Source organism: Canis lupus, chromosome 21 (assembly GCF_048164855.1).
Source record: "Canis lupus baileyi chromosome 21, mCanLup2.hap1, whole genome shotgun sequence".
Taxonomy (NCBI): Eukaryota; Metazoa; Chordata; class Mammalia; order Carnivora; family Canidae; genus Canis; species Canis lupus.
The window spans coordinates 23312802-23456980 of record NC_132858.1 but is presented as its reverse complement, the minus strand read 5'-3'; the positions used below and the strand labels follow the sequence as shown (position 1 = coordinate 23456980).

At 38.8% G+C, this 144179-nt stretch overlaps 2 protein-coding genes and 2 long non-coding RNA genes across 13 annotated transcripts in view; 2 read left to right on the top strand and 2 right to left on the bottom strand.

The window, feature by feature from the left end:
* Nucleotides 1-44313, bottom strand: part of LOC140612893 (uncharacterized) — a 44853-nt gene extending 540 nt beyond the window's left edge. Inside the window, exons 1-7 of one of the 5 annotated variants that reach the window (XR_012014003.1) lie at nucleotides 41649-44313; nucleotides 39869-39898; nucleotides 37965-38034; nucleotides 17330-17538; nucleotides 6614-6687; nucleotides 2667-2873; nucleotides 1-125 (exon numbers count right to left, since the gene is read on the bottom strand). The exon at nucleotides 1-125 is cut by the window's left edge and continues 540 nt beyond it. This is a non-coding gene — a long non-coding RNA (uncharacterized lncRNA). The other 4 variants (XR_012014001.1, XR_012014002.1, XR_012014004.1 and 1 more) reach the window with 4 other exon arrangements.
* Nucleotides 44314-47915: 3602 nt separating this feature from the next.
* On the bottom strand, nucleotides 47916-111246 carry PDHX (pyruvate dehydrogenase complex component X). 3 transcript variants are annotated; one of them, XM_072791106.1, is made up of 14 exons: nucleotides 110987-111172; nucleotides 107896-108089; nucleotides 106503-106681; nucleotides 104187-104271; nucleotides 96109-96189; nucleotides 84181-84281; nucleotides 78101-78300; nucleotides 75274-75372; nucleotides 66903-67077; nucleotides 65170-65317; nucleotides 58606-58664; nucleotides 55133-55291; nucleotides 51004-51068; nucleotides 47916-48385 (listed from the first exon to the last, which is right to left on the bottom strand). In XM_072791106.1, exons 3-14 carry the CDS (start codon nucleotides 106542-106544, stop codon nucleotides 48127-48129), a joined length of 1473 nt encoding a protein of 490 aa, XP_072647207.1. In that variant the 5' UTR covers nucleotides 106545-106681; nucleotides 107896-108089; nucleotides 110987-111172; the 3' UTR covers nucleotides 47916-48126. The 3 variants fall into 3 exon arrangements, with proteins under 3 accessions (XP_072647207.1, XP_072647206.1, XP_072647209.1); XM_072791105.1 differs by lacking the exons at nucleotides 104187-104271; nucleotides 106503-106681; nucleotides 107896-108089 and having other exon boundaries at nucleotides 110987-111246; XM_072791108.1 differs by lacking the exons at nucleotides 104187-104271; nucleotides 107896-108089; nucleotides 110987-111172 and having other exon boundaries at nucleotides 106503-106522.
* LOC140612894 (uncharacterized) lies at nucleotides 59600-106669 on the top strand. 4 transcript variants are annotated; one of them, XR_012014007.1, is made up of 4 exons: nucleotides 59600-59680; nucleotides 59774-59836; nucleotides 63398-63548; nucleotides 106525-106669. It is a non-coding gene; the product is annotated as an uncharacterized lncRNA (long non-coding RNA). The 4 variants fall into 4 exon arrangements; XR_012014008.1 differs by lacking the exon at nucleotides 106525-106669 and adding an exon at nucleotides 103857-103926; XR_012014005.1 differs by lacking the exon at nucleotides 106525-106669 and adding an exon at nucleotides 80001-80375.
* Nucleotides 111247-111384: 138 nt separating the features above from the next.
* On the top strand, nucleotides 111385-133119 carry APIP (APAF1 interacting protein). The gene is made up of 7 exons (XM_072791110.1): nucleotides 111385-111568; nucleotides 121310-121410; nucleotides 125948-125996; nucleotides 127177-127294; nucleotides 129271-129406; nucleotides 132038-132205; nucleotides 132802-133119. Exons 1-7 carry the CDS (start codon nucleotides 111512-111514, stop codon nucleotides 132899-132901), a joined length of 729 nt encoding a protein of 242 aa, XP_072647211.1. The 5' UTR covers nucleotides 111385-111511; the 3' UTR covers nucleotides 132902-133119.
* Nucleotides 133120-144179: the final 11060 nt, after the last annotated feature.

Here is a 144179-nt window from a genome sequence, read left to right as displayed (position 1 = left end):
GTGCCATCGACCCCAAGCTCTTCCTCCTGTAATAGCCAGGAGTGGAGACACACCGAAATATGAAAGGTGCACATCGTTGCAGACTTTTCTGTTTTGTTCTTCTGCTTTTTGCAAGTGTTCTCACACTTTAAAAAAAAAAAACAAAAAACACTTTTGGTCTCTTAACATTTCCCTGGAAACATCTAAAAGGCAGCTGCTGTGGTCTCCCATCATCCCCCTTTCCCCCGCCCCCAGACCCCCACAAATGTGTAAATAAAGCACAATCTTTATGGCTTTAATTTATAACAGGCTAAACTTTCCCCCGTAAGTTGAAACTCTGACCAGAAGTTTGTGGGTGGGTCGGGTGTTGTGGGTTTTTGTCTTTTTTTTTTTTTTTTTTTCTGTCGTAGTCTCTTTTGGCTGATAAACTAGCACTTAAGTGTTTCCCTTTTCCAAACCTCCAAATGACAAGTGTCTTTGTGGGGAGGTGGCAGGCCAACCGTCGTTGCCAACACAACGGTCCTGGGGACACTTATTTTTAGTTCGCTGTTTAAACAACGGTTAGGCTGGGCAACCAGGGGCCTCGAGGCCCAAGCTTCTAGGATCCAGAGCGAGGGGCTCTTAGGGAGAGCGCCCGGCAAGGTGGGCAGCACTCTGCGGGAAGGCCCAAGCACCTGCTCCCTAGCTGGGCCAGACGCAAGGCAGGTCTCTTGTCTTGGGTGAGAAGATTGAGACCCACTTTTGACACTGGCGAATGGGATCAAGGATGCTCTGAAACAGAAACATGTGGCCTCCAGTTGGACGAACGCAAATCCAGGCAGCCTCAGGGAACTAATTATAGCGCCGAGGCTGATGATGAAACGCAGAGACCGTCGCAGACATCTGTTCTACGGCGTGCTCAGCATTCTGTTCATCCTCCCAACAAAGCCTGAGGCAAGGTGTCTCACCTCCTGCTGGTCAAGTGGTTGGCATGTCACCAAGTGAGGCCAATGAACTCTCCCCAGGGAAGAGAGATCCTGGGTGAAGTGACCTAAGGGACCTCCAGCCAACGGGGAGTCCATGCATTTCTCTGACCTGCTTCCCAGCTTCCTGGCCTGTACGAAGCCAGACCTTTCAGCTTTTTATTTGACCCTATGAGTTGCTCTGTGGCCTAATATGTGTGTGTGTGTGTGGTATGATAGGTGTGTGTGTGTGTGTGTGTGTGTGTGTGTAACTTTTCATTTGTTTTTTTGATTAAATTAGCCAAAGTAGGTTTTTCTATGCTTGGAATTAAAGAACTCTACCTCAGATGAGAACCTCAAATATTTCAATATGCAAATATGCATATCTCTGTCTGGCTCTGGATGGAAGGTCTACTTCTCTCTCCGCCTCCTCCACGCCAATGTCCCAGCCCAGATACTTTCAACTTAGGGGAAAGTGAGTCCCCCCACCTTTAAACAGGAGCTGTGATATGCTCAGTTTTATGAAAGCATCAGTGATTTTCTCCCCCTTCCTTTTTCTACGAATGCAAGCTTCGTACTATTTCCTAACCACAGGCAGCCAGGTGACTCATCTCGAAAGGACCCTTCAGAGAGGAGAGGGAGTGAGGGTCTGCCCAGGACCCGTTTCTCGTATTGCTGCTGTCGGACCTGACTTTGCTCATCCTATAGTCCTTGAGCTGGAAAGCAGGCTCTGGCATTGAGCTCAGAGATTGACCACCTCTAGCAGAAGTGCCTTGGACACCATGAGAGAGGCGGTGGATGTCAAAAAGCAGTGCTCTCGACAACACCGGGTTCTGTCACAGGTAGTGTAGAAAGAACTAGCCTCACCCATCTCAACAGAATCTGGCTCCTCTGTCACAGTAACTGCAGGGGCAACATCAACATAGGTGGCATGGGATGGGCAATGACCCCCTACCACCACCATGGCCACTGCTGCTGTTCCTTTGCACAGCGTGGACAAGATCTCTCATCTCCATAGCATATATTTAGGTTTCAAAGCATCTCTTACTTCGCTCGATGCACCTCAAAATCCCTTAAGATAGGAAAAGCCAGCAACCGTGGTCTCATTTTATGGATATGGAAACTGAAGTAAGTGCTGGAATGTCACATTCAATCCTATAGGATATTATCACTGATGGTTACAATGGTGGTCATAGGTGTCAACTTATCAGACCTCTCTCCCAGAATCTCTTTACAGCACAACAGAAACAACAGCAGTTCATATGTATGCTCTCTGTGGATTTCAAATTTATTCAAGTAGATGCAATTGTCCTCATTTTCATGGTAAAGGAACTGGGGCTCAGGAAGATTAAGTAGTCTGCCTACAACCACATAATTGGTACGTGGTTGAGTCAGCCTAGGGACTCAAACAGTCTGACTCTGAAGTCACCCTCCAGACTAGAAAGCCACATGTTGGTTGGCCCATTTTTAAAGGAAAAAAAAAAATCCACTACAATCAACTGGCCAGACCCAGAGGCTTTGTTCTGTTCTAATCTGACCCCCATTTGTAACACTCATTAGTCTGAGAGTAAACATCCCATACCCACCACCGGCAGAAGTGGCTCTTCACAATTATTTTCAGCTCAGAGTGAAAAGGTGCAAGAACTCAAAGGAGAAGATGTCCAAGCCCATCCCAGATGGCTTCAAGGACTTGAGTAAACACTCAGCTCAAAAATGCTAACAAAGTCCCCAGCCTTGGCTGCTTACCTCAGCCTGTGGGTGCCAGGCCAACAGAAGGAGTAGCCTGGAAAATGTCAAGGATCTAATCAGTTCATGCTGAAACCAAACTTGACTTCCCTCTGCAGTGTGTATCCCTGCCATGTTGGTCTGCACAGCCCGACAGACATCCAAATGTGGCAGGAAACCCAGTGGCCTCGGCCAGCGACATGTTCTTTTCAAAGCGGTGTCCGGAGGCTACGGAGGGAGTCAGGTCGGACAAGAACTTATGAATAACATATGATCAAAGCTTTGCTAAGACTTAATATCATTCAAATGACACCCACAGACAATGGAAAGGTATTTTGCTCTCACAGGCAACACAGGGCAACCCGGTGAGCGCAAAGACCTTGGTCATTGGCAGCTCTAGCGTCTCTCAGTGCCTGTTCTTCTCTTGGAAAGTCTTCTTCAGACAGTCATCGCCCCCAACTATCCTTCCTCCCCAGAACCAGGGCTTCTCCAGTGTCTTCCACACTGCCTGTCTGTCCTGCCTGGCCCGTCTCTATGCTGTTTTTGATAAGAAGGGATCATAAAGTGTGTTTCCCCTATGGCTGTTCACTCCTGCAAAGTACTAGTGACTAAACCAAAGCTGATAAGCTATTTCACGGTTTATATGCTGCCGGGTGATAGTAACTTAATCAGGTTTCTCAGGTATATTTTGAAATTTACTCTACTAATAACTAGTGGAATTTTCTGGTGTTCTGGGAGGTTGTGTAGCAGGGCTCTTTCATGCTTGCTTTTATGCAGCAATCCTGTCCTTTTAGACAGGGTCATGTGATGACGGCATGTGTGGCACGTATGGACTAAGGCATTTGTTTCTCAGCGAGAGACCTTCCAGCATGTTCTCCCTCTGTTGTGGAAACTGTGAGTCATTTGTTGAAATAGAGGTGTCATAGGACTAAAGGCACCTGGATTCCTGAGGTATCATGTGATGTCCCAGAGAACCATCCAGACCCACAATGGATTTTGGGTGAAAGTAATAAGCTTCATTCATGTTAATCTGCTAACATCTTTGTGTGATTTGTTAGAGCAACACGGTCCATTATATCCTGACTGTTACAGCTGCTAACTCCTGACCACTTTCAAATCATAATCCATACTTTGGTTCCTGTCTACTGTTAAGAGAGATGTGTATTGGGGCACCTGGGGGGCTCAGATGGTTAAGTGGCCGACTCTTGATCTTGGCTCAGCTCATGATCTCAGGGCCCTGGGATGGAACCCCATAGTGGGCTCCATGCTCAGGGGAGAGTCTGCTTCAGGATTTTCTCTCTCCCTCTGCCTTTCCCCTGCTTGCTCACATGTGCTCTCTTTCTCTCTCCCTCTCTCTCTCTCTCAAATAAATAAATAAATCTTAAAGAAAAAAAGAAAGAAAGAAAGATGTGTGTCACTTACCTGCATGACTTTGGACAAGCTACTCTCTTTTCTTTTCTTTTTTTTTTAATTTATTTTTTATTGGTGTACAATTTACTAACATACAGAATAACCCCCAGTGCCCGTCACCCATTCACTCCCACCCCCCGCCCTCCTCCCCTTCTACCACCCCTAGTTCGTTTCCCAGAGTTAGCAGTCTTTACGTTCTGTCTCCCTTTCTGATATTTCCCACACATTTCTTCTCCCTTCCCTTATATTCCCTTTCACTATTATTTATATTCCCCAAATGAATGAGAACATATAATGTTTGGCCTTCTCCGACTGACTTACTTCACTCAGCATAATACCCTCCAGTTCCATCCACGTTGAAGCAAATGGTGGGTATTTGTCATTTCTAATAGCTGAGTAATATTCGGTGTCCAACGAAAGATGAATGGATAAAGAAGATGTGGTTTATGTATACAATGGAATATTACTCAGCTACTCTCTTTTCTTAGCATAAGTCTCCATATTCTGTGTAGGACAGGATGGCTGGTCTTCTGGAGATGTAAGATTTTACCTAAATGGCAATCCAAAGTTGCGTGGTACCTGTTCTCTAAAGATAACTACTGAATGTCAAGGCATGCTGATTTGTCCCAAAACAAACAAAAATGTTTCACCCAAGCCAAATACTTTTTACCTGATTGTTTCTATAAATAAGCTTGAGGGTCAAGATCCTGCGTTGACAGTACATAAGCACATTTTTAGGAGGCTGGAGATTGTACCAAAAGGACACAGTATCCCATTCTCCTTTCAAACTGGCCATTCTAGTACCCTCGGCTAGCACTATTTGTCAAACCAGAGCTGCTTAACTGGAGCAGCAAGCAGATTTTTCTCAAGATTTATTTAGAAGTTAAATGGGAAAGTCCCAGTTAAGAGGGCCACATCATCTTAAACAGTATTTCTCAGCCTTTTAAGCGAGGACTCCTCTGCAGTGCAAAAACTTTCCCTTGATGTGTGTGTGTGTGTGTGTGTGTGTGTAATTTAGTGTCCAGTGATCTAAAAATGCACTATTGTAAAAAGTAAGTTTTAGTGAATTGTTATTCATATATTTCAAAAATAGCACATATATTATTCAAAATATATAAACATATATATTCAGGCCACAGGCACATGTGTATACTTGCAGACCCCTGGCAATAACTCTGAGGTTCCCCCAGGGCCATTCACACCCAGGGGCTGGGAGCTGTAGACTTAAGGAATCTAAGAGAATGCTGCAATCTGTATTTGGTTCTCATTCGCTGCCCTGCCCCCCCCCCCGCCCCCGTCTCTAGTTCTCTGGGAAGAAGATGCTAAGATAGAATTAGGGGGCAAAAGGTTTGGGATGGGGGTGGGGGGAGTAGCACATAGGAAGAAATGTGAGGAAGCAGGAATGGTCATGAGGAAGACACCTTATGGGGATACTGTCTCTGTTGGCCCAAAAGGTTGCTCTAGAGCAAGATCACCAGTTGGATCCAAGTCCTCATCAGGCAGAAATGGCCAAGTCGCTATTCCATGGCCCTGTTCCTTTACTGACTGGGGCCACTCAGAACAGAGTGTGGCTTTGGCTCAAAGGTTGCTCACAGAGGAGACTGTGAGCTAGCTACCGTCCCAGTAGCTGGGCTGTGAGCCCTTCCTTGAAGGGGGATCTGGGTTGTGTATCTGTATCTGCGACACCCCACCTTCCCCCTAATTCTGTGAGGCAGTTTTGCCCCTCACAGTTATGTATAACTCTATAAATGACAGTGTGAACTGCCCTTGGAAAATAGGCCATCTCTAAACCAGCAAAATCAGAAAGGAAATTATAACCGTACGTAAGCATAATTGAATCAGCTAAAAGGTGAGGTGCCCCGAGGATATGGGGCTGCATGTTGTTTAAGCAGAGTCTCCTTATGCCGAGGGAGCTCACTGCAAATGTGAAATAAGACCAGAGAGGTGCTTGCAGCAGCAATCTGCTCATCCTCTGCAACGGACGTGAACACTCGTGAGTCCGCGAGCACTGACTGCTTGGGGGGTGGGGGTGGGGGACGTCCCTGTGCTAAGAAAGCAAAACAGTCATGGGATGGTGGGAAGTGGCCTAGAGAAGGCATTTCAGGAGGGGGTCGAGTCTGTGTGTCAGTGCCTTCGCTGGGCCCCGGCTCTGAGAGGGCGTTGAGCACGTGGCCCGAAGAACAGACGGAGAGGGCTCCAGCTGGGGGGAACCGTCTAACACATCAAACCTGAGAAGTGGGGCATGTTGTGGGGGGCATGTTCTGTTAGTGCAGCTTCAAACATGGAACAGTTAACCCCCAAAGATTCATTTTTCAGGAGCTGCCCTGGTGGTTTCCCGGTTAGAGTTTGTGTAGACCAAGGAGAGCAGAGGGCAGATGGAATAAAAGGAAGGCTAGGCCATCCTTTACCCTTGCCTCCAGCCTCCTTCGGAAGAGTGGCCCCATCTCTATCTGGTGTACATGTTAGGATTTTGTGTAAGGTTACATTTAAGAAAGGTTGCTTGAGGAAAATGAATGAGTCAGATAACTACAGTTTCCACGGCCTCCCCTGAAACTTACTGAAATAGAATCTCCCAGGAATGGATGTGTGCTTCCAAAATGCTGCTCAAGGTTTCTCCGGGGAGGATGGACAGCTGGATGACAGATGACATAGAGAGATGATAGACAGATGATAGATAGATAGATAGATAGATAGATAGATAGATAGATAGATAAATAAATTTACCAATATAATAATGTATAATGCACAGTGTGCGTTGTGTACAGGCACACAAAAGCAGAAAATTTTAAATAAATATAATAGAGACTCTAGTATTTTCTTTTTGCACCCAAGGGATCATTTTCATTTCCCATGATGCACACACACCTTACACTGGAGCATTCTCAGTCTTGTCTATAAGAGCAAGAATGTGTGGGAAATGAGGGATGACCTACCACTGCTTACAGATGTAAATCCACTCCACTATTTTTAATGGCCTCTGAGACACTGAGATACTGAGTGGTACCCTCCATCCTGGCCTACTCCCTCCTCTGTTCCACGGCTAGGGCCTGGAATAGAGTACATAGTGACAGTAGTTGATTACTACACGGTGGGAAAAGGGTACGTGTCTTTTTCCAAACCAGACTGATTCTTCCTCCCTCTTCCCTTTGAGCACAGATGAAATACAATTTAAGTGGATATTTCGAAACTGAGCTCTCTTCAGTTACCCATGTTTAGAACAGCGAATGGAGCTGCTGGAATGCCTCTAGCTCAGCTCTGAAAGTCAATCATAGACATGCAGTCACTGATAACTGGGACAACAACTAGAGAAGGACCAGTGTGAGACGGACCAGGGCAGCATCCCTGGATATCAACGGAGAGGAGATTGCAAGGCCTAAGCAGGCAAGGGCAAAGTTCATCAACACCCCAGGGTCTAAGGAGGCCTGAGACAGGCACCAGATGTGTTTGTGTCACTTCTGGGACTCAGCTTCTATTTTAGCTACCGATAAATAAAGGACAGTTTCCAGGTATGCTATGTTTGGCTAAACCCTAAACTTGGACATTAAGTATAGCCCTAAGGTTCCCAAGACTACATTGCTCTAAACCACAATTATTCCACACATGTTGGATTGAAAAGAAATTAAAATTAGAAGCACAAAGAAAATGAGGTAAGTGCCTGTGGATTTCCCACACAACCTGCAAATCTCCCTTCACTATCAGTACAACGCAACAGTTCTGCTTCTGTTTTGACAGCTCTTTCCACCTTGGGGACCCATTTTCAGTATTATTTCCCCAATGGGTCTCCCCCTCACACACACACGTTTTGTTCATTCACAGTCTCTCCCCACCACCACGCCTTTCCCTCCAAATTCCTGGATGCCAATCTGCTTTTCCAGCCCCACCTCCAGATACGTGTACAGGCTTTGCCCCAAAGCCTCCCCAGTGAGCAATATCACTTTCTGGGGATAGTAAGCACTGACTCATTGCCTCCTTCTTACCACAGTTTCCAAAACACAGTCTTATTTCACCCTTGTCTCTACCCAGATCTCCATGGGTCTGGGCCACCACGTTCATAAACAGACTCCTAATGGGGGATTCCCTGCTCATCTTCCCAACACCCTCTCACTCCCCATCCCTCCTCTGATGACTATCCTCCCAAAAGTTTGAAGAAAGCAGAGCTTAAGGAACTAGGACCCTTCAGAATCTATCCTTCTCTGTATCTCAGACTTTTGGTCCACAGAGGAAAACATGCTTCTGCTGTTAAAATAAGACTCAGAGATCCTTAGAGAATATGGCACTGTGAAGACAGGATGGTACCCCAGTAAGTTCCATCTTAGCGTCCCCACCTGGGCAGGAACAGAGTAACCTAAAGATGAGCCATGATTTTCACTGAAGTGGGTAGCTACATGAATTTTACTCTTGTTCTCTCAGCTCCAGCGAGAAATAGCAAGAGATTTAAATGTGAGTAGTTGAAGATGAAAGTTCTCAATTTTTTATGTGAAATACAAGTATATTTGTCCCTTGATCAGATCCATGCAAGACAACTCCTTTATAAGACACTGATCTGAGGGCTGCGTGTCCGAAAGGAGAATGATGCTATACAGCAAAATCCATCAGATTGCTCTTTTAAATGTTCCCAAGTTGAAGCAGCTTGAACTGGGTGTTCCTACCTCTTTCAATCCTCCCCCCTGCCAGAAAACTGGTCTCCTGGTGACTCAGAATTAGTTAAGGATGCTCCCCCACACCCTTACTGTCAAGATCAAGCCTGTTCCCTACTGATTTCCAACACTGATCCCACAAGCCCTCAGGTTTCACCTCTACCAAGTGTTCAGAGCTTTTTGTTTGGGAAGCAGGGGGCAGCATGTGTAACAAGCAGGCCGTGCCTTTAAAACCCCTCGAAGCTAATGAACAGCTCTGCCCCAGCCTTCCTGGAGGAATTTATTGAAGAATTCTTTAGTCCACCACACCTTCATTTTCCAGAAGAGGAAGTGCCTTCTTGTTCTTTGGAACTCCTGCTTGTCTTGGCTTAGATTTTAGAGAAAAATGTCACCTAGAACACTTAGAAACGCATGCTCATTATCAGATCACTGAAAAAGAACAACACCAAACCAACACACACAAAAAGGAGGGTGTGTAAAATGTCTCCTGTGAATAAAATAGGGTGTTGCCCCTGAAGTGATGCTAGGGGGACTGCCGTTGGGACAGGGTCCCTGCAAGGGGTCTGCTCACCTGGTCACCAGGTCTCAAAGAAGAACTTGCATTTCACAGGGCCTCCAGATGGTGCCCTGCAGATCATCCAGTGTTCCTTCCATGACATGTTCAATCATATTTGGGAATTAGCATCCAACTCAGAGGTTTCCCAGTAACACAGAAGCCTGCTTCAGGGTTGATCCGAAAATATGACATAAGCCCAGTGCTAGGTAGTCACAGTGATTCAAGTAACCAGAGGCAAATCAATCTCTCTTCTGCCTTCATCTACCTCCCAAACAGGGCTCTCAGCCAGGACTCTGTGGCTGCCTCTGTTCCCTTTTCTGATGCCATTCCTCCAGAACATGTGAAGGAAGCAGAGCTCAAGGAGTCAGGACTCCCAGAATCCAGTTCTCTTCTGCATCTCAAGACAGTGACCAAACAGCATTCATGATGTCAAGGAAGACTCGGAGGCTCTTAGGTAAATGGTATCATAAAATTCAGAGTAGTTGGTACAGTCATCTCGAACTCCAGTTCCCCACCTGGGCAGGAATCTCAAAGATGAGCTAAATTGCTCCAAAGAATGATTTCACTCATTCATGCGCTCACTTATTCAATTAACTTTATCTTTGTGGTCATGCAGATCTGAGAATAAACAGCCATTGGTGCCCACAACTCCTCTCATCTCCTTGGAAAACGAAGATTATACAGGCACTTCTCTGGTTTTTGTTGTTTGTTTTTAATTTTTTTCTAAAGCTGGCGACTTACCAGTGCCATTGAGAATTGAGGGTTAATTCGCCCCTCATATGTTGTATGATCCAGAATCCTTGAGCATAAGCAACAGAAATCAATGCTGGATTAGCTGAAGCAGAAAGGACATTCGTTGGAAGGGTTTAGGGACATTCGCAGAATAAACGGGAAGGCGGGAGAGTGAGGCTTGGGGAAATGCAACAACTAGAGCAGCTCTGGGGATAAGGGAACAATAAGCACCATCGAGATCATGTCTTATAAAGAACTCATTCAAGACATGCTCTTGATACTACCCCTGGTGTAGCTATCACCTCCTGTTGTCCCTGTCATTTCTGCTGATAAATGTATTTCTGTGAGTCCCTGCAGCCCATGCCATGACCAAGAAGACTCCATGACCTGTGGAGGAGCATCTGATTGGGTAAGTGGAGGTTACAAGCCCACGCTGCCAGAACTCAGAAGCTTCCTCTTCCAGCTTCTATAGGAGGAGGTAGGGCACTGGGTTCTAACACAAAACACATTGGGGTGGGGGAAATCCCCCCCCAAAAGGGAGTAGGAAGGTGGACAGCCAAAAAAAAAAATTAGTTGGCATATACCACATATTTCAGTCTCCTCTGAAAAAGCCAAATCTATAGTCACTTCTTGTTCAGTTCTCTCTCCAATCAGATCTTTTAAGAACCTGATCTTATACATAAGAAAAACCCTTAGCTTGGGACGCCTGGGTGACTTAGTGGTTGAGCATCTGCCTTTGGCTCAGGTCGTGATCCTGGGGTCCTGGGATCAAGTCCCACATTAGGCTTCCTGTGGGGAGCCTGCTTCTCCCTCTGCCTGTGTCTCTGCCTCTCTCTGTGTCTCTCAGGAATAAATAAATAAGTAAAATCTTTTTAAAAACCCACAAAACTCTTAATTAAAAGGCCCACTTTGGGCCACAGAGTATAGCCCAATTTCTCTCTCACATTATTTGGTCTCTTCTGCCAAATTCTGGTAAATACATTGTTTGTGCTCATATCTATTATACCCTCAGACACTTCCAATAAAAATTTGATGTGGCTCACAAACTTTAATATATTGTAAAACAGGTCAATGAAAAATAAGAACCAGTTGGGATCCTGTGTGGTAGCCACTCCTCTCAGTGTTTCCAGGAAAGAGGGAGGCTAACCAAGAAATATGGAGGCTGTCTGGGCTCTTGCATTCTGTTGATGGGTCGATGGCAGTGCTCTGGGCTGATAGGCAAGGTTTTATGAAAACGGAGATGGGTTGGTTGGGTCCATAGGTATGGAGCATGGCTCTTATGTATTCAGAGCAAGCAAGAAGTAGGCCAGTTAAGGGGCCTAGAGTCATGGCAGGGCTTGACCAGGTGGCTAAAGCAAGACCATGGACAATGGGCTGCAGGAGGAACCCCACAGGCCTACTGGTTGTTAATAAGTTATGGCTGAAGCCAACAGGGTAGGGATGCAAGGGTTGAGTTGAGGTCAGAGGACAAGGCTGGGATTTCACCCAGAGATAGGTCTCTTCTGGCAATGGGCTCTGACAAGTGCTGATCCTTAGAAGGGAAGCAGGAAGTGGTTCTTCCAACGGTTAACCAAACCCACTGCCATCGGAATGGCAGTTCTGAATCTTCATCTACATATTACTCTTTAATCAAACACACACACACACACACACACACACACACACACACACACACAAATGTTATGTTTTGAAATGAAACTTCCGGACAGTTAGATATGGTAGGAGACCTGACTTTTATTTGAATCCAGCTCTTTCACTAACTAGCTGTGTGATGTTAGGTAAGTCAAATTTCTCAGGGTCTCAATTTCCTTCTATTAAATGAAATTGGGCCAAATATTGCCTAAAGATTCTCCTAGCTTTAGATATTGCTAGTCTACTTTCAAGTGCCTGAGTGTACATGTGCGCACACAAACACACACACACACACCCCATGGGTGATGCTCTAAGTGTGCTCCAAGAAGGAAGGCACAAAACACTAACGTTGCCGTGCATCATCTCTACCCTGAAGCTGGCTCTGGAAGAGGCGGACTTCCTCACAAACCACAGCTGTTGAAATGGCTCCAAGGGAGTTGTACTTAATTCCTGTTTCCTAACATCCTGGCTGCAGGGCCCAGCAGGACCGATAATGGGGTACTTCCCCCAAGTTACTAACCACAAACTGAAAGGGAGAAAACCATGCTACTCAAGGACTCAGCCAGTAGTAGGTAACTGGGGCCAGAAATAATAAGGCTGACCTGGACAGACTAGTTCACAGCTCGAGAATGCACCATGGTAGCCCAGCTAGGATTTCCTTTTTTTCCAAGACAAACCATGTCAGCTCTGATTAATCTCTTGGTTGTGGCTAAACACCTCTCCCTCAATCAGTATTCCCAAGATTGCAGTGTGCTCCATCATCAGGGGTTTTTGAGGAAGTCTTTGAAATTATTCAACCATTCTAAGTGACATGCATTTACCAGCCTCTCTGAGTGACTGGTTGTCTTTCTGTGTCAGGCCCAGTATCAAGCATCAGGAATATTACAGTAAATCAAGACTGACATGGCTTGTGCCTTTATGAGACCTGCAGTCTCACAGGGGAGTTGAAAACATACAAATAAATGTAAATCTACAACGAGTGACATAAAATAAGAAGCAGAGTGCTGTGCAGCAGTAGACAATAATGGGGGGGGGGGCAAATGGGAAGATATTTGCATAGAGCAACTAGAGGTCTCTCTGTGAAGGCGGCATTAGAGCAGAGATGTGAAGGATGACAAGGAGGAGCCAATTTTATGAAACACACGATAGAGTAGGAGCAGTGTACAGAAAGTGTGTGGGGGGTGTGTGCTCTGAATGTGTGCATGTGTCTGATGTGTATGTGTGTATGTGGTGTGGATATGTGCATGGAGTATGTGTAGGATGTGTGTGGCATGTGCTCTGTGTGTGTGTGTGCATGTGTGTGACACATCGAGAAGTGAGGAGAACAGCAGCCGACTGGCAGAGGGAAGAGAAGCTGGTAGAAAGCTCCACTGATGGAAAGACTGGAGAGATGTCCAGGAAAGACGTGTGCCTGGCTGGGGCACGGAGAAGATGACACGAGATGAGACGGGTGAATGGGACAGAAGCTCGATCACACAAAGCCTTTCCAACAATCTGATATGTTTTTCTTAAACTTGTTTTTCCAAATTCAATAGGGAGGCAATAAGACATTTTAGACAAGAATAATGATGATCTTGATTCCACTGTGTTTGTTTTATGGGCAACAAAATAAGAATACACATAAAATTTGAAGCAAGAAGTCCAGGTAGGAGATTATTGTAGTTCAGTGAGGAAAGGATGAGAACCTGGATTAAGTGAGTCAATTCAGCCCTCTGGGGGACACTTGGCAGTTGTGTCTGGAGACATTTTTGATGATCATGCCTGGGGGTGGGGGTATGCTGCCCGCATCTAATAGGTAGAGGCCAGGGATACTGCTGAACACCCTAAAAATGCACATGACAGCCCCCAAACAAGCAATTATCTGGGCCCAAATATCAAAAGCACCAATGTAGACAAACCCTAGGTGATGACTAGGAGAAATGAAAAGAAGTCATTGGATTTAAGATGCATTTGTCAGCTGAAACGCCAAAGAATTCCAAAGAGATTAAATGAAGAGCATGAGAGAAAGAAATAATCCAAAAATGGCTTTCAGATTTCTGTCTTGAGCAACATAACATGAAAACATGTTAGATGGCTAGGTATTAAAATTTCTATCTAGTAGATAAAATCAATCGCATAGTTTAAAATTCCAGATTTACCAACTGTGGGTTGCAAAACACACAAGGATTCTGTCACTGTCCTCCTATTGACAAAATGAGGATTACAATGTACCTACTCGAAAGGTATGTGATGAAGGTCAATGATTCCACCATGTAAAGCGTTTCAAACAGGACTGCCATGTGGTCAACAGTCGGGTTTTAGTTGTTGTTACTATTGTTAATAATAATATTATTACAGCCTAGACCCCATGAAAGCTAACCATTCAAGTGGAACATAGGAATTTGGGAGCCATCAGCATAGAGATGGCTCCACCAACATAGACATCCTTTAAAGCCTTGAGGTGAGTTTGTACATAGGAAAGGTCCAGGGCTGACCTTGGATACCTTGTTGTTAGGATATTGGGGGTATGAGCTGAAACCAGCCAAGCAGACTAAGAAGGGTCAGACAGTGGTGAGAGGAAAGTCAAGGAAAGAGAGCATTTCCAGAAGTGGGTGCTCAACCAGGTTAAGAAGAGGATAGAAAAGCATCTCTTGAATTTCAAGGTCATAGGTGACTATGGAGGAAGGTAATTGAGGAGACATGATCACGATTCACCCATGAGCCAGATCCAAGCAATCAGAGGCATCTCACCTCCCTCCCTGTCTGTGGAACATGGAACATGGGTTCCACATGCCTTTCCTGCTCCCAGAGGCTGCTCCAAAGACACAGCTTAAGATTGTGATGTGGTGTCGAGAATGGTCTATGTGTGCGGTATTGAGGAGGTGACTGAACCCAACTAAAGCCTCTTTATAGACTTAGAAGATTTGGCAGCAGGGATCCATTCATCTTGCTGCTGCCCCAGTACGTCCTCTTTGCTTTTTAGAACTGCCAGTTCCCACTCTTTCTTTGATCTCTTCCTGCCCTCTGCATGGGGGGGCTAGCTTCAGATTAAACCCAGGAAGCTGGGGATCCCTGGGTGGCTCAGCAGTTTAGCATCTGCTGTCAGCCCGGGGTTTGATCCTGGAGTCCTAGGATCAAGTCCCATGTCGGACTCCTTGCATGGAGCCTGCTTCTCCCTCTGCCTGTGTCTCTGCCTCTCTCTCTCTGTCTCTCATGAAAAAAAATAATAAAATCTTTTAAAAAGAAATTCGTTTAAAAAAATAAAAAATAAACCAGGGAAATTCCCAGGATGTTACGAACCAACAGTGACGTTGACAAAAATGACTTCAGTTAAGAAGTGGGAATGGAAGCCAGCCTGGACTGAATTGAAGCTTAAGGGGGAGAAGACATGCAATAGAGTATTGGGAACTTTTGGGGAATTTTGGCTAAGAAGAGCAGAACTGGCAGGGGGCCTGATATATATATATATTTTTTAAGATTTTATTTATTCATGAGAGTCACAGAGAGAGAGGCAGAGACACAGGCAGAGGGAGAAGCAGGGTCCCTGGAGGGAGCCCGATGCAGGACTCGATACTGGGACCCCAGGATCACGACCTGAGCCAAAGGCAGATGCTCAACCACTGAACCACCCAGGTGCCCTTATTACATTGTTTTTTAAGATAAACACTATTACATTCTATTTATATACTGATGGGAATAACATGATAGAAGGTGAAACACTGGCAATGCAGGAGGGAAGGCCATAGGTAACGCACCAAAGTCCTTGTGAGGATGAGAGGAGGCAGGAGAGAGTGGTCTTGGGTGAGATGGGAGACAGCAGGTGGACGCCGTGTAGACAGGTTTGTAGGTTTTTTTGTTAGAGGAATGCAGGTAGCCCATGTCTGGCCATTTTAATTTTCTAGTGAAGTAGGGCCAGAAAGGACCCCCAGGGAAAAGTAAAGGAAGAGAGTGTCTTTCGAGTACAAAACGGTCACCTGGGAACTACGAAGGCTAGACTTCTAGAGAAAAGTGGTAGGCTTGCTTTGAGACTTTAGATCATGAATTTTAAGTGACCCCAGTGAACTTTACTCCTTGCTCTTCCCCTGCAGTGTCTGGTTGTTCCGACGGAAGTGCAGAGAAGGCAGGAGGTCGAACGTTGGATCCATTGAGGACTTGGGCTTTTGCCAGATGAAGAAGGCCTGGGGTGGGGTGGGGACATGGGGATTTGCAAGAGCCTGATTGTAATGGTGGCCCCGGAATCCAAGCTGAGATAAGAAGGGATGAGAGAGAGAGGGAGAGAGTTTGGTTAGCGAGAAAGCACACGTCGTAAAGGGCCAGGAAAGAACGAGAGGACATTTCCTCCCCACCTGGACTGAAGTACGTGGGGTGTGAGCGAACAAACAGCCTCTGGTTGACAGACCTGGAAGTGAGTGGTGGACTCGTGAGCTGCCAGGCCTTGGGGCCACCAAGTGGAATTTAGGGAAGAGGTCAAGTCAGCTCCAACCCCTATTTGCTTTGTACACGGCGAAGTCTTACACAACCCGAGGTCCAAGCCTGCTTGGTTAAAGCCTCTTCACTCCCATCCCCCCAACTCCCCACTTCCAGGAAGGGGGAAGATTTTCAAAAGTTTGTTGCTTAAATAACCACAGAGTAAGCTAATTAAGCAGCACCAGTGGTTTAAACAAAAGTCCATACTTAGCACCAATGTGGATTAGGTGGAGGTTGTTTTTATGAAATCCACCTTGTTTTGAGAGCATTCCTGCCCCCCCCACACACAAAGCCTTCAGTTCAAAACATACTTTTAAGTTTTGTTTTAAATACTCTAGATTCAAAATACCTTAAGAAGAAAAAAAAGAGAGAGAAAAGTTGTCCATTAACACCCTGTTTGCTGTGGCCTTTTATTTATTTTTTTATAAATTTTTAAAATTTAAATTCAATTTAACGTACGCTGTATCATTAGTTTCAGAGGTAGAGGTCAGTGATTCATCAGTTGCAGACAACACCCAGTGCTCATCCCATCACGTGCTCTCCTTAATGCCCATCACCCAGTTACTCCATCCCCTTGCCCCCCTCCCCTTCAGCAACACTGTTTGTTTCCTAGAGTTAATTGTCTCAAGGTTTCCTTTCCCTTCTGTTTTCATATTATTATTTTTTTTTTCCTTTTAAATGTGATCTTCGTCCTTACATATGGCAGATCCCCCAACACTATTCATGGTGATAGTTTGAGATCAGGGATAGCATTGCAATTATAGTCAACACTTATTTAGCTCTGACTGCCTTAGGCATTGTTCTAGACCATGTTCCTCCATTATTGCATATGATGTTCACAACATATGCAACATATGCATGGGGTTTTGTCCTATTTTACAAATTAGGAAAATGAGACAACAAAGTGGTAAATGACTTGTCCAAGGTCACCGGTAACGAGGGGGTAATGACGAGGTCTGCAGAGCTTGCACTCTTAACCATTTGGCAATGCTACCATACACTGCAAATACACAGAATTTACTCTTCCTTTGTTGTCCAGAGCAGATGCCACTGGCCTGTCACAGAACCATCCTACCAAACTTGGTCCCTAATCTGTGGCTCTGGAAACTCTAGCTGATGAAGGTTGACACCAGAAAGGGAATCTCTCTGCTCTTCTAGGGTGACACCCTCCTCCCTTGGTTGTTTCTATTCTCTCTCAAACCCTATCTCTGCCCTGCTCTCCAGGTGCCACTTTGGCCCTCTATACTCAGCATATGGTCTTGGACTCTTACAAGTCTGTCTCAGGCTGAGACTTGTTCCCAGGTCCCTCTACCCTTCTTCTGGTTCCTCCTCACTCGCAGCGTGTCCCAGGCTGTCTCAGGGAGTGATTCCGTTGGTGTTGATAAGGCAACTGCAGTGCAGAGGTCAAGTAGTGGCAATAGGTAGGACAGAAAGGGATCCATCCTCCAACTCCTCAGTTCCAATTGTGCTACGAAGATTTCTGTGTGGACAGTAGAGATACAGAGCTTTAGGCATGGTGTCCTGTTCTGAAGCTCCTACAGTTGGAAACATACCACTGAATTATCCTGTCCATATCTTCTTACGTGGCCCAAAAATGCTCCCTCCATTTTAGTCGACTGAATTGTAAACACAAGAAAATCTTTTCATTTTGGAGGAAAAACTTGGGATATTTGTCGAGCATTGAAGATATTAATTGGGTGGGGAGGGGTTGAAAAGTAATGGGTTCTAGCTAGCTGTGAATGTTGGGAAGTTGTTGAGCCTCTCTGAGCTGTGGTTGGTCCATCAAGCAGGACAATTAAGTGGAGGGCCTCTCAGGTCCCTTCCAGTCTCAGCATTCTGTGTCAGTGCAGCCTGAGTTCCAGAGGTCCTTGTGTTCTCCCCAGTTACTCCCAAGGGTCACCAAGAGCTGCTCTACAAATATTGATGGGGCTTTTGTCAGTTTCCATAGGTCAGATGACATCTTATCTCTCCTGTTGTGGCTCTGCCCTTTCTTTTCTTTTTCTTTTTTTTTCTTTTTTAAGATTTTATTTATTTATTCACGAGAGACACACAGAGAGAAGCAGAGACACAGGCAGAGGGAGAAGCAGGCTCCTTGCAGGAGAGCCTGATGAGGGACTCAATCCTGGACCCCGGGATCACGCCCTAAGCCAAAGGCAGCTGCTCAACTACTGAGCCACCCAGGTGCCCCAGGTCTGCCCTTTCTTTCCTCCATGGCTGTTGCCTATGGTGTTCCCCGAATTGCTGGTTCTGTGGGGTTTAAAGTCTCTTTACTTACCACCGTCACGGCCACGGGGTATCCATGTCCTCGTGGTGCCAAAGCTCTTTTAGGACTTCTACACACTAGGGCTGAAACCTAAAGCAGAACTAACAAACTCTACCACTGACATCTGAACCCTGGCCACACCAGCTAAGAGGTATTGTCACGTTATTGTGAACTCTTGAGAGGGACCACTCAAACTCTGGGCTGCATGTCAGTCTCTCCTCTATTTACACAAAGAACAATATGAGTTGGCTGAAGACTCAAGACTCAACAAAATACAGGATTGATCTAATCTGTCCCTGGAAACTATTGAGACAATCCCATTATCTGAGGAGCCAGGACAAGTTATAATTAGAAGCCCAGTGAGTCACGGCTCACGGGAGTTAGCTCAGAGGCTCTCGCTCATAAAATGACAGTTTGACGTCTGTTGGGCTCATCCTGGACATCAGAATTCAGCCTTGTACAAGGACTGCGAGAATTTAATAGAGACGAGTAAGATTCATGGAGCACGAGAATATTCATGCTGGGCCCAGTCTCCCCAGGAAGACAGAGCATCAGACACAGGAAGTACAGACAAAGTGATAAAAAAGTTTTGCTAGAAAAAAATTCCCTTCACCGCACACAAGTTCTCTTTAATTTTTCTTAAGGAGGTACAGTTGCTAATTTAAGCCCTTCACATACTTTCCCAGCAGTGAATTAAATTTATGAGTTTACTGAACATCCTTCCAGGTCCGGTGGATTCAGGAGAATGAATTTTAGAATTCCAGCTTGATTACCCACTTGCTGCCTTTGTGATTGTGAATAAGCCGGTCAGACTTTTTAAACCTTTGTCCCCTTATTTACAAAATGAGGTTTGTATGAACATTAAAAAAATAAATAAAAATAATGCATGTAAAGCATCTGGCTCAGGATCCCACACATGGGTGTTCAGTCAGTGTGAGCTTCCTTTCTAGTGGAAGTCACCAGATGATACCAGCTCCAGGTCTTCTGTCGGACACAGAACACACCCATGCAAAGTGCTAATGCCGGTTCAGCGCAGCAGACACCTTGTCTCAGGAAAGCCATTAGAAACCCCCAAAGTACTATATTTTTCTCCTGGTAAGTAGCTCACTTCCCACAACTTCCCACCACTTTATATTAAGTGAGCCCAACAAATGAGTCACCACTACTTACAGACGCAAATTTGGGAGCCACACCCAAAACAGAGGCATCTTAACTTTTCACAAGAAGCTGTCAGTCCCACCAAAAAGAAGGCTCAGGGAACCCACAGTTAGAAAATCTCAAACTCCCAAGCTATCTCTGAATTCATATGCAAATCCAAAACCTTAGCTCGTTTTTTTTTTTTCTTGCAGTGAGTTTTTATTTATTTTTTTTAAAAGATTTTATTTATTTATTCATGAGAACACAGAGAAAGAGAGTGAGAGAGGCAGAGACACAGGCAGAGGGAGAAGCAGGCTCCATGCAGGAAGCCCGACGTGGTACTCGATCCGGGTCTCTAGGATCAGGCCCTGGGCTGAAGGCGGCGTTAAACCGCTGAGCCACCCAGGCTGCCCCTTGCAGTAAGTTTTAATGACAGGGGAGTCACTGGAGCATTCAAACTTTTGCTAAACTTGCTGTTTGAGGGTAGGTGGTGTGGGTCCAGAGGGGCCCAGGAAGATAGGCCAATCACTTTCCCTCTTAGGTAAACGGGCAATATCAAATTAAATTTAAAATAACACCCTACTTGTTGGATCATTTAGAAGGTGATTATTAACTTTTTGAGAACATCTACCATGCCATAAGTGAGAGTCACTGGAACATTCAAACTTTTGCTGAACTTGCTGTTTGAGGGTAGGTGGTGTGGGTCCAGAGGGGTCCAGGAAGATAGGCCAATCACTTTCCCTCTTAGGTAAACGGACAATATCAAATTAAATTTAAAATAACACCTTACTTGTTGGATCATTTAGAAGGTGATTATTTAGTTTTTGAAAACATCTACCATGGGTTTTAAAGGATGACTGATTTTCATGAAAATTTTCAAGAGTTTATCCATTGTAGAAAAATACAATTATTTGTATAAAAATACAAAAACAGGGGATCCCTTGGTGGCTCAGTGGTTTAGCGTTTGCCTTCGGCCCAGGGTGTTATCCTGGAGTCCCGGGATCGAGTCCCATGTCAGGCTCCCTGAATGGAGCCTGCTTCTCCCTCTGCCTGTGTCTCTGCCTCTGTGTGTGTGTGTGTGTGTGTGTGTGTGTGTGTGTGTGTGTGTCTCATGAATAAATTAAAAAAAAAAAAAACAGATCAAAGAAGTCTGCCATGTGCCAAGGTCATAGCTGAAGAAAAAAAGGTGCACTTGACATATAAACTCTCCCAGCCTATAGAAAACATAGGTATGGTATTTGAATTTATACCTCTTGTGTTATATGAAAATCCTACTCAAGGAATTAGCATAAAACTTGTGTAGAACTAGTGAAAGCCCTAGAAGCACAAACTAAAACAAAACATTTATTTATAGGCTCTTCCAAAATCCAGAGGACATGGGCCTTCTGCTGAAGATAAGCTCACAACACCAAAAGAAGAAAAATGATAAACTATGTGAGTAAATAAATACCACTGGAGAGGGTCATTGGGTTCCATAAAGAAAAGAGTTAGCACTTCAGGTGTTGGACTTGGTAGATCAATCTAGAAGAGACAACAAAATAAGTATGTTTAAAATAACTACAGAGTTTTAAGAATGGAGGAAGGAAGTAATAAGATCCATAGAGAAAGCAGAGAAAAGTACAGCAAAAGAAGACAAATTTGCAAAAGAACCAAAAGAAAATGCAGTCAGTAAAATAAAGAATATACAGAACATTAGAGATGCTGAGAAAATTAGTGATGGAAGACAGACCATAGAGTACATTGATTATATCACAGAGAACAGATGGCAAATACAAATGAACAGATAGGAAATATGACAACTAGATTGAGAAAATCCAGCAGATATAAAATCAGGCTGCCACAATGCACAATTCTAAAGGTCATTCCAATCACCAGGAATCCAATATACATTTTTTTTGACTTTTCAATATATCAGCCTTTATTTAATTAAAGCTCTAAAAGGTGGAAATTGAGAGGAGAGAAAAATGGGGATACACTGATAATTTTTTAAAAAGATAATAGATTTGAAATTTCCAAAATTGAAGAAAGATATAAATATTCAGTTCTCAGAAAATGTATATAAGATTCCTAGCCAGGATAAATAAAAATAAATGCACACCTAAACAATTTGCGAGGAAAATGAAAAACATCAAAAACAAAGAAAAACAACCAGAAATAAAAGAGATTACCTGAAAAGTAATGAGCAATCAGGATTACTGGCTGTATGACTGTGAACAAACCTGCTGAGCTTTCTAAATCTTGGTCCTCCTAATTTATAAAATGGGGTTTGTATAATGCATGAAAAAAAATTAACAATGTTAGGCAAAGCACCTGGCTCAGGATCCCTGATTTTTTTTTTTTTTCAGCAACACCATATGCCAGGAAATAATGACATATCTTTAAAATGCTGAGGTAGCAGTTCTGTCATTTAAAAATTCTAAATCAAGGATGCCTGGGTGGCTCAGTTTGTTAAGCATCCAACTCTTAGTTTCAGGCCATGATCTCAGGGTCATGGGATCAAGCCCCGAATAAGGCTCCTTGCTCAGTGGGGAGTCTGCTTGAGATTCTCTCTCTCCTTCTCCCTCTGCCCCCTCATCCGGCTCTCTCTCTAAAATAAGTAAATAAATTTCTTTAAAAAATTCTAAATCCAGAGACATTTCATTCAATAATAAAGTACAGTTCATTCACACAGCAGAAGCTCACAATAGAGAGAGCATTATAATACATTCTTAAGTAAAAAACAACAATTAAAAAAACCTTTTATGTTAGGGAAGAGGGAAAATGGGTATATCTTTAGTTTATAGTAATAGTATATTAAACACTAGAAGGCTACCCAACAAATGAATATCTTGGTTACCTGTGGAGGGAGGAGCTGAATAGATGAGGATAAGAGTGCAAGCAAAATTTCTCACCAATTATACCATTGATTACCTCTTTAAAATTTTTATTTAATGGACAAATTTCTGAAACACAAAATCTGTTTCTTCTGAATCATGAAGAAACAGAAAATCTGAACAGAAACCATAACTAGAAAGGAGACTGGATTAATAACCAAACACCTTTCAACAAAGAAAAGCATAGGGCCAGATGGCTTCATTGGTTGATTCTACCAAACACTGAAAGAAGCATTAACATTAATCTTCCTCAAGCTTTTCCAAAAAATTGGAAAAAGAGGAAACATTTTCAAATTAATTCTATGAGGCCAGAATTATTCTGATACCAAAAACACAAGAAAAGAACACTACAAACCAATATTGAATATTAATGCAAAAACTTTCAGCAGAATATTAATAAACAGAATCCAACAGCATATTATAGGTTTAGTTTATACTATGACTATATAGGATTTATTTCTGAAGTGTAAGGATGGTTCAATAATATGAAAAGCAATCAGCATACTACATTAACAGAAGGAAGGGGGAAAACCCCACATGATTATCACAGATAATATAGAAAAAGTCTTTGGCAAAATTTAACACCCTTTCATGATAAAGAAAAAGCTCTCAACAAAGTAGGACTAGAGGGAAATGACATCAACATAATAAGGGAGTATATATAAAAATCCCACAGCTAATATCATACTCAAAGTGAAAGACTGAAAGGTTTCCTCTAAGGTCAGCAATGAGACAGGATGTGCCCACTTTTGCCACTATTAATCAACACATACTAGAAGTCCTGACCAGAGCCATTAGACAAGAAAAAGAAATGAAAGGTATCTGAATTAGAAGGAAGAAATAAAATTATCTTTCTTTGCAGATGACATGACCTTTTATGTAGAAAACCTAAATATCAGACACACAACTATTGTAACCAGGAAGCAAATTCAGCAACATTGCAGGATACAAAAATCAACACACAAAAATCAGTTGCCTTTTTATATATTGACAATGAACAATTTCAAAGGAAATTAAGAATTCCCTCAGAATAGCACCAAAAAGAATAAAATACTTAGTAATCAACTTAACCATGGAGGCAAAAGACTTATACATTGAAAACTACAAAATATTGCTGAAGGAAATTAAAGAAGACACTAACAAGCGGAAAGACATCCGGTGTTTATGAATTAGAAGACATAATGTTGTTAATACCACCCAAAGTGATCTACAGATTCAATGTCCCATTGAATCCCTCCTCTTAAAGTCCCAACGAGTATTTTCCAGAAATAGAAAAAAATCCATAAAGTGTACATAAAATTTCAATGACTCCCAAAGAGCCAAACAATCTTGAAAAAAGAAGAACTAAGCTGGAAGTCTCACACTTCCTAATTCCAAAACTGATCACAAAGCTACAATAAACAAAACAGTGTGTGGGGTGGGGGTAAAGACAGACATACAATCAATGGAATAGAGTCCAGAAACACTCACAAAGAAGATCAAATGATTTTTAACAAGGGTTCTCAGACCATTCAATGGGAAAGGGACATTCTTTTCAATAAATGGTACTGATAAAAAGTGGGTATCCACAAACAAAAGAATGAAATTGGACCCTTACCTTACATCTTCTACAAAAAAATAACTCAAAATGAGTCAAAGACCTAAAATATAAGAGCAAAAGCTTTAAAGCTCTTAGAACAAAACATAGGGGGGAAAGCTTGAAGACATTGGATTTGGTAATGATTTCTTGAATATGACTAAAGTCATAGATAACAAAAGAAAAAAATAAATTAATGAGTCTACATAAAAATTTGTAATTTGTGTGCATCAAAGGACACAATCAACAGAGTAAGAAGGCAACCCAAAGAATGAGAGAAAAAAAAATTTAAGTTATATATCCGATAAGGGGTTAAGGTACACAATACATAAAGAATGCCTACAACTCAACAACAAAGAGACAAACAACCCAATTAAAAATAGGCAGAGGACTGGAAAGAAGAGATTTCTCCAAAAAAGATATACAAATGGCCAATAAGCACCTGAAAAGGTGCTCAGCATCACGGATCATTAGGGAAATGCAAGTCCAAACCACAATGAGATAACACTTCACATCCATTAGGATGCTACTCTAAAAAGCAAAAACAAAATAGAAGATAACAAGTGTTGGCAAGGATATGGAGTCATTGCAACTCTGTGTGCTGTTGGTGGGAATGCAAAGGGGTGCTGGCACCCTCAAAAACAGTATGGCAGTTCCTCAAAAAATTCAAAATAGAATTACCATTTGATCTAGCATTTTAACTTCTGGGTTTATACCCAAAAGAACTGAAAGCAGAGAGTCAAGGAGCTATTTGTACATCCATGTTCATAGCGACATTATTCACAAAAGTCGAAAGGTGAAAGCAATGTGTCTGTGGAGAGATGAAATGATAAGCAAAATAGAGCAAATGCATCCAGTGGAATATCAGCCTTACAAAAGGAAGGAAATCCTGACATGTGCTCCAACACGGATGAACCTTCAGAATATAAGGTAAGTGAAGTAAGCCAGTCACAAAAGGACACATACTGTAGGATTCCGCTTATGTGAGGTACCTGGGGGAGTCAAATTCATAGAGACAGCAGGTAGGATGGTGGTTGCCTGGGGGTGGGGAGGGGAAAGTGAATAGTTATTTAATGGGCACAGAGTTTTAGCGTTGCACAATTCTGGAGACGAATGTGGCGATGGTGGCACAACAATGTGAATGTACTTAATGGTGCTGAGCTTATTTTTTCTGGTTATGATGGTAAGTTTTCTGTTAAATGTATTTTGTCATAATTTGAAAAATTATTCAAGTACGCTCCACAAAAAAGTAATTCAGGAGGCAGAGGTTAAATAAAAGGTCAGCTTAGAGGCACCTGGGGGGCTCAGTCAGTTAAGAGTCTGCCTTCAGCTCAGGTCATGATCCTGGGTCCTGGGATCAAGACTTGCATCAGGCTCCCTGCTCAGTGGGCAGTCCGCTTCTCTCTCTCTTTCTCTCTGCCCCCTCCCCCATTTGTTTTCTTTTTCTTTCTCAAATATATACATAAATAAATATAAACTTTTTTCTAAAAAAAGGTCAACATAAAGTATTTCTACCTAAGTGGGAAAAGGTATTTTTACTAAAAAGCTTTAACAACAACAAAAAAAAACACCTCTGAAAATTTACAATATGGTACAAGAAACAAATGTTCATTGTAGAAAATAAAAAATATATATAGGCAAACAAAAATAATAAGAAAATATTAAAAGCTCTATGGTTTTCCATCCAAATGTAACTATGGCTTTTTTTTTTTTTTGGTGTATATCCTTTAAATATGGTGTGTGTGTGTGTGTGTGTGTGTGTGTAAAAACATACCAATGAGAATTATTATCTGTGGATATAGATGCAGCTAGAATAGGCAAGGGGGTCCTTTCGACCCTCTGGACCACTATGAAAAGCTGCTTAATCCCCCAACATTTTATTATGAACATTTCCAAACAAACAAGAAGTTGAAATAATTTCATAGTGAGCATTGAACATCCACCACCTACATTCTACCATTAACATTTTATTATGCTTATTTTATCACACATATATCTATTCTTCTCTCCATCCAAAAATCTGCCTTATTTTGTAAAGTTGCAGATGCCCATACATATTATCTCAAATACTTCACATCATGCATATTATTGTGTTTTGACACATAATTTATAAACAGTGAAATGCATAAATCCTCAATTCACTGAGATCTGACAAATCCATACAGCTGTTTAATCCAAACCTACCAACCTATAGTTCTTGACCATTACCCGAGAAAGTTCCCTCCTGCCCCTTCCCAGCCACCTCTGCCCTCACTCTCCAGAGGCAATACATGCTCAGATTTCTTTCCACCATAGTTTAGTTTTACCTGTTGCAGAATTTCATGCAAGTAGAATCAGGCTTCTACTCAACATAATTAACATGTCTTACTCAAGAGCTCAGAGTGGTTTAGGGACAATTTAATTCCTTCTGGTCTCCAGAGACAGTGGGACACCCATTTAATGGTGCTGCCATCCCTGCCGGCCACTTGATGTAGCAAGCTAGTTGTGTGCAGGACTTTCCACAGTCTACAAGATGGATGACCGTTCCAGGCCACCATTTGCTGGGGTCAGAGGAAAATGGAAATCAGAAATTAGGTATTTATGAATAATGTGCGGGAAATAGCAGTCACCCATTTAATTCTCCTGGAGAATATCTACAGGGTAGTCGGAATAGCCTTGTGCTGTGATTTTGTCATTAGTCATACAGTATAAATCTACAACTATTTATTTATTGTTTGGCAATACTTTAATTTTGCAATAAATTCTTTTCTTTTTAAGAATTGAGAGTGTGTAAGAAAGAAAGAGAGAGAGAGCACGAGTGAAGGGAGGCCTAAAGAGAGAGGGAGAAGCAGGCTCCCTGACTGAGGCAGGGCTCGATCCCAGGACCTTGAGATCATGACTTGAGCAGAATGCAGATGCTTGACCAACTGTGCCACCTGGGAGCCCTTGCAATAAATCCTTTAGGCAACAAAAAGCCATACATTTTTAACTAAACTAAAAGTGTACCTTTAATGAAAAATTAAATACTAAACTTCTGTGTCTCAAGACAGTCGATGATGACAAGGTGCACAAAATATGTTTGGCATTTACTATCCATGCAGAGGGTCACAGTGAAATCACCAACCATCTGGAAACCAGAAGATAAAAATCTGCTGCTGAAGACACATCAGCATCTATGCAACCCTAGGTGGGATTTAAAGAAGAACGTGCCCACGTTAAGAGTAAGCGGCTACTCCTTCCTTTTATATATATATGTGCAACAACATTGGCTGAGATGTGCCAGCTGCTCAGAAGTGCAAGGGTAGGAATGTAAACTTCATCTACAGTTTTCATGGACCGAGGGTCAAAATCAAAGCATAGCCTCCTGTGTCACACTGAACTTGGAGGGAAGTATAAATAAGATATGTTCTGCAATGTATGAAAGCTGCTGGAATCTGAAGACTCTTCTCCTAGCCAACGATTGCCTTTGAAGTTTGCTCGAAGACAAAATGACCACTGGGAACAGCTGGTCTCATAATTTTGAGTATTTAAAGCACTGCAATTCCAGTCCATGAGCACTAATGTAATTTGCGAAAACAGTACACCCACAATTGGCATGGAGCTGAACACTTAACAAGATCTCTTTTCCACTAGAGTGTATTGTTGGCTAATTGCTCTCAGCCATTAGCTGGAAGAGACACGGGGAGAAAGAAGGCTTTGGAGGTGCACAGAGAACCAGGTGATTTAATTATTTCTCACATTTCTTTTTCCATGGTAGTTAATTAGCAAACATTCCTTTCTCTACCTTATCTCTTTGTTGAGATTGTATTAACAAATGTCTGGTCCAATTTGTACAAAACCTATCTGATTAATTCATAATGCAGAAGAGCTTATCAGGTTGCTTCCATTTCCCTTTGCCCAAGAATGATTAGCAATGAGATATTTCAAACATACAGAAAAATAGGTAAATAAAATCACCTAGCTTTAATAGGTGTTAACACTCCCCTGTACACACTTAATGTGATATTTTTAATAAAGCTGTTAAGTCATCACTGCCACATTTACAAGAATATTGGCCTTTAGTTATAACGTAGCATATGAACACATCCTCGTGTGAAAGTCTGACATATTTCTCTGAAGTGCTTGCCTCGTTTTCAGCCCCATGGTCTTTACTGTTCCAATATGGCCCGGTCTGCAGGCCAGGGATGAGACCAGATGGTGTAGTAGCTGCAGTGTGGCTTTGGGGCCATACATATCTGATTTCCAATCCTGATGACCAGCCTAGGGGTGGGCAGATGTTTGTACCTAGTTTCACATTTATAAGATGGGAATACTACTATCTACCCATAGATAGTATTCTATGGAATAGAACACTATAGTATTCTATATACTATGGGAATACTATATTCTATGGGAATACTACTATCTACAAAGAGATGTTGCGAGGTGATGTTAGTAAAGCATTGGAAGGTACCTAGCTGAGGGTAAGAGGCTGTTACCAGCTTGTGTATCTGTTGTACATGCTAATCAACTCCATAAACAATGGGTCTATCACTGAGGCTGTATTTACCAGGAAGCAGCCAACCACTAACCAGATAATTAACAACTTATTTGTGGATTAATGCATACTGGCTTTCCATGTGAGCCTGGATTTAGCAAGTAAAATGGTGGTCCTTTTTTAAGCAGCTGGGGGTGAATTTGCCCCATGCATCTGCTCTCAAAAAAATAACAGAATTTTATAGAGTTTTATAGCATTTACCATTATAGAAAGTCAAAATTAGCCCATGAGGTAAGGGAGCAGTTAGTTACAACCATGAAGCAAGCCTCTTTGTGACCATGGGCATTATTTGTTATTTCTGTGAGCATCTTCTCTTCTGTCCTTAGATGTATCTATTATTTATCTCTAAAGCAAATTGCCTTTAAAAGATCATATTGTTGGGATCCCTGGGTGGCGCAGCGGTTTAGCGCCTGCCTTTGGCCCAGGGCGCGATCCTGGAGACCCGGGATCGAATCCCACGTCGGGCTTCCGGTGCATGGAGCCTGCTTCTTCCTCTGCCTATGTCTCTGTCTCTCTCTCTCTCTCTCTCTCTGTGTGACTATCATAAATAAAAAATAAATAAATAAATAATAAATATCATAAAAAATAAAATATTTATTTATAAAATAAAAATATAATAAATAAAAAAATAAATAAATAAATAATCACATTGTTTAACATAGTGGTTCTCAACCATGGCTGAGCCTCAAAAATCATTGGTGTTCTAAAAAAATCTGTCTGTCCGTCCATCCATCCATCCATCCCAAGGCCCCCACCCCAGCCATACTGGGAATCTCTGAGACTGGAATCTTCATCTCCTGGATGAAGTGGAAGGGATTAATGTTACACCCAGGAGAGGCTGTTAGAGATCCAGGGTGGAGAATCACACTGGGTTAACTACCTAAAGTGGTACCTATCTGAAGGGTAGTTGAAGACTTTGGAATTAATCAGGAAATCTTTTTTTTTTAAATGACTTTGCAAGCAAGATGATGCTATTCCAAATCTTCTGTTGCAAATTACGTCTTTCACAGGAACGAAGCATGCTCAGGGTCCATCCAAGCACAATGTAAATCAAAACACATGTCCACAGCTGGAGCAAAAGCATTAGGACCGTCTAACCAGATTCCATTGGAATGAGTCTGCGTGACACCATGTCAAAGTAATTGTGCACGATTCCCCTAAAGAAAGCTACACGAAGGATAGCCAAAACACAAAAAAAACAACTGGATTTAACTCAATTTTCTAAAAAAAAAAAAAAAAAAAAAAAGTATAACATACACACTATCTTTTGCAAACAAAAGCACACCAAATGTCAGAAAGCAACATAAGACTACATCGTTTTCCAGACATGAAGCCCAGACTTTTATTGACCAGTGCTTCCAAAACTCACCTTCTCTCCCCCTTTTCTTTATCCCAAATAGCTGTCTGCTCTCTCAGGTAATCAGGCAGAGAAATGCATCTGAAGATGGAGACCATTAAGAAATCACACTTCCCTTTGTTTATTGGTTTCCATGGCAAGAGCAAAATAAAAGACAATTGTGTTTCAAAACAACAACAGTAAAAGAAGCAACATCTGTGTCAGACAGGCAAACCTCAGAGGGAAAGTAAAAGTCACACTGCCTGCCATGCCCTTCCCCAAACCAAGCGGCATGATACGTAATGGCATTGGCTGCATGTAGATGCTCAGTCCAGAGACTAAGCTACTCCTGGAAGGTACTATCTTTTATATTTTCTTTGGGGATTCTGTCGCTAAGCTTCTCTTTCATTTGACTCCCAGAAATCAGATAGTGAAATCTCTGGGGCTTTCCAGGCCACCTAATTCAAAGTAACCAGGAACCTGAGTTGGGTCAGGTTCTGCACTGCAACCTCATCCTTCTGGGTCCCCTCTGCCTCGCACCCAACGAGCCTGGCCCAGGTCAACTGCAGCTGTGTGCTTGCCTTTTCAAATAAGGGCTCCAAGTGTCAAGTCATCAGCATCCTCAACCACTCAACACAGTGATAGTATTCTCCTTGATTAGCCCCCACAGCCCTATCTTAGAAAAGTAGGAAATTAGGCACAGATTAGAATGGTGAAAGCAGTAGTTTCTAATCCCCTCCTTTTTTTCTTTTTTTAAGGGAGGAAATTCCCTCAGTGGATAATCCACTTAGAGCAAAAATGGTACCTCAGTGTTGGGCTTGCCCCTACATTCATTCATGTTGGTACTTTTTATTTAAGTTTTTATAGTAGGTTCCCCTCTGCCTAAAAACCCAAGGGAAAAAACCCAGTTCTTTAATTTACTCACATCCTGCTATGTTTTTTTCAGGCTATTCATTTCCTTACCCAGCCTCATCTTCAGAGGCAAGGAAGCTGTAGTTTGGAAGAAAGGGGGAGGCAGGTCAACCAGAAGTTGTCCCAATCTCAGAGGGAGAGGACCCTGATCATCAACACGAGGGGTGCCCTAGGCTATTTCGAAATGTCAGCAGACTCAATTCTAGAAGAAAACACCATTTACTTCCCAACGTGCTGGGGCTCAGTGGAGCATAAAGAATAAATTAAGTAAACTAACTGACAAAATTTGGCAATTGCCAGTTCCTGGGAACTTGAGAAACAGTAAGGGGTATCCTCAACCTTCAGGGCCATGAGGAGACTATCTTGAAGCAGTAGAAATAAAGGAATGATGTGCTCTGCAGATTTGGAGAGGTCCTCTCGGGTCCTGGGGGTACTCCTGTGTCCCTGGCTCTAGAAGACCATCCAACCACCAAAGTTGACAGTTCCTCACAAAAGCTGGCACAGATTAGAATGGTGAAAGCAGTAGTTTCACCCTTGCTCCACTTACCACTCGGGCCTATGGACTGCTTTTATTCTAGGGGTGATTTTTTAAATGCTTCTCCTCCTGCCATGGCTAGCACACTCTGCCCCATCTCGATCTTTGTATCCAGGTTTGATTACATGGAAATGAACTCTGAGCATCATCAAGGAGCCACAGATGGGGGAAGGAAGAAGAGGCAGTAAAGAGGGGTGAGAATGCCTATTTTGGTTGACAAAGATGGTCATGATCTTGGGGTGGGCTGGGGGGATTTTGTGTAGACAATATGTAAGACAGGATCATAAAATAAAGGTGCCCATTTCACTGCCTGGCTGGTGAAGCCAGTTTCACTACTGTGCCGTCACACTTTATATATGTATGAACCACAGGTTGGTTGGTTGGTTGGTTTGTTTATTTTATTTATTTATTTATTTATTTATTTATTTATTTATTTATTTATTTATTTATTTATTTATTTATTTATTTATTTATTGTCCTTGCTGGCAGATCCACTTCTAGCTCCTTCTAGGCAGCCTCCCTTGCTCACTAGTTAGCCATCAGTTGCCTCCAAAGTAAAGTTCCATGGCCTTCAAAGTATGGGAGCTCTGGCCACTTGCTATTTGTAATGTTGCCCCCTAAAATCTTTGTATCTCCTGAGCTCACACACTTCGGTTTGGCATTATATTCCTAAACTATAAAGTCCTCCACATTATGGCCATTCAGTAGGTTTATAAGTAGGTAAGACTAGTTCATGGAGGAGAAGGCCAATTTGCTCCATGGAAATCTGTTCCTTGCATTGCCCAGGACCTGTGAATAGTTAGTTCTCTTTCCCTAATAGTCATTTGACTTTGGAGAAAGATCTGTCTTTTCTCTGGATTTTCGTTTTCTCCTCTTTACAAATGAGAAGCTGGCTAGTCGATATCAGTCATATTTCTTTCAGCTGTATGTTCTATGCTTTGTAACTGTGAGGTTGAAGATCAGAGAACTTGTGCACCCCCAAAGGGTGTAAAAATAATAGTACATAACACACACTTTCCATGTATGAAGTCATTGAATTCTATGATCCCATGAGTATTATAATAATTATGACTCCTATTTGTTGGGTGAGGAAAAAGGCATAGAGGTCGAGCAGCTTAAACTGGGTCATGAAGTCACAATGGGGTATGAACCCCAGCTCTAAGCTACACTAGGAACCACAGCAGATACAGGATGAGAATCAATCACAAGTTATCCGCCGGCCAGTAGCAGTTACAAGGGAGCCAAGACTAAAGCTAGCCAGTGCCCTCTCCACCACCTGCTGGATTCTCCTGCACTATTTAGGGCACATGTTACCATAGACAAACACAGGTACTTCATGGCAGTGGTGTAAATTAGGATGATTCTGGCAGCAAAAATCTAGAATCACAAAGATGAAAATGACCAGTTTGGGATTTCTTTGCCACCTACTGACCTGTCAGTGAATTGATGCTATTTGAGGTAGAAAATACTCAAACAATCTCGGGTGAGGAACACAAGTGACCAGGCAAAGAGACCCACCCCCAAGACTAGTTTAGGGAAATAAGCTGGGTCTGCCAGGGTCTTAAAAACACAGCCACTCTTGAGGTCCTGACTGCCCTATTCTGATGTCCTAGGTGTGCTCCTCAAAAGCAAGTGCCTTTCACTGAAGCCAACCCTAGCCCACAGAGATCTTTGCACAGGAAAGATGACATGCTCACTCATCTTTAAATAGGTTCATTAAGAACCCCAAACTCAACAAGACTCTCTCTACCAGCAAAGTTCTTCCCAGTTCACTCCAGGAAGGTAGTAATGTAAATTTGTAAGGCTATTTTGAGTCTAAACGCATTGCCAGTAGGGCCTGAGGTTTTGAATTGGGCCTCTCTTCAATGCTTATTGAAACATTACTGAATGTTGAGTGTTGAATGGTGTTCAGTCTTGTGCCCTTCGGGTTTTTTCCATCTTAAATCCTTTCGGAGCAGGGTGGGGCTGAGCTGGGAACTAGTATAAATCAGGTTGCAATCGTCCTTGTGCAATCTAGCACATCCACAAGTTAACACCACTATTGGGGAGAAACCAACTCAACAGTGCTGCTTGATACAGCTTCAGACCACTCATGGTCACTGACAGGCCTATGGCCAACTGGGTAAGAATTCTATATATTGATACTTTCTTTGACCTTATCTACCCACCAGCTATGCGGCATACATGCTATCATACTGAGTGAAATACCTTTCTCTCCCTAGAGCTAAAAGGACACCATTATAAGAAGCTATATAGATTCTTTGCCACCATGTCACTGATTTACCTACCGTACTTTGTAGCCCAGATCTATGAATCATCCTTCCTAACTTTTCAGCTAACAAAACATGTTCCTTTAGATACAATCTCTTCTGTATCTAGAGTTATTTGTTCTGAATCTTGATGCATTCTTAGGGCATTATTTCTTACTGAAGGCAGCTCTCCCTCAGTGTTTCATGATAATTTTTATTTCAAGCTCTTTATGAATAGTAAGCTTGTCTTTTCTCAAGGCTTTATATTCCTAGGACTATCTGAGTCAGTTGTCAGATTTGTGGCATTCATCAAGTACAGGCAAAGGGACCGTATTTCCTTGCCTCTTTTCCATGGGTCACTGAACAGTGCTAAAATTCTGAATTTCTTAGAACAGAACTCAAAAGCAGTCTCTTACTTTCCCTCCCTTTTCTTCATTAGTTTTAATTTCTAAGTAATGCAACAGATCGTTTGTTCATTCCAACATTAATTGAAGAATTACGAATGAGGGAACACAAGCAACCAGGCACTTTGCTGGGGATACAGAGATGAAGAAACATGGTCCACTTTCAGGAAGCTCTTTGTGTCAGGCACTTTGCTGGGGATACAGAGATGAATAAAAGTGGTCCACTCTCAGGAAGCTCACAATATGGTGAACAAGATCAGATCATGATTAGAAAAGCAGTATGTGCTCCAAGGTCTGCAAGGCATTGATGTGCAGATTCCAGAAAATCCATCCAAAGGCCTAGAAACGATGCTTGACCTGAATGTTAAAGGATGAGTAGCAGTCACTTTGGAAGAGTCCAAACAGGTAGGCTGATGCGGGTGCAGCAGTGGAACATAATTTTTTTTTTATAAATTTATTTTTTATTGGTGTTCAATTTGCCAGCATATAGAATAACACCCAGTGCTCATCTCGTCAAGTGCCCGGGCACTGAGGTGGGCAGTGGAACATAATTAAGAGAGTGGCTAGAGAATCATGGCCAGATCATGAAGGGCTTCATCCCTTGGGCTAAGAAATTTGACCTTTATCTTAAAAAAAGAGATGAACCAATAAAGGGAAGAGACAGCAGAACTGTAATATAGAAATGGTATCGTGTATGAAAGAAAGAAAACTCTGGGAAGTTCGCAAAAGTCAGTAAGATTCTGTGTCCCCATTTGCTTCATCTGACATTGATTTTTGGCCCTTGGGATGGCATTACAGAGCATGTGGAGACTAGTCCGGGCTCCACGCCAGTTCGTGGTGCCAGTCTGCCTCTCCGGGAGATTTACCGCAATGACCTTCTTCAAACTCTCAGACTGCTGTGCTTGTTCTGTACTCTGCTCTGTACAGTGATCATCCGGGCAGCCGCCTTCCTGGAACACGACCTCTTTGCATAAGGTCACAAAATAAGGAATCCAGATGGTGGAGAGCAGTGTAAATGGCACTTGGAGACGGGAAGAGAATGTGTGTGCAGAGGCAGTCAGCATGCCCCACATGTGCATCTCAAAAACCGGGAGGCAGGAAAGGAGGTGGGAAACGTGGGGAAAAGCGAGAGGAGAAGATCCATTGGTTCTCTTCCATGAGAGCACTGCTGCACGTTCTATCACGCATTTCCACATAGGAGAAGGTAAGTTACACTGAGATAAACTGTCTCAGTGCAAAGATGAAGCAGTAGCAAATAAAACAAATCACATGGGTTTGCTTGCTTCTTTTTCCAATCTCTGTTCTCCAGGCCCATAGCAGTCTGCCTGTCACATCAAGTTAAACATTCTGCCTTGGAAATCATGCAGTCACAGAGCTTAAGGAAGCTTGCAAATGGAAATGTCATTACTTTAAAGAAAAAAAAAAAAGGTCTCAAGTCCTGTCCTAATCACCTCCTATTATTGCTCCTATCTGTAGCATAGCCTGTGCACTAATGCACTTCAGACTCACCAAAAGCCTCGGAAACTGCTCGGGAGAACAATTTGATACCTAATGATCCCTGAAAAATTCCTTTCATGTTTTTCTCTGGACACTGACTTTATATATTTTCCTTGAGAAATTTTGGGTACGGCTAATTAATATACACACCAGAAATGTTACAAGCGTGTGGAAATTAGTTTATCTGGTTTCATGAATACTGGCTCCCTGCTCCACAGGAAGCCATGTTTTTTTCCTCTCACATACACATTTTATGAGAGATTTCTCATAATAAATTTAAAAGTTTAAAACTTTCACCCGAGCTGAGGTTCCTCAATTTTCATCAGTAAGTTCATTGGCCAGGATGTGTTACAGCGACAAAAGTGATTTCAAAATTGCTGGCTCAGTGACTCTCAGCATAGCAAAGAAGAAAAGTCTTTCATGTTGTTACTGTCCTCAAACATACCCTTTCTGCTCAGATGTAACCCCTAGTTCCTCTTATTTGGGCCACATTTCCTATTTCACAGCTATACAGAGACAGGTTCTGGAAACTGTATGGTAAAGGTAAGGTTCCTACGTGTAATGCAATAGGTGTATTTCTACAAAACATGCACGAACAAGGGTTTTGTAAGCACCATTTAAAACTATTGGAAGGGTATTTTCTAGGGATCTTTCTGTGGATCTTTTCAAAAAACAAGAAGCCCTTTAGAAAAATATCCATCTCTACTTCATGTGTTCTAATTTCAGGTTTTCATGGACTAATTACAAAAACTGATGGAGGCCACCATTCTTTTTCCTTGATTGAGCTGACTTCACACCCACATAAGAGCCAATCATGCTTGGCTGTTAAGCTTTACTAAACAAAGATATTTGCAATATAGACTACTGAAACAGAAAACTTCCCCATGAGTCAGTAGCCGACCCCAGCAAAAGATTTCATGGTTCTGACTAACCAGCCCACAACCTTTCGTACCCAGTTCCGCTTTTTTTGGTGGTCTCTACAGTCGAATTTCTAGTTAGGAACTGAAAAATTGGTTTGGTTTCAACTTCCGTAGGGTAAGTAGTGGTACTAGCCATGATACCCTGGGAGTTTCAGGATCTCAAACACGTGAACACTTCCCCTACCTGAAGCCCCCACTCTAATCTCTGCCCCATGGCATTCCAAACGGACATTGTATATGAGCAGAGAAGGCCAGGCAACAAAGACATCTTGTTAGTGGGACTCCTGCATCAAACCCTGGGGAGCTGGCTTGGAATGTCAGCACTCTCACTAAAGGATTAGTTCCTAATTCTCCTGAATCATCTTAATCACCTATGGAGGTCTGGGTTTTGTAGTTTCAAGTCTTGCCTCAGACCAATCTCCAGGCATAGGGCCCTGGATTCTGTATTTTAAAAGGCATATTGGCCACGGTCCCCACTACCCTGTCTCTCCTGTTCCCACTACCATGGGCATTAAGGAAGTATGGGTTAGAGTTGGAGAGTGGAAAGCCAGCGATGTCTGGAAGCTGCCTTATACCAGCTTGGGAGAGCTGACTGTCAAAAGCAGCAGACTGTTTCAAGAATTTTGCAAGGCCTTATTAAAAGCTAAATCATACAAGCTTATTATTTAATAATTATCAAAACCAAAAGCAATACTCACAGTTCATCACCTCCTACTCATTTACTATTATCTATGTTCTTACATAGATACACCAATGGTGTATCTATGTTCTTGAGGTTTTTCACATCTATTGTATCTGTACCAATGGTGGGCATCTGTACCAATGCTATATAATGGTGTACGGCTGCGTGCCTCTTCCCAACTCTGCGTTCAATGACATCACATTGGTAGCTTGAGGGCAGAGCATTTATACAATAGGCAAAAGCTAAAAATCAGGGCTTGATTTATTGTTGACTATCTCCAGGCTTAAGAAAGTGACAGGAAAATGTAAATAATGTAGACTGAACTTAAAAATATGTCACACGTAGGGGTTCAGGGTGGCACAGTCAGTTGAGTAGACTGACTCTCGGTTTCGGTTCAGGACGTGATATGGAGACCTGTGTCTGGCTCCCGGGCTCAGTCAGTCAGGAGTCTGCTTCAGATTCTCTCTTCCTCTGCCCCTCCCACTAGTGCTCGCTCACTCTCTCTAAAATAAAGAAATAATTCTTTAAAAAGCAAAGGTCACATCTATAGCTGGCAGATTGCGAATAGCACAAAACTTCAGGAAATACTCTTCCAGTATCTGAAAATGGCCCAATTTCAGTAAAGAAGTGGCTCTCTCTTCACTGACAAACAAGTGAAATTCCAACATATCCCTTTGTTGTTTTAACTTTCATCTTAGTCTTTCATATAAAGTAAAATCAAGCAACATTCCTGCTGGAAATCATACTTATTCATCAACTGCAATTACAGTTTGGCTATGGATAAAAGAGTTCCATAAAAACCAACGATTGCAGTCTGTGAGAACCAATGAGCTATATAAAATTTACAATAAAGAGGACTGTATGTTCTATTATTATTTATGAATTGCATATTTTATTGCATATTATTAATGTATTTATACATTATTATAATTCATAGTATATATATTCTATTCAATTTAATTGTATATTTTAGTATTTGTATCTCAGTAAAATTTATAATACTTACATTTGATTATATGTAAATATACATTCTCCCCCAGAGAGCCAGTTGTTAAACATTTACAACACACCACTGCCTAAGCCAAGAACAAAAACAGGTTGAACAGCTTCCTTGGCTTCTATCCTATAGGTCCACACCCTTATCTTAGCCGTTTAGTTTACCATTCTCCCGTCAAGAAAAACACCAAGAACTGTACAGGAATACAAATCAAAAGGAAAAGAGATTTTCCTAAAGATTCAAAACATAATTTAATCTACTTAATCCAACTCTTCCAAAGAAGGCTGCTTTCCAAGTAGGGACAGCTTTGGGCTGATCTGACCACACCTGCCACGTGGAACACAAGAAGAACCCTAACAGATGGCAGTTTTGGCATCATAGCCTAATACATATCATCCCCCTTGAAGCTACATCAGATAGTTCCTTGGGAGCAGAGGAGAGGTGAATATGAAGGCATCCAAGTAGGTAGCGAACAAGAGGAATTTGACTCTTACTGTCAACTGTGGTATATGTTTGGGGTACATAACAAAAGGATCAGTGAGGAATTCCACTTTTCATCAACCAGATTTCTACTTTTCATCATTTACACATGCGTGCCATGGCTCCTTACATATTAAAATTGTCATTGCTTGTGATTTAAAAATGTCTTTCTAAAGGTGAAACAGAACAGTTACCAAGCCAAGATGTACAGAAATCTTAAAAATTCTGTTACTTTGGGGGCACCTGGGTGACTCAAGTCAGTTGAGCATCTGATTCTTGATTTTGGCTCAGGTCATGATCTCAGGGTCATGGGATCCAGCCCTGTGTCAGAGTCTGAGTTGCGCTCTGTGTGGGTGTGGAGTCTACTGAGATTCTCTCTCTCCCTCTCCTCCTCCCCCCACCTTCGTGCACTCTCTCTCAAAAAAAAAAAAAAAAAGAATTCTGTTATTTGGTAGTTTTGTTGTTTGGTAACTTTAGATCAATGCCAATAGCCAACACTAATCACTAAGGAGTTTCCTTTAGTGTTGGAAAAATCGATTGCAATTAAATTTTCAGGTTTTCTTTAAACTAGAATTTAAATAAAAACCTGAAATAAAAAAAGCTTTCTTAAAAAAAAAAAAAAAAAAGGCCTGTCCTATCTCTAATCAAATCAGATTCCTGACTGCCCATATTAATCTTGGCCCTTGTCTAAGTGTCTACTTAATTCCAAAACTATTTTTCCATTTGTTAGTCTTACCCATCCCACCTCACCTTCTCCCTAATGATCTTGCTCTTAAAAACCAAAGAAGCAAAAGCCCACCAAATGCCTGTTGTTATTGTCTAGGTACAATGAGCTAGAAACCTCTGGTAAAAGAGTCATCCTTCATTTAGAGAGTGTAATTTTTCATTTATGAAAGAAACACAATTGATGCAGATAAAGAAGTTTTCAGTAAGTTGCTTTTGAATGTCTTATGTACAGTATTGTAGACATGAATGCACGAAGAGACCCCTCTGACCTTCAAGTAGAAGACTCTGCTACCAGCATAAAATGTTCACATATCTATCCACGAGAAAGGGAGACTGGTCTCAGACTTCATCCTCTAGATAGCATGATGTTATGTTAATCCTGACGAATGTTAACATTTTTACTTCATTAGTATGTTCTTGAAACCTAGTCACAGAACTGCTCCAACAAGATTCCCCAGGCCCTTCAAAAAGGAATGTTTTTGATGAAGGTCAGACCACACATTCGGGGATTGGAAGGAAGGAAGATGTGAGAAATCCAATCCGCCAGGAATCCTACCAGATAAGAGCCTTGTGTGACGTATTTTGAATTAATAGCCTTGAAGGTGATAATAAGGATGAGAGGGGTGCTGTGATAATACTTCAAACAAAAACATATCCAAGATACTTGCAAAACAATCCAGGAAAAATCAAGATATGTTTCTACTTACCTGGTATCTGTCTGGTATCTTATCTGGTATCTGCATAGAAAGAACATGTACTTTTAAGTACAAAGACACTTACTATGTTTGTTTTTTTTTTTAATGATTAGATAGATATTTCTTTATCCATGACTTGTTATCTCATAGAAAAACTAAACAACTCTGGTCATCACCCAAAAACTTGCCCTGTATATAAGAATGTGTAGGTGTTGTCCTATTTGATTACTCATCCACATGAGCTACCATCACTTCACGAATCAGATTAAAGGAACACACCACTCGTTAATACAAAAATCTAGAGGACACTAAATGTCAGATTACTTTGGCTTTAGCCAGACTCATTTCTATGATATTCCTATAGGAGATGCTGAGTTCACAGAGAGGCATTTCCTCAACTCGTGTCTTTGTCATGTGCTTAGCTCCAGAATTTCCTGAGACTGGCATCTTTAACAAAATAAGTCTTTTGCAAGGGTCTGGGGCCAGACTGCCTGCCTTGACTCCTGTCATCACCACTTGGTGTCTGATCTCAGACAAGCTACCTAACATGTCCTCTGTGAAGTACTGATAGTTCTGATTCCTATCTCAGGCAATTGTGAGGATTTAATGAGTTAATAATACTTTATAAAGCATTCAGAAGAATGTGTGGAACATAATAAGTTAGCCATTTGAATCATATTATTATATTTTCGCGCTCAGCATGTGTGGTTGGAAGAAGAGAAAAGGTCTGCATCTACTTAATGAAAACCAATAACTAGAAAAACTATATCAAAATATCTGCCTGGAAAACATATGTCCTGAACAGGATTTCCCAAGTAAAAGAATACTTCGGTTTTTATTAATATGTGTTTATTTATTTTATCAGTTTTCCACTTTTAAAACACTTTAGGAAGCTATTCCTTCTAATACTTCCCAAAGTTATGAGGATTCCTTTAGGAAACGAGGAAGCACACATACCAATGCCCAATCCCCCAATGAATACTGAGTTTTCATTTTGCCAAATTCACAGGCTCATATATTCTCAGCATAAAGGAATGATGGCTTCTGAAAAGCGGCCAAAATTGAAATTTTATTTTTTATTTTTTTTTCAAAATTGAAAATTAAAAAAAAATTTTTTTTAATTTATTTATGATAGTCACACACAGAGAGAGAGAGAGGCAGAGACACAGGCAGAGGGAGAAGCAGGCTCCATGCACCGGGAGCCCAACGTGACATTCGATCCTGGGTCTCCAGGATCGCGCCCTGGGCCAAAGGCAGGCGCTAAACCGCTGCGCCACCCAGGGATCCCTCCAAATTGAAATTTTAAAAGGAGAGTTTGAATCTGCTTTCAGGAACAGATATATCTATAAAACTTAGCATATATTTTCACTTTTCTGAAGTTGTATCAAAGCATTAAAGTATGAGAATACCTGGAAACTCAGTTCTGATTAGCATTTAATTAACAGGTTGAGATAAAATGCATTCTTATTACTTTACCAGTAATTAATAGATGACTTGGTGTCAAAATGAAATGCCCACGGATTGCATAATGTATTAAGTAATGAAGTCAAGTTAACTGCGGAGGAAGCAGAGGGGGGCTGCATAGGGCTCATGGGCAAATGGAAGTTTGCCTCAGAACCTACTAATTTGATACTTAGCATTAAAGATACTGAATTATCATTCATAAAACTTGATTTTCACTTGTTACTATCATTTTGCTCAGTTAGCTAGAGACGGCAAAGGTGATCATGATTCTCTGAAAATAAATTTAACAGATGGCCCTTGAGATGTGAAACAATGAGCTTGAAGGTACCTAAAGAGGTGTGTGTCCTGGCCGATGACTTACTCCATTATCAGAAGGCATTTGCATGCACAAGATACCTTCAAAAAAGCAGAGGCTGGACAAGAGGTAGGGAAAGAGGTAATATTAAAATATATTTCAATTAAACCAGGCATGAGTGCTTATTCCTAAACTCACTTAACCTTCTTTAGGCATGAAGACCTTGGCAAGAACATTTTCTTGCAGGTAAAGGGATGTAAAGTTTTCTCTGCCCACACAACTGCCCAAGGAGTAGCTCTCCTTCCAACTAAGTTTCTAAGTTCTGTTGGAGTTAAAGTTACTGGAAGGATGTGTATAGGTACTGGGTCAAGGTCATGCAGGATGGACTGCTGACACTTATACATTAGGTATGTAAAAGGTGCCAAATATTTGGCTACTGAAATTTGAGAAGTCAGAAAACAAAAGGAGAGGTGGGCTAAAAGCACTTAAAACCTGCTTCAAATGTTATCTCCTGAACAAAGTCTACCTCTCAACCCAGGCCCTATGCATATACTTTGAAAATGGAAGTGACCGAGTTGCCTATTGCTTATAGGAGTTTAAGTTGATTGAGGGCGATTTAGCTGTAAATCCTAAGTGCTGATGCACAGGAGATGCTCACCACTACCGAATGAATATTCAATTTCACATTTTACTTTTGCTTCACACTTTAGTTAACGGTCTCTAGGAAATAGGGGAACTTATTTGAAATGAAATATTTTCAATATTACCTCTAGCTTACACAGATTTCTGCCCACAAAGCAGGTCTAACAGAGACTGCTATGCTTGAGCTGTCTTATTATTTGGCGTTATTCCACCACCAAAATAATGACATCACATTTTATTCCCCCCCCCCTTCCTGGTTGGGCTTGTCAGTTACTAGTTCATTGTCTCCCAGCTTCAAATTTACCCTTCAATGCCTACTCTAAAATAATGAATGCAATTATTTTAAGCATTTCCCCTTTAACTGTAAGAACGATGTTAGGCTTACTCAGAAGACACACAAGGGTACAAGCAGGTGTCTTTGCCCCTGTCATTTGTCCAGAATGGCCCTGCCAACACCATGTTCCCATGGTCCTCTCAATATTCAGATACCATGCGCTCCAAGCCTCCCACCCACCATGGCACCCTGACCCCCGTGGTGTAACAGTCCACTGGCTGAGCCTCACCTGTGCCCTGTAGGGCTGCTTCCTATTTCCCTGGTGAATGTGGGCCTATCTGGCCTTGACAGCCCGATGGACTCTGCCAGACAGTGAATTGCAACCAGTATTCCCGACTAATCAGGTCAATATACAAGACTGGACCCTGACTGATATGGTTGTCATCACAGAAGTCTGGGGCCTCCACATGAAAAATGGGAGAACTACTTTTGCTTCTGAACTTGGGACCAGATTCTAAGGTATTTATTAAAAGTGAAATGTTCTCTAGATCATGTTTTTATCCTCAGAGGAACTCAGCCCCAAGTTTAAGTCTGTATTGTTCTAAGCCTTCCATTCAGAGGGAGAAGTTTTTTTTTTTTTTTTTTTTTTTTTTTTCAGAGGGAGAAGTTTTAATACTGAAGTTCAGCACCTCAGGTGAACAGGAGTTGTCCATATAAAAACAAGAATACCTCAGCACTTTCTGCAACAATTACCAGAAACATACAAAGTGAACTACTACAGAAAAACTAGGAGCTGATTTAAGAGTGGTCACATAGCAAACACGTCAGTGTCAGGACTGAGGAATGGAACCTTCAGTTATTCCAAGTGGAAGACGTGTTAACGTGTGAAAACTGAACTAACTCGGCAACAGTACTACAATTCACACAGCTATATACTGCACTGTGGCAAGCTCGAATTTGGGTGCTGCACGGACCTGGGTTCATCTCAGCTGTGGCACCTGAGTTGTGTGTGTGTGTGTGTGTGTGTGTGTGTGTGTTTTGCGCCACCCGTGTGCCTTTAGCTAAAGGATATAAGCTCTGAGTTGGTTTCATCACCTCGTCTTGCGATGATGATGTCAAAATTGGATAGATCACCTACCTTAAAGAATTGAGAAGATGTTAAACAAGATCAGCAACCACTGTAGTTAGTTTTCCCTCTTGTTTCTTCATTTTATAGGTAAGAATACTGAGGCACAGAAATAAATAAAATTCTTGCCAAGAGCATAGCGGTTTATAGGTGCTAAGTGTGCAAACCAGGGGACAAAACATGTACTAAAGCAGTTCTATGGAGGAGAGTAATTTATTAAGTGCTATCCTATACTCTCTTGACAAATGTCATTCATTACCAGACTGTTGATGAGCCACTGAAACATAGAATGCAATTTATGCCATTAAACATTTAACGACTTACATTTATAGAATACTCTATAAGTGCTATGACTAGTATTTCACTTAATCACAACAGCCTTATCTTTAAAAGACTGATTTTTTAGTGATAAAAATTCTTTAGTAATAAAGAACTCCACAAATCAAGGAATTTTAGAAAAATAAATTATGTGTAAATAAAGGCAAATCACCACTAATTAATAACTTTGTGAATAATTTCTCAACTTTTAATAAAAGTCCAGGTTTCCGGGGATCCCTGGGTGGCTCAGGGGATTAGCGCCTGCCCCTTTGGCCCAGGGCATGATCCTGGAGTCCCAGGATCGAGTCCCACATCGGGCTCTCTGCATGGAGCCTGCTTCTCCCTCTGCTTGTGTCTCTGCCCCTCTCTCTCTCTCTCTGTGTCTCTCATGAATAAATAAATAAAATCTTTAAAAAAAAAAGTCCAGGTTTCCTTTAGTTGTATATGCCATACGTAGTAGAGGGTAAGTTAGAAGTTTAAAAGTATCTAAAAAATAAAAAAAATAAATAAAAAAAAATAAAAGTATCTGCTTCCCAAGGAAGGAAAGGCTGCTTGAACATGTTGCAAAAAATATAGATGAGTGATAGAATGTGAAAGTAAGCTTTTCATATGATCAAAGAATAAAAGACTGCTACTAACAGAGGCTAATCATTATTTTTCAAAACACATCTTTATGCCTTATAATTTCATTCAATATTACAAGTCTAGACAAACCACACCTTTCCTCCAAACCTGCGCCTGTCCCCATCTGCTGAAACCAATGGAAGTGCTAGAAAACACAACATAAAAGTCCACAAAACAATTTAAAATTATTTTATTGGAAGACTGCTACTTTTTACACTTATAAAAAGTTTAAATGGAGATATACCATCTGCTGGACATAAAACTTAACCTTTTGGAGACCGATGACATGGGCCATGGGGGACTGTTTGGCCCAGGAAATTACATCATTCTTGCTGCATCACCTGACAGCACATGCCCACCCCATATATTCATAATACACCACAGCAAACTAACATTACAATATTCTCTCTTCTTTAAGCCCCCTGACTTAGTGGAGAATTTAGTCAATTCACGCTCTCATTAACGCAATAGCTTCCAGATGGTTTCCTGCTGACTGCTGTCCTCTCCTTGTTTTGACCTGCCTTGCACATTGTGGCCAGACTAAGCTTATAGCAATTGTGCACTGTTGCTTCCTTCTTCAAAAATCAACAGAATTTTCCCATTGGTAAGGTCATATTAAAATTAATGGTTAATTCTTACCTGAAACATACTTGTTTCTTTTCCTTCTTCAGGTCACCTGAGACAAAGTCCATCGTGATGCAGTGTGTAATGAGGACACCTTTCCTTTGAACACGAAGATTTAAATGCTATTTTAATTCTTCTCTCACACTCTAACTACAATCCATTAACTCACAGCACCACCTATCTTTCAATTAAAAGGTTAGAAAACTAGGTTTACTTTTAACAGAATGCCCAAATGATGTCTGGCCTACACAATTTACTGTGAAATTAAGTCCAAAATGCAAAAACAAACGAAAAAAAGTCTAAAAATAAAAGTTCCATTTGACACGATATACCAAGGTATCTGTTCCAGTCCATATAAATCTCTTAGTAATGTCTCAAACAAAAAAGCTGGGTGAGCAGTATACTGATGCACAGTATACTGATTCCACATCAGTATACTGATATTCACAGAATAGTGAACAAAACTACATTTGTTAATGTCAACCAGAAATTGCAATTGGAGAAGCAGGGCCATTTGACTTACAAATTCTAATATTCATTGATATTTATTTTCATGCCCAAGTGTTAACTGAAATGTATTATCACCCTTTTCTTAGAAGTCTTCCCAATATTTTACACGTTTTCCCTGTTTAAATGAGAAAAAAGATGACCAGATATTAAATTCAATGTTTATGTTCTCTCAATGTGATAACTATCAGTACAAGGACATATCTATTATATACATACAATAAAATATAACTATTTATAAATAAATACAAATAAATAAATGAATAAAATGGGGGTGGGAAGGGAGCCTGCCTGTGTAGTGCATAGTTTGTTCTGCATAGTAACCCAAACCAAGCTTACCGTTCTTCTTTCTCAAATCAGTGTTATGGCAATTTCCTTACATAATCAATATAAATATTCAAGCAAATGAGCATTTGTACCAAAAGCTAAGATGTCAACCTATGAAAAATCAAAATGTCTCAAATGTACACTGCATTCCTCCTGTGTAGTTCACAACTTAATAAGGCAGGCTGCACCAGGCATTAGCGTCCATTTTACTGATAGGTAAATGGATGCACCACTGCTTACGCACAACGGTGCATGGGAAACAGAACTCCACACCAGCGCTTATATATGTCTGTCTCATGTTCTGTTCCTCAGATACAAAAATTAGGAAAAAATACTGGGGGGCTGGTGTGGCTCAGTCAGCTAGGTGTCTGACTCTTGATTTCAGCTCAGGTCATGATCTTGGGGTCATGGGATCGAGCCCTGCCACTGGACACCATGCTCAGCTGGGAGTCTGGTTGAGATTCTCTCTCTCCCTCTGCCCCTCCTTCCTGCTCACGCTCTCTAAATAAATAAATAAAATCCTTTTTAAAAATTAGGAAAAAAACAAATAATTTCAGTTAAAACCATAAGTAATGTAACTTATAAAAGTTATTTTGAAAAAAAGCATTTGGTTATAATTTTCAATGTAACTGTCACTATCACAAAAGTTTTGAAGACTACTTTGGAAGACTACTACTCTTGTTAACCCTGAGTAATTGGGTTACATGTATTCTTAACAATTGATACATTGGGGCCCTAGTTGTTTTAGAAGCTCTTTTGTCAGAGTCTAAGTAGTGTGGTGTCTACCATACAACTTGTACCACGTGGCCTTTTTTCTTGTGATTTCTGGCAGCAGACACTAACACAAGCCTTTCTGGGAGTGGTGAATTAAATTACTACCCAATTTCAGTACAGTTAACTTGCGAATTGTAGCAAAGTTGTTAAAAGAGAAAAATAAGCCCTTCTAATTTTTACAATAATTAGTGAAAATTTCATACTACTGACAGAATAAAAAGAAGAGTCCTTTGCCTACTTTGTAAACTTTCCCTTCCACTCTCTTTCAAAGTTTTATATTTCATATCCATTGTTTTCCTAATATCATCATATCTTTCCTCCTGTAGAATTCCTTATAAGCTGTTTCAGGCAAATTACTAACCTACTTCAAGGTTCTGCTAAACTTCTGTGTCCTAACATTTAAAATACAGTAGAATTTTTATTGTTTTCTCACATTTTATTGCACAATACAAACTTGATTAAAATGCACTAAAAAAACCCAACATTTTGTGTTGAAAGTAACACTAATTTAAAATGTTTGGTAGGAAATAGCATAATTTATTTTAATATATTCCAACTTAATACGAAGATGAATAGTTTATTTCAGAAAGTTTAGATATCTTAACTATAGTTTATTACTGAAACAAATTTTTTGGTCTCTCTCTTGCTCTTATTTTTGACTTTTTAATTCTTCTTTAGAAGTTCACAGTGTCATAGAAGTGAAAAATAAGATTGATAGAAACCACTCTAAGACCTATGGCTTTATATACATAAAAAATTCAATAATGTTGCCATAACCCCTAATACAATGTGATCCTTACTTACTATTATCCAGAATAAACTGTACATATATTAAATTGTTCAAGTATATCTACAGCAGGGCTTATAAAAAGTGAGGTCCCACTGCTTAAATTAATGGGCTTCTCTCTGAAGATCACTTCTAACTTCAACATAATTAGTTCTAACAATTTTTTGACTTTATAATTTATTATACATTCTCATATTGTCTAAAATGCTCAAATGAGCCAAACATTTAATTTACATCAAGTTTAATTCCACTTTAGTACAGCACCAGAGGTTAAAAATGGATCTGACTAACCAAATGTTCTTTTTTATTAGTCACAGTTTATTTATTTCTACACCATTAAACCCAAACTGAAAATGAAGACAATCTGGGCCAAACTCATTCACCTTTTTTAAATAAATAAACAACTCACCCACATCACGCTTATATGCCTAATTGTTTTCCTACAGTGTAGATTCTGGTAACAGCTATACAATTAACTAAGCCAAAGCCAACTTCTTATTTTGGAGGACTAGGCCAGTCGGATAGGATTCTCCAGGTTTGCCTTAAAATTTTCAAGAAACCTGGTAGCCAGTTCATCGTCCACCACTCGACTGTCACTTGACATTGTGACTGTTATAAGCTGGCGCTGCTGCAGCCTGTCATTCCCCTCTTCATCCTGCTCGAGCTTGAGCACAGGTCGGAATCTCCCAACAGCCAGAATGCAGGCCTGAGGAGGGTTGATCACTGCAGTAAACTCGTCGATGCCAAACATGCCCAAATTGGAAATACTAGGGGAAAACAAAAAGCTCTGAAAGTGGCATGTCCTTAATCAAAGAACCCTTTCCCAGAAGCCTATGTTCTCATTCTACTAAAACACTGTGATATAGAATCTTACACCAAGTTATTCCAAGGCCAAAGACAAAGATAACTATTTACAGCAGTATCAAAAAACAACACACTTATAAATAGTGTATCTAATATGAACATTCATTCAGCATGAACTGGAAGTACTTGGAAGTGGGTTAGGACAAGAAAAAGAAATAATAAAATATAAGAAGGACTGGAAAAAAGAAATAAAAGTCATTATTCACAAATGAATTGAGTGTGTATACACAGAAAATCGAAGATTCTACAGATAAACTAGTAGGTGAATTTAGCTAAGTCACTAGATGAAAAGGTCAATATAAAAAACTATTTTATATCTATATACACGTTGCTGTAGTTAGAAAATGAAATTTTAAAATTTACAACAGTAGCAAAAACCAAATATTAAGAAATACATCTAATGAAACAAATATAAGACCTCTATATAGATTACAAAACAGAACTGAAAGAAACCAGAGAACTGAATAAACAATGGTTTATACCATGTTCACTACCTAGAATACTCAATGCTGTAAAGATGTCAATTCTCCTCAAACTGATCAAAAGATTTAATGCAATCCCAATCAAAACTCCAGCAAGGTTGGGGTGCCTGGGTGGCTCAGTCAGTTAAGCATCTGACTGATTTTTGCCTCAGGTCATGATCTCACGGTCCTGGAATCAAGCCCTGCATCAGGCTCGGAGTTCAGTGTGGTGTCTGCTTAAGATTCTCTTTCTCCCTCTCCTTCTGTCCCTCCCCCCACTCATGCTTGTGCTCATACTCTCTCCCCCCATAAATAAATAAATAAATGAACAAATAAAATGTTTAAAAAAATAACCTCCAATAAAGTTTCTATGTATGTGTCTATATACAGAAAGTGATATGTTGATTCTGAAATTTATTTGGAAATATAAAGAGCCAGGAAAGACAACTGTGAGGGTGAAAAAAATTAGAAGATTTTCCTCACCAGGTATCAAAAGTTACAGTTTGGTGGTATTGAGCAAGGGATGGACAAACTAGCCGATTAAAGACAGAATACAGAAGAGACCAAACACATACACAGTCACTTTCAGTGCCATGGAGCTATAAGCTTTTCCAGAAGTGATGCTGGGTCAACATAATATCCATATGGGGGGTGGGGGGAAAATCATGACCTTTTATCTTCACACCACACACAAAATCCAGTTTTAGATAGATTGTGATCTACATGTAAAAAGTTATAAAGCTTCTAGAAAATAACACAGAAAAATAACTTCATGATTCTGGGATAGGCAATAATTCCACACATAAAACAAATAGTACCAACTATAAAAAAAATACTAATGAATAAAATTTCATTAAAATTCAGAACTTGTGTTCATTAAAAACACCTTGAAGAAAGTTCCTAGAGCAAGGGACAGAGTGGGAAAATGTATTTGAAATAGTATGTATCCTATAAAGGTCTGTGTATCTGGAAATAAGAACCCTCACATTCCATTTTTAAAAATGGACAAAAGGCATCAACAGGTACTTTATCTGATAAGTTACCAGGTACCCAAAAGGCTATAAATGAAAATAGTACTCAGCATAACTAATTTGCATTTCCCCGGCCACAAAGAGTACAAAAACATGCTCTAAGAACTGTTACAATTTAAAACCTGACATTACTAAGTGTTGGTGAGACTATGAAGCAATGAGAATTCTCATACACTGTTATTATAAGTATAAATTTGGAAAAACATTTTGGAAAATTGTTGGGCAGTATCCATTAAGGCTTTTAATTCAGGGATTTCATTTCAGGTCAATAAACAAATATACTCACCATAAGACACTAATAAAAGAATGTTCATAGTGCCATTATTTGTAATAGCACCAAACTGTAAACAACAAATGCCCAACAGTAAAATGGATAGTGGCATACTCATACAACATATGATAAAATACCATATACTGCAATAATAACTGCTCCACACTGCAATGTGGTTAATCTCAGACATTAATGTTGAGTAAAAGAAGTCAGACACTAAGGAATATGTTTGATTTATATAAAGACCACAGGGAGCAAAACAAGTCTATGGTGATGATTTTCAGAATAGTGGTTACTTTGGCAAGGTAAGGGAAGCTTCTGGGATGCTGGTAATGGTCTATTATCTTGCTTTGGTTGGTTATACAGGTTTCTCCACTTTTTGAAACATTCATGCTATACTCAGTATACACACTGTGTGTGACACTTAAAAAAAGAGCTGATAATAACTAAAGGGCGTGTCACTATTTTCCTCCAAAGTACCTTAAAATGAGAGAGCACAAGTAGAAAACGTTGAGGTTTATAAATGTATTGTATTTGTAAATATATTTTTTTAAAGTTGCAGAAACTGGATGTCATTCTGAGAGTACCTGAAGAATTAACTAGCTAACCCTAGTGAGTTCCTAGTAGCCTTGATATGTTGCTTCAATTAAAAAAAGTGTTTCAAAAAAATGAAAAAATGAATTAAACAGATTGATGACACAGACTTCTAGGTCTGTTATCTGTTTGATGCTACTGATAATTAAGAGTTTAAATTTTACCTAAAAGATCCTCCTTGGTATTCTTCAGGTAACAGTTTCCCATCTCTTGCTTTCTTTGATAGAGCCTGGGAAAGAAAAACACAAATACAGCATGACAACCAACATCATGTTACAGGGCTGATTTTGTCACTTAAAATATTTGGATAGGGTATGCCTTCATCTCTGATATGCCTTGACTTGACTTTAATACAATTAAAAAATGAACAAGTGCAGAGAGTCTAAGAAGCTAAAAATGTAAATCACAGCTCTACAAAAATTACTTCCCTTTAAAAATTCTTCAAGTGTTAGAATTACCCTGTACGCCATTACTATGTAGAACATTTCAGTGTTTTCTATAGAAAACAATGAAATTTATTCTGTTTACAGAATTTTTTTCTTTTAAGACACAGTACTAGAAGAAGCCATTCCTGTCAACCCAGTTGGTTTTAAATAATTGTCCATTGGCAACAATCCTATAACCAATATTAGTTTCCATCTTTCAGTATTTCTTTACATGTAACATATACATATATATAACTTCAGACAGTTGTAAAAAAAGTAGAATTTTGTATTTTACTCTCAGTATTCTAAGCATCTTTTGTGTTGTTAGTCTTTATAATTGTTTTTTTAATGTCTGCTTAACATTCTAAACACTACATCTGCCATAATTCAATCATGTCCCCAGTGTTTTACTTTGGTTCACTGACTTTTCAATTATTTTATATAAATTTTCAGAAGTGGGATTACAAAGTACTAGAACATAAACATTTTCTTGGTTCTTGATTTACAGCTGAAACATTTCCTGAATGAGCTAGTACAATTTGCACTGCCTTGAGATATAGAAGAACATAGTAATTTCGTGTCACTATTGGCAAAACTGATTTCTAAAAGCTGACAGAAGACAGATGACACTGAAAGTGACATTAAGTAGTTAAAATTTCCTTTACTTGCACTTGCAATTAACCACACCTATGCTAATTTTTATTTTTAAAATAATGCTTCAAAAACAAAGGAATGGAGGTTGAGTTGTTATATATGAAAAATTAATAATGAACTAACTTATGAATGGAAGAGAGAAATGAAACTACTGTCATTTGGGGAGATGAAACAAATCTGAGGCTTAATTTTCTGTACTATATAGCTAACACAGGTACAATTACAATCACTGTTGGCAACTGTTAAACTTTAAACCAGAGATGACTTAATTTTTTAGAAAAACATTCTTTAAAAGTCTAAAAATGTTCTCAACATATCACTGTGACTTTCTGACAACTGAGATAACTACATGTTTATACCAGTTGGATGTAGTTATTTATAAAACTACTTGGATCCAAAATGAAAACTGAAAAGATGAACTTAGACTTGTATGGTCCTTGGATTATCAGAAATAGAAGACAATCTACAAATGTATTTTTTCTGCCTAAAGCAATGTGACTGCTCACATGATATAAACAGGCATGTATCATATGAACTCTGAAAGGCATTTCTTTTAAGGCAGATGATCTCAAGAATCCTGATGAGTTACCAGGCTAAAACAAATAGCACAGATACTCATTTATAAAACTGGATTGCAAGTCCCCATAAATTTTTTTTTTAAAAAAATCTCTGTAGACCCTAAACATATCAGCTGGACATTCTTAGCAATGAACTCTAAAAGCCTGGAATAAGAATAATTCTGAGGAGGATCACTGGTTTTGAAAATAGTTAATTCTCACTGGGATTTCCTAGCAATGTAAACTTAATATCAAAACACATGTTACCTGAAGCCTCCAGCTTGAAAGGATGTAATACAAGATGACCAGCAAATATTTTTACAATAGGTTACATTCCTTACTAATTTAATTAAAAAATTTAACTGCATAAATCAAGGAAAACTTTGCCTTACTTTTTAAAATGGTTACAATTAGTGAAGAATTAAGAATGGCATGGGATCTAAGGTTTGTTACTATATTACTTTATGTTTAGAGATACAAACTTGAACTCAGCAGAGGCATGCCTATAGCACCACACAGTGACATCCCTGAGATTATCGAGGGTCAAGAAGTAAAAACTTAGAGCAGGTGTTCTTAACTCAGGTCCATAAAAGGAGTTCCAGAAACCTACAAACTCCTTGAAAAATTAATCTCAGTACAGTTATTTTTTGAAAATTAAAAAAAATAAATTCACTGGGCATCTGTGATCTTTATGCACTCTTGTAAAATTGGCTATATGGCAAGAACAAAATCAGACAGAAGGGAACAGAGAAAGATCACAAATAAACAAGGGAGCCTCAAAGACTGATCAGTTGCATAAAGATAGTAAAACAGGTAATGTCAGAAAGCTACTTTAGCTATGGAAGCCATAGAAGGCCTAAGAAAGGGGCATCTGAACCGAGAAATGCCCAGATTTAAATAAATCCTCACTTCTACTGTTTTCTAAATGCATTACCTTGGGCAAATTTCCTAAAGGCACTAAAACTCTGTTTCCTCAATATTGAAATGGGGAAATGAAGGCTTCAACTGTAACATAGGACTAAGACAATTAAATCAAGTGCTTGGCCTAGTATCTGGTATATCCTAAGAACAAGAGTGGAGTGTTCCTCACAGACAGCAGGGTGGGAGAGAGAATGGGAAGCAGAGAGAAGTAGCTGGAGCACAGTAAACCATAGGATTGGTGGGAATCCGAGGGAAGCTTCAAGGACCACCAGAGAGGCCCTGGGACATTCCAAAGGGTTAAGACTGCCCTTCCCATCGCTGAGAAGCTGCTCACATAGCCTCCTTACCACCGCATCCTAGGTTCTTCCAGGATGTATTAGCATAGTAAAATTAGTAACTTGGTCAAAGTCAAAGAAACCTTCTTGTAATGGTTAATTTTTAAAATTTAACATAAGAAATATACAAACATTAAAAAACAAGAAAAACATATAAAGAATATTAAAGTAAATTCTAACTCTATAGTTAAATGCAGTCTCATCTGAATTTCACAAAAACCCTAAAATAGATGAATTCTCATTGCTGTTGAAGACTTTTGATGAATAAAAGGCACATAACTATCTCAGTAAACCAATCTATATTACTTTGATTTTTGAACTGGTCAAATTACTGCTCAATTAAGAAAAACAGTTGTATTTTTATCTATAAAAACATACTGCAGATCTTTTCAGTGGGTAGTTAATTAATTTGGGGATGCCTGGGTGGCTTAGTGGTTGAACATCTGCCTTTGGCTTAGGTTATGATCCCGAAGTCCTGGGATCGAGTCCTGCATCGGGCTCCCTACAGGGAGCCTGCTTCTTCCTCTGCCTGTGTCTCTGCCTCTCTATGTCTCTCATGAATAAATAAATAAAATCTTAAAAAAAAAAAGTAGATTAACTTGTGTTCATGTATTTTGGGCAAGTTTATGTATATGTGTATATACTATCCACTCTCCAAAGAAATCTTATCTTCTACTTTTAATTCCTCCTTATAACTTGTTCATCCACTATGCATATAACTGGTCTTTGGTAAATGAAAAAAGAAAAGCATCACTTAACTAAATGAATCTGAAATTTTCAATTCTAACACTATAAGAGCCACAATGTTTCTGTCAAAAAATACCTTTGGAAATTATAGTGGTTGTCAGAGCTGACCTACTGCCTATGTTCCTGTCTATTCAATGGGATATTTTGGGGGAAATCAGACTCCTCCATATGGGAGCTATAAAAACTGCTTTTAAAGAAACTCAGAAAAAAATTCAGTACTTTTGCCTCTGGAATATTAAGTACTTTTAGTGGTTTCCATTCTAGAGAGGAAATGAATAAAATCAATTTTGAAGAATAAAACACTGAATAGTGAAGTCTCTCCATTACAACCTTCATAGAAATATGGTTTCAGCCTTAACTTTAAAACTATCTAAAAAAACAAACAAACAAAAACTATCTAAATAGAGTTGAATTTTAGACTTTGGGAAATAAAGCATTCACCTGTAACTTGAATATAGTTGATCCTCATTTATCTGTATATTATTTCTGAATTTTTGAATCTTAAATGTTCTTAAAGTAAGTCATACTTGAATAAAAACTTTCATATGATTGACGGTCACTTGGAAATACATCACAGTGTGACTAGTTCATGTCAAGACTTTACCAGAAAGTAAATACTAACACTTTGAAAGCACAATATTTCTTAAGACATACCTTTACAGAGTCAGCAATTTCCTGTATACCCTTAGCAGCAGCATCTTTTATGATTGGTGTAATTAAACCTTTATCTGTTGCCACAGCCACTGAAATGTCAATAAAGGGCAGTTGCTTGGGGCCCTCTCCATCCCAGCTTACATTAACATCTGGCATTTGCTAGGAAAAGGAAAAAACATGTCACTCTAAGGAAACAGCTTTATTTATTTATTTTTATTCTTTTTTAAGCAGTAGCTTTAGTAGACCAAGGTGGTTACAGAAAAATAACATTATTATGCTTTTCTGAAAGTGAATATAGGTGGACAAAAGCAAATAAATGAAGATTCAGTTTGAAATAATGGTTTGGATCTCTGTGTTAAATGTCTTCTATGTTCAGGAAAAATAAACACACCATGTTTTTTAAGGCAAGCTTCAAGAAATGCTGATGTACATGTTTTGATCTCTTTACAACAGATGATGTTTAAAAAAAGGTCTCCCTTTGTTAAACCTGATTGCTAAAAAGCATTTAACATTTGTTATATATACTTCCTGCCTCATATGCTGACCGAAATGGCCTTGAGGAGAAGAGGGGAGGGGACAGGGTAGCGACATTCAACCACATTACTCCTATGGCATGCAGGAAGCTCTATTTTCTAGCACAGCCCTGGGAGAGATATCAATCATCTGGCCTTTAATAAGTGACTTCTCTATTTAAAAGAGATTTCCTAGACTTCATAAACATATGACAAACGTATGAGCATGCTTGTATTTAACATATATACACGGAGCATGAAAAGAGCAGAAGAAATCAGTAAACACCTGGAGACAGTATAAACTGACACTGTTGCCAAGTATCAGAGAAATTAAGCTGAAAAACAGAAATTACAAACTAATTTCTTTTCTCAAAAATTCTTTGCTTTGATAACAGCCTACCTAATCATACTTATGGCTGCTCCCTGGAGATGCATTCCCCACCATACATGGGCTTCTCACCGTCCTGCTATGCTCACTCCCACTGCATTGCTTTATTTATTTATTTATTTTTAAAGAGAGAGCGAGAGAGTGAGCACGCGAACACATGTGCGAGTGGCCGGGTGGAGGGAGAGGGAGAGGAAGAATCTTAAGCAGGCTCCACACCCAGCGCAGAGCCTGACCCAGGGCTCCATCTCACAACCCTGAGATCATGACCCGAGCCAAAATCAAGAGCTGGACACTCAGCCGAATGAGCCACGCAGGCACCCTCTATGGCACTGCTTTCAACTGCTCTTGGTCCTTCTCTGTCTCTTAAGGTTCAGCTCATTCATTCAAAGTAATCAAAGCTTGTTTATGTTAAAATAATAAAGACTGAAGTCCCTAACCCCCAGAAAATGTTAAATTCTTCATAGGAAACACTATGGGCCTTAATTAAAAGAGGAAAAAAAAAAAATCTCTCCTAAGTGAGAAATATCTGGTAAATAAATGTAATTACAGAACTACGTAACAAAAACCTATGGGCCTCAGTTGTAGTCAAAGGAAAAATTCATATTCTTAAACCTTCTTATTCATATTCCTAATTATAATAATTACACATTCACATTTTCTAACAAAATATTTTCAAAGAAAAGTCTAACCTAATCCCATTCTAAAGCTCAGGAAATGACAGAAGGAACACATAAGGCAACAATATAAATAGACTGAGGACACAAATATGCAATAATAAAAGACAGAGTTTAAAACAATGCCAGCATTGAGAACATTAAAATAATATAAGAAGCAAATTTAAATGATGGGATAATAAGTTTGGGAATCCAGATGAAGTCAGTGATTTTCTGGGAATACAGAATTTCCCAAAATCAATTCAAGAAAAAGCTGAAAATTAAACAGTTCAATAATTACAGGGGAAAAATGAGAAGGTTGTCAAGGCTCTTTCCCCCAAAATAGAACTAGACTCATATTTTTACTGGTGAATTCTATAAAGCTTCAAGAAATAAAAACCTTTATAATATTGAAATAAGCACAGAGAAAGGAAAGGGGAGAAGTACCTGAATTCACTTTAAGAAGCCACTAATTTAAAAAAAAAGCTTGACAAAACTAGCACAAAATTTAAATTACAATTACTTATGTTCTCCTGATACAAAATTATGAAATGAAATGTAATGAACACTAGAGATTCACTTAAGGAGGGCAAGAATGATTCATAATTCATGATGTAATTCAAAATATTATCTGGTCAAAAGGCAAAAGCCATATGAACACTTAGATATGAATGGCTAAGAAAACGTATAACTTTAAAATTCTCTATTACTGTACTGTTCAAGAAATAAAAAGAAATATCTTGTAAGTATATATTAAATACAGCACTTAACAAACACAGTGATCCAGAAAAACAGCCCAGTCACAGAAAGACAGGGCAGAAAATGGTGCAGAGCGAGAAGGCAGGAAGCCTGGGTTTCAGATCCAAACCCAATTCTAGACACCTGCCTCAAACCTGCTCCTCTCCCACTTTCCCAATGTCCGTACGTGAAAAACTCCATTCCTCCCACTGCTCGGGCCCAAGTCCTTACCCCTTCTCTCGCGTCCCACATCCAATCCATTAGCAAATCTGGTTGGCTTTACCTTTGAGATGCACCCCAAATCTGGCCTTCACCCCAGCTTCACCTCTAGCTGCTACCTTAGTCCAAACCACTGTCCTTGTCCACAGCCTCCCAGGAGAGCACACGGCTAATCCCTGGCCTCCCCACAGGTTGTGTTCCACAAACCACCGGAGGACCCTCTCCATCAGTCCTCTCTCAAAACCCTCTGAAGGCTTCCTTCTTCATCAAAAGAAACTCCCTAGTCTTCCCGGGCCACCAAGGCTTCATCCACTTTAGGGCCCTCGCAACTCCTCCCTCTTTCTTCTGCTTAATCTCATCTGCTACCTTTCCTCCTCCAGAAACACTGTGTCCCTGGCACCGCAGCATGTTTCTCCCAGCCTTTGGCCTGCAGTTTCCTTTGCCTGGAGCACTCTTCTAGCCGAGAGCTCTATGGCTCACATGCTCTCTTCCAGGCCTTGGCTCCACCACCACCTTGTCAGAGAGGCCTTCCTGGCCGAACTGTGTGCACCATGATACCCCTACTTATTCTGTAGCACTTTCTCTTTCTCCCAGTACTTTCACTATCTGACAAATACTGGTCTCTTCCAATGAGACTATAAGCCCCAGAAGAGCAAAAACGTGTCAGCTTTTGTTCACCACTGTTTTCCTAAATGTCTATAATGCACTCAGTACATGACAGGAAATCAGTTACTTACTATTGGCTGAATAAATGACCTTTATTCTGCTATAATTAGCTGTGAGTCCCAATGATTCTCAGTTTCATCTGTAAAACTGAGGGCATGAGATTAAATGACATAATATTTTCAGCAATAAGATTATATAATTTTGGGGACTTAAAAGTGACAGTTCTATTTACCATATAAAAATCCCAAGATATGAGTCCATTTTAGAAGCCAAAATGATTTGGGGTCTACTACTTACTTTAAGAGTAACAGCTGCTGCCTTGATTATAAAATCATTCACTGATACTTTAATGTCATCTGAAAGAAAAACAAGCATAGCAAAATTAGCGTTCATAATGAAATTTTAACATTGGCCATTACGATTTCAAACTTGTTCATTAATAAATTACAATGAAAAATATTACAGGTTTTTGTTTGCTTGTTTAGATGGTACTGAGTCTCCTAATTACAAAAACTTCTATATTATTTGAGGTCCTGCATAAATAATATTAACCACAAATGTAAAAGATTACTTCTGGACCATGATTACAATTCTTTTAAATTGCTCAGATATCATACACGAGAACCTGAAGGACACATTATAAACATAATTAAAAAGAAAAGAACCAACTCCTATGTCACTAAAAACACAAATGGTCTCTCTACGGTGATTCATTTTTTTTCTCTCTCACCCTTTTCAAATGTCTTTATCCTGCATATGCTTTATATTATTATTGATTATACTTGAACAGTGGTAACATACAGTCATTTTAAAGATCTCTATATCTATCTATCTACCTGTATCTAGAGAGGGAGATTTTTTTACTAATGGAGTGTATACCAAAAAAAATTTAAGACCACTGAGCTGCTTTTTAACTTAACAAAACAGGATATAGCAAAGGCCAAAGATGAAGCAATGTTGGCACAGGTCCTAGTGCATTGAACAAAATGAGGTTTTCTGTCTAGTTTTATGGTGATTCCATTTGAATCAATTTCCTTCCAGTATACATAATGATTTCAAGATAAAGCTAATGTCCCCTCCCTTCCCACAGAGCTGATCATAACAAAAGCATCTGATTTACACTTTTGCTTTTCCCAGCGGGTAGGAAAGTGTTGCAAAATGTAAACTACACTTGATTCTCTACTGCAAGAGCTTCTAGAAAAAGAGTTTAAGATCAAGATCTACTCAATGGTATGTGGCAAGATACACAAATCCTGTTACTATAGTATCATGGAATTTAACATGAACAATAGCTCATTCTAAAGGCATGCTGGAGATTTCAGAAAGACATGAAATGAATTATCATAAATCCAAATACTGCCAAACTGTCATGGTAACCACCACCTGCTCATCCAATTTATAGCTCTTTTAATTCAGATTTCCAGAGACATAAATATTTTTGTTTGCTTATTTAAAACCCCTTCAGGAGTAGAAATATCAGTGGACTTCCAGTGCTTACAGAATTTTAATGATAGCCACTGAAGACATGGTCAGTATAAATTCAAGTATGTTGACATATTTTATGAACTTATTATGCTTACCTTTCATGGCTCCCTTAACCTCCTCTGCACTTTATCTACTACCCAGAGGTATTCACAGTGAAGACTTCCCAAACCACCATTAGCCAATGCCAGATCACCTATTTACTGCCAGAGTGCATAACGCTCACGTAAATTCTCTGCCCTCAACATACTCTAACATTGTGTACTCCTGAGCTGGTCACTTTCTTTGTTGTGAAACACAATTCTCTTACTGGCTTCCTGTATCACTGTATTCTTCTGTTTTCTTCCACTCTTTATCACTCACTCATTTTCCTTCCATTCCTCTCAATGGTGGCACCTTCTCAGGCAAGAACTGTCTGTTTCATGGTTTTGATACCATTCATACAACGATGAATCCTTCAAATGCTAACTCTTATCCTGATGCATCAGAAGCTTCAGACTTTTATATCCAATTTCACATATGATACTTCTAACAGGCATTGAAAATCAAAAAAGTACAAAGGAGTTTTTTTTAAGATCTTTTATTTTTAACTTTTTTATTATGGAAATTTTCAAATATATAGAAAAGAGATTTCTTGGTGACATTGAGAAGAATAGAAAATAGTTTGTGAAGGAATATCAAACATTTTCGCTTATATATCATTATAAAACAATAAAGACACACTTATAGAATGTTATATAACTATATAAGAAAGAGTACTGGAGATAAATAACGTGGGCTCTTTGAAGACCCCCTAGAAACTTCCTAGCTGCAAGGACATACCAAACTTGATACTAAACTAATTCACCTTTCCACTGAAATAGTACTGTTTCCTGCCTCATGAAAGGAAGAAACCAGAAAAAATACTCTCCTAGTAATCTCTATATTATGACTAAGCAAGTACACTTAAAACCTATAGGGGAAAAAAAAAAAAAAAAAAAAAAAAAAAAAAAAAAACCTATAGGGAAGGTGCCAGGATGAACTTTTTGAATATTGATAATTTTCTCGGAAGTAAGCTTTCCATTTATTTCCTTGAACTTTTAAAAGGGGTCAGGTTGTCTTCATCTGAATTCTTCAAAGTCTGTATCTAAACTGAAATATCAGTCTGTTGTTGCTTGAGATGTAGAAAGCCACAAGAGAAAATTTTTCCCACCCTAATAGGGCAGGGGGAAAAGTAGGGGTTACAAAATCATAACATAAGTCTGTTAGGAAGTCAAGGTTATAAGGCAAACAAGTGACTGAACGTCAAGGGTGATGACTCCCCTCGGAGGATGGACAAACACATGAAATGATTTAACCACTATCAAAGTATGAGAAAGTATGGACAAAGTACGGGACAAGGCACGTGAACCGAAGGGGATATCAGCAGAGATATGGAAACCATAAAAAACATTCAAATGGACAGTTGAGGAAAAAAAGCCATGCAGTTAAAGATAAATAATTTTTTGTTAAGCTTCAGAGACTAAACATAGCTGAGAAAAAGTCAATGACCTTGAAGCTAGATCAACAAAAATTATCTAAACAAAAACACAAAGAGAAAAAAAAGGATGAACAAAAAAAAAGAATTGGGGCTCTAAGAGCTTTGATTATAAATATTCAACTGTTTGAACTGTCCAGAGTTCCAAAAGAAAAAAAAGAAAAACACATGGAGAGAAGTGAAAACTAATGGTTAATTTTCCAAAATTAATGAAAGACAACAAACCATAAATCCAACAAGCTAAGAGAAACCCAAAGAGGATAAACACAGTTTATTTATTTTTGAGAGCCAGTGAGCGAGTGCAAGGGGACAGCAGGGAGAGGGTGAGGGAGATCAGCACAGAGCCAGACGTGGGACTTGCTCTCATGACACCGAGATCATGACCTGAGCTGAAATAAAGAGTCAGACACTCAACTTGAGCCACCCAGAAGCCCCTCATTTTTAAATTTCTTTAAAGCATAGTTGATTTGCTAAAGCAAAAACACATCGAACATATATGCTGGGGCTCACACTGCACCATATGTAGAAATAAAACAGGACAGTAAGAGCACAAAGAATAAAGGGCGGAAAATGTAATATATTGTGAAGTTCTTACATTATACATGAAAGGGTGTGATAAGAAGAGATGGGACAAATGAAAACAAAGGACAAAATTATTAAATGTGAATGGTCTAAATAATTAAAAGACAAGAGTATAGGATTAGATAAAAATCAGAAAAATTATATGCTGTCTGCAAAGTTAGTTTGAATATAAAGACAGAGATAAGTCAGTAGTAAAAAGATACAAAAAGATATAAAAAGATTAGTCAGAAAGAATAACTGTATCAATATCAGATAAGGAAGGCTTTGGGGTAAGAAAGATTATATCATTAGTGGACAGGGACATCCATGACAAATCTATTCATCAGGAAAACATCAATATCTTAAATGTGTTATGTGCTTAATAACAGACCTTCAAAATGATGTAAAAACTGACAGAACTCAAAGGGGAAATAGATGAATCCATAATTATAATTGGGGGTTTCAATACTTTTTCCAAAAATTGAAAGAACACATAGGAAATCAGTAAGAATATAAAAGACATGAACACTACTACCAGTCAACTTCACCTGACATTTAAAGAACATTCTTCCTCAAAAGTAGAACACATTCTTTTCAGGGGCCCTGGGTAGCTCAGTCGGTTAAGCGTTGAGTCAATCAAGCCCCATGTCAGGCTCTGTATTCAGCTCAATCTGCTTGAGATTCTTTCCCTCTCTTTCTCCCTCTCCCTCTGCTCCTCCCCTCACTCATGCACTCTCTCTCAAAATAAAATCTTTTAAAAAAAGTAGAACACACATTCTTTTCAAGTACACATGAAACATTCATCAAGATAGACCATATTACAACTATAAAGTCTCAAAAAGTTTAAGAACATTGAGGTCATACAAAGCATGTTCTCCAAGCACAATGGAGTTAAGCAAGAAATCATAAAAGGCTGAAAAGTCCCCAAATATTTGGAAATTATACTCCCAAATAATTCATGGATCAAAAAAGATATCTTAAGGAAAAATAGAAAACATCTTGAATTGAATGTGAAGAAAACTAAAAGACATCAAATTTTGTTGAATTCATCTAAAGCACTGCCAAAAGGGACCTTAAAAGCATTATATACTTATGTTAGGAATAAGGTTTATTATACTATATTATACTTTATATAATATATATAATTATAATATATATTATAGTATAAATATATGTATTTATTATATATAGTATAATATATATATTACACATTATACAATATATATCTCAGCTTTCACCTTAAGAAACTAGAAAACAAAAGAGCAAATTAAACCGAAAGCAAACAAAAATTATAAAAACAATGGAGAAAGTTAATGAAATCAAATGCTCATTATTTGAGAAAATCAATAAAATTGATCAATATCCAGCCAGACTGATCAAGAAAATAAGGAGACATAAATTACTGATATTGAAACTAGGGACACAATTTCAGATTATGTAGAGATTAGAAGTATAATACGGTAACATTATGAATAGCTTTATGCCAATATAGTAGACCTCCTTATCTGTGTCTGCTTTCCACAATTTCAGTCATCCGTGGTCAACAGTAGCCCAGCAGATGATCCTCCTGACTTACTGTCAGAAGGCCACCAGAAGCCTAACACTGTGTCACAATGCCCACATCATTTACCTCATGTCAGCTGATCACATAGGCATGTTATCTCACAGCATCACAAGGAAGGTGAGTACAATACAGTAAGACATTTAGAGAGAGACCACATTCACTTAACTTTTATTACAGCATATCGTTATAATCGCTCTACTTTACTATTGTTGTTAATCTCTCACTGTGTCTAATTTTTAAATTAAAGTTTATCATATGCATAGAAGAAAACATAGTATGTATGGGGTTTTGTACCATCAGTGGTTGATCCACTGGGGGTCCTGGAATGTACTTCTGTGGAGATGAGGGAGGACTACTGTAAATTTCATTACTGAGGTAACCTAAAAAAATTCCTTGAAAGACACAAACTACTAAAGCTCATTCAAGAATAATCAGAAAACTTATACCTATTTTTGTTATTTTTTTATTTTTAAAAGACTTTATTTATTTATTCATGAGAAACAGAGAGACAGAGAGAGAGAGAGAGAGAAAGAGAGAGAGACACACACACACACAGGCAGAGGCAGAAGCAGGCTCCATGCAGGGAGCCTGACGTGGAACTCAATTCCAGGTCTCCAGTATCAGGTTCTGGGCTGAAGGCAGTGCTAAACCACTGAGTCACCCAGGCTGCCCAACTTACACCTATTTTTAAAAATTGAATTCATGGTCAAAAATCTCCCCACGAGAAAATCACAGGCCTAGATAGTTTCATTGGTGAATTCTACCAAACAATTAAAAACTACCTAATTCTACCCAAACTATTCCAGAAAATAAAGGAGAAGGAAACATTTCCCAACTCCTTCTATGAGATCTGGTAACAAACCCAGAAATAAACATCTTCAAGAAAAGAAAACTACAGGGTTTTCTCATGTGTACAGGTATAATGATTCTTAGAAAAATTTTAGAAAATGGGATCAAGAAATAGGTGAGAAAATTAATGACAAATGAGTTTTATATGAGGAATACAAGGTTAATTCAACATCTAGAAATCAACCAATATAATTTACCAAAATAATAGAGTGAAATGGTATATACACAAAAAAGCATGTGATAAAATTTAACATCCACTTATGCTTAAAACTCAGCAAATTAGGAATATGAATTTCCTCAACCTAAAAAAGGAATCTACAAAAAACCTTCAACTGACGTAAAAGTCTGAATATTTTTCCTAAGACCAAGAATAAGGCAAAAAATCTGCTTTTACCACTTACCATTCATTATTGTACCACAAGTCTTAGCCAGTACAACAAAGCAAGAAAATGAAAGTCATACAGATTGGAAAGAGAGAAAGAAAACATAAAAATTTGTATGTCTCCCAGCAACCTTAGTTTTAAGTGATTGCTGGGAGGTACATTACCAATTTCATAACCTGAAAGTTCATTTTGAAGAAGAAATTTAAAAAACTGTAAAGCAGAGGGATATCTAAAATATGTATGTAAAATCTAAAACACTCTTAAATCATTTGGGGATTTTATACTAAAATGTTAAGGACTGCTTGGTTCGGATATCATACCAAAAAGTATGATTTACTCAGTACTATGGAACCAGTTTGTTTCTTATAGGCAAAGTGAGCCAATTCTTTTCTCTAGCACTAAAATGCATCCAGATGATAAAATTGAAATAAAAAGCTATACATGTACCTTTATAAGTAAAGGACTTCATGACAGCACAGGTATTAAGTAAGTTTAACTTTACTAACCTTTGACCAGACTTTGTCTAGCTTTTAAAACAGCTCCGAGGTCACAGTCAGCAGTAGCATATGCATGCGGCACAGTACTCTTAGATTCAGTTAACCTCTTGGCAATAACTCTTCGAATATTGCTAGCAGGGATTTCAGTGAATGTGCCCTGCAAATAAATTACAATCTGTCCATTAAACCATAAGTGGAAGGGGAAAAAACAAACTCCATAACTAAAATATATTCAGTGACTTAGCTTTTGTTAATAGGTAAAGATCAATATAGGAAAGTACTATTAAAATTTCTTAGTATAAGGAGGAATATAAGAAATCCAAAGAGTTTTAACTTTATAGTATATGACTGTAGGAAATAGTAAAACTCATGTTTTAGTTGTAAGTGGGTCATCTTATGTTACTATGTTTAAGATGATCAAAAAGAAATCTCCCAAGTCATGAATAATTCTTCCATTGGTGTGTGTGTGTGTGTGAAACAGAGACAAAGAGATAGACACACACACATACCACCTGTAAGCAGCTTCTGTCACAAATACCATGCCTTAATAAAACTCAAAGCTTACAATAATTCAACAAACCAACAGCAGACAATTCTTACTTATAAAAATGGTACACAGTAGAAAAAGATAATTCAATATATTAAATAATCTGTCAAACTATTTCCATTTTGGTTTGTAATTTATATAGAAATTGCACAAGTATCATATTTTCCAAAAATTCACAACATGAAGTATAAGTGAGATATTAAAATCCTCTTGTAACTTTACTTATTGTAGCTTTCCGTTCTGTTCCTTGACCCTCTGACAAAAGCAAGATGGACCTTACACTACATGTGATTCTTTCCTTACCCTTCGCTCCATTCTGGGACTAGATCACAATCATATGAGAATAATAACGAAGCAGCTAAAAATACACTTGATTTCTTAGGAAACATTTTATGTTGACAGAGTACTTGCTCAAATAGAATAAATGCTCACTCTATACCACAAAACTTTGAAAGTAAGATTTATCTTCTGAATTTGAATAGCCTACTTCTTACAAGTATAAGATTTGATTACACATATTTTTTTTGTATGTGCAGTAATGAAGTATGAACTTATTAAAAAATTTTGCTTCCCATGAAATTTATACTATTTGCAACTATTTTTAAAATATCATACTGGAATACATTTCTCCACTAGAAAGAACAGGATAGGTTTGTGTGTTTATTTTTTAAGTGTCCATTCAGTTTTACATGAACCTGATTATCCTGCATTTCTTCCAATGGGAAGCAAATGACATGAAAGATACTAAGAAAGGGAGGTAAAAAGAGGCAAAATGGAGTATTTTGACAGCAAAAATGGGCTGCTATCCTACCTGTATCTGAGAAAGAACATCTAGGTATGTGGCCTCTATAATTCTTCACAGGGAGACTATCAATTCCCTCAGTCAAAATAAAGCACCCACAGAAGATGGCTAGTGGCACCTACCAGTTAATAGTACCACACCCAAGGAAGTACCATGATTACAGAGCATACACACATGGTGCTGAATCTGGAAGTTAGCACCACACAAACAAATCGGGTTTGAACTAGGCATCTGCAAAACAAAGCGTATGGAGTACTTTTTTTTTCTTTTTTTTTATCACTTTCAGCTACTACTAAAATGGATTCGTAGAATTACTTGTAAAAGAGACAGTAATGGTTTTATTTTCTTTCTCAATTAAATCTGAAAAATACAAATCTACTCAAACGATATTACCGGTACATTAGGTTGTCCAGGAGTTGACACTGGTGGGATCATTGGCCGTGAGTAAGGTGGTGTGGCTGTGGCCTGTGGGGGCAGAGGCACTGTGGGAGTGGCTGGAGGGGCTGGAGTGGGTCTGGATTCAGTAATCTTGCCGGTTTCTTTCAACTGCACCAGTTTGAGAGCATCCCTGAAGATAAGAGAGAACCATGATTAGCAACAAGGATAAAATGTTTAGTAAGTGGGTATGAGGTATAGAGGGAAGGTACTGAACTGGAGATTTCAAGGCTAAAATGCAAAATGAATTATTTTAGATAAGCAAATCTTATCTGTTTTGCTGATTTATATTATCCATGCACTACAATATTTGGACATTTGCAAAAACTGAACAACAATTCAAATTTATCAAAGTATTGGATGTAGGTATCTTTAAAAAGGAAACTGTTTTTTTGGGGGGGTCGGGGGGAGTATCATTTGGTAGATGAACTATTCATAAATTAAGCCATACTCTCATTCTTTACACTTGGTCAAGTAATTTTCACATGGCATTCAGAAAATGTCAAGTTTATTACAACTTTTACTACGATATTCACTAAATTACTGGATTTTCTAGTACAAATTACCTTGTTTATGGCCAGGAAATCACACCATTTTAAGTATTGTTCAATATGCTATCAGCACCATCTAATGAAATAAACCTAACCCACAGCATCACTCAGAATGAAAGAAAACTAAACTAGTAATAGACTTACCTTGCATTAATGGTGTCTTTGTTTTTTAAAAGGATTTAATTAGATTACTATATATATCAAGCTTTTGATCTATGTAAGTTACAGTGGGTATGAAGTAATATATTCTCTTAAAACGGCTTTTTCAAAAATTATAATATTTGATAATTCAAAAAATACTTTTCAAAAACAAAATTTTATATTTTACAAACTATTTTTAATCTAAATTTTTTAAAAGGTTCTACATAATATAAAAACAACTTCGTGGTGACACAAATTTAAAGGCAAATAACATTCTTTAAATTCCTCAAACATAGTTAATTTTGTTACGGTTTTTTAAAAGAATTATGAGGGGAAAAACCTAGCAACTGCTGGACAAGTTTGAAATGACAATCATCCTCTCCTACACAAAATCTCTTCCTTAATACCTTATGGCAACATGGTAGGCAGAATTCTGAGATGGATGGCCCCAATATTCTTGTATATACAGAATTATTACCTGATGTACACACCTATATAATCTCTTGTGAGTATGGGTCGGCCTGAGTATGATGGATGTCTCCCATGATTTGGTTACGTTACAAGACAAAGGTGATGGATTTTGCAGACATAATTAAAGTCCCAAATCAGCTGACATTAAGTTAATCAAAAAGCAAAAGTATAATTACCCTGGTGGGATTAGACATCAGATAAGCCCTTTAAAAGGAACCAGGAATTCCTGGAAGAAGAGATCCAGATGGACAGAGTCTCCTGCTGGCGCTGGAGAAGGGAGTAGGCATTTGTGAGCAGCCTGTGGATATGACCATGAGGTAAGACCTGAAGGATGCCTCTAGGAACTAGGACTAGTCCTTGGTTAAGAGCCGGCCAGGGGCCAGACTCTGACAGCCCCAAGGAACTGAATTCTACCAACAACCATGCGAGCCTGGAAGAGGACACCCACCTTTAGATGAGACCCTAGTGTTGGCCAAAACCTTGATTTCAACCTTGTGACCCTAAGTTGAGAACCCAGCCATGCTAGGCCCGGAATTCTGACTTACAGAATTGTTAGATGCTAAATAGGTCTTAAGCTGCTACATTTGTAGTAATTTCTTACACAGTAATAGAAATTTTTTTTTAAAGATTTATTTATTTATGATAGACACAGAGAGAGAGGCAGAGACACAGGAGGAGGGAGAAGCAGGCCCATGCCGAGAGCCTGATGTGGGACTCGATCCTGGGACTCCAGGATCGCGCCCTGGGCTAAAGGCAGACGCTAAACCACTGAGCCACCCAGGGATCCCAGTAATAGAAAATTGAACCAGGAATCCCCCTTGTGTATTGATACTGGTTTTAGAAAAGAGAGTTCATCCTTTCTTTATACCTGGTCCAAAAAGGGGTGCATGGAGTTAACCCTAACTACAACTAACTTACTTGTTTCAAAATTAAAGGGTTGACATTTAACAAAGGAGGTCAGATTGATAAAGAAGTCTTACATCTTTTACCATCTCAGATCCCTAATAAACATTGAAAGTGGGAGTAAAAGTGAGAAAATGAGCCTCTTATGCCAACATTGTGTAATTATGTAATCCTATACCAGTCCTGTGAGGGAGGTATTATCACTCCCAATTCATAAATGAGTAAATAGGCTCAGAGAGGTTAAATTCCAAATCTAAGTCAGTATTTCTCAGTTACCTACTCTATTCTAGGTGTTGAGGATCCACTGTTAAACAAGACACTTTATTCCACAGGGGAGTCTATGTTAATCAGGCAAACAAATGGCAGATATAGCTGCACTATGAAGAAAATAAAGCAGAATAATGATGAGTGATAGGTGAGAGGAGGGCTTCTTTTAAAATAGGATGGATGGTCAGGGAAGGTCTGAGGATGTGGTGCTTGTGTGGAATGACATGAATGAGCAAGCAGCCAAGAAGAGCTGGGGAAAGTATATTTCTAGGCAGGGAAAATACAGCTTCTTCTAACAACAGAAGGCAGACCAATGTAGAAAGAGGAGTGAACAAGGAGGAGAGGGTTAAAAGATGAAATGGGGGCTGGCATCAAACCCAGGGATGGCCAAGTCCAGAGCCTGTGCATTTTCTACTACTTTACTCACACCTGTGCACATAGTACACAAATTTTCTCGCGTGAACAGACTAGAATACAGTACATCTCAGGTTAACAGCAAGTCTGGGATTGAAGGAAAAAATGTGATCTACCTAATCTAAGGCAAAATATAGAACCTCCTGACTCTGGCCTCGAATCCACCACACAAAAAAGTAGCAGGGGCCTAACCAGACAGTGCTGGTTCTCAGAGCACAACATCATGATCGGAATGGGAAGAATGAGGGAGAAGAAGAGGTGCGTGGCCTAGGGAATGACCTTATACACGGTTAACGCTTTGACAAGCTTACTTCTGTTTGGAAATTAATTTTTAATTTACTTATATTCGTAACCAAAAGTACCATTTTCCAGTTAACTATGATTAACATTTACATGTGAAATAAATGGCTGCCAATATCATTTCTGAGGATTTATGCCATGAGCCAAAACCCTTGCCAGATAAATAAAAATATGAATATTGAGGGGCGCCTGTCTGTTAAGCATCCAACTCTTGATTTTGGTTCAGGTCATGATCTCAGGGTCATGAGACAGAGCCTCACATCAGGCTCCACGCTCAGTGGGGTGTGTGCTTAAGGGCTTTCTGCCCCCTCCCCCTACTGGCATGCTCTCTCTCTAAAAATAAATAAAACCTTAAAAAAAAAAGAGTATTGATCTATAATAAGGCCTTCTGTTGTTGATTCAGAAAAAAATCCCTTCACCAAAAGATATTTAGCTTTTAAGAGCTCTTACAAGTCATAGCCTAACACTACTAGTCCCTTTCCATTATATAAGGTAATTAAATACATCTAACAAAACTAATCTGGGTTTTAAATCAAATTAAAGGGGCACCTGTGTGGCTCAGTGGTTAAGCATCTACCTTTGGCTCAGGTCATGATCCCAGGGTCCTGGGATCAAGTCCTGCATTGGGCTCCCCACAGGGAGCCTGCTTCTCCCTCTGCCTGTGTCTCTGCCTCTCTCTCTGTGTCTCTCATGAATAAATTAATAAAATCTTTAAAAATCAATCAAATTAGGGGATCCCTGGGTGGCGCAGCGGTTTGGCGCCCACCTTTGGCCCAGGGCGCGATTCTGGAGACCCGGGATCGAGTCCCACATTGGGCTCCCGGTGCATGGAGCCTGCTTCTCCCTCTGCCTGTGTCTCTGCCTCTCTCTCTCTCTCTGTGACTATCATAAATAGATAAAAATTAAAAAAAATTAAAAAAAAAAACCTTTAAAAAAAAAAATCAATCAAATTAGAGTTTAGCATCAGAGTGGCATATCCAAAACACATCCATACCTTTATATGGGGATCACTAATTTACTCTCAGGCATCAGTTAAAAACAAACAAACAAAAATAACAATTGAAGAGATTAAAGACTAAAATATTAATGCCTGAATGTCTATTTAAGAAAAGATTTGTCACACTAACGGACACATTTATATTTCACTATGAGCATAACTATTTTATCAAGAAACAGGCAATTTAGTTTTATGGTTGCAGTAATTAAGATTCTTGGGTAAAAGGGCTCTTGGTAAGAATAAAAGTAAGAAGAAGTAATTAATCATAAACAAGTAAACAGAAAATCAATTCTGGCCACTGCTTCACAGTAAATTTTTACTGCTAACTTTACACTTACATACCTAATAAAGTGTAAATGTTAATTATTGTTTAATAACAGCCAACAATTTAGTTTCTATAATGCAGAGAATGCTTTTAATGATTTCTGTCCATGAAATAATTAATCAGATTCTACTTGAAGATTTAGATAGGCATTAAAAGCTCTAAAAATTAGAAGAAAAACAAATATGCCACACATTTCTACACAAAGGCAGACAATGCCCTGGTAATTTACTCAGGGTAGAACCTTCTCTACCAGGATCCCTTAGAGAGTAATTCATTTCAGTGAGCTATGACTTAGTTTTAAAAAGAAATACCACTAATATTTAATATAATTATATATTAATTATAATATATATTATATATTTATTATACTAATATAATACATGCTACATACTCACCTACCACACCTATCAAATTTTTGATGCTGTGATATGAATACAAACATTTACTACAACTATGATGTAAGACACAGATATACCAAAGATGTTAGGTTACAGACAAAGAACAAAAATGTATTCTGTCTCTGTGGCCCCAGCACTAGCTTTCTTAAAATACATACACAAAGTCAAATCTATATGCTTTTGTGCAACATATATTCAGAGCTATATGTTTGGACAATATATTTGCTCCACTGCAACATTTAAAATAGCAACCCTAACACTGAGGATTTACTTCATAAACACAATGGATCAGAGGCACTTCCTCAACAGCTGGAACTATTCTACTTGCATTTTTAGTTGAGAATGGAAGAAGGAAGGACGTCCCTCCAAATTTCAAGAACTTGTGCTAAGGTACTTTAGGGGAAGCTTAGCCTGCAATTTTTCAATCTTATCAGAAAATGACATTTTTGTAGGTGACAGCAAGTCGGTTTTTTCCAAAGTCTACTTTAAACTTAAAACACAGGCATCTTTAGTAGTATATGAAACGAAAATCCTAAATAATGTATGCTTTCAGGATCTATGTTTCTCATGAAACCTTTTGTAAATGTGTCAGATTTTGAAGACAAAAGGTTGACTTTTATGGTGCAGAGTTAAAGAATAAGGAAAGAAAACTGAATTAGGAGGAGGAAGACGGCAAAAATATTAAAAATAAAACTATTTTAATAGTGGTTCCTTGGGGTATGCAGCAAGACAATACCATTTTGTTCTCCTTAATAAATGTTACATTACTATAATAACTTCAATTCAGGTTAACAAAAAGATATTTATTTGTTCATCATATAAGCACATATGGAAAGAGAAGGGAAAAAGGAAAAAAGGGCTATTTCATTCCTCTACTGACACACCACATAATGTCTTCTAAAATATCACCTAATAATTGACTTCCAAAGACTTTTCTCAGATCACACCTTAACTTTTTATCCAGCTCCTAGATAATCCTCCAACACAAGAAAAGCTGCCTTCTAAAAGTTTACCTCCTGATTATCTCAATTATAACTACTGGTCTACTGCCTACCAAACCTCCCTCTTAAGTTCTGAACTGTCTCCTGCAAATAATCTTCACCTCACTGATCCTGATGCCTATGTGAATTGTCAGCACTGACAAAAGGCTTCAGAGCTAACATGCACTCACTCCACCAAGACAAAGGTCTTATTTATATTTATCATTTGTATTTAATACCTATTATTTGTATTATTATTATTAGTATTATTATTTGTATTTATGGAGCCAAAATTTCATTACCCAGACCAGAATCTCAAATTCATTCCTTGATTCATTGCTATCCTGGTCTATGCTCCACATTCTATCCTTTAGGAAGACTTCTGGATCCTGTCCTTATAATACTACCCAGATCAGTAATCTCCCTTTTATTTCTTCCATTTACATTCAGGCATTTTACCTTTTACCTGAATTACTTTATAAGCCTATTAATTTATCTCCTAACCTCAAGTTTTTTTCTGCTCCAATGTGTCTTATACAAGTTTGCAAAATTAATCCTTCTAAGGTACAGCTATGATTACTTTATCAAAGATTTCACCAAATCTTGATGAATTAAATACAGACTCTCTGTCTTATCCCTCAGAAATATAGGTAAGTCTACCTGGTTATAAAGGAAGGTGCTTTATCCCATTTTTATGGAGAGTTTACTAAAACTCTAGATTGAGGGCAGTCTGGGTGGCTCAGTGGCTTAGCGCCGCCTTCAGCCCAGGGTGTGATCCTGGAGACCCAGGATCGAGTCCCACGTCAGGTTCCCTGAATGGAGCCTGCTTCTCCCTCTGCCTATGTCTCTGCCTCTCTCTCTGTGTCTCTCTCATGAATAAATAAAATCTTGTAATAGAAAAATAGATTGTTAGATTAATAAAATAAAGGTACAAATAGTAGGATGGATATGGGGGGGGGGGACTAAGCTTAACTGGCTATGAGAATACTTAATTTTAACTTTTTATGGCTAAGTGAAACCGTTTAAGTCTTTTAACTAAAAATTCATAGTCTAGTATACAACTTTTCAGTCAGAGATCAGGACAGCTGATTTCCGACTCATGTAGTATGGCAGGACTCACAGTATGTGTTTAAGAAAACAACATACACAGGTCTGATGAACAAATCAATAAGGCTGTAACACAGATAACTGAAGCTACCTAAGAATTAAACCTGGATTGCTCATCATAAAAGAAATGCCCCAAAATAAACCAATGCTTTAATGAAGAGTAAAATAAACCCAATGAAAAAAGAAAAAAAGAAAGAAAGAAAGAAAGATCGATCCATCCATCCCTTGGTCCAGCACTGCCACTTAATAATTTCATAACCTTCATTCATCTCAACTTAAAAACTTTTAGCCAATATTACTGATCACAGTTATCAACAGTAAATGGGGAATAAGCATATTGCTTTAAAATGTTAACTCAAGTTGAAGAATGTAATATTACTGCCAATAGAAATGTAACACAAATGCGCCTGGGTGGTACAGTTGGTTAAATGTCCAACTCTTTGCTTTGGCTCAGGTCATGATCTTAGGGGCTTGAGACTGAGCCTTGCTTTGGGCTCCATGTTCAGGGCGGAGTCTGCTTAAGACACTCTATATCCCTCTGCCCCATCCCCCTCCCTCCACGCTCTCTCTTTCTCTGAAATAATACATACCACTATGGCAATTTTACATTAGTCATATGTCTGAAGGATTAATCTTTGTCCTCCCCACTAGACTAAATTTCAATAGAGCAGGGGCCATCTGTTCTCATAAACTCTTGAAAGAAACAAAATGTAAACAAATGGAAAAACAGATCAGTGTTCTGGAATAGGAAGACTTAGCATCATTAAGATTTCGATTCTTCCCCAAGTTAATTGTAAAATGTGATACAATCCTGTAAAAACACCATCATTCCCCTGTGCCTGAATTGTTTAAAATTCATTTAGAAAAATTATAAAATAAGACTAAGCCAAGAAAACTGGTCCATTGGGGGAAAAAAAAAAGAACGATGATAACTCTAACAAATTTTAAAACCTACTATAAAATATTTATAATTCTGAGTGTGGTACTAAACAAATTAGGTGCTAACTCATAGACAGTGGACTAGAAAAGAAAATCCAAAAAAAAAGCCAACAGCATATGGAAATCAGTTTGATTATCCAAGTGACTAAAATCCAAACAGATAAGAATGAAATTATTTTTAAAAGTATATTCCCAGGTTTAAAAAATTTAAATGTGATTGCAAACTTATTTCAAACCAACATAAAACAATATAAGAAGTTCACTGCTCTGTAATCTAATTTTCTGCATTTATCACCATTTCTAAGGATCCAGCTTAGTGACCAAATTAGAACCATTCTTCATTAATGCTGTAATTACTTCAAAACCACCCTTGCACAGAATACAATTTTGTACTCACAAAAGCAATTAAAAAGACAAAAGAACAGTATACGTCCTTTTAAATCTTAACACTGAATAAGCTCTTCTTTAAATACTTTTAGAAAAAGATGATCATGATAAATAATGGAATTGGTTATTATAAAAAAGCACAAACATACTCTTTAGTGAATATACCCCGAGGGCCAGTGGCTGTGCCCTGGCTAGCATCCAGGGCGTGTTTTTCCAGAATATTACGGGCAGCTGGACTTAAACGGAACCTAAGAAGAAAACAGAAGATTAACAAAACCAATAAACACTCATATTTGAGTCAAATATACCTAAACATCAAAGGTTTTGCCGATAATTAGAAAAATAAAACTTATAATAAAGTTAAAATGACTCCTGTTGATAGTCGCAGTCAAGTAAATTAATCTGTACTAATCTGGTTTATTTTACTACCAAAACATTTTCATACACATTTACTTAGTTACTATTTCAAAATATTCTTTTAATAAGAGTAAATATTCAAAAGGACAGAGCTTCTATTTTTACTAATATTTTTCACATGACTCTTCATTAAATATATCAATAAGGAAATAACTGTACTCTTCCTTCACTTTTTTGTGGTAAATATACAAAAGATTTACAATTTTAAATGTTTTTAGGTATACAATTGAGTGGAATCAAGTACTATACCTGTTGTGCAATCATCGCCACCATCCATCTCCAGAACTTTCTCTCACACTGAAACTCTGTACCCATTAAACAATAACTCCCCATCCCCTACCCAGCCCCCAGAAACTAGCACTCTACTCTCTTTACCAATGTGACTACTCTAGGTAACTCATATAAGTGAAATCACAGTAATTGTTCTTTTGTGATTGGCTTATTTTACTTAGCATGTCTTCAGGGTTGATCCATGTCTTGTTATGTGTGTTTGTCAAAGCTGAGTAACATTCTATTATATGTATGTATATAGTACATTTTGGACACATGAATTGTTCCTACCTTTGGCTACTATGCATAATGCTGCTATACGTGGCTATACAAGTATCTCTTTGAATTCCTGCTTTCAATTCTTTTGAGTATATACCCAGAGGAGGAATCACTCGATCATATGGTAATTCTACTCTTAATTTTCTGAGGAACTGCCGAACTGTTTTCCACAGTGACTGCACCAATTTACATTCCCACCAATGGTGCACAAGGGTTCTAATTTCCTGATACATCCATCAACACTTATTATTAACAGCAGCCAATCCAATGAAAAAGTGGTAGCTCATTGTGATACTGATTAGCAATTTCCTAATGACTAGTGACACTAAGCATTTTTTCATGTTTATTGGCCACTCATGCATCTTCTTTGGACAAAATGTATTATCTGAGTACTTTGCCTATTTTAATTGGGTTGTTTTGTTGCTGAACTGTAGCCTTCATATATTTTAAAAACTCATTATTATTTACATGAAAACATTTTTATATTACATATACTCCAAAAGAGTAAGAGGCAGAAACTTATGTTGATTGTTAGACATGGAAACTGAAATATACCAAAAGGTGACACAACTACTAAGTATCTACTCTTTGACTGAGACCTTTAGGCAAAGCAGCAAATACAAATGACTATACAGTCAAATAAAGAAAATGAGTCAAAGGGGTTGGGTCCAGAAGTTTATAACCAAGAAACGGAGAGGAACAAATGTGGTACTTGCTGCATTTCAGATAAATACCTCTAGGTGATATGGGCTCAGTGCCATCAAATCCTCAGATTTTTCAGATGAAACTGAAATTTTAGATTTTTTTTAATGTAAAATTAACTACAAACAATTCAAAAAATTTATTTAAAAAATCACTGTATGGGCCAATAGTGTGCAATTCACAGGTCTGCTGGCTTTTTTTAAGGCTCCATATCCAGTGTGGAGCCCAATGGAGGGCATGAACTCACAACCCTGAGATCAAGACCTGAGCTGAGATCAAGAGTCAGATTCTTAACCAACTGAGGCATCCAGGCACTCCAGGTCTGCTCGTTTTTAAACCTACACTTCGGGGCCACACACTCATTAAGTCTCTAGTGATGAATCTTCACAGAATGACAGAGCACACACTATGATCTCTGCAAAAGGAGAAGAGTAGTTAAGTACATCCATTACCCCGCCTTATGATTTCCATGGTAAAGAAGAGAAAATAAAGGGAAGTTAAAGCAATGCTATGAGAAATGCTATGTGTGGGCATGGAAATTTATTAACTCAGCATTTCAAGAACACTGACAAGAACGGACTCTGGTAAACTGAAGGAAAAGATTTGAAAGCGTATGCATTTTTATTCAAGTTCAAAAGTGGTTCTTAAGAAGACTTTCCTCCATGAAGAGCTTCTTCTTATAAAGGAAAAGTAATTTTGTGTAATTGTGGAGAATGTTAAACGCATGAACTTATTAAAATAAAATCTTCAGACTCCGTCAATTAAAGCCATGTAAAGCTGAAGTGAAATGGTATGCACCAAGTACCTGTGTTATACAGGGACAAAACTGGGCTCAAATCCTCCAATCCGTGTCAGACACTCAAATGAAGAATGGCCATAAAGGCATGCATGTTAAGAGGCTAACTCCATTTTGTCAATTATATGTATAAAACCGGAATTCACACTGCGGTAACTAGAATTCCATGGGTGGAAACATGCTATGAAGTTTGGTTCATTGAACCCCATGCTGGAATCCTAAAACTGACTTCAAATTCAACATGGACACAGACTGTTTGCTTTGATCTCAGCTGGCTGAGCAGGGCTTTCATACCACCTGGAACATGGCAGGTATTCAATAACTACTTGTTTGTTGAATGAATGAAAGGAAAATAATCATTCTCAGATCTCAGTCACCTAAGGGAAAAAGGGAAGATCAACCACTTCCTACATAAGGTGCAAAGATGTTTTAAATATGGTAATGACTAAAATATCCTAAAAGCTGCTTTAACATTTTTTTTTTTAAATCAGCATCCAAATAAACATACTCACTGCAGATTTCCCAGTATGTGTTCCTTTTTGACAGGAGTAGAAATCTGTGGTTCGGGTGAGGGGGAAGGCACTGATGGTTTTGAAGCTGGTGATGGAGGACCTTCATCTTTGGGGATTTCAACATGTTTCCAATCTTCTCCTTCTTCAACTAGCAAACCAATTAGTGAACCTAGCCGTATATTTTTAGATCCTTCTTCAACCTATATTTTAAAAAGAAAATAATCGCAGAGATGAAAAGGCTTATGACCATATGAAGTAGTTTAGGTAATTCTGTATTAATTAATTAGAAAGATCTCTTAACTTGAGGTAAAATCTGCTTTTAAGTCAGCCTGCCTCCTCCTTCCACCTGCCACTATCCTTGCTTACTTTCCCCCTTTCTTCACCACTTTCCCCATCCCAGTTATTAATGGTACATCCTGAAATAAAAAATCTAGAATTTCTCCTCTGACAGCTTTCAAATATTTAAGAGCAATCATTACCATCTTCCTTTTGATGTCAATCAGGACAAACAGGAGACTGTGGTTTCATACTTCAACTATTTGTCTTTCCCAGATAGTTTCTGTATGATAGCTCAGGAATTCCAAGAGCTCACAAAGAATTAAGTACCCGAAATTAATCTTATTACTAACATTAATGTTAAATATGTTCAGTAAACTTAGTCGCTGGAAAAAAGTATATCTCATCGTATAAACAGACTTGGTTAACTACTCTGGCTAATGTTGATTTCTCTTTCCTTACACTTAATTTTCTTCCTATGTATCTATTTACAAAACCTGAGATATAAAATACAATCCCATGAATTTTTACAAGTACATTAAAAACACGGTGGTATCTCAGCTAATCAATTTTTCATAGCTAATGCCAATTAAAAGATAAATAAGATTGAAGTTTTCTTTAAAAAGTGTATGTATTTCAAACATTTCAGCAGCATTAATTTATAAAGGGTTGTTTTAGTAAGAGAAGTCCCTAGAGAACCTTCAGATGACAATGTTTTTAAGTTCAGCTCTAGAAGAAAATGTCATATCTTCAAAATTTTTATTATTCTCTTTACATTAAATAAAGTTCATTGCAGATGTAATTTAATGAATACTAGAATGAGAGGCTATAGGATATTCACTAATAAAGTAATTATAAATAAGAGTGTAACTCCTAAATTGGGCTTGGCATTCCTGATTAACATTAAAATTGATGCTTATTATTAGTATGTGCACTATTTATGTATAGATGAGGAAAGTGAAGCACAGAAAGGTTAAATGACTTGTTCAAGATTATAAGGCCAGTAGGTATCCAAGCCAGGATTCAAATGCAGTCCGACATTACAGGTAAGCATTCAACATGCCAAGTACCAAATCTGTAAAAACTGCACTCACAGAAAAAAGATGATCATATAGCAGTTCAACATCATGCTCCTACTTTAAAAAACAAGCAAAAAGAGAAGAAGATATAGACTGGATTATAATTTATTTAGCTTTTAATTCATGGGAAACACAGACTCATTTACCACTTCAATGTCATTTACTCAGTTCAACATGAAAAAATTAGAACTGAGAATATTTCCCACTTAGTAGAATTTGCTCTGAGCTTTGAGGGTTTTCTCAATTAAGAATGTTATAGTCTACAGAGGAGAATCAACTGAAGGTCGCACAACTTCAAATTTCAACCATAAACTTTCAAACAATGAAATGCAACTTTGAAGGTGACCAGGCAATTTAATGAAAAATAAGGGGGGGAAAGGGACCTAACAATAAAACCATGTTGAAAAAATACATTCTTAAAAAAAAAAATACATTCTTTAGAGAAACACCAGTGATAGTATTAGAGTGAGATGCAGCTAAGAAATTGATTGAACAACATGAAAGTTACCAAAAAATATATATTTTTTGCTGTTTTTTAACTTTAGGATGATCAACAAAAGGAAACATTTCTTTTTTTAAGCTCTATGCCCAACATGAAGCTTGAACTCACGACCCAGAGATCAAGTCACATGCACCACCAACTCACAGCCAACCAGGAGCTCCTAATGGAAATTTTTTGTTTTCCTATCCATGGATTTTAGTTTTCAGAAAGAATTCTATTCTTGAAAATTATTTTGAATAATAATGGTCTATCAACGTAATAAAAACCTATCAATGAATGTTTTGCCAGTCAATAAATTAAAATTTCTGAAACTTACATAAGTTTAAATAATCTTAACCCTTTTCACCCTCAAAAACATCCTCGTTTGTAATAAATCATATAGTAACCCTACATATGGTAGAAGCCAAACCAGACAATCCTCAATAAACTCTCCAAATAGGGGTGCCTGAGTGGCTCAGCTGGTTAGTGTCTGACTCTTGATTTCAGCTCAGGCTATGATTTCTGGGTTGTGAGATTGAGTCCTGCATTGGGCTCAATCATTAAGGTTCTCTCTTCCCCTCTCTCTGCCCCTCCTCTCCACCAAAAAATAAAACCAAAAACTCCAGATATGTCATCCTAATATTCTACTTTATTGACTTAACATTTAAAATACCTGCTATGGGGGCAACTGGGTGGCTCAGTGGTTGAATGTCTATCTGCCTTTGGCTCGGGCCATGACCCCAGGGTCCTGGGATCAAGTCCTGGCTCTGGCTCCCTGCAGGAAGCCTACGTCTCATCTGCCCATGACTCTGCCTCTCTGTGTCGCTCATGAAAAAATAAATAAAATCTTAAAAAAAAAAAAAACCCACCCCAAAACACCTGCTATACAATTTTCTGAATAAATTTAAGACTAAGCTTATGAACTGGTACATATGTAAAACTTTAAGGTTATCTGTACTAGTGGCTAAATAAGATATTAACAGCTTTCTCATTAACTGAACTAAACTGGAAATGAATCATAAAATAATCTAACAGCAATTATTCTTTATTAACATTATTAAAAGCTTCTAAGCCTGTTTCTGGATCTAACTGAAATGTAATAAATATTTTATATCTAAAATGGAAATCCAGATACAAAAATTACTAATGAGAACAGAGATATGAAATTGGGCAGGGGGAGGTGAACAATACTAAAACCCTTTAAAGCCTATGTAAATAAATCTCCATGAAGAGCAAGATACGTAATAATTTCTAATGGTTTCAAAAATGTGTGCAAGCTAAAAGCCAGAGTTTTATATGATCACTTGCCTTTTAAAAAGATCAATCTCCAACTCATTGATTTTCAAAGTAAAGATCTCTCTCTATATTCTTACAAAAAATCAGTTCATTATGTGTACTCAAATGAGGAATATTCCACAAAGAAAGACACAGGTGTAACTTGCACGGCGGTGGAAGGGCTGAGTGCAGAGTATGGTAAAAGACTAAAAAACCCAATAATATCACCCAATATCACCTTGATTTTTTCTTTTAATCCATAAAACTGTTACATTGTGACATGAATATGCTCCCATTCCTATTATTCAAAACGCATGTGGAATAATAAGAAAGCCATAAAGCCCTAAAATACACAATCTTTTCTTTGACAAGGAAATAGCCATTTGTTCTGCTAAAGCCCTTATCAATCATATCTCCCTCTCAGCCCCCTGCCTTTTCAGAGCATTAGAGGCCAGATGAATAGGCACTACTGACCTATAACACCGTTAACAATTTGAAATGCATTATGAAGCAGCTAACTGGGAAAAGCTATCAATTCCGGAAGGCTTTCATAGTCAAACAACCCAGAGCTAGGGCCAACAACACAGCTTGCCGAATGCACACAATAAAATGTAGCTGGGTGCATTACACATGGTAATTCAAACAATCATTTCCTTTTTTCAAAATGCTGCATAAATTAGTTGAAACTGTTTTTGGTATGAATATATTTTCCTTGTTATGAAGGTATAGAAATTTTAGCTTTCCATTCGTATTTCCTCTAAGGAAGTATTTTCAACAATATGTTTTAACATGGCTGTTAATATTGTAGATGAGAATCTACAAAGAAGTTTTGATAATTAGAAGGTAAAAAGCAACATATAAGTGACTAGAAAAAACGGAAAGGATTTTCTAGTAAGAAACACAAATGAAAAACTGTGTATAGATCTATATCTAATTAGGCTATAACATTCCAAAGTGTAGTCTTTGGATAAAATGTACAAAGGAAGGTGCTGTATCCATTCTCAAAACAGAGGTGAGCTGGTTTTAATCAGAATTAAAAAGAGATATGCAGTGTCTCCTCCAAATCAAACTACAGAGACACAAATGGATACTTACTGTTCAGTTGCAAACAACCAATTACAAATTATTTAGATGAACATACAAATTGACATGGGGATTAATAGTCACTAAGAGCTGAGTAATTATAATAACGAAAGTAGCAATATTTATCAATGCTTGGTGGGTGACGGGTCTTATAATGAGCGTATACAGATTATTCTCAATCTCTATTACTGCCCCATGGCGCAGATATTATAATCTCTATTATGAAGAAAAAGGCACAGAGAGATTAAAGAATTTGCCAATCACAGGTGGGGGTGGCACCTGAGTGCCTCACTCGGTTAAGTGTCCAACTTGGTTTTGGCTCAGGTCATGATCTCAGGATTGTGCGATCGAGCCCCACGTTGGGTTTCACACTCAGTGTGGAGTCTGCTTGAGATTCTCTCTCTCCCTCTCCCACCCCCCCCCCCTGCTTGTGCTCTCTAAATTAAATAAACCTTAAAAAAAAAGAATTTGCCAATCATTACATAACTAATAACCAGCAGAACTTATTAACTCTATGAATCAGGCAGTGGGGTAACTCCAGAGCCTACAATCTTAGCTCCTACAACATACTATTACATGTTCTAGAAGTTAAGAAACATAATCCATCAGTGAATATACCATGCAACCCTAAATAGGGTTTAGCATTTCAATTCTCATATAAATTCTAATTATTTCATTATAAAAACAAAATAGCTATTATAGAATATTTAGACAATACAGTAAAATAGAAAATATAGGGTAGGAGGATCATTTAGTTCCATCTTCCAAGAACAACTGACATTTTTATAACTTTATTCTAATCTTTTCTATACATATTTTTCTTTAAAATCCTATGAGATTATAATCATTACCCATACACAATTTTAAATGCATTTTTTTCAAAAAATTTTTGAATTTTTATTGATGTATAACATCATGTAAAGAAATTACATTTTTTTCTAGAAACAATTTCTAACAGCTACATGATATTCCACATTTTCTTCTGTTAACCTTTCTTTTATTGCTAGACATTTTGACTAAAGGTCTGTATTAATAGTTTCTGCTTCTAGCTATACCATTACAGATCAAGGTATAGCTCCATATTTTAAATTAGTTATAAAGTAAAGATTGCCCAGAGAAGAGTATTTAAAATTACTGCATATTTTTAATTTAGATCGCAAAGGAAATGACTTTGGTCTTGCTAAACCCACAAGCCTATTTTCCATTAAAAAGCTTACAAAACAGAAAATATACTATCAACAGAAAAGACATTCAACTATACTCGAGTATGTGGAATATTCTAAAACATATATTTTTATATTGATACATTTTTAAATGATTACAAAAATGTCCAAACTGTAAGGATAAGTCAGAACTGGACAGGGCCATTGAATGTGGCTATGAAACCTGCAGACAAGAACCTGCACAGGACAACTTAAGAGAACAAAAGCTGAACAGATGGTCACTTTACACACTTCTAATCCTAGGAGTCCTGGGGATAGACGAAGATAGGGTTTCTTTCTGATTTTCTTTCTTTCTGATTTTACCAACTACATATTTAGAAATTGCTAGCTCTAAGCTTTAATCTATTGCTTTGTCTTCAAATTCTCCCTCAAAGAGCTTTCTCTCTTCCCAGGCCAGAACGGTTCTCATTTTCCACTAGGGAACCCAAAATACTGAGCACCACTGTCATGGCTGAAATATTTCTATGTTGCCTGATCATCACTGGCTATTAACAGACCTTCAGACTAGAATATTTTAAACATCTGAATTAAAAATATACTATGTAGATTCAGATAACACAACACTATAAATACACTATTAAAAATAAAAGGTGACTTTAATTCAAGGAACTTCACATGTTAGAGATCTTCATCCCGTTGAAGACAATCAAAATGAAAACTTACCACTATTTTGGCCAAGATGCCATCATCACTTGCATCTAAGGTAACCACAGCTTTGTCAGTCTCTATTTCACATAAGGCATCTCCAGTACTCACAGCTTCACCTACAAAACAAGACTGGGTTTGTTTTGTTTTTTTAAAATATGAATATTAGTATATATGCTGGAGTGTGTGTTAAGTACGTAAAACACGAAAAATGAATACCAAAATATTCGGTAGCTAGCTCTAGGTTGTAGAATTATAAGTAAATCTCACTACGTAAGTATGTGTTTGCATGTGTCTTTATGTATGGTTTGTTATATTTTCCAAAAGGTCTATAATGGACATAAACTACATTTGTTATAATAAAAAAAAAAACTACAAAAGATCATTGAGCAGGTATTAAAAATGAAATCACATTTTAGAAACAATAGCAACAAATGCATATTTCCGTCCACAAATCAATTCTGGACCCATTTCTTTCTTTTTAATATATTTTGACTATTATTTCACAAAGAGAAAAGTTTTACAATTAACAGCACTTCTGAGTTAACATTGTAGGGTAAGTTCAGAAACCCTGTTGGCACTGTAAAACATAAATAATAAAGCATATTAAACAAAGACAGACAATGTCAAAGACACAACTGAGGTCAAATAAGAAACATTTCTGTGCAACAGAAGCAGTATGGAAACTCAAAAATGTTAAGCAAGACCTGACTTGCTGTTTCTGGATCAAGAAACAGGTGGGAGTGGTTAGCAGGGAGAATGCAGCAGTTTCTTTTGGAATAAAGAGAGCTAAGTGATTTGCTGAAGACAGGGATGCAAATCAGAATCTCCCCTTAAGGTTCGGGCTGGGTCAGTGCCCCCACTCATAACAGGAGGCTGATAGAGGCGGCAATCAAGACCTGTTGACTAGGACTATGACTTTAATCAGAACTGTAGGTCTAGGAAGGTGGGGAACAAAACCATCACCTCAATTCCAGGATCTGAGCCAAGCCACCCTCTGGCTCCATTATACTGCACCTACGGATATCTCCAAAATCAATAGCAAAATCCCTAGACTGGGTGTGGGGAGAGGGTGAGAATGGAGGTGGATGGGAAGACACTGAAACACAAATGAAAAGCCTTCTGCTGAAAAAGAAATGACAAAGTTCCAAAAACATTCCAAAAAATTTAATGCTAAGAAAGAAAACCACAAAACCAATAATGGAAACAGAAATTTGTTTCAGATGCAATTTACTGAGTGCAACCTGTCAGAGATTTTTAAATAAGTATTTGAGGATGTTTAGAAATACAAAATGGAGATAAAAGATCCATCACAAGAATAAGAGATAAAAAACAATGTACAGAAATGAAACAAAATGACATCACATAGGAAGAAAAAAACTAGAAAATTTTGGAAATGAAAAAATAGTCATTGAAATAAAAAGAAACAATGGGATGTACTATCTAGACTGGACATAGTGAACTGAAGTAGTAAATTAAAGGCAGCATTAAGGAACTACCTTGAACTGACTACAGGCAGAGAAAAAGGTTAAAAATAGAAGAGAGCAGTAAGAGACACAGACAGAACCTGCAAAGTTTACTTTATTCTGTCAAATGGATTTTCCAGGGCAAGACTGGAGGGAAGAGTGGCAAAGCAATACATGAAAAGAAAATTGCTGATAATTTTCTACAATGGAAAAGAAATACATATCCTCAACATGATGGAGCTCTGAATGAGTTTAGAATAATTGTAACCTAGGATGTATTGCCTAGAAGAGGGCACTGGGAGCCTTGTAGCTTGCCTGAAAATAATTGTATCTTGACTGGGGGTGGTAACCTGGTTATATGTGCAAGTAAAAATTAATTGAGCTTATTATGCTTTATGCAATTTATACCTCACTAAAAAAAATTTAGCAGAAAAAAAGTATCAGACTGTATGAATCCACATTAGATATACTGTAGTGAAATTCCATACAATAAAAAGAATATTAAAAGCTACCAGAGGAAAAACAAAAAAACAAAAAAATCCAGATTACTTCAATGGAATGACAGAGAGCCGACTTCTCAGAAGCTGTAAGAAAAGTCAGAAGCCAATGGAGGGAAAAGCTGAGGAAAAGTAACTATCTAGAATTTTATATGCAGCCAACCCATCAATCAAGAGTGGAGGAAGAGTGGGCACCTGGGTGGCTCAGTCAGTTATGTGTCTGACTCTTATCGGCTCAGGTCACGATCTCAGGGTTGTGGGTTGTGAGACTGAGCCCCAGGTAGGGCTCTGCTCTGGGGTGGAGTCTGCTTAGTATCCTCTCTCTCTCCCTCTCTGTCCTTCTGCCCCTATTCACCCTCCCTCCCTTTCATTAAAGCAAACAAATAAATAAAGGAAAAGGATTCTTGAGACATATAAAGGCTAAGAAAATTCACCATCTATTAATGAGCTATTAAAAAATGCAGTTCATCAAGAAGAAAAATGGACACAGAGGAGACCCATGGACTATATGAAACAAGCTACTACAGAAATTGATAGAACGGTAACTATGAATCATTTAAAAGTTAATTTCTGAGGGTTTAAAAAATGTAGAACTCAAACTCTAAAAACAGCATAAGCTGGATAAGGAAATGTTTAGTTGATGGGTAAAGCATGCTAAGGACTTTGATATAAATAGGCACAAAAAATGTTTAAGAACTCTAGATATTGGCAAAATTAACTATGTATCCAAAATACTTACTAATGTATACCCCTCCAAAAACCAGAAATATAATCTTCAGCATTCCACAAAGCAGAGGAAAAATTAAATAAAAACTATTATCCAACTGAAGACAAGCACATGAAAAAAATTTTAAAAAGCCACACCGAAATTATAGAAATAAGTCTGAATGTATCAGTAATTGTAATAAATGTAAACAGATTAAAACAACCTACTAAAAGCAGCAGAAATGATCAAAATGAATACAAAAAAATAAAATCTGGATAAATGTGGCTTACAAGAGACAGACCTAAAACAAACCAGGATAAAAATACAGGTATAGAAAAGCATGTAACATACAAATACACTCCCTCACATATACACCAGAAACAGCTGGTATAGCAGTATTCATAGGCTCACTCAATAAAAAGACATAAAGGAAAATCTAAAATGCTAAGATAAATATGCTCTGAAAGTTCACTGTACAGAAACTATTTCATTGTATACCAAGATGGTGACATAGATGGTTATATTATCTCAGTTAAAACAGTTTAGAACTATCAATATAAACTATTTTAATGAAATAAACACATCTGTTAGATGATATTTACGGAACACCAACAAGGTGATTATTGGCCTAACCTCAAACAGATTTTCCTACTCAACAGATATTTAATAAAAATGCTTTAGGGCACTGAGGATACAGCAGTGGTGGGGGGGGATAGTTAAGATTCTAACCTCAAGAAGCTTGCTTACTTCCTAGTGACAAACTGGAAATTATGGTGGGATTAGATAAAGTTAGGATGCTATAGGAACACTCAGGAGGGGTATCTAATTTAGTTTTTGCAAGGTGAAAGGCTTCCTAAAAAGTAATATGTACATTTACATAATTATGTATATTATATACATATTATATATAAATCTCATAACATAAACATAAACATCATAATATTTATATATAATACATATATAAATCTGAGCCTGAAAAGATGAAAAGACAATCAAGTAAAGAAGCAGTGATCCAAGCAGAAGGCACAACATACCCAAAGCCCAGGAGGCAAAAGAGAACAGGAAACTTTGGAGGAGCTGGCTACTAGTACCTGAGAGAAGCAATGAGAGATTAGGCTGGTGAGGTAAGCAGAAATCAGACCAAAAAGGAACCTTGTATGTCACACAGAGAAAGCAGATTATATCATCTTACACACTTCTTTATAGTGACAGATGTTTTCATAGTTAACACCTAGAAATTCTGTCCATAAGAAAACAGTATGTTTCATCACTTGTGCTCACCCCCTGCAAATTCTAAACACCCTTTAAGAACCATAGATAAAACGCACACACACACACACAAAACCGAACCAGATTAACCATTGATGTCAACCTAGATGACTTTGTTCCTATTCCTGAATTCCTACAACAGCTGTGATTAATTTGAAATGAATCACAAATTGCATTATAAAATGTTATACTGCTACAGTTACTTGTTTTTTTCAATTGGGTTTTCCTACTTTTTACCAGGCTATGAGTTTCTTCACAACAGCAATAAGACACCTCTTAAGTGTTTTACATTCTACCTCATTACCCTGGACTCCAACTAGTGTTTCATATATAATGAGTTTGAGATTAAAACACTTGAGGAAAAAAACTGCAGTAATTTCACAAATCCTCATGTCATCATAAGGTATACATCAAACTATCGCTTGTATTTCATTTGGTTCTAAAATTTGATTTGTAGCATGCTTCTAACAGTAAATATCTTGGTGGCCTATTTCCTTTCTGTGTTTTAATTATATGTACACCTACTCACATAACATAGACATATAGATTAGTTATATGAGAATGTCAAGAGAGAGAAAATGGAAAGAAACACAAAGGGTCGATCCATTATACAGTGAGCTTTCCCCAGAAACCATAGCAAAGTTTAAAACATTGCATTAACTATATAAGGGCACATTACCCCTAATTTTATGAAACTAATGTTCTAGCTATCAGTAATCAAACATAATATAAATATCACAAGAAAATTTTGAGTCTAATAATAAGCCGTGATGACTCTAAATAGCCTCAGTTTTGGCCTTAACAATTTGGTGCTATAATTGAGAAAAGATGCAAAGCAGAGTGGTTACAAGGAACTTTTCCAACTCAGACACAGGTTTGATTCCAAGCTCTGACACTTGCAAGCAATCTTCACCAAATTACTTAATCTCTCTCTCAGGAAGGTTTTGAATGCATAGCTGTTAAAGAAAAAAGATCATGGAACTGGAAATGTTAGGTTAATAACTCTTCACATACATCTTCAAATAAAACACTTCACAACATCTTTAGATAAAAACATTAGGTATGCTATTGAGGACCATCAAGAACCAAGACTCATTCTCACTCCCTAACCCATACTGTCATTTCAAACAGATCATTCAGCAAACATTAGTATAGAAGACGTTATACTATGCACTGTTAACACAATGTTAAGACACGGTGCTGTCCACAAAGAGCCTGGTGTCTAGAGGAGAAGGCTGAAAAGCCAGGCCCGAGCATCATGGATGATGTGAGGTGACAGACGGCTCCTGAGCTGCCATGTTGCAGAGATGGCAGCTTTGCAGTGTCCCTGCCCCATCTCCTTGTGGCGCATGTCAGCAGCCGAGGTGGAGCGGGCCCGGAGCGAGAGTGCGGGCCCCAGGAGGGGCCAGAGCAGAGGCCCGCCCGGGGGCCGCTCCCCAGCACCGAAGCCAGCATCATCGTTGGTTCCTTTGTCCAGATGGGTGGCTGCCAGAGCTGAAGCCTGGAGTTACAGAGGCTTCCCTTTCTCTTTTTAAATTCTGCCTATGAAGTAGAGTCCTGATCAAACACAATGGTCATGTTTATGAAGTAAACACATCCTGTGACTTTAACAAAATAATCCGGTCCTGCCAAAAATTAACAACAAAAGTATTTATTGAGAAGGTGTATATGGTGGTAGTGGTGGGAGCGAGCTAGCTTTTATCAGTAAGACCACATAAAATCACACCTACATGAACATTAAAGGAAAAAAAACCTCTTCTTAGTGCTTGGTTGAAGTATAGTAGCAGCTACGATTTGAGAAAAATAATTAAATTGTTTACACAACAAATACTAGGTAAGTAGGTAAATGACACTGTACAAGACAGTATAGTAAAAAATAGTAAAATCAGACAGACCTGCTTCAAGAAGTTTTTAATGGGACTGAAGAGTACAAATAAGCAGGCCATGGCCATCCCACCCAACCAGGGCTTACTGTAGTGTGGGATGACAGACCAGGGGCCCCTAGTCACTGTTTGCCAACCCTTTTCAACTCATCACACAAACACAAAATATTATTTGCACAATCAAAAACCCCAGGCAACTGTGTTCCTAGGCCATGTGAGGTCCTACCCTGAGGGTTAAGGGCAGGAGTAGCAGTTTGAGAAGGGAACAGCTGGGCAAAGTTAACCTCCCTTATATCCTTCTGACCCCTTACATTTTATATGTTGCTCATTTAAAGTGCTCAACACACTCGCGGCTAGGGGTTGCCCACTATATGGGACAGGGAAGACAGAGAACCTTTCCATCGGCAATCAGTAATTGCACTCACTAATTCTAAAATACTGACATAAGAGAAATATTAACAGTAAATGTAAAAAAGCACAGATGGAATGCTGTTCAGCAATAAAAGGAAGGCACTGCTGAAACAGGCTACAACATGGTAGATGGAAGAAGCCAGTCACAAAAAGACGGCACATTATAGGATTCCACTACAGGAAATGCCCAGGAAAGGCAAAATTTGAGAGCCAGAAAGCAGATCACACTAGGGATAGGAGAAAGAAGTGACTGCAGTCAGGCACCCAGGATCTTCTGAGTAACAGAAATGCTCTGAAATTGGATTTTGGTGATGTTGCACCACTCGTTCTACTTTAACTAAAAATCATGGAATTGTGCATGTAAAATCACCAAAATCTACGATATGTAAACGGTATCTCAATAAAGCTGTTAAAATTGTAATATACTGGAAAAAATAGTGAAGCTACCTGTGAAATGCATGTTTCAAAAGTTTTCCATTTTAGCACCATCAACATGGATACAAATCCCCAAAAATAACAGATATCAGAGCTCTTCTACAGGAGAACCCAGACCCATTATAGCACCACAATGGTACCTACGGATAACACTTCCAACACTGATAAACTCCCTCAAAACACTTTACTTCAGAATCTTATACTCTACAATGAGATACAGTCTAAAGACTTACACAAAAACTATCTGAGATAGTCGTAATTCGCAGTCACATGACAGAAGGAACGTCCACATAAAATGACAGTCCCTGAGGGAAAACATTAAGAGCCGTAAATATGACTGATGACACACATCCTTGTCTATGTTCCAGTACTGGGACTAAGTACATACTTGCCATACTGCCTCAACCTAGTTTTGTTCCAGTATTTCATGGTATGCGCTGAAATAGCTCAAGAAAGAAAACAATGTTTTTCATACCCTCAAGTAATCGCTCACAAAGGGGGGGAACCAGAATGTCTTCTTCCTTTTGTCATTTTAGCAGATTATTTCAACTGGTGAAAAAATAAGCTATATCCATGTCAATTAAACTGAAAATATCTGAAACACATTTTTCTCTCCAAATAACACACTTGTAAACAAAGATGTGGAATTACAGTTCAGTTCACCTTTCAAGAGATTCTAACATTGTGCATGTTACCTATTGTTGTGTCTTCTCCACAAATTTTATAATCCATATTCTTTTCTTAACCCCAGACTGAAATTAGGTATTGTAATACTTGTTATAAAAATGCTTCGCTAACATTCATTAGATCAGCAAAGATGGGAAAAATTTATATATTATTGCATATTATCAAGACTCCAACAAAACAAAACAAAACTGAGTTATCATAGAATTCTGAAGTCAGTTCAACTCACCCCCGGATATTTCATGGCAGAGCGGGAACCCCAAAAGACAAACCATGATTCCCAGGCCAGAGTTCCTTTTGCTGCATCTTTATCACCTTAGCTTAAAACATACACACCCCTAACTGCCCCTTCCCCTGATGACACTAGTAATTGTGAATTACAGAGTCTCCAACTTTCAGGAAACATTAAAAGTCTATAAGACCAAACTGCTATCCATTAAAGGTTATCAAATCATTAGCCTTTGCTTAAAAATAAACTAGACTTTTAATTAGATATATCACTATTCTTTAGGAAGAAAAATTCAATCCTCTTAATGTTTGAAGGTCTAAACTCATTGTTTCAAATAAGAGTGACCATGCATTAAAAAGATCTCAAGATCAAATTTTTTAAAACGCAGCTAATAAGAGAAAAAAGCATAAAGTTTGAGGCAAGATTTTAAATGTTTTTAATACAGAATGACTTAACCAAGCTATCAGAAACGTATCAAGCACCAAACTTAGACATACAGTCACATAAATGTACTATACTGTACATAAATGTTAATGAAAAAAAGTAAGTCATGCTCAAAAGCTCACAATGAATCATAAACATGGTGAACTTAAAGAAAGAATAGTGTGAATTCCTGAGGACCAAAAATTAAGATTACTCTCAATTATTTACAATATATTAGTAAAGAAATGTTTCTCTTCAATTGGCAGAACACAATTTTAAGAGCAACCTTCAGGGAAACATGCTCCAGGGGCTTAAACACATCCTGGCTTACCCTATGTGAAAACAGCACAGTGTAATCAAAAGGAAAAAAGAACAGGATGATGAGACCATATGTCTCCTGGCTCTCATCATATTCTCCATATTCTAGTGGATGTGAAGAACTTAGATTGCCAGTGAGCCAGTTGCCAGTGAGCTAGAAGTCTAAAAGATAAATGTGGTCCAAAGAATCCCTCTTATCTACTTGCCTCAAAATGTGAAAAAATTTAATCTTTTTATAATAACCCGAAAAGGCTGTTCGTGTCTGAATCATTATGTAATGACACCAACACTCTCATATCGAATGTGGAAATAGCAAAAGCTCTGTAATTCATCAGAAAAAAGAAACCTAAAAATAGACTCCAATTGATTACATTATTTATAAAGGCGAAACTTTCTTAGATACTGATAATTATTTTTAAAGATAGCAGCCATGCAGAGCCAATTGCTCAGAGTGCTTCCTAATGAAGCACTGGCTCTTTCACTTATGTGATCTATGTCTTCCTCAAATTCTAGACAATTCTCTGCACTTTTGTCTTGAATATTACCTTTTTCTCATTCTCTTTTTGTTCCTAGAATTCTTGCTACTGGATTACTGGATGATTTTCATTTGATTCCCCATGTCTCAACTTCTTGTTCATATTGTCTACTGCTTTCTCTAGGCTGCATGCAAACTAAGTTGCATACAACTTCTGTTCACTAATTCTTTGTTCAAACTTTAATCCAACCTTGAGTTGTTCGTTTTCTAGTTTTAAAGACAGTATTTTTCATTCTTAGAAGTTCTGTTTGTCCTTTTCAAATCTGCCTAGACTCTCTGGAGAATATCTGTCTCTTTTCAGATTTTCCATTCCTTGTCTTACATGTTTAGTCATTTTAAACATATATTTTCATGTATCTAATAATTCCAATTAACTGAAGTTCTAGTAGGTTTAGTCTTGCTGCTTGTTATATGCTTCATGACTTTTGCTCCTAAAAGACTATCATGTATGTTATTAAATTTGATATTGTGAACTCTTTGTAAGTGGGACTTTATCTGGGAATCTTGTATGGCTTGGACTGGAGGCTGTGTCCTTCCATAATAATGGCCTTTGCCAGGTAACTCAGGAAGATTATCAGCCCAGAACCACTTTACCCCTGCTCTGGGTTCCCAGAAAATGCAAGTATTCTAAATGTGAACCTGAAAGCCTCATGAGGACAGGCCTATGAGAGCAAACTTTCAAGGAAGTAGGCATTCTTATTCCATACAGATCCTAAATCAAACAAATGAATCTGCTTGTTATCATATAGCATTAAATTCCATCCATAAGCTGATGACTCTCAAATTTCTATCTCCGAGTCAGACTTCACTCATGAACTTCAAATCCAAAACCAATTGTCTATTCAACACCTTCACTTCAATGTCTAATAAACATCTCAAATTTACCACATCCAAGCCTAAACCTAATTCTTTTTATCCCTCCCCCCCCACCCCCCCGCTGCCCCCAAAAAATCCTGGTCCTAATTTCATTTATTCTTCTTCTATCTCAGGACCAGTGGAGCACCTGGCTCCAACTCCCACTCATCACTGTGGATGCTACTAGCATTTGATGATTCCCCTTTTTTTGTATTTAAGCATTACTTACCATTAAGAAATCTGTTTTATAATTTTCTATCCAGTAGTGAGCAGAAGCCTTACCTCATTCCTTCGATGGTCATACTGACCCAAAGTCCTCAGGGAATTGTGAATGAGCAAAAGGGACTACTTAAATCATCTATAGTTTGCTCTTGATATCAGAGTGCCATTAGGGCCTGCTCCATTCCGTGTAATCTAACAAGACTCAAGAAAGCACACAGAAATCACCTCCTATAAAATAATCATGAGTGTGGATACACCTTGGCTTTAGGATAAGGACCCTTACAGACTGATAAACTAACAAATGGTATTTGAGATCCTTCCTATAATCTATCTGACATCACATACATACTATGCCTTAATCCAGCCCGAACTACCTACTATTGCCAAAATATATGTCATAACATCTCACTTCCAAGATTTTGCCAAATTGTATACATTATTCAAAGTGTCTTTTCTCACTTTTTAAAAAACAAATAAACAAACAAACAAAATCCATGTATTCTACAAGGACCAGGTCAAATAGTATCTCATCCGTCACATTTCTTGCTTTTGGCTTACTCTTCCCTTGCCAACAAATTTACTGATCAACCACTTATGTTGCCAGGTGTGTTCCAATTACTATGCTAGTCATGAAAGAGAAAGACATACCAAGCTATATTCCCTGAGGAACAAAATTAAGTAATGCTTCCAACCAGACGTGATACCTTGCACAGCAAGAGCCAGTCACAGTCATCTGGATAGCCTCAGTGTATCATACCTCCTAACCTCCATGCTGGTCTAATCCATGGTCCCAAGCTCCTGCTGTGAGGTCCATTTTATAATCTACCTTGCTGCCTTTCCTAGCATCCCAGTCTCCCTCAAAGAACTGAGGCCTTCTCCTAAACTCTCAAGTTCATTTAGCTACAGTTCAGAAGTAAATATCTGTAGTCTTCTTCCCAGTCCCCATACTTTGTCATCACTGGGAAAAGTGATACCATGAATGGCTCTCTCTCCTGGAATCACAGCATAACTGTTAGACTCTGAATTCTTGCCCACTACCTAAACTCATTCAATGTTATTTTACAAAGCACTGAACTGGACCACTCAATAGCAGCATTTGTCTGGATGACCTCTGTGCCTGATGAGTCACATACAAGTCCTTACTAGGGCTACTCTCTGGAATCAGACATGGCATCCTAAGCCATGTCATCCATAGGCTCCCCTCATTCTGTTTTTAACACCTGGTTCACCACTTCTTAAGCTGAAGCATAATAATGACTACAGGGAACCATCTGCTCCATTTTTCTGTATATCTAACAATCTCTAACAGGGACTAGAGATTCATCCTCTTTCTTCCACAAAAGTTTAACATGTTGCACAATGAGTAAAGCACAGGGAAAGATGGTTGTATCGAGTGCTGAAAAAGCTACCCCCAGTCAATACCTGCATGGGAGAAGGTTACTCTGACACATTTGGCAATGACCAGAGGTGGGGAAAAAAAGGGAAAAAAGCAGCCACGAGAAATATAAAGCCTCCTTCTTCAGATGCCTTCACATGAATTGTTCCTCTGCCCCTCTGTATGATAGAAATATAATACATTTTACTATCGAGTTGTGCTAGAATCCTTGTCTACTGCTCTTCTTTTGAAAGTTTTATTATGCTTACTTATTTGTTCTTGTCAATAAAATTTATAATCAACTTGCTTTGCTTCAGGAAACACACACACATATATAGATAGCATCATCATAAAGCCACAGTGAACTTAAGGGGATCAACAAGTTTATGATGTTGAAACTAAAAGCTAAGTATAAAAACTTAAAACAAATGTCTCAAAATATTTTACCATTCTCTGCTTGTGAAAAGACAGAGGCTAAACCCAGAAAACCTTTGCTACATTATGTATTACCATGGGGAAAGTTTATTTAAACAAACTTAGTGGAGGATATGATTTGTATCGTGTTGTGCAATACACCTGATTGGAAAAGAATCCAAAACTATGAAGTAACACAAGGTGTTAGTAATGTACCCACTCACCTTCCTTTTTCAGCCATTTTACAATGTTTCCTTCTTCCATCGTAGGAGACAGTGATGGCATCAGTATCTTAATGGGATCAGCTGAAAATGAAGAAAAGTAAGATTAGCCACAAAAAAAGAATGTACCTCATGAGGCATCAATAAAAAGTTCAAATACATTAACATCAAATTCAGTTTGAGAAAGAAAATATTTCAAAATCTAAAAGACTCAAGTGGTCAAACTAAGCATCCAGTAAATAGTAAGGAAATGTAAAATTCTCATTTTTTTAAAAAGATTAAAACTCTTTTTGGAATACTTTCAATTTCTTTTTCATAGTTCCCCAATCCTCTACATGTATTTTCAAGCCAGATGCTTGTAAGATTAAAAAAAAAAAATGATTTATGTTTTACCTCCTTCTCCTTCACGGTTGTCACTGCAAAAAAATATTTACAAGGAACAAAGGAAAAGACAAATAAGAAAAAAAGAAAAACAACTAGGGTTCTGATAACCTACAACAAAGTAATCAAGATTAGACTTTAAGAAATTGATTGTATCTTTTATTTTCCTCTACTATTACACTATCCAAGTAGCAAAGGTTCTTGCCTTAAGTGTGAAAGATTTGCCTTGTTGAACAGGACCAGGCAAGCAAACCTGCATGGTTAAATTAATCTCAGATTGTGTTCCATACAACATTTCAACTGGAATCCAAAAAGGTAGACTCAAACCAGGGTGACCCCTCAGTGAAACACAGCTACTTTCTCCCTAGATATCAAAAAAAAAAAAAAAAAAAGCACACTCTAGATATTTGTCCAGATGTGCTTTCCCAACAGTTAGTTGTCCAGTGTCCAGGACCATACTCCAAGAGCACATAACTGGTATAACTCATAACTCATATAACATTTATACTAATAAAGCAATTAATAGCATATACCAGCTCCTTGCAGTAGTCACAGTAAAAAATTACAGTCCCTGAAACCTTCCACAGAACCTATTTATTCTCTCCTCAGATTATTCAACTCTCTGACCCAAAAAAAGCAAAACACTATATAGTACATCTAATATATTTCAAATGTGCAAGAGCACAGGATAGGGGTTCTTTTTTTCCCACTGACATTTTAGGGTTAAAAGCAAGGGAACTGACCACTAATGTTAGAGGAGGTTCAATATTTCCTTTGGGAAACTAAACTAATTTACAGTAACTTCAAGCAGAGAGTTCCAATGGCTTCATGGTAAAAGGAGTTCCATCTCCGAAACATTTGGAGAAAAGCTTCTATCCTCTCTCCACCACACACACAAACCTGAAATGAGAAGTCTTCTTCTCATTTTCTCTTAAGAACTGCCTGCCTTGGGGTGCCTGGGCAGCTCAGTTGGTTAAGGGTCTGCCTTCAGCTCAGGTCATGATCCCAGGGTCCTGGGATCCCTGCTCAGCAGGGAGTCTGCTTCTCCCTCTGCCTCTGACCCCCACCACCACACACATGCTCTTTCTCTAGCTTGCTCTCTCTCGTCAAGTAAATAAATACAGTCTTTAAAAAAAAAAAAAAAAAAAAATTGCCCCCCTTAAGGAACTTGCACTTTCCTTTCAGCTCTTCCATGCCCAAGGCATAAGGGGACCTGCCTTTCAAAGGAAGACAACAGGCCTACCTCTGTTCCTGCCATCAGGGCCCACCTGGTGTGAGGAAGCAATTCAGCTATGTGTGTTTGCTTTCTATACATAAACTGTCCTCAACAGAAGCTCAAACTCTAAAAATGGGATTATACTGGGAAGCCCAACTGTAAAAGGCCACAGATCTTCGTCACATCCTCTAATCCAACAAAACCATCACACTGAACTGTGACTTTGAGCTCCATCTGACTTTTCTGCCTCTCTCTCAATGAATATCAAACTCTAAGGACAGAAAAGTAGAATTATCACTCCTAATACCCCAAAATCGGTGGAGTCCAAACCAAATTCTAAGTCAACACATCTATTTCGTCAATGAGACAAGTACAAGCCACCAATTAAGGGCTTTGAATTCTTCTTGCCTAGCTCTCAAGGCTATACTCTACACACTGCACTACTTCTCACCATTAATTTATGATCCTTACAAATATGGACCCTTACAAATATGGATCATCAATTAATCACTGGTTATTCATAGTCAACACACCCAGAAATTCAAACACAGCAAATCCAGTATCTCAAGTCCATCTGAACATATCTTCAAATGTCCCAACAAACACTTTCCCTACCTTGTGCTCACAAAAATTCTTGTATTAAGAAACCACTTTTACTACTGACAATGAATATTTTGTATGTAGAGGAAAGCAGGTACTCATTAGGTGCATAATATCTTGAAAATAAGGGAGGAAAAACAGCCACAGTGACTTTCCTAATTCCTGATAAATCTTTAATTATTATCTATTAATAATTAACGTATTATCAATAAGCCATATTTAATATTAAAATCTGATTTATTGTTAAAACACAGTTATCACAGAAGAGACTGGTGAACATCGGCCATCAACTCCTGTGCTTTATGTCTCTCAAAAACTTTCTCGGGACGCCTGGGTGGCTCAGCGGTTGAGCGTCTGCCTTCAGCTCAGGGAGTATCCTGGGATCCTAGGATCGAGACCCACGTTGGGCTCCCTGCGAGAAGCCTGCTTCTCTCTAGTCTCTCATGAATAAATAAAATCTTAAAAAAAAAAAAAAAAAAAAACACTTTCTCAACAGTTTCATTTAATTTCCCAGCTACACCTAGTTGAAATTCAAACCATGACTGTAGTATGGCTTAAAAACATCTTCGCATTTTTTTCTTCAGTAAAATAAATCCTCATGGACTAAAATAGGCACATTAAATCCTGAATGAGTAGAAAAGAATGCAAACTACTATGCAAGACCTTGGTGCAGTGCCATCCATAGTGCAAGATTCCTAAGTGAATTAGAATTCAGGGATGTGCATTTTAGGAAAACACAACACACACAGGCAAACTTAACATTAGTGATGCATCTCCAAATCTGAACCATAACAAGCCTTTGCTTAATTACAAGAATTCTTAAAAAGTTCTCAAAGCCTGATAAACTAACCCCACTTAGAAATAATAAAATGAGCTTTCTTATCCTCTACATTATATGCCTCTTTCATTTTCTCATGGCTTGATGTAGAAAATAAAAACATTTACCTTCATCAAAAAAAAAAAAAAAAACAAAAACATTTACCTTCAAAAGATTCAGCAAGTCCAAGCCTCCACACTTAATTTTTTTAAGCTCATACTGACAAATGGAGTTGAAAAAAAAAGCAAACAAAAAAATTACCTTCTTCTAGCACCATGATAAGAAGTCAACCTTTTTTGAAAAACACAGCTTCAAAAAAAGGCCCACTATATTCTTTGCATCAAAAAGTTCAAGGCTGGTGTTATGAGATAGAATATTTCATAATCACACACATATGAAATTTATATCAAATAGAGTTCTACTTTAAAGCAACAAAATAAATGAACTTCAATGATTTTATGTCCAGATTCCAATCTATGACAAACACTAAATCAAGTCTTTGAAAACAAAATCTCGTTTCAGTATTTTTATACCTTGGTTCCAGTTGCCATGATACAATTCATATTTATTTTATGATTCTATCTCTATTATAGTCTCTCACCTCTGAGACCTTCACTTTTCCATTATTCCTGACATTAAGGACTACATTATGAAACTTCTGTATTTATTAAGGATTATTTTCCAAATTACCACATCAAGAACTCAAAAATTTTCATATTTTAAAAATAAAAAGAACATAATCATTCCTCATACAGCCACCCTTCAAGGATGAATTGAAATTGCTTCTCTGAATAATGACAATAAAATATAAAAATTCTGTAATAGATCACTATCCTTACTCTGAAATGAAGGTGACAAAAACCAAAGAAAGACATTTTGGACATCTCTCTAATTTGGTACTATCTCTTGACTGATTACACTAGCTTACTATAGAAAGTAAAATGTGCAATGTAGTTTCTGATTAATCTAGCCAATCTACCCTCAGATTTTCATGCCAGAAAACCACTTCAAAACATAAACATTAGTTTACTAATAATAATGGTACATGTTGCATTCTAGTATATTCTCTTTTGACTGGAAGAGTATACATATATTTTCCAAATATATTTTTCTAGTGGGAAAGCAAGCATGCAATCAAATCAGCTTTGAGTGACAGGCTGAACAAAATTAATATCTCCCCCTTATAGCTGTTGTCAATTCTATTCAGATAGTATGGGCTTTTTTCTAGACTTCTTGGAACTTTGGCCTACACTTGGTATTTTTTATTTCGTTAGAAATTAAATATAACTTCCCTTTTCATTCCAGTAAGTAGTGCGTCCTACTATCTTCCTCCTGTCAAACTGAGGCAGCCTTGAAATGAGCACCAATTATATTTCCTACTAATAACTGAGGACAACTATGAATAAGAATAAAGGAAATGTGCTTTATTCTTCACGAATCATACCAGTTATTTCAATTAATACTCAAAAATACACTCCAATTTTAGTGAGAATTTACCTCTTTGGTAGTCATTTTAGTGTTAGTCTTTTATTCCTTTCTATGAAACTAACAAATTCATAGCTAATGGCTTACAAAGTCTGCCATTCTATAGTTAAAAATGTGTTTTAAAAATTTTAAGATGACTACAGCAATGTACATTTCCAGTTTATATTTAAAACAATGATTTTTAAAAGTAGAGTCTCAAAAGTCACTAAAACTGTCCTAATCTTTTTCGTTCTTCAACAGAATGACACAATTAACATTTTTTGCTTTGTGTATTGCTGCTCTCCTTGTACTATCACGCACACAAGCTATCTACCAGTCATTGAATTTTCTGTTTCTCAAAGCAATTTCTACATTTCTCCAAATCTGCTCTTTTAATCTTTCTGCAGAATACTTCTGTCTTCAACTTCAAATATATTAATCTAATTCTACTTCTTGTCCCCAAAAGAACTTTTATCCTATGAATAAAACACTCATACTTCAGTAAAATCAATTATACCAAAGCTTTAAATTGATGATCTATATATACATCAATTCTAAAAGATCTCCAGATTAAAAAAAAAAAAATCAACATAAGCAAACTCTTAAAATACAAAAGCAGAACAGACTGCTTTATGGTTAATATGAAGCAGATCTAGTTCTATCACTGTGACTAAAATAAAGGAAATTCATCAGTTTACATGTGACACCACTTGAGCATCAGGCTCTCTAGTCCATTTATACGACTATTACTCAAATACACAAAAAATTCTGGACAGACCAAGTGAAGAAGTAAATTATACAATATTTTCTTAGTGTGCCTCTCTATTCTTCACATTAATTTGCTTCTTCACTAATAGGGAGAGATGCTACTCATTCAATCACCTTTCTTTCCAATGCCAGAACTCATTAAATATAACTAATCTTTAAAATATCTGTCAAAAATAAAACAATCCTGCCATCTGCAGGCTGGAGGAAATAAAGCACAATGAAGTACAAGTAATTTAAAAATCATCACCAGGGCCCAAAAATAGTATTAACACTGATCTTTGAATAAAGGTGGCTAAAGCAAATTTTTTAAAAAATGAGTGCTTGTCACATGTCTTCTTTATTCAAACAGTGATTTTGGTGTAGTACCAGCATAAGAATAAATTAAAATGTCAAAGGACTGCAGAAAATACATGGCTAATAATAGTTTGTAAAAATAGCATTTACAGCTCCTACCATGGTAAAACGTAGCCCACAAACAGTATATATGGCATAATCCATTTCCTACCTGCTTAGCTTGTACACACACAAAGACTGAAAGGATATCCTCCAAAATGGCAAAAGTGGTTCTCTGGTTGGTGATATTATATAAGTGCTTTTTATTTCTTTTATTTCTTACAATGTACATTGTAACAAAAAGTCAGTCAGTCTCAAAACATTAGCTATTTGTTACTGACAGGTGGCACAGAAAAGGTGAAGCGGGTGGACTCTGCAGATACCCAGAGTTGGCTAGATGGATCATAATATCCCGCTTTACAACTCCTTCCTCAAGTAATGGAAGACTGAATCAGTTCCTTTCAAATCCCCCGCCTAAAGGTGAAGGTTTCCTTTCTACTCTACTCTCTCCTTTACCTAATCCCGCCTCATTCTCACAGCTGCTCTAAGTCTTGATCTGCTTTAACTGTAGTACACATCTGAAAGCCAAACTCTCATTAAAATCATCAGCAAATGTACCTTCAGCGGTGCTGTCAGAACATTCTCTACCAAAGCTGAGGAGCCAATTAGGTCTGAGCTCCTGTTATCCTAGCCCCAGACCAATAGGAGGCCGGAATCTTGACCTCAAAAGGATTATGGTTTAAAGGGTCAGTCAAGATATACACACATGTACTAGAGGGTAGTAGACAGAAATGCCCTAGGAACACTGCAGAGGATTGAGAGCTGAATACTAGCTGATCAAGAAAGGAAAAAAAAAATCTGTGCTAGTATCACTTCATACGCATTAGAAGGGCTATCATCAAAAAAAACAGAAAACAAGTGTTGGCAAGATGTGGAGAAATTAGAAACCTTGCACGTTGTTGGTGGGGAAAGTGAAATGGTACAGCTGCTATGGAAAACAATGATTCCTCCGTGAATGAAACATGCCATTACCATTTTATCCAGGCCTCCCATGTCTGGGTATATACCCAAAAGAACTGAAAGCAGGAACTTGAACAGATATTTGTACACCCATGTTCACAGAGGCATTATTTGTCACAGCCAAAAGGTAGAAGCAACCCAAATGTCCAACAACAGATGAATGGATTAACAAAATGTGGTAGATACATTCAATGAAACATGATTCCACCTTAAAAAGGAATGAAATTCAAATACCTGCAACAAAACGGAGGAACCCTAGTGAAATAAGCTAAACACAAAAAGACCAATGTTACAGGATTCTACCCATAGGAAGTACTCAGGATATGCAAGTTCCATAGTGACAGAAAGTAGAATGGTGGTCACCTGGGGCTGGGGAGAGAGGGGGAAAGGGGATGTATTAGGGGATACGGAGTTTCAGTTTGGGTGGTGAAAAAGTTCTACAGGTAGATGGTGATGATGGTTGCACAGCAATGTAAATGTATTTAATGCTATGGAACTGAATGTATAAAAATAATTAAAATCATGAATTTTATGTATATTTTGCCACAATAATTTTAAAAATTTGTGCTAGGCAAAGAGAACAAGGTGAGGGAATGAGCAGATATTCCAGATGAGGGGAACATCATTTGCAAAGAAGGTGAGAATTATAGTTCAGTTTAGCTGGAGAGTAAAATATAATGCAAATGAAAAGTGAGCAGGTAAATTAAAAAATATGTTGGGACTACTACCTTATAGTAGTCTATAGTACCTTACAGTACTGTACAGTACTTAACCTTAATACCTCATTAATGGGTTTGATGCTGTTTAAACAGCAATGGAAAGCCACAAAAAAAATTTTTTTTTTTTTGTTAAGATTTTATTTATTTCTTCATGATAGTCACACAGAGAGAGACAGAGAGGCAGAGACACAGGCAGAGGGAGAAGTAGGCTCCATGCAGGGAGCCCAACGTGGGATTCGATCCCGGGTCTCCAGGATCGCGCTCTGGGCCAAAGGCAGGCGCCAAACTGCTGAGCCACCCAGGGATCCCTGCTGTGCCACCCAGGGATCCCCCACAAAAAATTTTTTGAGCAAGAGAAGTGACCACAATTAAAAACAGAACTTGCTTGCATTTCTGTATAAACAACTAATGTTCACAAATTTATAATTTACAGGAAAAAAAAAAAACTGCACATGCTTTGAGACAGTCGCAACTATAAGCTTCACAGAAGAATTGAAATAAAGGATTTTAAGTACAAAGTGAAGCTACCCATGACTTTGTTACCTATTCTTCTCTATCCACTTAGACTATTTGAGAGATTGAAAAGGCACCTAGGATCTTCCATTAGATCTTCCAAATGTTAGGCTTTACTTCTAGCAGTGGTAGAGAGAAATGAGAGACATTTCTGGAAGATCATTTCATGACACAGGAGTGAAGTAGAGAAGGAGAAAGACAAGGAGATCGGTTTGTTCATTTATTCAACAAATACTTATTCAGCGCCTACCAGGTGTTGGGTGTTCTTCCAGAGGTTGGAGATAGCAAAAGTGAATAAAAACAGGCAAAACCCCTTCCTTCATGGAGTTGACATTCTAAGAGGGGAAACAGAAAATAAATATGACATGTCTGGCAGTAGTAAGGAGTAAGAAAAGAAAGGCAGGTAAGAGGACACAGTGATAGTGGAAGAACTATTTTATCAGTTAACCAGAGGAGGCCTCCTTTAATAAAGTGAGCAGAGCTGAATGGAGAATGCCATCCCTGGATCTGACAGAAGAGCTTTCTAAACAGAGGAAAAAAGCAAGCACAAAGAATGAGCAGAGTATGCCTGGTATGTCTCAAACACGGAGGAAGCCAGCATATGGGAGTAGAGTCAGCAAGTGAGGACAAGTGTTGTGAGGTCAGAGCTGAGGCTGGGGGAGTGGAGGGTTCCTGTCATATGGGGCCTTGTAAACTACAGTCAGGACTTCAGATCTCATTCTGAGTTTACGGAGAAGTCCTGGAGGGTTTTTAGCAGAGAACTGACATGATCTGATTTATAATTTAAAAAAGTACTCTGGATGGCTCAGTTGGTTCAGTGTCCGACTCTTGATCGCAGCTCAGGTTTTGATCTCAGGGTGCTGGGTTCAAGCCTTGTGTTGGGCTCCACACTGGGCATGGATCCTACTTAAAAAAAAAAAAAAAGGCAGCAGCACTCAAAGCTGTACAGGGAACAGTCTGTACTGGGCCAAGGGTGATGATGGTAGAGATCTGTAAGATCCGTACTGGGACACTCCTGCAATAATCTAGAATAGAGGTTGTGGTAGCTTGGACCAGGCGAGTTGGTGAGGAGTGGTCACATTACATTTAAAAAGTAAAACCAACAGGAATTTCTGATAGACTGGATGCACCATATGAAAGTCAGGAGTCAGGGATGACTCTAATGAGCACACGTGAAATAACAAAAAACAAAATGAGATGCCACAGCTCCAAAAAGAAAATCTTTCTTCCTATCAAAAGTGCCCAAAGAGCCTTATAAACTATGTAGACTTGATTCTCAAATGCATACAGAAAAATCCCATTAAACACCAGGTCAGTTATTTAGACCCTGTGCTTACTCTTGGGCACAGCACTACTAGCCTTGGGCCACAATCCAGGGAAACTACACTTGCTTCTTCCAAGAATAAAAAATTATACTCTCTCTTTTCCCCCATCTCAGCATAAGAACCATCATATTTATAAACAATACAGTACTTGGTTGCTTCAGCACTCACCTGAAGTATAAAGTACAATGACTGAAAGGTGTGAGTCAGGAGGGTAGGGAAAAGATCTCCCATTTGCCGTTCTAGAACTACTTGTCAGCTTTCCTGATACCACTGTGTGTACTTCATCAACAGGCTTGCTTGTGCTCAGGCTTCCACCTGGGTTTAGCCAATGGGCAGCATAAGCAGGAGATGGGAGAAAGGAGAGGGAGGTCAGGGAATTTATTTCCCCAGCTCACTCCCTGTGGGGTCACCCTGGCTGTTGGATCCTTTAACTGAAGGATACCCCTCCACTACAGGTCCTGCCCACAGGCTCCATCCTTTCTAGCTCTGGCGACTGCTCCCTTCCCATGCCTCTTCATGCCTGGGAGTGGGGACAGCATCTTGCTCTAAATACCCCTTAGTACAGCATCATCTCTACAGCCTGAATTCACAGAAAGTTGTCAGTAAGTTCTCCCCAAATTACCCATTTTTTGACTGCCATCTATTCTCTGCCAGGCCCTACAGAAAGACTCAGAAGGGTAGCACTTAAGTAATGAGAAAAATTTCAAACCACAGGGGAGGTCAGTCCATTTGACAAAATAGTATAAATCCAGATTTTCAAATTACTGTCTTTATATAAATGTATTTTCTAGCCATTTGTTTATAATAGGAATCCCTACACAAAATCATACATTTCTTGTTCTCAGATATGGTAAATATCCTTGCAAAGAAGCACTATTTTCCACAGGAAATGACAGAAATGTTTATGGAAATAGCCTGGAGACTAGGCAGTGTTTATAGATAAATTACAGGGAGACCCAGGAGTTTCCTGGAACTACATAGAAAATTTTGCATGTACACATTCTTCTCAGAGAGTGGTAGAGCTTTTATCAGTTTTCAAATAGATTGGTGCCCCCAAAAAAACCAGCACTAGAGATTGCCAAAGAAGCTCTCCTGAATTATAAATATGCCAACCTGAATTCTTCCGTAAAATGTTTCATGTAATACAAGAAAGCCCTTGATTGCAGTAAAGTATTGAGCAGATCACTAGCTATAGTAAATGTACTGCCTACCAAGTAAAAGATAAAATAAAATAAAATCACCATTCCTTCCATTTTGTTTAAGGAGTTTGCTGATTCTTTCATACACTTAGTATCCAATGGTGCATCTGGAAGGAGGCTGGCCAGAACTGTCGGTAGCCAATGGTGTAGAACTACTTCCTCTAAGTGTGAGAAACCAAACACGACAGAAGAGGTTTCAGCTTCCAATACCGGTCTTCTCACTATTAAATTATAAAATTAAAATTCTACTTGAATCCATTTATTCTGCAATATTGGAACAGGACAAAAAGAAATCACCACTCGAGTCTAGCAAAAAAAAAAAAAAAAAAAATCAACACATGCCTAAGTTTGGGGGTTTACACATTTTGCTGAAAAGGCAAATGAAATGAAGCTCAAGACAACAAGGCACACTTACAAATATAGGTGGCCCACAAACAACACGTGTTTGAGCTCTGCAGATCCACTTAATTGCAGGTTTTTAAAAAATAAGTATATTGGGAAATTTTTTGTAGATTTGCAATAATTTGAAAAAACTCAGAGACAAACCACATAGCCTAACCAAAAAATTTAAGAAAAAGTTAGGTATATAAGAATACAGTATATGATACACATAACATACAAAATATATCTTCATCAATTTTATGTTTTCAGTAAGGCTTCTGGTCAACAGTAGGCTACTGGTACTTAAGTTTTCGGGCAGTCAAAAATTATCCACAGATCTACAGTAGAAAATTATACATGGTCAATGCCTCTAACCCCCATGTTGTTCCAAGGTCAACTGTATATCAATTAGAAACTTACAGATGGGAGGGCATTAACACATGCTCTAACTCTCTTAAATGGTTCCACCACCCTTTATACACAGTTCAGAATTTAAACTGTTCTTAAAAACTTACAATTATCAGATTATCACAACTATCACTGAAATACTATTTCATAATGCATGTTACTAAAATGTTTCATTTCATTAAAAAAAAAAAAAAAAGCTGTTCACATAGAATATATACATGGTGAACAAAGCTTCACCATGCTGACACTGTTCTGCTGATGGCTATGGCTCAGCCACCACAGACACTGAGGTAGACTGGGATTGAGGAAACAGGCTTCGGTGTCAGGCAGCACTGGGCTGAAATTGTTCTATGTTCTATCATCAGAGCACAGCTTTGGTGGCTGGGAGGACTAAACAAGCTGTCATGTAAAGTGCTGAGAAGGAAGGGTACATGGTACATCCTTAGTGGTCAGTACCATTTGTTACAGTCAAACCCTCTCCCCCAACTTCTTTCTTGCCAGAAAAGATCAAATTTTATTCAGTGGTATACCTTTCTTGTGAACACGTGCTCTGAGTTAGTGACCCCATTGCCCAGTGTCTTAGTCCCTTCAGAATGCGGTAACAAAATACTTGGTGGCTTATAATTATACAACATTTATTTCTTACAGTTCTGGAGGCTGGGAAGTATAAGATCATGATGCTGGCAGATGTGGTGCGGTGGCTGATGAGGGTCCACTTCCTAATTCACAGATGGTGCTAAGTACAGGGCATAGGTCATTGTTTATGAAAATGCTGCCAATACACACCATTTAAGGAAACCAAAACTCCAAGGGTGACTCCCATGGGCAGACTTTAAGATCCTGGATGGATGGATGAAAGTAGAATTTTTTCAGTAAGTGCACTTAATTCATATAGTCTACGGATTACCAAATAGTTGCTTCATTTTATGAAACTACAATTTCTACCAAGCTCAGAGAAAAATGAGCCAACACCATGTAATTCAAGTAGCTCAAGGACTGCCACATGTATTCACCATGGCAAAACAAAAACCTGTACGTGAAAAGTCAGGAAACAAACTTGGATTCACATTAGGGAAAAAAACCCACAAAACGAAACAGGATGTTTCGACACCAACAACAGCTACTGAGGTAGGGAAAATAATACCCTTGCGTCCCCGCTCAGCACCCCTGAAGATGTCCCACATCCTAACATCCAGAACTTGTAAATATGTTATGTTACGTGGCAAGGGGGAATTAAGGTTGAAGAAGGAAATAGGTTGCTTAAAGAATAGGTGTTGAGATGGGGAAAAGAATCCTGGTGGGCCCAATGTAATCACCAGGATTCTTATACATGAGAGGAGGAACTAGGAAACTAAGACGGCTCCCCTGGGATGGTGTCCTCCCTCTAGCAGATGACATTCGGGCGGAGTTAGATATGCTGCTCATGGTGTGCAGGAAAGGAGGTAAAATGTCATGATGCTTCAAATGAGGATTGCCTAAGTGAGTTTCCATTTTCCTTTAAACTGGTTCTAAAGAAAACCCCTGAAACTGCATACACTTTTTTGTCTGTCCCTTTTTCTGTAGAGAGGGTCTAAGGCATTCAAAGATTCTCTAAAGAATCTGTTTTACAAACAAGGTTAAGAGCACTCTTGTTAATGCAAATTGGGGTAGCCACTCTGGAAAACAGTATGGAGATTCCTCAAAAAGTCAAAAAAATAGAACTACCCTGACTCAGCAATTGCACTACTATGTATTTACCCAAAGGATACAAAAATGCAGATTTGAAGGGGCGCATGCATACTCATGTTTACAACAACAATAATCAACAATAGCCAAAGCATGGAAAGAGCCCAAATATCCACTGCCTGACAAATGGATAAAGATGTTTTATATATATATGTATATATGTCATGGAATATTATTACTCAGCCATTAAAAAGAAATCTTGCCATTTGCAACTATGCGGGTGGAGCTAGAGTGTATTATGCTAAGTGAATTAAGTCAGTTCTATAAAGATAAATACCGTATGATTTCATTCATATGTGGAATTTAAGAATCAGAATGGATGAACACATTGGAATGAAAAAAAAAAAAAAAGAGAGGGAAACAAACCATAAGAGACTCTAGAGAACAAACTGAGGGTTGATGGAGGGAGGTGGGTAGAAGATGGGGTAAATGGATGATGGGTATTAAGAAGGACACTTGTTATGATGAGTGCTGGGTGTTATACGTAAATGACAATTCACTGAATTCTGCTCCTGAAACCAATATTACACTATAGGTTAACTATCTAGAATTTAAATAAAAATTTGAATAAAAAAAAATACTCTTCCTAAATTATTCCCAACACTGAGCTTTTACCGTTTCATGATTTTCTAAGGTGGTGAGTCTCAAGGGGTAGCCCATCAGGCACCAACACAAAAACATCAAGACTCTCCAAAGGTTGTAAAATGACGATGGCTGAGCTCCACCAGGGACCAAGTATCTGGGAGCTGGAGGAAAGCTCAATATTTAATAAAATGGGGAAAGGCAATAACAGGGAATTCTACACACGGTCAAAGTACTACTACTCCAAGAGATATTTTTTAATGAAAAATTAAGCTGAAGAAACTGAAATAAATTGCTCCCATTACCAAATCTTAAAATCTCAGGGCACCCATCTCACCATGCGACTCTGTGTAACTGATATTTATCTATCTATCTATCTATCTATCTATCTATCTATTTTCTGAGCCTCAGGTAGCTCACAGTATGTAAGGCATGCCTAGTGCACCTGATTTTTTTTTTTTTTTATATTAAAATTCGTACTGCGGGGACGCCTGGGTGGCTCAGCAGTTAAAGTGTCTTGCCTTCAGCTCAGGGCGTGATCCTGGGGTCCCGGGAACGAGTCCTGCGTGGGGCTCCCTGCATGGAGCCTGCTTCTTCCTCTGCCTGTGTCTCTGCCTCTCTCTCTGGGTCTCTCATGAATAAATAAAATATATAAAAAAAAAAAAAAATTTTCGTACTGCGGAGTGCCAGGATGGTTGGCATGTAATACATCACACAGACACAAAAAATGTCAGCCATATCCCCTGCCCACATGTGAAAATAAAAATAAAAATAAAAAAATAATAATGACGATGATGGCCTAATAATGAGGATGAGGATGATGCCCGGTATTCTATACTGTTAAATACTAAAAGGCTTCTGTTAATAGCGTTCGTGTCGTTACTTAATGCCAATTTTCTATGATGACTTCCCCTCCTAAATTTCCACTCTTTCAGGCGCACGCTTCTCCCTAAAGCATCCTTCCGGACCCCTGTCGGGTGACGCCGCGGGCACCTGCAAATTAAGTCGGCGGCGAGTGGTCGCCCGGGGCAACCCGAGGGGCCTGGAAGGGAAGACGTCCCCATGGAAACGGGCCCAGAGGACCGCGACGAGCGGCTCCCGGGGGCTTCCGAACCCCAGCAACCTCGGGCAGCGGGACAGCTCTCGGGGGGCCGGAGGCGAGGCTGGGAAGTGGCTCGACAAGAAAAGCACACCTAGGGCCTCGTCTCCGCGCGGCGCAGGTCACACACACCCCGGGGCAAGGTCACCGAGAAGCCCTCCGACCGGGGGCCCGGGGGCGGACTCCGCTCCCCCGCGGCCAAGCCCCGCGGACCCCGTCCCCGAGAAGAGGCCCCGGCATCACACACCCAGCTGGGCCCCGAACCGAAGAGCCCCCGACCCACAGGCCCGTTACTCCGCTGCCCAGAAGACGGGCGACCCCGACCACTCACCCCGCAGCCGCTGCGTGCTGTGAAGCCATCTCCAACTGGCCCCGCGGCCGAGAGGCCACCCAGAAGCGCCCCTCGCCAGCGCCAGTCTCCGGCATCCGCCGAAGCCCAGGAGGTAGCGCAGCCCCCGAGGGTCACAGCCCAGCCTCCAGGAGGCCGCCATCTTCCCGGCCGCGTCGCGGGCTGCCCGCCGCGGAGCCTGATCGCCCAGTCGTCAAGGCCCTCCCAGGCCCCGCCCCCTGTCATGTTGGCCACGCCCCCGGGCTCCGGCGGTGCCTGCAGAGGCGCGAGGCCCCCCTTAGTCCCGCCCTCACCCCGTTGGCCCCGCCCCCCGCCCGGATGTCCGGTCCGCGAGGCCCTCCGAGCCCCGCCTTCCGCCGTGTCTGCCCCGCCCCCGGGCTGCCCTCGGCGCCGCCTGATTGCCGTTGCGGCCTCCCCGCGGACCGGACGGTCGGTCGCAGGTGGCACCGAGCGCGGGTCCCGAGGCCGCGCGAAGCTGGGAGGCCGCGGGCTCGCGTCGTCCGGGCCATGTCGGGCTGCCACGCTGCGGAGGGAGACCGCGGCTCGCGCGGGTGCGGCGCGCAGGTAGGGGCGGGGCCGGGGCCGCGGCCGCGGGGTTGGCGGGCAGGTGCGGCGCAGGTGGGCGCGGCGGCGGGAGGCGGGCGCGGGCCGCGGGGTCGGGGCGCGGGGTCGGGGCTGCGGGCCAGAGGCACCTCCCAGGGGGAGTTGCCAAGGGAAGCAGCCAGCGCTGGAGCGGAGGTGAAGCCGAGACCGTCCGCACGAGCCTTGGATTTCCTGCGCCCTCGGCGACCAGCCCGGGGCTCGGGGCTCGCAGGCAGCGGGCGGGCTGCAGCCCCCCACTCCCCCCCCCCCCCCCGCCCCGCGCTCTGCCTGCCTCGGGTTCCAGTGCTCCTGGGACGATCGCGGAAAACCCAGCCTCGGGCTGCATCATCTCGGTCGCCGGGCACGCTCCTCGCCCACGGTGTCCTGGAACACCCACGTGCTCAGGGACACAGCAATGGTGAAGACAAATGGCCTGGGGTCCGCGGGAAGACTAGGCGAACACACAGCTACAGTGCGCGGAGCCCTGCTTTCAGAAGCAGGGAAAGCCCCCCCACCCCCACCCCCACCCCCTCCTCTTTTATTCCTTCTTAAGACTGAAGGTCCGTCCTAATTAAAGAGTAAGAATAACATGATATGTTGTAGTGAAACACTTGCCAGATCGCTCCCCAGGTTAGCAAAGACTGTGAGGCTGGCGTGCTGGACTTGGGGGGCGGGGGGGAGTCGCATGGGGAGGAGGAAGGCCTGGCATATAGGACACCTAGCTGGGCAGGTGAGGAAGGGAACCTGTTAGTAGGATCGTTGCTCAGGGGTTTCAGCAGCACATGTGCTGATGCCCCCAGTAGATAAATCTTGGTGAAATAACCGCCTACCTGAGCATCAAAGACAGTCGTCTTCATCAAGGGGTCTGAGAATGAACAGGAATTCTCGAACCGAGCATAGCCGGCAGCAATTGGGCGAACAGGCATGTTTTTAGTTCAATCATTGTTCATTAAAAAAAAAAAAAAAAATTTGTCTTTTGAGCTGACCTTTCAACATGGGGAACACTTCAGGCTGCTCTTAAAACTTTAGAACATCTAATGGCCCTGGGCTCATCTATTCCTTCATGCAATCTGGGTTGAGCTGCCCAGTGAGTACCACCGACATGTATGCGCTTGCCAGGGTACCACAGCTCCGCCACTCACAGGTTTGCAGATTTGCATATGCACTTAAATAAACCACTTTCTGTACGCTTGATTCAGTCCCTGGGCCACGGTTTGTAACCTGTGATGTAGGACTTTTGTAATGTAGGCGATGTGATTTTTTTTTTTTTTAAGATTTTATTTATTCATTCATGAGAGACACACAGAGACACAGGCAGAGGGAGAAGCAGGCTCCATGCAGGGAGCCTGACGTGGGACTCGATCCTGGGTCTCCAGGATCACGCCCTGGGCGGAAGGCGGTGCTAAACCGCTGAGCCCCCCAGGCTGCCCAGGAGATGTGATCTTAATCGAAACAGTGCTTATTGAGCAAAGCACTGTGACAGGTGTATCTATATAGCAAGGGCATGTTCCCTATTCCCTACCTTTTAGGGGGAGCTATGCTTAGCTGGGAAATAAACCAAGAACTACTTCTATTTTGTAATTATACCTTAGCTGTCACAGTGTCCTGTATATATTCACCCTGAATATTTGTTCTTTACTATTACAACACAAGGCCTTCCAATACCCTTCCCTCTGTTGTCCTTGACCTCATCAATTCTCCACCCTCCCCTCCACTCTAGCATCCTATTCCCATGGCAAAATCCTCCCCTGCCCAACCACTGCCCCTTCACCCCACACTTTTTTAGGGTGAAGAACTTTTCTTTCTTTTTTTTTTTTTTTAGAACTTTTCTTTTTTTACTCACACAGTTCCCTCTGTGTAGCCTCTATCATAGGATCCTCCATCCTGTATTACAAATAATCATCTTTATTTAAATGCCTCCCACTCAGAACCCCTAAGGGACGGGGGAGGGTGTCACTCAACTACATACGTTTGTGTCTCTACAAATATTATTGTGTCCTTGCAGCTAGCTCCTGAGCACCTCGTGGCAGCCCCCTGAGGAGCTTCCCTTCACATAGCCTTAATTGACTATCCCCCAAACCTCACCATCTTACCTCATCCTCTCCCCTTAAGCCAACTTCGAAGGTAACTTTGGCTCCAAAATCACAAAGAAAATTAAGCTATTGGGTGTGAACCTCTTAACTTCAATCTCTGCCTCTTTCCACCAATGTTATAATGTAAAGGTTAAGCACAAGACCTCTAGAATCTGGCTGCCTGTGCAAATTTTAGTTCTGCCAGTTGCCATCCAGGTGGTCTTCGACACAATAATCTTTCTTAGAGTAATACAGTTGTTATAATGATTAAGTTAATTGTGCAGATAAAGCCTTTGGAATAGCACCTGGCATAAAAACTCCATAAATGTTAACTATTTTTGTAATTACTTACATTATTACATATTTTCCTGCATTATTCTTTCTCCTCCTAAGGTAAATACTTCCCTGGTCCGATTCAGCCATTCTGTCTCCACAAAAAGTTTGACCTGTTAGTTAGGCTTTTGCTTTCCCATGTCATTAATCTCTCCCCCTCCTCTAACTTTACCTTTTAGTGTGTAAAGAAAACTCTGTATTAACCAGTTTTCCCTTCTGTTTCCCTATCCAGCCTTTCACAGCAACACTGTGAAAGAACTCTCTGCCTCTAAGTTTTATTCACTTCTTAAACCCACTGAAATCTGGCTACTACACCCAGTCTCTTGAAACAATTCTTTTTTAAGTTTTTATTTTTTCTTGAAACAATTCTTAACCTAAGGTCATGATTGACCTAATTTACAAATATAGTTGGCCTAGCAGAACCCCAACACAAAATGAACTCTAGTAGCCATTGTTTTTGCAGTTGCACTGAGCTGCATTCCTAGAGAAAAACCACAAAACTACCTATATATGAAGCCTTGCTTCATATTCAACATTTCAACCTCAGACTGGCATGTAACACTGCCCAACAACCATCCTGGTTTCCCCAGTACCTTGCTGCCCCACTCCCCGAGATGACTAGTTTATACCTTTTATTATCTTTTCAGGCCTCCCATACCCTGTCCCCACATTGTTACTCAACTGATAACTTTGTTTATACTTAAGAAAATAGAAGACAGGGACGCCTGGGTGGCTCAGTGGTTGAACGTCTGCCGCCTTCAGCTCAGGGCATGATCCCGGGCTGGGGATGGAGCTCTACATAGGGCTCCCTATAGGGAGCCTGCTTCTCCCTCTGCCTAAGTCTCTGCCATTCTCTCTGTTTTCTCATGAATAAATTTTAAAAACAAACAGAAAACCCGACAACAACAAAAAAAGAAAATAGAAGGCATTGGATATGAACTTACCTTTCTTCCACAAAGCTTATCGATCTGCTTAAACATAAACCCTTCTCCTTTCTCAAGATTGAAGAAGCCCAGTCCCTCCACTCATGCTCAAGATCTCCTTCCCTTCTCACATTCAGAAATTGTTTCTCTCCCTCTCCCCGCCTGTCCTACCATGGATCAGTTCCCTCTCAGCAAGAGTGTTCTCAGCAGCTTGGCTTCCAAGTCCATGGGTGATCCAGCCTTTCTATTCCTTAAGCCTGTCAAGCACTGTGTCACTCCAGGGCCCTTACGTCTGCTGTCTTCTCGACCTAGGGTACTTGCCATTCCCCGATACAAAACCTTGTGTGTGCAAACACATTCAGCACACACTCGGGTTTTTTTGTTTGTTTTATTTTTTTTTTACAGTCTGTAGGCTTTCCTTAACCACCTTAATCAAAGTCAGTCTCTGCTGTTTCTCTAAAGTTCCTTGTTTGGTTCCTTCTTCCTACTTATTATAATTTATTCTTTGCTTTTTAAAAACTATCCCTCAGAATGTAAATTTCTTTAGGGCAGGGACTTTGTCAAGTGTTCATGGCTGAACTGCCAGGAAATGCATGGCGTACTCCCACTGTGTTCAGCAATCCCCCCCCCCCCCCCCCCCCCCCCCCCCCCCCCCCCCCGTGAAGCTTTTCCCAACTCCTGCTCCCTCCCACCACTAGCTTCTCAACCCTCCTCCAGTAGCTTGTTTGGACTGCCTTGTATTATATATTGTCTTGTCCTTTCATAACTTCTTTATTAGATTGTGAGCTTCTCAAGAATAAGGGTTTTATCTTAGTCATATTCATTTCTTCAGGGCTTGCAGTAAAAATTTGCTGAATGAATGAGTGAGAAGGTTCTATAAGTACCAAAGGAGAGGTACATAGAGCAAATGCTGTGGTATGGAATTAGACGAGGGAGTGAGTGATCCCTTCCTGCTGGGATGATGAGAGAAGGACTCACAGGTGAAGTGGGTAGGGAGTGTGGTATCAAGGCAGACAAGCAGGAATCTGACAGCTAGAGTTGGGATCATTAAAAATCCAGCATGAGCAGTAATAGTGCAAAGAAAAAAAAAGATGCACTTAGTTAGCAAGAAAATATGTCTTAATTAACTAGTGCTCCATAACAAATACTCCCAAACCTTAGGAATAGAACATAAGTACTTACTGTCTCACAGAGCTTCCGAAGATTAGGGATTCAGAAGCATTTGGCTCAGGGTTCTGGCTCGAGGTTTCTCATCAGGTAGCAGTCAAACCGTCTGCTGCTGGAGCTACTGTTTATCTCAAGGCCTGATTACAGCTGGAGGGTCCACTTGCAAGTTTGCTCACATAGTTGTTGGCAGGCCTCCATTCTTCACGGACATTTGTCCATACACCTCCAGTTCTTCACCACGTGGCCTTCTGCGTAGGCCCAGTACCCTTACTATGTAACACCTGGCTTGCTGCCCCGGATCTTCACGGACATTTGTCCATACACCTCCAGTTCTTCACCACGTGGCCTTCTGCGTAGGCCCAGTACCCTTACTATGCAACACCTGGCTTGCTGCCCCGGAACAAGTGATCCAAGAGAGAGCACCCAAGACAGCAGCTGTAGTGCTTATAAAACACTAAGCTGATCTCAGAAAGTGATGTACTTTCACTTCTGTTGCACTGTCTGTGGGTCATGCAGACCAGCCCTGGTACAATGTGAAAAGGGACTACACATCGGGGTGTAAATACCAGGAGGCAGGGATCATTAAGAGCCATCCTGGAAGTTGACTACCCCAGCTGGGTTGACTAGAACTGAGAGATTTATATAAACATAAACTGAAGGGAAATATCTGAAAGACTAAATTGGGGGAAGAAAGCAGAAGGACTGAAATAAACAGACCAAGGATGTGGCATCTGAACATTATGTGATTGGAGGAATGGGGTTCAGTGATCAAAGTAGTATATTCTTCTAGCTAACTAACAGGAGAGTGGAGGGTAAGCTAGAGGAAAAAGAGAAGAAGGAGAAATTTTAGGCAAGAAGACCAATTAGGGAAAGATACCCTTATTCTTCCCCAAACATCAGTCCCTTGAAAGAGTTTTTACTCAGCTGTTGCAAAAAAAGAAAAATAAGGACAATGAAAAAGCAAATTTCGTAAAATTAATGCATTCACCTTAAAGGACTGCCTTTTTTTATTCTGAGCCGATCTTTCCTACTTTATGTTAAAAATGTGCTTTCTTTTTTGAAAAAGGTGATAATAGATGAATAAACATAACAAATGTGATTAACTTGGCAACCTTATGTTGGTCCCTAAAATTGAAACAACAAACTGCTGGCCTATCTAGGGAAGTCTGGGAATCAATGATTCAGATATTCAGCATAAGGAAACTGATCCCCGGGAAGGGTCACTGATTTGCCTGGGGGCACCCAGCTATTGGAGGGGGTCAAATCTGAAGCCAGGCTCCAGGTCCTCTCATTTCTTCTAATCAGTGCTCAGCTGTTGTGAAGAAGGCAGAAGGGAGAAATAGGGCTCTGAGTGGAGGCAAAGTTGCAAAGAAAACCAGTATGCACAGAGAGGAGAATGACAGAGAAACAAAGCCCAGAGACGGAGAAGATGCTGACATCAGATCCCTTCTTTAGACCAGTATCAAGAATTTTGAAAGACAGATGAGCAAAACGAGATCACTAGGTGTCTTAGGCCCATCTCTGAGCTGTTGTGCACTCCGTAAACTGTAGAATGCTGACAATGCAGATGATCATTGATCGTAGAAATGTGAGCAATATTCTGCCCTTCCATTTGTTGCTGCCTGGTGGATATTGTGCAGTTTTTCCTTATGTGTAAATCCAGGATTCCTGATTACTTTATAGGGATTTGTGTTTTGCGTTCTCTTTGGAAACAGCTGTATCATCTTTCTGATTCCATCATTAGTTGATGGGTTATATAATATCTGTGATTCGTTTATTTTGTATTTGTATGAGAGCCTCCCAGGAAAACCTCTGTCCAAGCAATACATGTCTCTGTTATGCTTAAATTGAAAGAAAAGATGGTGGAAGGGATTAGAGTCATTGTTAGCTGTGAGCAGGTATCTCAGTGACAGTGGAGTTGACTTCCTTAAAATAATTAGGTTGAAAGATTAGAAAAATAAAGTATTGACTCAACAACTTTTTAGGCTTTAATGTTTTTAATGTATACAAAATACTGTTAAATGTTTCTCCCTTTTTCCTTTTTGTCTATTCTTATTGAAATAAGTATTCTGATATTTACTCTCTTACCGTTCTGAACAATTTAGATGACTGCATTTTACCCAATATATCTGTTAGTTCTCACTGCTCAGTGATTATTTTCCTGGAAATTATAATTTTGTGGGTTTGAACAGTTGAATGAAGCTTTATTAACAGCTGCCTTATCATTGTTATTCCTGTAGCATGAAGCCGGCTAATTGCTGTAATAACTCAGTACTGGAAAAGACAAAAGGAAAAGGGGAGAGACCCATAATAACAGACCATTTTCTATAATGTTTGCAACTTGCTATGCAAATTGACGGTTTTAACAGTTGGAAGACTGCAGGAGTCTTCTCATTAGCTGTACTTTAATATATAATTAAAATAGCATTTGTATCACTAAAAAAGGAAATAGTAAATTATACAGGGCATGGATAATTCTGGCTAGATTTTGTAAGGACAGATATAAGGAAAGCCAATACAGAATTATTTTTTTTTTAATTCAAGAATTTTTAACACTTCAGAATGGGAAGGAAGGTAAAACTTCCAGTCATAAAATAAATGAGTCACAGGGATGAAAAGTACAACATAGGGAATATAGTCAATAGTATTAATAACATTATATGGTAACAGATGGTGGTGAGCATTGAGTAATATATAGAATTGTCAAATACAGTATATTGTACACCTGAACTAATATAATACTGAAAAAAAAATGGGAGGGAAACTAACGTTGACTGTCACATGTTATCCTGGATGCTTTATCTTCATTATTTTCTTTTTTTTTTTTTTTTTTTTTTTTTTATTATTTTTTTTTATTGGTGTTCAATTTACTAACATACAGAATACCCAGTGCCCGTCACCCATTCACTTCCACCCCCCGCCCTCCTCCCCTTCTACCACCCCTAGTTCGTTTCCCAGAGTTAGCAGTCTTTACGTTCTGTCTCCCTTTCTGATATTTCCCACACATTTCTTCTCCCTTCCCTTATTTTCCCTTTCACTATTATTTATATTCCCCAAATGAATGAGAACATATAATGTTTGTCCTTCTCTGACTGACTTACTTCACTCAGCTTCATTATTTTCTCTTTAAAAAAAAAAAATGACTCATCCCATACCTGGAAGCCTGTAGCACTATATCTCATTTTACCTCTTACAATGTTTTCATTTTATGGATTAGTAAACTGAAATCCAAAGTCCTATATAAGCAATAAATGGTGTAATGTAGGTTTGACTTTATGTCCATTAACTCCTAAGCCTGTGTTGAATCAGAACTTTAAAAATTTTGGGGATGCCTGGGTGGCTCAGTGGTTGAGCGCCTGCCTTAGCTCAGGTCCTGATCCTGGGGTCCTGGGATTGAGTCCCCGCATCAGGCTCACCACAGGGAGCCTGCTTCTCCCTCTGCCTGTGTCTCTGCCTCTCTCTCTGTGTCTCTCATGAATAAATAAAATCTTTAAAAAAAAAAGAACTTTAAAAATTTTTAACATTCCCATGTCCTTAATTTTATATTTTGAAGTCCACTCCATCAAATTATCATTTATAACAAAATGCAATGCATATGTAAAGTATTAACAGTGAATTTGGAAAAACACCATAATTTCAGAAAGCCAGTTAAGTAGCTGAAAATTTGGTCTGTTCGATAATCATCCCTGTTCGGACTCAAAAATGTTTTTCCCCTTTACTCAGTACCAGCATTTAGCTAGGCAAGATTCCTTGCTGTGCTTTTGTGCACAAAGGGTCTGTTTCTTGTTCACCCTTACCTGGAGTGTGTAGCCCCTTGTCTTGTCTCAAACCTATGGAGGGATTTTCTATTAGATATTCCATTCTGAGCACATCCTAGGTTTAATCTCATGTTTCTAGCAGCTTGCATAGCTATCAGAATTGAAGCTTAAGCTCACCGGAGTTCTGCAAATACCTTCAGGGGAATTATGACTTCAGAGCTTCCCTCCCAGGTAGACTCTCACCCTGGTTTCTTTTATGGCCCCTGTGAAACCGTACTTCTTGCCAGCTCAGCAATTTAATTTGAAATGTTTTTAAAAACTATTCAGCATTTTTGTTATTTTCAAGTTAAGAGTCATATGTCATATTGCTAAAAATAAAAATATTGTTTTTTGCTTTCATTAATTTTGATTTTTAAAAATGGGGGAAACATTGAGTTTTTTTCCTAAAGAAATAATCATTAGCCTTAATAAAAATAAGCTCTTATTTTAACTAGACTTACTGTGCTGATCATTTCACAATATATATAAATACCTACTCTTTATATTATCCACTAATGTAATGCTATATGTCAATTCTACCTCAATAAAAATATGTAATTAAAACTCAGAATTTATCCCAACATACATACATTTGTTCCTGTGTACACATATCTTCATTGAAATGGGCCCAGAAAATACTCATTATGATTGCTTCTGAGTGAGTCCTTTCCATCTTATTTTCTTGACTTTATATTCCATAGTGAGTATACATTGCTTTTGTAATAAGAGAAAACAATGCAATCACTGTGGAAAAAAGATTTTAGAATAAAAATAAAACTGAACTAACAATGAATATGAACACATAGCTCTCATATGTATATCATGACTTAATTGAATGTTTTGTGTTAAGAAATTCACTGGACAGACTGAAGCATGTTCCTCTCAGCCCTAGATTCTGTTTTATTTCAGCCATTGTAGTAGACATTTATGTAAACTGGGCATTTCTCCACCTTGTTCTTGCAACCTGTCTCTTCATGCTGGACTAAATGGCCTTATTCTTAATAATTCCAGGTTGCAACATAGTAGATCCACTTTCTAAACATTAAAAACAAATTATGTTTTATAATAGTTTTCTCCCTCATGGTACCTTCTCTATGGTAGATTTCCTTAAAATTCCTTACATTAGCTTTTTTTTTTTTTTTAAAGGATTTTATTCATCTATTTGAGAGAGCACAGATGGGCCTGGATACGCGCATGAGTGGGGTTTGGGGAAGAGGGAGAAGGACAAGCGCACTCCCCGCTGAGCAGTGAGCCCCCTAAGGCAGAGATCAATCCCAGGACCTTGGGATCATGACTGAGCCAAAGGCAGATGATTAACCAACTGAGCCACCCAGCTACCCCTTACACATCAACTTCTTAACAGAGACGTCAGCTAGAAAATTCACTCGATAACATAATGTCTCTTGGAAAAATCATTATCTTCTTTTTAAGGACAAAGAACATCCAAGATACCTGATCCCAGAGCTTTGCAAACAGTTTTACCATTTGGGTTGGGTCACTGGGACTGGAGGAGGAATTAGCTTGAAACATGGGTAAGTTTGGGGCTAATTTCACTTCTGGGAATTGTCCAAATAAGTAGCACATGAAGAGCCTAATACGAGTTCTATCCAAAGAACAACTGGTGCCCAGTTTTATGTGATACTAAAAATACTTAGTTTCTAAATGGAGTAATGAATATTTGCATTACTAAATAAGTGTGCAGAAGTTGTAGATACAATAAATACCTAAGGATTTAAGAACCACAGTTTCTAATCAGAATAATTTAGTCCTCAGTCTTTGGAGTACCAAAGTTAAATAATATGCTGCAAGTATGTTCATATGGCTAGAATTAGAAAAGGTCCCCCCTAGGTGGACAGGATTTGTTGTAAAGGTTCAAATACATATTTTAAAGTCACTTAAATATAGATTATGAACCATCAAAAATACTAAACAATACATTTTATTGTCAAAATGCAATATGCCTTTCTACATGCATCATCTGTCATCATTAATAGATAGCACCTGCTGGCCTTTGTTGCTTAGAGGACAAAACCAGGAATGAATAGCATCTGATTGCTCATGAGATACATCTAGTGTTTTTCCTCCAAGGGGAAGTAGTATGTAATCTACTGACAATGAAAATGCAGGTTATGGAATCTCATTCTTCGCAGTGTTTCTGGAAGAGGATGATTTTTTTTTCTCCTGAAATGTTTTAGGAATAGTATTGTCTGAAGGCTGAATGTTAAACTGAGTAACTTGATTTATTTTTTTACCCTAATTCACTTTCTTTAACAAAATTGAATTACTGTTAACACTGATCTAATATTGAACATATATAAGTAACAGCCCCTAGGAGGCTGCATTTCCCAGAAAGGAACGGAAGGCAAAATTTAATCAGAACGTCTAAAACAAAAGGGTTTTTTTCCAGCATACCACAAGATGATGCCAGTGAAATTTCATCTTTTTTTTTTTTTTGTATATTTTGTTATTAGAGTTCAATTTGCCAACATGTAGTATAACACCCAGGGCTCATCCCGTCAAGTGCCCTCTTCAGTGCCCGTCACCCATTCACCCCAACCTCCTGCCCACCTCCCCTTCTACTACCCCTTGTTCATTTCCCAGAGTTAGGAGTCTCTCATGTTCTGTTCTCCCTCTCAGATATTTCCCACTCATTTTTCTCTCCTTTCCCCTATAAGCCCTTTCACTATTTTTTATAATCCCCAAATGAAATTTCATCTTTTTCAAATTACCAAGTAACTCCTGGAATATATGCTGATCTGTGGACAACACCAGTAGGGGCCTTAACTGTGGCAGTTACGTATGTAGGGATGCACTCCATCTGGAAGAAGCATGTTCCTCATGGGACATCGTACATCCCTCCGTGCCTCCTCTCTCACCATCAACCCAGTGCTCCTGTGTCAAGTCAGCACTTCACAGGTTTTCAGGCGATGCCGCCAAAACTTCCAAGTTGACTTGTTCAGAGCAAAGCCCTATGGTAACATCATTTGTCTTTGTTGTTTCATTTATCCATGTAGTTGTGTTCCTAATAATTTGGTTTCTCAGTACTAAATCATACTCTGAACATTACCTTTAGATAACTGCTTTTTATTTGCATATACAGAAAGTTTATGTAGGTACAAAATAGAGCTTTCTACCAAACTGAGTTACTATAACCATTTGCTAAGTAGGTCTTTTAAAAATGGAATCTAGATAAGGGGTTATTGCAAATCTGGAAAGGGATTTATTTTTTTTAATCATGAAGACATAAAAGACTGTGTACTTTCTAGAATTTTGCTAACCCATGCACTGAAATTGTGTGTGGTCACTCTAAAACATTCACTGGTACCTTTTAAAATGAAATGGTTTTTACAACACTACAATAAATTTATGGGGACATTGCATCATAAGCTAAAATGCTTTGCCCTTACTTAGATTCTTAATGGGTGAGGAGCTCCTCCTGGAGGTCACGGGTGGAAACAGCCACAATTTTACGGCATGGTTTGGAATCCTTAAATTTGTGCTCCACAGAGTAAGATGGGTAATTTGTAGTAAAATGTCTAATTCTTTCCCTAATATTTAAATGACTTCATAAACCCACATCATTAACTTTATTTATTCCCTGTTATTTTCATACTGTTAGTGAAACTCTGGTTTTCTTTGTCTGATGCTTAAAGCAAACTATTTTGGAATGAAGGATCAACCCAGTAGATTATGTTTGGGCATAGAAAATTATTTACTGATTCCAAGGTTTGGCCCAGACCATTCTAGATTATTCTACTTGTGTGTAGTCCCAAAAGATGTATATAAAAGCTTAAGATACATATGAGAGTTAAATCAGAAGGAAGAAATGGAAGGCCAGGAAAATGACAATAATCATAAGCAATTCCAAGATACTCAGTAGCTATTGTGTTTAGGTTGGTCACTGACATTCACATTTAGTATTTCCTGTTTTCATGGTATGATATCAGCATGTGTCAGACACTAATCATGTGGCATGCTGTCAGAACTAAAATTAATAAATGCGTACTGTAGACAAGATAATTGAGGTATAGTTAAGATTTAAATTTTTTTAAATAACTAGACAGTTAATAAAAATAGAAGCAACTGACTACCTATATATTATGAACTCTTGTTCATGTGTCCCCCTCCTTACCAATGAGTGAAAGAGCAGGGAGTATAGACAAATTCCAAAACTTAATGCCTTCAAATTCAAAGTGCTTTGTATTTGCCTCTTACAGCACCAAGTAAAGACTTTTAGTCTTTGGCATGTTTCCCTCCTAAAATAAAGGCTTTATCGCCTTCTTATTTTTATCCAGATATCTCCTTTGTAGGTGTGAAAATACTTTTTTCCACAACCTATTTATTTATTTAGCTAATCTTTTAATTACCCAAATCAGTCTAAACTGATTTCTGTTTTCACAAAGGCAGCAATAAAAACATTTTTGATTACCAAATCAGTTGAATAAACAGAATATCCTGGGTTTTTCCACTTTGTAGATGGATTTTATTTACCAACAGTCTGTGTTGAGCTTTATATGGGTCTGTTCCCAGGATTGCATAAATCTCTCCCCACACAAGAAGAGACTTATCCTACAAGTCCACTCACTTCATACCACACATGATTCTCGAATTTCTTCCACCATTACCCAAGGACAAAAGATGTGGATACCTGGTATTTGGACAGGGCCCTTTTTAACAGTATGATTGCTACCAACTCCACTGTTTACAGAGGAATGTCACTCCATGGTTTTCTTAGGCAACAAAGATCTAAAGCAAGCTACGTCCTGAAAACAAATGACTGAACGTAGCTGGCTATGCTTTGGATTTCACTCCCATTATCAGGCATTTGTTTTGTAGACTTTAGTTTACAAGTGGACCCTTAAAGGAACTTTCATTTTTATCAGTCACAAGTCTAGGTTTAATAATAACCCCAACTGGATTGATAGCTTGATTCAATATAAGCCATCATCCTCATTTTCACTAGGAAACAGTTAATATTCAGTTGTCCCTATATCCATGCCTCAATGGCAGAAGCTGGAGTGTGCAGGTGCTGAGATTTCCTTCATTGGCATGTATGTGGCAGCTCCTTAATATCCTCTGGTAGCAGCTGAAACTGATAAAGGAGCCAAAGGACCTTTGTTGAGGGTGGAGAGAATTTAGAGAAGATGTTGAATTTCCAAATCCTATTTGAGAGTACTGTCTGATAAATGGTACATTATAGCATCTCCCTTAGCATGGAATTCTGTAACAGAGAGCTCCAGATGTAACATGCCTTTTATATTTTTAACTTTCTGCAGTTGTTTTAGCTTCATTACCGAATATTTTCACAAGAACGATGGGCTTTTCAAAGAGGAAGCGTTTGTTCCACCCAAAAAGTAGCCCTGTGTTGATGCTGTAATTTAATAAACGGTCCAGCAGGGGTCCCTGAACTTCATGTTTTATAAGAGCATTTCAAGCAATAAAATTAAACTTGACCCCTGCAAGACAGAGATCTACTCCTCACGAGCATATTTTCTTCTGATTGGATTTTATAATAACTATTCCACGTTTAATAGGAAAAACTGCTAGTCATGCTTAAAGATGATAAAGACCTGTGTTTTCAGAGTTGCTTATTTCCCCTCACCAGGTAAGTCTGGTGACCATTGATTTTGCCCTGTAAAAAGAAATATATGTGAAAACTATCAACATTTTACTGTGCCACCAGCATTATAAAGACATTACAGTAATTTGGTATTCTTTCTATACAGCATATACTGTTAATTAAATCAAGCAGCTTTCTCTATGACTTGATTTATAAAGAAAATTGATGATTGGGACGCCTGGGTGGCTCGGCAGTTGAGTGTCTGCCTTCAGCTCAGGGCGTGATCCCATAGTCCCGGGATGGAGGCCCACATCGGGCTCCCTGCATGAAGCCTGTTTCTCCCTCTGCCTGTGTCTCTGCCTCTCTCTCTGTGTCTCTCATGAATAAATAAATTAAATCTTAAAAAAAAAAAGAATATTGATGATTGGACTGCAAGAATATACTTGCCTTTGGTCAAAAGCAGAACAGTAGAGCTAAATAAATGCAATTTCTGTATTTTGTGTTACCAGCGATGAAATCTACATTGCTCCTTCAGGAGTGCAAAAGGAACGGATTCAGGTATGTTAAAGGGATGCTTCTTGACCCCAAATATCTTTTCTTCTCTACATGACTATTGTTTTGTGAAATTGAATTTTAAAAGAAGTTTTTTTTTGGGGGGAGGGGTAATATTGTTGACCCCAAGTATCTTTTTTTCTCTACTTGACTTGTTTTGTGAAATCAAATTAATTTTAAAAAAAAGTTTTGAGGGGGGTAATATTGTTATAATTTAAGTAACTAATCGATAAACATCCGTTAACTATTAAAAAATTTTTAAGGTGATTAAGTAACCTCCATGAAACTAATGTTTTGAATTCTCATTCGGCCTCTAGAGGGCACAAGTGAATAGCAATCTTTACACAGTTATTATAATTTTGCAGCAATTGTAACACCATCTGTATCAGGCTAGTAGGGTAATCACGTTGGTAGTCTCAAATGGACCGAACTGGCTCATTTTTAACAACAGCAAAACTATTCCAATCTAAAATTATAAAGACATTTCAAATTTTTGAGAAGTCTCATTCCATATTAATGCTTAGAAGATTCAAAATCTAGTTAAAACAGACATATAACACTTAATTTTGATCTAAGGCATAATTCTTCATTAATGAAACATATATATTCTAGTTTGTAACAAACCCTGGCAAAGGAAAGTCACAAGTTGGAAGCTTGCATGCCCTACTAAGAAAAATCTGTGGATATACTTAACTGCTTGAACTTTAAAATAATATACCTTATTGAGGTGAACATTTCTAAGTGCCAGTTAAATTTCTCAGGAGATTAGAAATTCTACTCTATATTTTTCCTCATATCATGAAATATGAACAAGAACTGTAGCACCCATCTCAGAATGATGATTTCTTTGTATAGCTTCTCTGAAATATAGTTGTGAAATTGTAGGGAAGAATCTAAGAAGCTACATTAACGAAGTAACAGCAATATCATTACATACATATGAAATTTTCCACATCAATTGTTTCTTCGAATTCTAAAGGAAGACTTTTAACTCTCTCGAGATTATTTTTATCAGTAGAAAACATTTTATTTCGCAAAATGGCTAAAACATTTTGAAAGAGAAACTATAGATATTTAAAATATGAGTTAAATATGTATACATATATATTAGCACACACAAGAAAGGGACACTTCTAACTGATAATGTATAAGCCTTTTTTTTTTCTTTCCCCCCCTCTATAAACAGCCTGAAGACATGTTTGTTTGTGACATCAATGAACAGGACATAAGTGGACCTCCACCATCTAAGAATCTTAAAAAAAGCCAGTGTACTCCTCTTTTTATGAATGCTTACACAATGAGAGGTAGGCAGAAAATGGATTCAATGTAAAGAATATTTGCTACAGAGTAGGTTCCCTAAATTGTAATTATTGTTGTATTTAACATTTCTTGAATACCTACCATGCATAAGAATTTTAAATATATTAACACATTCAGACCTGAAAATCAGCCTTGTGGAAGGTCCATTGTTACTCAGTTTCATATACTGGGAGATTTTCCTAAAATAAATAGCTCATGAGTGCCAGAATTCCAACCTAGTATGACTCCACTAGATTGTTTGATTGATTAAATACTGTATTTATAATCAGATTCCCACTTCTAGTTTAAAGTTATACCTCTGGGAACTTATAGTAGAAATAAGCCAAATTACAAATGAGGGGATATTGTAGCCTTTAGTGGGACTGGCCCTCTCTTTCTTAGAAATGTACAAGGGGTACCTGGGTGGCTTAGGTAAGCATCTGCTTTCGGCTCAGGTTACCATCCCAGGGTTCTGGGATCGAGCCCCATGTGGGGCTCCCTGCTCAGCATGGAATCTACTTCTCCCTCTGCCTCTGACCCTCCTCCTGCTCATGCTCTCCCTCTCTCTCTCTCTCAAATGAATAAATAAAAAATCTTTTTTAAAAATGTACTTACTGTACAGGGACGTCTGGGTGGTTGAGTGTCTACCTTCACCTCAGGCCATGATCCCAGGGTCCACCCTTGTAGAAACCTGCTTCTCCCTCTGCCTAAGACAGAGACTCTGTCTATCTGTGTCTCTCATGAATACATAAATATATAAAAATATTTTAAAAAATAAATTAAAAATGTACTATACAATAAAAGTAGGAGCCTTATTTTAATTCCCAGAATTTTTGGTAGAAAATCAGTCTGGAAAGGTCGAACCTAGAGGACAGTGTGAAAATAGAAAATTATAACTGGTTCAACCATAGCAATAAAGTCATAAGAACCATGCTTTAATATAGCCACTGAATGAATTGAGTATGTGATCATGCTATATTCTGTTCCTGGACTTTGTCAACTGCTCCTAAGAGGGTACAACCTCAGGGACAGATTCTAACAGCATGAAGCACCTTTCCCAGCAAAAAGCTAAATAAACATCCAATTGCAAAAATGGCCATTACTGAATTTTATAGCATACAAATCCTTTTCAGGTAAATCCATTACACTTAAACTTAAAATCTCTACCACCCCTTATGCTACCAGGACGTGGTCTGCACTAAGAAGCCTGACTTGATGATTATGGGTCACATTGACCTCGGTTCAAATCCAAGTGCTGCCACTACTGTCTGTGAACCATGGACAGTTATTTCACATCTCTGAGCTCCACACTTCCTTGACCATTAAGGCGGGGAGATAGAATCTACCTCTCTGATTGTTGTGATGACTCAAGATCAAGAAGTAACATATAAAGGGGATTTGTCCAGTGCCTGGCACAGAGGAACCCCTAATTAAATGGTAACATTTTCACTATGATCTCCGTGATTTTTTTAAGTTGTTTGTTTGTTTGTTTGTTTGTTTTTTGAGAGAGAGAAAAGAGAGAAAGCACAAGGATGGGGAGCAGCAGAGAGGGAGAGGGAGAAGGAGACTCCATGCTAAGCAAAGAGCCCAATGCAGAGCTCCATCTGGGATCATGACCTGAGCTGAAGGCAGACGCTTCACAGACCGAGCCACCCCAGGCACCCTGATCTCCATGATTATTATAGCTGTGCTTCACACCATCTAAAGCTACATCTTGAGCTCGTGTAAAAGTACCGGGCATTGCCCTGATGCAGATAAAGCTTAAAACGCCTTTTGCTTTGCGGCTCTTCTCTTACTATTTCTCTCTTCCTCCCTCCCTTCCTACCCTCCTGCCTACTGCCAACTTATGATTCCATGCCAAGAAAAACAAGTTCCAAATCATATACAAATAAATATATGTGTATTATATATAGATTTTTTTTTCTTTAAAAGGTATCATTTAGTTTTCACTGATCATGTGACTTTTTTCTTCTTCCTCCAGGAGCAGGTGCAGTGATTCATACTCACTCTAAAGCTGCTGTCATGGCCACCCTTCTCTTTCCAGGACGAGAGTTTAAAATTACACATCAAGAGATGATCAAAGGAATAAGGAAATGTACTTCGGGAGGGTATTATAGGTATTTTTTTCTACTTTTGCTTAAGTAATTTGTAAAGTATTTTTATATCTTTTGATAAAGAGGCTATTGATCTTTTCATGCCTTTAATGAGATATTGTGGAATCTACGTTAAATAGTAGCCCACTTACTATTATAGTATTATATATATCTCTTCTTCTCAGTGACACAAATCAGATGCCTCTCCTCCTCCTCCCCTACCCCAGTCCCAACCCCAACCTTGGTAAATTATTAGCAACATGAATAATGAAATATTTGTCAGAGTACAGTGAAAAACCCTTGGCTGAGCTTTCTATAGAGACGGAAAGATTATGTTCTGTAAGGAAGCACCCAGAGAGCAAGATCTCCTCACCTTCACTTGGTATCCATGAAGCTTCAGCCCTGACTGAAGTTTCTGCTTCATTTTGTTTAATTTAGTATTTCTAGAATATTTTCATATTTATTCAAGTCGTACAATTATTTCAATTAGGTAGATCTCTATATTTTTATAATTTTTCAGTATGGAAAGTGACATAGATGGTATGGAACCTTCTAGATAAAATCAAATAAATCCACCAGTCCACCAAAATGTAACAATTATTCACCAATCTAGAATATAGGAATGGGAAGAAATGTGTCCTCAGTGCTCAAGTACAAGCTAAGTAGTTCACTTAAATGTATTGGCACTCTTCTGAGCTTTTTAATTTGCTAAAGGGCCTTATCTTGCTTAGAGGAAATGGGTGCCAGTTTTTCTAAAGTGTTCTAACAGCAATATCTTATTGTTACTCCACGTAGCAGAATGTACAAGTTTAAACTAGTATGCCGAGAACTTAATATGGTTTGATTTTGGTTAATATTTATTGTATGCCTACAGCATTCCTTAGCACTGTCGAATACCTATTTACAAAAGTTAAATGTTTAGATTATGAAAGTGTACATACTAAAGAAAGTATAACCCCAGATTGCCTTTCCATTCCGGGTCTCGAAGGAAGCATTATGTGTGCTATTTACGTCCTCAGCATTTGATGGCTTTGGTAAAGAAAGAAAAGTAGGTCAGAAGGAGGTATGAAAGGGTGCCTAAGAGGAACAGCACAGTAGAATTCCACCGCCTTTAGAATTCTGTGAGGAAAAGAACGTCATGAAGGAAAAGATGCCATTGTTTATGCACCATAACATACACATTTCATAGATTAGTCTAAATGTTTCAGAATTTTAAGAATACAAACTTTTTTGAGATACCCTTTGCAATTCTATTTGAGCCTGGCTGGGAAATAAGTAACAGGGTCATTATCACCACTCAGGGCACAGAGCTAGTTCTTTTTTTCAGTCCATCTTGAAAAACAAAACTTTCAAATACATACCTAATTCTCAGGGGAGGTTCCCATATATAAGTGTAGTTGTCCTCGCTTCTGGCAGCAGTACACCTATGGTGGTGTGAAAAGTTCACCGTGTAATGATCAAAGGACCATCCTGGCTCTGTTCCTCATTCAACTCAGAAGGATCAGTGTTCTCTCTGTAAAGTGGGTGGTTTGGATTGGATTGCAGGTCTTATTTTCTGCGATATGATTTTATCCCCGAAAAGATATCTGATTATTCAGTATAGACCCAAGGAAAACATATGTTTGTGATTCTCTTGGCCAATATTAGGAAAGATTTGGGATTAGCAGTTCATATTTAAGAATTTTTTTTAATTACCTCTGTTTTACTTAAATGAAATAAAATCTCCATACTGTTAACGACAGTAGTTGGCCAAGTTATTTATCATATGACAGCTACTTAACCTATACCTGTCCTAAAGTTGCAACTTTTGATAAAACTCTATGTAGACCTTTTTTTTTATTAAGTTTGGCCATTACAGAGGTAGTGAAAAAAGCACATGTTGCATTAAAGAGGCAAGAGAAATTCATGTAAAAGGGAAAACATGTCCGAGTTTGACTGGGTATAAACAACTTCGAAGATGGACTTAATTTTACCAGTAACTAAGTTACTCACTTAGATATTCTTAAACAAACAGAAAGGAAATGCATATGCCAATTTTATCACATGTATTTCCTGAAAACAAGGTGGAAACAAAATAAGTTCTAATGCCATAAACTTGAGAATGTTCTGAAAATGCCATACTTTTAATAGTTATTTCCAGAAGGTTCTTGCTATCCCAATGCCACACTACACCTGTATTTATTTATTTATTTATTTATTTTTGCCTGAGACACTTTGGGGTCTTGCAGAGATAAAATGATTTTGTAGCTTTGGGGAAATTCATACTTAATAAGTAGTTAAATTGTTAATCCTTTCTATGCTTTTGGTTCTTGGATCTATCATTTCTCCTCTCCTATTGAAAATATTAGGATTGTCATTGCTTCAAGGAAATACTTGTATGATCTTGATAATTTCTTTGTTAGGTTTTGGTATCCTATACAAATTTCTGCCACTTATACTTAGAATTGGAATAATACCTGCCAAATTCCCAAGGCGTCTTTTGATACAGCTGTTTATGCAAGATATACAGAGTAACATGCAACATCTTGTCCATAATTTGGAGTGGCTTTCAGATATAAAGAGAATGTCTGTTTACTTGAAAAAAAATTATAAACTTTGCATATGTATACCTTTATTTGTTTTAATGGAGAAAAAATTGCTTGTTTTGCCCCATAGGTATGATGATATGTTAGTGGTACCAATTATTGAGAATACACCTGAGGAGAAAGACCTCAAAGAACGAATGGCTCGTGCGATAAATGAATACCCAGACTCCTGCGCGGTCCTGGTCAGGCGTCATGGGGTGTATGTCTGGGGAGAAACCTGGGAGAAGGCTAAAACCATGTAAGTATCAAACATAGGATACTTGGGACGACAAGTCATATACTCTAAATATGAAAGGGAATGAAGTCTGTTTTATGATTTTAAAGGAAGTATGATTTTTGGTTGTGTGTTATTGGTCAAATAGGTTTAAATTTTAAAAGCTTACTATTTCTAGACACCTGACTTGAATTGTGTATTCATTTATTAAGAAATATTTATTGGACAAGCTAGTATTTGGCAAGGTGCTATGCACTTGACAAAGAAGGAAACACAGATCTCATTCTCCAAGTTTAGGGCTAGAAGGAAGAATAAAGTTAACCTAAGTTATATAATGATTTGCTTCACTAATTTCAAAAAGGGACACGTGGCAAAAAAAATTTAATTTATCTAAGTAGTATATTTTTTATTTCCTGAGAAGCATGTAATATGATTGCATGGTTCAGTATGATTCTTTCTATGTTTTAATGCTGGAGGCAAAATGAGAAGAATTTGGCCTGGAAGTGAGAAAAAAAATGCACGAGGAACAAAGTTGTCTTGATGGACAGGAGAAATTTGATTGATAGGATTGGAGAACTCTGTTTCTCTGAGACCTTCAGATCTTTGCCTTTTCTTTATAGGTGTGAGTGTTACGACTATTTGTTTGATATTGCCGTATCAATGAAGAAAGTAGGGCTGGATCCTACACAACTTCCAGTTGGAGAAAATGGAATTGTATAAGCCAAATGAAAGTTTAATGATATACACAAAGTTGATCTTAATTATTACTCAAATGAAACTTGACTATTCTTTTTAATGAATTGAACATTTCCATGATACTACTAACGTGTCACTACTGAAGATGACCACCCTGACTCTCTTCTGACATTGGATGATATTTGCTTATATTCTTGTAATTTTAGATGACAATGCAGTGAAATAAAGAATTTCATAATGAATGGGTTTTTTTTTTTACTTTTTCTTTTAAATCCTTAACAGTGAAACAGTTTCATTTAAAATAATTCCTTTTTTATGTACACTCCCAGAGAACTCTGCTTTACTCTTTAAAGTTACTGATAATAGAGAATTCATGAGAAAACTTCCATTCGTTATGAAATAAGCATTTTCATATTTTAGTATTGGCATCGTAACACTTACGTGGAAAGTTAAAGCCAAATGTATCTCTCAGTATTGATGTTAAAACAATTTATAGATTTCCCCTGTATGATCTAGTGCTTCCCTGTGATAAAACATAAAGCACTCATTATATTGGAATCAATTGTGAAGTTCCCACTAACTCTCCTAGCCAAACAAAGCCTGACTAAACCAGTGATATAATCAGAAAGTGCTTTCTTTAGGGTAGCCAAAAGCAACATCACCTTGATCATAAAAGTTTCACTTGGTTAAGGCTTTTTTCACTTGAGGGAGAAAAATCAGTAATGCACCATGTCCACAATCTTAATCTCATACACCCCCTCTCCGTTCCCAGTCCTCTACCCTTGGAGTTCATTTACACTGGTTCTTTCACTCCAGCCTCTCGATCATAATACCCTTTGTCATTATCCAGAACCCCGTTCCTGTCCTTGCTTCCTCCCTTATGAAGCCTGGATGGCAGCCTCACATTGGCACCACTTTACCACAAACATCCTAACCCCCTTGTACCTTGCTCCGTCCATCACTCTCACCTGGACAGCCCTCAGCCCTTGTGAAGCCACGTGCTTGGCACCTGTACCTGTGCAGCAGGGCTTGATAGAGAAACATTACACAACTCTGTTGACTGATCTCACTTCAGATTTAGAACCACAAATCTCAGGCAGGCACTCGATCCTGCGAAACAAACTTTCTGTAATTCCTTAGTAAATTCATTTTTCCAACATCATGACTGTTCCTCCTAACCCTTTCATCAGCTCTCCAGCATTCTCCTCCTCCACCAGATGACAACCTCTCATACTTGAAAAGATAAAAAGAGAGTCATTCCAAAGAGAACTAATCTTTCCAGCTCACGTTCCCACCAACCTTCCTGCCTGCAGCCTTCTTTGCCACTTCCCTTGTACAGAGTTGGTTCTAAAGCCAATTCTTCCACTTAGGCCTTCAGTCCAGTGCCCTCTGACCTTCTCAGGGGCTTTGCTTCTGCAAGGATCACCACATTTATCCCATTATTCTCTTGTATTGGCAATTGTTTACCCTCTTAACAGGATTTTTTTTTCTTGGTATAAAAACATACTAAAATATCTATCTTAAAACACACACAAACTTTGCCTTCAACCTTCAGCTCATCCAGCACCTTCAGAGCAAAAATTTTGTAAAGAGCTGTCCATTTTTCTATCAACTGTTCTCTCACTTGTTCCTTGACCCACTCCCTCCAACCAGGCCACAGCACTCCACTGAAACAGACTTACCAGGAGTAACAACCCCACCCACCCCCCACCACCATATCCTCAGCCTCTTTGAAAGCTTCCTTTACTTCTTTGCTCTGAATGAAACCTGTCTCTCCCCTAAGACCCAGCTTCCCCTGAGGCTCTCCTTTCAAAGGGTGTTACTTCCCACTTCCTCTACCCCTAGGGTGAGATAAGTGCATTTCTTGAATGTGAAATGTCTTTCCCCTTCTTTCATTCCATCATACTCAGCAAACCTTTAGTCACGGCTAATTCCAACTACACATCTGCACCTGTGTGCCTTAAGGTGGCTGAAGAAAAACACATAACCATGTTAAGGTCCAGTGGGCTTTTAATGCTGCCCAGGAATTTTACTTCCCTATCCTCATCCACTCATCCCCCACTCTCCTTGACAAAGGTCTCTTCAAACTTCAAACACTTCCTCCCTGCATATTCACTCTTGGCCTATGACCCTGAGTGCTATTCATTGAAAAAAAAAAAAAAGAAGTCATCATGAGAGGGCATAGCATAATATATAGAGCTGTCAAATCACTACCTTGTACACCTGAAACTAATGTAACATTGTATGTGAACTATACTTCTATTTAAAAAAAAAATCAATTACACAGAAGAGCTTGCATGGGCTTGTACCTGTCTGCCTGGACTCTGATGATGAGCTGTCCGTGCTTCCCACTAAGGCTAGCCTCTTCACTTAAAGAGATCTCCACCTCCTTCACAAGTAAGGACAATACCCACGACAGAATTTCCAACTGCCTGAAGTCCTCTCAAGCACAGTTAATGGTAACGCCATCCTTCCAGTTGCTCAGGCTCATAATCTTGCTATGGTAGTTTCTTTGACATGCTATCCATCTAGCTAATCAAATCCTATCTGCGTTAGATAGTGTATCCAGAATCTCTCAACTTCTCACCAGGTTCACTGTTAACCACTGTTAATGGTGCCCAAGGAACACCATTTCTTTTTTTTTTTTTTAAAGATCTTATTTATTTATTCATGAGAGACACACAGAGAGAGAGAGGCAGAGACACAGGCAGAGGGAGAAGCAGGCTCCATGCAGGGAGCCCGATGTGGGACTCGATCCCGGGTCTCCAGGATCACGTCCTGGGCCAAAGGCAGGCGCTAAACCGCTGAGCCACCCGGGCTGCCTGGAACACCATTTCTCACCTAAACGATTGCAGTTGCCTCTTAACCACCTTCCTACTTCAACCTTTGCTTGGCACCCCACTCCTGTCCTCGAGTCTACTCTCAACACAGCAGCCTGCACAATCCTGTCAACATGGAAGTCAGCCAGTGTCACTCCTCTGCCCAAAACCCTGGCTTCCTGTCTCACAGTGAAGGCTCCACCCAGTCTCCCCCATGTCTCCATTGCCTCATTCAATTACCCTCCTCACTTAACTCTGCTCCAGCCACATTGGTATCCTAGTGAGTCTAAACTTTACAGGTAATTTCTTTGGCAGGTGACTTCCCCCTTTCGATGCTCTTCCTCCAGACATCTGCATAGCTCATTCACACCCTCTTCTCAGTCAGGTCTTCAAATGTCACCTGTGTGGTTCCCCACACCCACCCACCACCCTATTTTAATCACAACCCCCTCCCCTACCCACCTCATCTTGAACTCTTCTTCCCTGCTATAGTTTTAGTTGTAAAGCACTTATAACCAACTAGCGTGTTATTGTAAAAATTAATAAGGGGGAACCTCACTAAAAAAAAAAAGTCAGTAGGTTTCCACAGGGGGAGTGATCACACCCTACCACTTGGTAGTCTACTGCAGACCCATCAGGAAGTGATGGACTTGACCCTCCGGGGACTTGACCTTGCACATGAATACTGCTCTACTGCTCCAGCTGGGAGAGGCTAAGCTTTCCGTGTCCCCCAGCAACAGCTCAGCCAATGAGGAGCCACCACACTTTGGACTCCCAGTTTACTCCAATGGACTTTTAGTTCCTAACATCCCTTCTGAATTACCCCTTTTCTCCTTAAACAAGCATGTCTCTCCTTTGTATCCCTGTCCCCTTGCCTATGGTTTTGCTACAGCCTGTTTGTCCCAGATTGCAATTGTGTTTCTTCACCCTGGAGTAAACCTATCTCTTTCAGGTAAAATAACTGGTAGCTTTTACTTTTATGGTCAACATTGTGATTTAATTGTTCACCTTTCCCCCCTCACCAGAATATGAACCCCATGGAGGATAGGGATTTTCGTCTGTTTTGTTTACTGGTCCCTTGAGCAGGATCTACTATAGAGTTGGTACTAAATAAATATTTGTTGACTAAGAGTTACCAACTTTTTTTCTCTCTGTATTTTGTCTGACTTTACAGTTGCAAATTCCTAGTGATTATTTGCTCCTTGAAACGTTTTCCTAGGCTTCCATGACCCCAGGACTTGCATGATTTTATACTCACCTCATTAGCCAGGTCTGTGGTTCTTTTCTTCAGTATTTCTCTTCTATCAGACCACAGTGTTGGAGGGCCCCAGGGCTGTCTGCCCTTAACCATGCTCTTTATCTTTACTTTTTTTCCTGGGAAATCTCAGTCAGCTCCACAGCTTTAAATATTACCTACATGCTGATGACTCAGTATTCTATCTCCAGCCCAGACCTCTCCTTTACATTCCAGACTTGTCTCCACCTCCTACTCCTTACCCCTTAGATGTCTAACAAGTATCTTCAGCCCATCATGGCCCAAAACAGTGCTATTGATTTTCTTCCCTATAAGTCATCACCCTCCCTACCCACCCCCAAACATTTTCTGGATGCTTATGCTAAAGAACTCTTTGAGGCAGACCTGTCTTTTTCACTACAACCAAGAAAAATGCCTAACACATGTTAAGCCCCCAGTAACTATTCGTTTTCTGGGTCCTAGGTTTTATAGTTTTTGGTTACTTCAGCTTAATATCATTTTCCTCATTTTTAAAATGAAGCTAATGAATGAGGTAAAGTACATTAAAGAGCAAACCACAGTGTTTGACCTTTAGTAGGTCTCCAATACTTCAATAAATATTAATTATCCTTCTTTCTATAAGTCCCATTTAGTTCTCACAAGAGTGTTTTGAGGGAAGTATTGTCCCATTTTTTTTTTTTTTTTGGATGAGGAAATGGAAGCTGAGATAGGAAAAATACATAGAATATAAGAAAAAGTATATAAATGTCTTACCACAGTGCCTCAAACTATAAATGCACCTAAGACATTTAACTCAAACTATAAAATCTGTCTCCTAAACAGCCCTCACTTAGCTATCCTCCCGGTAATTGTAATGCAAGGAAGTCATTGGACATCCTACTACACTATAGCACCTCTCCCACTGTATGTTTCTTACCACTGGAAGTGCAAAAAAGATTTGCAAAACCTGATTTTGAGGCTGAGAAATAGCTGGTGGAAATCTGTATCACCCAGTTGATTTTTTTTTAAGATCCCTATAATGTGGATTGCTAAGAGCTGAGGTCAAAAAGTAAATACAAATTCAGCTCTGGGGGAGCTTATTCTCAGCATCTGACACATGGGTGTTGAGTGAATATTTGTGCACAGGGGCAACAGGCATTCTGTTAAGGCATTCACAAATGCCCTTGTGACTGGTGTTCTCTCTATTATTCCTAATTCTTTAAATAAGGAGGGGAAAGGTTGGTTATGAATGAAGGATTAAACTGGTAAGAGATCTAGATCAAACACTTTTATTTCATTAAGTGCAGGACATTCCATTGGCTCTCAGATTGAATAAGGGATTAACATATTTTCATCAAAAGTATGTCATTTTGTTTTTCAACTGATTTTAGAGCTGTTTTGTCCCACCCAGCTCTCTTTTGTGAGAAGTACCTCAAAATAATATAGTTCCCCAGCGAATGTCCCAAACAAGTAGAAAGGTAAAGTTATTGCCTAAACGAGAGTTTTCATCTTTTATTTCAATTTGCTCAAATACTCCGCCTTAGATGAAGAAAACATATTTCATCAGCAATTCTAGTCAAAGTGGTCAGATATGGGACTCACAATTGGTAGCATTTTTCGAAAAACAATTAGAATTCTCCCTCCTAGTTTCTTTAAAACAGAAAGAGAAAGAGAATTTAGTTTTATTTCATTGATCTATAATCTAAAACCATTGAATCATCACATTTTCAGTGATAATCACTGAAATAAGTATCCTTTTATGTGGTTATAAGTTTTAAGCAGTATTCACCTCTTACACTGTCACAGTTCTGATTGTGTAATTTTGGAATTTTGTGTTGTTGGAAAGTATATTTTCTGAAAATTCAATAAACTTGGCTTAAAAAAGAAATACAGTTTTCCACCATTTACTACTGTTAAATTATAAAAATTCAACGAAGTAAATTCCAAGGATCTAACTTACTGGCTTTCTTAATCGATTCATGAATTGGGCAACATCGCATCTAGCAAGTAGAGAGGAGTTCAGGAGTTGTATGAAAAAGCAGATTTATATAGGAAGGATAGGCAAGAAGCTATTAGCCAAAGGAAAAGATTGTTTCAGGCAAGATCATCTTTGCTTAGGGATAAGGGCAGTGGGTTTTATCAGGCAGGGTTGAGAGGGTCCAAGTGACAGATTGCCTCTCTGATGTTGGTCAGAACATTCCTGACTCATGTAGTTAAGACTATATTTCTGGAGAGGTTGAAACTGAAATTAGGTTAGGTAGGTATTAAGCCCACTTTGATGACTTGGCCTAAGTCACATCATTTGGTTAAACACTGCCTCTTTATTTAAAATTCTATGGGATTTTCATTATTAGACTTCTAGAAGCCAGAGAATAAGCAGGGAAATTCTTAGCCTTAATACTATGTTAATTTCCTGAATAATTATTCTTGAAGCATCCTCATTTACAAGTAAAGGTTGTGAGGATAAAATGAATGTATTCATGTCATTAGAATAGCCAGGTGCAATTGTAGTAATCATAGCAGTTTGTATTTTTAGGAGTCTAAGCACTTTGGTAAGGACCATCATTTTATTTTATTTTTTCATGATTCAACAAATTTTAATTTGTATACATGAATTCATTATAGCATATTTTCAATTTCTCACTACCCTGAAAGGGAATTACCTTCTCCTGACACCAGTATACAATTTTTTTTTCTTTTCAGATTTTTTTTAAAATCCTGATTAATTAACATACAGGACAATATTATTTTCAGGAGTAGAATTCAGTGGCTCATCACTTACATACAAGACCCAGTGCTCATCACAAGTGCCCTCCTAAATACCCATCACCCTCCAAGCCCAATTCCCACCCACCTCCTTCCATCAACCCTGTTTGTTCTCTGTCTTTAAGAGACTCTTATAGTTTGTTTTCCTCTCTTTTTTTTTCTCCTTCTCCTATGTTCATCTCTTTTGTTTCTTAAATTCCTCATATGAGTGGAATCATGTATTTGTCTTTCTCTGACTTATTTCACTTAGCATAATACACTCTAGCTGCAACCACGTGGTTGTAAATGGCAAGATTTCATTCTTTTTGATGGCTGAGTAATATTCCAGTGTGTGTGTGTAGGGGGTGTACCACATCTTTATCCATTCATCAATTGATGAACATCTAAGCTCTTTCCATAGTTTGGATATTAATAATGCTGCTATAAACATTGGGGTGCGTGTGCTCCTTTGAATCTGTATTTTGTATCTTTTGGATAAATACCTAGTAGTGCCATTGCTAGGTTATACGGTAGCTCTATTTTAACTTTTTGAGGAAACTCCACACTGTTTTCTAGATGGCTGCACCAGTTTGCATTCACCAACATCTATTGCTTCCTGTATTGTTAATTTTAGCCATTCTGATATGTATGAAATGGTATCTCATAATGGCTTTGATTTGTATTTACCTGATAGTAGTAATGCTGAGCATCTTTTCATGTGGCTGTTAGCCATCTGGATGTCTTCTTTAGAAAAATATTTATTCGGATCTGCTGCTCATTTCTTAACTGGATTATTTATTTTCTGGGTGTTGAGTTTGATCAGTTCTTTATAGATTTTAGATATTATCCCTTTATCAGATATATCATTTGCAAAAATCTTCTGCCATTCTGTACGTTGCCTTTCAGTTTTGCTGATTGTTTCTTTCTCTGTACAGAAGCTTTTTATATTGACATAGTCCCAATAGTTTATTTTTTTGTTTGTTTCCCTTTCCTCCAGTGATGTGTCTAATAAGAAATTGCTGTGGCTGCAGTCAAACAAGTTTCTGCCTGTGTCCTCCTCTAGGATTTTGATGGATTCTTGTCTCACATTTAGGTCTTTCATCCATTTTGAATTTATTATTGTGTATGGTGTGAGAAAGTGGCCCAGTTTCATTCTTCTGGATGTTGCTGTCCAGTTTTCACAACACCATTTTGTTGTTGGAGAGACTATCTTTTTTCCATTGAATATTCTTTCCTCCTTTGTTGAAGTTTGGTTGACCATATAGTTGTGGGTCCATTTCTTAGTTTTCTATTTGGTTCCATTGATCTATATGCTAACACCATATTGTCTTGATCACTATAGCTTTGTAATAGAACTTGAAGTCTGGAATCATGATGCCTCCATCTTTGCTTTCCTTTTTCAGGGTTGCTTTGGCTACTCAGGCTCTTTTGTGGTTCCATACAAATTTTAGCATTGTTCATTCTAGCTCTGTGCAAAAATATTGGTGGTATTTTGACAGGATTCCATTAAATGTATACATTACTTTGGGTAGTATAGGCACTTTAACAATTTTTGTTCTTCCAATTTGTAAGCATGGAATGCCTTTCTATTTCTCTGTGTCCTCTCCAATTTCTTTCATAAGTGTTCTATAGTTTTCAGAGTACAGATCCTTTACCACTTAGGCAAGGTTTATTCCTAGGTATCTTATTGTTTTTGGTGCAATTGTAAATGGGATTGATACCTTGATTTTTCTTTCTGTTGCTTAATTATGGTGTTTAGAAATACAACAGATTTCTGTACAATGATTTTATATCCTGCAACTTTGCAGGATAAATTCGTGTATGAGTTCTAGCAACTTTTTGGTGGAATCTTTCGGGTTTTCTACATAGAGTATCATGTCTGCAAATAGTGAAAGTTTGACTTCTTCCTTGCTGATTTGGATGCCTTTTATTTCTGTGTCTGATTGCTGAGGCTAAGACTTCCAGTACCATATTAAATAGTACTGGTGAGGGTAGACATCCTTGTCATGTTCCTGACTTTGGGGGAAAAGCTCTCAGTTTTTCCCCCACTGAGGATGATAATAGCTGTGGGTCTTTTGTATATGGTGTTTATGATGTTGAGGTATGTTCTCTCTATCCCTACTTTGTGGAGGGTTTTTATCAAGAATGGTTGCTGTAATTTGTCAAATGTTTTTTCTGCATCTATTGAGAAGATCATATGGTTCTTATCCTTTATTTTATTAATATGGTATTCCATGTTGATTGATTTGCAAATATTGAACCACCCCTGCAGCCCCAGTATAAATCCCACTTGATCATGGTGAATAAATCTTTTAATGTACTGTTGGATTCGATTTGTTAGTGTCTTATTGAGAATTTTTGCATCTCTGTTCATAAGGGATATTGGCCTACAATTCTTCTCTTTTAGTGGGGTCTTTGCTTTTGGAATCAAGATAATGCTAGCCTTGTAGAATGAGTTTGGAAGTTTTCCTTACATTTTTATTTTTTAGAACAGTTTGAGGAGAATAGGTATTTATTCTTCTTTAAATGTCTGGTAGAGGGGTGCCTGGGTGGCTCAGTCTGTTAAGCATCTGACTCTTGATTTTTGTTCAGGACACAATCTCAGTGTCATGGGAATGAGCCCTGTGTTGAGCTTTGCACGCTAAGTTGGACTCCATGCCCTACACAAAATCTGCTTGAGATTCTCTCTCTCCCTCCCCCTCTACCCCTCTATCCTCCCCCACCCCAAATAAATATAAAAAGATATATATAAATGTCTAGTAGAATTCTCCTGGGGAACCATCTAGCCCTGGACCTTTGATTGTTGGGAGATTTTTGACTACTGTTTCAATTTCTCTGCTGGTTATGGATCTGTTCAAATTTTCTTTTTTTTTTTTTTAAGATTTTATTTATTTATTTACTAGAGAAACAGAGAGAGAGAGAGAGAGAGGCAGAGACACAGACAGAGGGAAAGGCTGTGAAGCATGAAGCAGGCTTCATGCAGGAAGCCCGACATGGGACTCAATCCCAGGTCTCCAGGATCACACCCTGGGCTGAAGGCAGCACAAAACCGCTGAGCCACCCGGGCTGCCCCCCCCCCTTTTTTTTTCTTTTTTTAAAGATGCTCAAATTTTCTATTTCTTCCTGTTCCAGTTTTAGTAGTTTCCATATTTCTAGGAATTTGTCCATTTTCTTCCAGATTGCCCAGTTTGTTGGTCAATGTGGTAAGGACCTTTAAATACATTATATCCAGCTTTTATAATAACCCTTGAAAGTATTATTTCCCTTCCTTTTACAGATGAAGAAAATTAAATTCAGAAGTTAAATTACCCAAGTAAAAAATTTACCAACCAAGCTCATTCAGTAAGCCTTCTGCACTTTCCCACATTAACTTTATCTCATCAATGTAATATCAATTGCTTTTATGGGTATAAAGAGAGTTTGCCTCTTAAAGCATATGTGGCTTCTGAGATAGGCATTGGGGACTTAGAAATCTAAGAACTTTTAATATGTTCACAAAGAAGCATCTTTGTCTTTACTGACCTAATACTTCCCAAATCTTTGGGGACCATTTATCGATGATGCATTGAGTTTCCATTTATTATTCAACTGTATGACTAATTTTTATCCCTTTAAATGTACATATAGTGTTCTATTCCTTCTATTAGTTTACTTATCCTTTTACTTTCCTACTTGATATCATTTTTTTTTTTATCTCCAGAAGGAAAAATAAAACTAAGAAAGCATTTTCAAGTGACCTACATCTTAGGTTTGAAAGTTAGTGAATAAAGAGAAAATTTCCAATAGTCAAAATTACCTTAAAAATTCTTTTAATCACCCATAAAATATAGTACCATATATGTGATTTGTGAACTTAGCCTAGTCTTTTTCATTCTTTCAACAGTAAGTATTTATAGATGGTCCTCAATCATACCTATTTCCCATTTTGAATATATGGACCAAGTCATCCCCAACAATTTATCTACTATTTGAATAATGTGGGTTTTTTAAAAAGATTTTATTTATTTATTTGAGAGAGCCAGAGAGCACAAGAAAGGGGAACAGTAGAGAGAAAGGGAGAGGGAGAAGCAGGCTCCCCGATGAACAGGGAACCTGATGTGGGGCTTGATCCCAGGACCCTGGGATCATGACCTGAGTCAAAGGCAGACTCTCAACCAACTAAGCCACCTAGGTGCCCCTAAATAATGTGTTTTAAAATCACTCAAATATTTTTCCCATTGGTTTCACAAATGTTCATTGTTGGTTTCAGGTTTCATTGCATCCATTACATTTAAAATAAGAAAAAAGGGATATTGCCCTGGTATACAGCCTCTTTAACTTTTTCATATATAATACCACTGGAAGTGGAACTCACTAGCTAGCTAAGATTCCTTCTCTTTCTTCAGGTATGAATGAATGATTCAATTAATAAATTTTTCTTTCCTATCCTCTAAATATAAAAAGTTGTGTGGGTGTGGGTGTGTGGGGGTGTGTGTATAATCTTATGCTCATTTTGGCTTCTGTT

What these genes read in the sequence shown, in the direction of transcription:
- PDHX (XM_072791105.1), bottom strand. Translation starts at nt 111,146, where the DNA reads ATGGCGGCCTCCTGGAGGCTGGGCTGTGACCCTCGGGGGCTGCGCTAC. An exon ending in GCATCTTGGCCAAAATAGTG is followed by an intron (nt 78,301 to 84,180) that starts GTAAGTTTTCAT and finishes TTTAAAATATAG; the next exon opens with GTTGAAGAAGGATCTAAAAA. An exon ending in TAGACAAAGTCTGGTCAAAG is followed by an intron (nt 58,665 to 65,169) that starts GTTAGTAAAGTT and finishes TTTTTCTTTCAG; the next exon opens with ATGACATTAAAGTATCAGTG.
- APIP (XM_072791110.1), top strand. Translation starts at nt 111,512, where the DNA reads ATGTCGGGCTGCCACGCTGCGGAGGGAGACCGCGGCTCGCGCGGGTGC. An exon ending in CGCGCGGGTGCGGCGCGCAG is followed by an intron (nt 111,569 to 121,309) that starts GTAGGGGCGGGG and finishes CTTCTTTTTAAG; the next exon opens with GACAAAGAACATCCAAGATA. An exon ending in TGCAAAAGGAACGGATTCAG is followed by an intron (nt 125,997 to 127,176) that starts GTATGTTAAAGG and finishes CTCTATAAACAG; the next exon opens with CCTGAAGACATGTTTGTTTG.